General features: G+C 38.0%; 7 protein-coding genes across 12 annotated transcripts in view; 2 read left to right on the top strand and 5 right to left on the bottom strand.

Annotated features, from left to right (window-relative positions):
- Window positions 1–4099, bottom strand: part of LOC118801577 (interferon alpha/beta receptor 2-like) — a 12831-nt gene extending 8732 nt beyond the window's left edge. Inside the window, exon 1 of the mRNA XM_036561938.1 lies at window positions 3752–4099. Coding sequence (XP_036417831.1) covers window positions 3752–3795 — 44 coding nt within the window. The 5' untranslated portion in view covers window positions 3796–4099. The remainder of the gene's footprint in view (window positions 1–3751) is intronic.
- Window positions 4100–8905: 4806 nt separating this feature from the next.
- Window positions 8906–27760, bottom strand: crfb2 (cytokine receptor family member b2). Its single transcript, XM_036561912.1, has 8 exons — window positions 27448–27760; window positions 27236–27357; window positions 25809–25941; window positions 24542–24714; window positions 23474–23637; window positions 20584–20731; window positions 16428–16540; window positions 8906–11968 (listed from the first exon to the last, which is right to left on the bottom strand). Exons 2-8 carry the CDS (start codon window positions 27285–27287, stop codon window positions 11204–11206), a joined length of 1548 nt encoding a protein of 515 aa, XP_036417805.1. The 5' UTR covers window positions 27288–27357; window positions 27448–27760; the 3' UTR covers window positions 8906–11203.
- Window positions 27761–30856: 3096 nt separating this feature from the next.
- LOC118801556 (interferon lambda receptor 1-like) lies at window positions 30857–55546 on the bottom strand. Of its 2 annotated transcripts, none has more exons than XM_036561909.1 (10): window positions 55364–55546; window positions 53165–53417; window positions 48967–49055; window positions 48546–48666; window positions 47449–47612; window positions 47185–47339; window positions 45544–45739; window positions 37827–37957; window positions 34693–34842; window positions 30857–33507 (listed from the first exon to the last, which is right to left on the bottom strand). In XM_036561909.1, the coding sequence occupies exons 3-10, from the start codon at window positions 49016–49018 to the stop codon at window positions 32800–32802; spliced, it is 1677 nt and encodes a 558-aa protein (XP_036417802.1). In that variant the 5' UTR covers window positions 49019–49055; window positions 53165–53417; window positions 55364–55546; the 3' UTR covers window positions 30857–32799. The 2 variants fall into 2 exon arrangements, with proteins under 2 accessions (XP_036417802.1, XP_036417803.1); XM_036561910.1 differs by having other exon boundaries at window positions 30857–33504.
- A 6825-nt stretch (window positions 55547–62371) lies between these two features.
- LOC118801563 (uncharacterized protein C21orf62-like) lies at window positions 62372–65952 on the bottom strand. Of its 2 annotated transcripts, none has more exons than XM_036561921.1 (2): window positions 65817–65952; window positions 62372–63137 (listed from the first exon to the last, which is right to left on the bottom strand). In XM_036561921.1, exon 2 carries the CDS (start codon window positions 63096–63098, stop codon window positions 62400–62402), a length of 699 nt encoding a protein of 232 aa, XP_036417814.1. In that variant the 5' UTR covers window positions 63099–63137; window positions 65817–65952; the 3' UTR covers window positions 62372–62399. The 2 variants fall into 2 exon arrangements, with proteins under 2 accessions (XP_036417814.1, XP_036417813.1); XM_036561920.1 differs by having other exon boundaries at window positions 62372–63134.
- A 208-nt stretch (window positions 65953–66160) lies between these two features.
- On the bottom strand, window positions 66161–77456 carry tyw5 (tRNA-yW synthesizing protein 5). Its single transcript, XM_036561939.1, has 8 exons — window positions 77135–77456; window positions 75987–76141; window positions 74010–74079; window positions 72199–72243; window positions 71822–71959; window positions 69780–69867; window positions 68526–68642; window positions 66161–67164 (listed from the first exon to the last, which is right to left on the bottom strand). Exons 1-8 carry the CDS (start codon window positions 77213–77215, stop codon window positions 66890–66892), a joined length of 969 nt encoding a protein of 322 aa, XP_036417832.1. The 5' UTR covers window positions 77216–77456; the 3' UTR covers window positions 66161–66889.
- A 303-nt stretch (window positions 77457–77759) lies between these two features.
- maip1 (matrix AAA peptidase interacting protein 1) lies at window positions 77760–86013 on the top strand. Of its 2 annotated transcripts, none has more exons than XM_036561941.1 (5): window positions 77760–77974; window positions 81635–81706; window positions 81795–81921; window positions 84251–84404; window positions 85484–86013. In XM_036561941.1, the coding sequence occupies exons 1-5, from the start codon at window positions 77930–77932 to the stop codon at window positions 85560–85562; spliced, it is 477 nt and encodes a 158-aa protein (XP_036417834.1). In that variant the 5' UTR covers window positions 77760–77929; the 3' UTR covers window positions 85563–86013. The 2 variants fall into 2 exon arrangements, with proteins under 2 accessions (XP_036417834.1, XP_036417833.1); XM_036561940.1 differs by having other exon boundaries at window positions 77795–78226.
- A 1953-nt stretch (window positions 86014–87966) lies between these two features.
- Window positions 87967–125617, top strand: pgap1 (post-GPI attachment to proteins inositol deacylase 1). Of its 3 annotated transcripts, none has more exons than XM_036561918.1 (27): window positions 87967–88163; window positions 92368–92521; window positions 93745–93920; window positions 94571–94742; window positions 95411–95455; window positions 96897–97057; window positions 98704–98756; window positions 98939–99005; window positions 99090–99195; window positions 101856–101914; window positions 102020–102103; window positions 105257–105306; window positions 105472–105523; window positions 105796–105873; window positions 106154–106229; window positions 107197–107270; window positions 107486–107537; window positions 107797–107863; window positions 107948–108053; window positions 111221–111259; window positions 111387–111571; window positions 111985–112215; window positions 116983–117118; window positions 118032–118082; window positions 120925–121130; window positions 122173–122277; window positions 124024–125617. In XM_036561918.1, the coding sequence occupies exons 1-27, from the start codon at window positions 88032–88034 to the stop codon at window positions 124163–124165; spliced, it is 2859 nt and encodes a 952-aa protein (XP_036417811.1). In that variant the 5' UTR covers window positions 87967–88031; the 3' UTR covers window positions 124166–125617. The 3 variants fall into 3 exon arrangements, with proteins under 3 accessions (XP_036417811.1, XP_036417810.1, XP_036417812.1); XM_036561917.1 differs by having other exon boundaries at window positions 95411–95479; XM_036561919.1 differs by lacking the exon at window positions 95411–95455.
- The last annotated feature ends 18562 nt before the right edge of the window (window positions 125618–144179 follow it).

The raw sequence follows: 144179 nt of genomic DNA, 5'->3' as shown, positions 1-144179 counted from the left end.
AAACATTACCAAAGTTGGCATTCATGCTAACAATTGAATCTTTGAGCACATCTTCAATGACAACATCTGCCTCTATTTCAACAATGCTTTTAACATGCTTTTGTCAACTGGCCCTCAATTCTCCATTACACCACATCTCAATTTTGTTACTTTACTCTGCTAACTTGCTAGATAGCAAACTAAGGGCTATACAGCTAGCAACAACAATTGATGAGAGCAGGCATATGTCAGTTGCCTGTAGTCCGAACAACCACGCCCCCTTTTGGGTGAAAACAAACATGGTCAGAGTGCTGGTGCCAAACTAGAAATATTGGTGCCACCATGCCTAAAAGCTGCTGTGTCGCATATTGCACGACTAACATTAAAAAAAAGACAGTTTATGATTTTCTTTTCTTCCCAAATTTATTACTGTTTATGTTATAGCCTACCTTATAGTTGCAGGGTGCTAGTTAGCTTGCTGTTAATGATATGTTAACTTTACAGCAAAGTCACATTGGACAGACAAAATAAAGGGTCTTGCTGAGAAAAAGAGTGTTTGACAGAATACATTACCTGGAGATTCAATAAGGTAGTTGTATATGTCAGGACATGACACCTCTGGCCACCAGGGCTCACAATAGCTATAAATCAGCAGGGTATTCTTATTTATGTTATCAAATTGTCAAAGACCTTGGAATTTGTATTTACCACCAGTCAAATTAGAGGGGCTGCTTTTACCCAAAAAGGGGCAGGGTATTATGCAAGGGCCAAGTACACAGATATGCTGCTCTCATCTATAAAAGAAGGACAGTGCACCACACTTAAATCAGACAAAGCAAATTTTCAATTTTCAATTTTTTCTACACTCTGACTCAAAAAATTGTTTGAATTACAAAATTTGCTTTGCTTGCTAATTAGCTGACTGAGGCTAGCCTAGCTTCTTGTTGTTCCCTGTATGACCTTAGATGCCACCATGATGTTCACCATGACCTTGAGAAACCTTTCATAGGCTCCCTTAATGTATCATATTGATTTACAATTTTTAAAGAGCTTAACATAGGGAACATAGAGCCCCGGGAACATAGGTATGATCCCGTTCACAGCATAGGTGGCTGAACAATAAAGCAAGCGGAGTACCTGCACCCCCACTACTTTTGGGAATGGGTACATTTCTAAAGGTGAACATAAACATTTTCAATGAAAGTGAAATAAAATTTAAATCTTCTTAGTATTAGTCTAGTTAATGTCTAACCAGTTAGCTAAACAGTTAGTGTGAAGTAACTTTTAGCTAATGTTAGTTGGCTGGACAGCATTAACTGGTTTCTGCTAGTTTCCAGAATCATTTTCAATGCTACGCTGTGACTTATTTTTTATAACGACTAAACTACTAAAATTATACTCTGTCTAAAGTCTGTCATCATGGAACAGTAGGCTTTTCGATAAAACAGAAAGAAACTGTCCCCAACTGTGCTCGACTTGCTTCATAGAACTTGAAACTGTTAACGTAATGTTTGTTGTCCCAGATATGTTCAGTTTTATTTCATCGTGCTGCTGAAAAAAACAGTATTGAGCAGCACAAATTCCATACTGGTCCAATCTGGTTTATGCTGGTCTGGTGCTGGTTTTGCTGGTCATTCAGCTTGGTCATATTGGTTGACCAGCATACCAGCATCCAAAGCACAACATATGCTGGTTTTGCTAGGGAGCAGCCATGCTGATCTATGCTACAACTCGCCAGGTTCCACCAGTGTATCCCAGTGTGGCTCGCTAGGTTGCAAGCTATAGCTGGTTCAGTTTAAGGCTAAACCCAGACTAGCTTTTCTCCACTCAGTTCATGGGGCAGCTCAGGTCCAGTTGTGCTATGTAACATGAAATTCTTAACCTACTTCTTATGATAGCTCTGCACCCTGAAACGGGCGAAGGTGGGGGTTCCAGGGCCAGGGCTCCAAATTAGCTTGTGCTCCAAATTAAAGGAGACAATGGTGACGTTTTGTGGAGCTGGGAGCAGGCAGTACACTGGAGGAGGAAATAAAACAAACAAACAAACAAACAAAAAAACAAAAAACAGAACAGTAAAATAATACTGGTAGGTCAACTCAAATACTTCCCACGTGCAGCTTATATTTGTATTTTTACATTTAATGTTTTTTTCCCACTATATTAAATCCTGCAAATGAATATATACAGGCTAAAATATGTTGAGTGTGCACTGCTGTGAGTCGCTCCATAAAGCCTGAATTAATCATTTTAAAGTCAGAGGCATCAGGCTGGGAGTTTTTCACATCATGTTGCATTGTCTTTACATATTAACTTCACACGGATACTTCATGTGGTAACAAGTAAATTAAATAGCTTTATTCAAGCTAAATAAATACTTTTAATGAACAATTCTTTCATTCAAAGCAATTTTTTGAGTTGAATAAAACTAGTTCAGTTGCTTGTTACCACATGAAGTAATTTTTTTAGGTTAAACTGACAAACCATTTTTTACAGTGTATAGTAGGGATACATATCCTTCACCACGTTTTGACTGAGCTCTGTTTGAATTTTTTTCAATCATCAGATTGGTCCACTCGGGAAGGGGTCAGAAGTACAAACCACACTAATAAATGTTCTTCCACATGCTGCATGCAGTTACACATTTTCACCAGAGAGGTCTCCAAAAATCCCCAAAACTTACATAATGCAGTCTTAAATAATAAAATACACAAAAAACAAAGGACAAGGCCCCATTATTACACTGTAAAAAATGGCTCATCAGATCAACTTAATTACGTCATGTTATATTCAACTCTATTCAAAATTACATTGATTGAAAGAAGCGTTAATTCAAAGTATTTATTTATTTATGTTGAATAAAACTAGTTAATGTAATAATAAAGTAATTTTTTAGGTTGATCTAAGGTTGAGCCTTTTTTACACTGTAGTTTACAAAGTCAATAGACAGAAAAGATACAAAAGAAAGTAATGAATAAGCATGCATGCAATTCTCAGATGACTGCTTCTTCAGAAGATGATTCTGAGCATAGCTTTTGTATAAAGAAATATTAAGAACGATTTGCACCTCCTCAATGGAGTCCTTAGTGTTTGCATATCACATATGTAGAATGTGTATTGCACAATGGCTCACTGGAGAGATATATTAGAAGTAATAAGTAAAGAAGGTTTTACCACAATTATGTAAGTAAAAAATTATTGCTACGATTACTTTGTGAAGCTCATAAAATTCATGATCCACATCAAACAAAACTGAATAAATGTTTTCTTTAAAACTGTATTTGCACTGCAAGAAATGGTATCTTGTCAAATTAAATGATCTTAAATCTAGTCAATGTATCTAATTCATCTTTTTTTAAGATCATGTAACTTATTTCCATACATTTTTACTTGTTATAGGTTATTTCAGGTGAAATCTAATGATCTTACTTTATTGGCAGATCATTTTTGCTTTTTTAAAGATTTATGCCTGAAACAAGACAAGTTATCTTCTAATACAATGAGATCATTTTACATATTGAAATCACCTAAAACAATAAAACATGTCTAGAAATTTAACTAGTTAACTAGTCTTATAATAAGGTGACAGCAATCTGAAAATGAGAAAGATATATCTACTAGATTTAAGATCATTTCACTTTACAAGATATCATTTTTTGCAGTGTGAAACAACTTCCACTGCCAATGAAACAGTGACAGCTCTCGAATACCCCCACTCAACCCCCCAAAACAAAAAGAAACTTAGCTCAGAGATAAATGTGAAACATTTCCATACCTTGGTGCAACACAAAGAATAAAAGTATCCAGACTAGCATCCATTGGTGTTCTGAGGGAGCCATCGCGGCTGACCACATCTGGGGAGTTTGTAAACCTGTGGGCCTGTCTATAAGCTCTGGAGCAATCTCAGGTAAGGTTGTGCAAGAGTTAAAAGTGTGCATGACAACAGGTTGAGTTTTTTCAGGTTGAGCTGTTTCTGTAGCAAGATAAGTTTCCATTTCCCCACAAGTCCCTCCTAGCACCACATGAACCACCCAGAGCCTAAAACACACTAAACAAACTTCCCAACGTACTGCCTCTCTCTCAGAAACATCTCTTAAACACTAAGCCAAAGTTTTGTTGCTTTTATTTGATACAAAAATATAAGAATGATGTACACATTTTAATATTTACAAACTTTCCAGAATCAAGAGGTAAGAAAAATCCAAAGTTTGAATATTCAGTAACGTGATTTGAAGGCTACCTACATGTTTATAAAACAATGCTTGACCATTTATGATCAGCTTAAGCCAGAAAAAGTTTATAAGACGGAGGCCTTAAAAAGACCATGTATCAGTTTGATGCCCTCACTTTTCCCATAAATATGAATATGCATATAAATCTACAGTATAAGTTAGTCACATTCTGTGTTTTGTTGATTTTCTAAGTGAAAATAAGTGAACACATCCTCTACAGAGAACAGACTTAAATACAGCATTTTTCTGCAACTTTTACTTATTTGTTCAGTTTACCATATTGGAAAAAACATAAAATATAAAATGTGTTATAACTTTTGCACAGGCCACGGTTTCTGCTTGCTCCATATTCAGTAAATAAGCAGTAATTGTGTTATGTGTGATGTGTTAACTTGTATTCACTAAGAAAATCAACAGAAACAAGGAATTTGTCTGCTGTATTGTACTTGCTGTATTTGAGTATTGTATTGTACTTGTTGTATTTGAGTAAAAAAGTATTCAAATTTCAGTGTACTTAACTATCAAAAATATCAAACAAATTATTCTACACTCTTAAAAAAGAAAGGTTCTTCAAAGGTTCTTTGATAAAGAATAGTTTTATATTGGACCGTGAACACTCAAAGAACCATTGCATGCCTGAGTGGTTCTTTGCATAGTGAAATGGTTCTTCAGATTGATGGATAATGTGTTGTATGTGGTTCTACATAGCACTAAAAGGGTTCTACTGTTGTAATGCAGAACCCATTTTGGTGCTATATAGAAGCATTTTCAAAAAAGGTTCTATATAGAATCATATACAACACATCTCCATCAATCTGAAGAATGCTTTAAGCATGCAAATGGTTCTTCAAGTGTTCATGGTTCTACAACTCCATTTCCAAAAAAGTTGGGATGCCGTGCAAAATGTAAATAAAAACAAAATTCAATAACGTGCAAATCATTAAACCCTATATATCATTGAAAATAGTACAAACACAACTAATCAAATGTTGAAACTAAGAAATTTTATTGTTTTTTGAAAAATATATGCCCATTTTGAATTTGGTGCCAAAAACACGTTCTAAAAAAGTTGGGACAGGGGCATGTTTACCACTGTTTCATCACCTCTTCTTTTGACAACACTCTGTAAGCGTTTGGGAACTGAGGAGACCAATTGCTGGAGTTTTGAAAGTGAAATGTTTTCCCATTCTTGTGTGATACAGGATTTCAGCTGCTCAACAGTTCAGGGTCTCCTTTGTCGTATTTTTCATTTTATAATGTGCCAAATGTTATCAGTGGTGACAGGTCTGGACTGCAGGCAGGCCAGTTTAGCACCCGGACTCTTTAAATACAGAGCAACACTGCTGTAATACTTGCAGAATGTGGTTTGACATTGTCTTGCTGAAATAATCAAGACCTTCCCTAAAAAAAGAAGTCATCTGGATAGCAGCATATGTTGCCAAAACATGTATATATCGTTCGGCATTAATGGTGCCTTCACAGATGTGCACGTCACCCATGCCATGTGCACTAATGCACCTCTATACCATCATGAATACTGGCTCTTGAACTGTGTACTGATAACAAGCTGAGTGGTCTTTAGCCTGGAGGAAAAGTCCAAAAAGAAATTCAAATGATGATTTGTCAGACCACAGGACACTTCTCCACTTCCCCTCAGTCCATTTTAAATGAGCTCAGGCCCAGAGAAGGTGGTGGCATTCCTGGATCCTGTTTATATATGGTTTCTTCTTTGCATTTAAGAGTTTTAATTAGCATTTGTGGATGCAGAGACAAACTGTTTTCACAGACAGTGTTTTTCAAAAGTATTTCTGAGCCCATGCAGTGATTTTCACTAGAGAGTCATGTCCATTGTTAATGCAGTACCACCTGAAGGCCCAAAGATCATGGCCAGCAAATACTGCTTTCTGGCCTTGTCCCTTGCATACAGAGATTTCTCCAGATTGTCAGAATCTTTTAATGACATTATGTATCGTAACTGATGAAACACAAAAGTTCTTTGCTATTTTATGCTGAGAAATGTTCTTGAATTGTTGCACTATTTGATCATGCAGTCTTTCACAGAGTTGTGCAAACACATTCCTCAATGTGTTTGCATGTGTGAAGTAGTCACAACCTCCAGATAAAGTAAATATCTTAACTCCAAATGGAAAAGCAGCTTGAAAAGTACTGTGGAACTGTTTTGATTAAAAGCCCTTGTAATGTGCTCTATGTCTGCTGTCACCTTCCTTGACAAATGTTTTTGTCATACTATCACCACAATAAAGTATTTGCCACCCATCCGATTTTTGCTAATTTGTCACATTTAAATGTTTCAGATCATCCAACTAATTTTAATATAAGATAAAGACAACATAAGTTAATGTAGCTTTTACATGACCATTCCATTTATTGCAGATAAAGATTTATTCAAAACTTCTATCACTCGTGAAAAAGTAATTCGATGTTCTTTTGTGAGCTCCTGCGTGAGTCTTTGATGCACTCTTGTTGAAATTTTCTTAGGCTGTCCACTCCTGGAATGGTTAACCACTGTTCCAAGTTTTCTCCATTTGTCTTGCTCTCAGTGTGGCTCGCTAGAGCTGCAGAACCTTAGCAATGGCTTTCTAACCCTTTCGAGACTGGAAGATTTCAATGACTTTGTTTTGCATCTCTATTTGAATCTCTTTACAACATGGCATCATGCGCTGTCTTTTGAGACCTTCTAGCCTGCTTCACATTGCCAGACTGGTTCTATTCTATTTAAGATGTTTAGATTCAACAGGTCAGCAGTAATCGTGCCAGGGTGTGGCTAGTGAAATAGAACCAAATAGTCAATCGAATTTGGTTAACTGGTTGATTTCGTATTTAAGGGGACAATTACTTTTTTTTTTTTTACATAGGGCCAGGGTGGGCTAAACAGCTTAATTTTTCCTGATGAAATGAATTCAGCATTTAAAAACAGCATTTTCTGTTTACTTGGGTTATTTTTGTCTAACATTTAAGTAGTTTGATGATATGAAACATTCAAGTGTGACTAATATGCAAAAATACACAAAATTGGGAAGAAGGCAAATACTTTTTCACAGCACTGTAGCTAACAAATGAACATCTCAACACTGCCCTCTAACCATGTTAGAGCACCAAGTTAGAATCCTAAAATAAGTTTTCATATGCCCTGTGATCTCAATTAATGCATTTACTGCTTTCTTATATTTAGTTATTTGTCTCAATCCAACCCACCAATTCACATGAGAAATGTGAAATAATTATTGCAGTCAGCATAAATAATTGTGATTAGGTGATTATGTAATAATTATGACAGACCTTATGATTGACGATGAAACATGGTAGTTAAGTTTATTTGGCAGTTTTAGGCTATAGTTCGTTGTTATATAATACTGTTGAAGTCAGCAGACTTACTTCCACGTAACATGGATGAACACCAAAAATGTACGCAGGATCAGCATGGATTCATTTTTGTTTAGCACTGCAGTGATTTTCGAAAACGCCATTTATTTTCTAATAAAAATATGGGAACTCTACATAGGAAACATTTCAAAACATGTAATAGTTTAAATTACACCACTAACTATCAATTATTGTTATAATGAGTAATCTACTCATTATTTTGACCTTCAATTTGTTTCTGAATAACAAATGCATAGGCTCTCAAAGATTCCAAAATATTTTATTGTAAAAAAACAAACCACAAAGCCTTTCAAAAGACTTAAAAAAAAAACAAACAAAAAAAAAACATACATAATATGCGGTGTCCATTAGGCTCTTACTGTACGAGGGAGATGAGAATTTACAATGTTTTAAATATATAAACATTTGATATTTAAATATTGCATATTTAACCCCTTAAAATCCCACATGTATTACATCCAAAGGCTCATTATTCACTAACTACATGGATTACACGTCCTGGCCACTTAAGGGGTTAAGGGTTTAAAATCATTCAAATGAACCCATAGTCAATGGACTTCTCGCTCTCAGTGAACAAAAAATTTAATTCAATTAAGTGCTATTTGTACTTTCTACAATAAGCTCTGCTCCAAAGCTGCTTTCCAGAAATGCAGTTTCTTATTGAGCAAGACTATCTATGATGGGAACACAACTGGCATGAAAAAAAGCACTTTCTGCCTACATGAAAACATTTTAAAAGTTCTGAAAATGTAAATTCAGTGATGGGAGGAATACCCAAATAACAGATTTACTGTTTACAGAGCAAAAAAGCATAAAAATGGTGTAACTACTGAACTTCCTGAACCTGATAAGGAACAATAACTAATACAATATAAAAGAATACATGTACATGTGGCAATATATGTAGATCATTAGGAGTAACGTTGGCACTGATAAATGTTTATGACCCATGAACAAAAATAACTTTTGGTACACTCATGAAGCAACAAACCATTACATTTCCTGCTTTACAAACATATATATATATATATATATATAGGGGAGAAAATCGGGGTGAAATAAAAAAATATATATATAGATTAGATTATATATAGGACTCCCCCAATCACACGATGCTATCAACGCTAGGAGGGTGAAGGCTAACACAGGCTTCCTCCGAGACCTGTGAAGCCAGCCACCGCTTTCTTTTCGAACTGCCGCTCACGCAATGTCATTGGACAGCCGAACGCGCTCGGAGGAAAGCGCCAACCGCCAGATCTGTTACGTCAGCTAACAGACGCCTGCGCTGACTAGCATCGCGCTTAGTGAGTGATGGGGGGAGAAGGGCAGCCATCACACCCACCCAGAGAGAGCAAGGCCAATTGTGCTCTCTCGGACTCCCGGCTACGGATGGCTATAGCATCACCAGGGCTCGAACTCGCGATCTCCTGATGATAGGGCCAACGCTTAGACGGTTGCGCCACTCGGGAGCTTTACAAACACTATCCAGTAAACCATAATGATAAAACAAAGCTTCCAAAGAAACGTAATACCTCAACCTGAAATGAAACTGACAGCTACCCAATTTAACACTGGAAATGATACAGTATCATTATGATCTCCTGAACCATTATGGTCACCAAAGTTTGACTATTGAATTGGCGTTCATGGAGAGATATCCAACTAAACATGGATAACGAAAAAAAACTGAGCTGTGGCTTACTTTGTAAGCGTGTCTGTGTTTGTGTGTGTGTGTGTATATATTTAATTTAAAACAGGTACTGTTTGCATTGTTTTTAAACTTCACAATGAACAATTCAAACTCAAACACTACTGTAAAATAGGAAGTGGGCTCTATTTCTTTCTGTATGGCCAGTTAATGCCACATTGAAGAATCTGTAATACTGTTTTGAGCCAATCATTTCATTAGTTTTTGGATTTTGCCATTAAATGACAGCTGCACATATCATTATACAACAATGCATAGTGCACACACCTTTACTTTATTAGTAGCTTCAATGTATCCTTGCCATCCTTGCCTCACCACTGCGACAATGCTAAGTTATGTTTAATCTTCATGATAAGTGCCTCTATGGGATTTGTACTCTTCTTAGGTGTGCATTAACTTTCTTATTCTGAGTTTAATCACGGCACCTGAAGCTTAAACACAGACATTTGTGGGTTGTAACAGTAATGTCCCAGTAATATATTCTTTACTACATTTGCAGTTTTACATCAAACCCTTTTCGCAAACAAAACTTGATTTGCAAACAATGGCTTCCTCTTGTAAGAGCATCAGTGCCATCTACTTAAGGAGGGGAAATTATGCTCAGCCCGAGAATTGTCTTAGTGTATTTGTGAGAAAATCTTTGCAACTGGCGTAGAACTTTTTTGTACTTGTAACATGTTGTATTCTTCTGTTAAGTGTGATTAACATACAAATACAATTAGAAAACGGTGCTGTATCTGCCATGTTTTGTGCTAGGCTAATGCATTTTACATCTGTGTTCTGTTTTTTGCAAAGGACGCGTTGTAGTATGTGTAAACCATGCTGTGTGTTTGCAAATAGTACAGCATTTAAAAAAAATGCTCTGTTCATATTGTGTTTTTGCACTCAACCATCTCATTATACTTAAATGCTAATAGCACCGTCTTGTGGAGAACTTTCAGCCTGCTAAACATGGCTTTTTAATGACCTGCAGATATTCAATTTGCCAATTAATCACTGCCAATTCATCAAGAGAGTTTTTTTAATAAATCTAACTGAGTCATCAAGTTCAATTGGCTAATCGTAAAAGAAGTCCAAATTTCATATAGTGGTAGCAATCCGGTACCAATCCATTAATATCGCACTCGATCGGCTCCATTATCAAACACAGTGGTACATTTCTGGCTTTTCTTGATTTTAGTGATGTTCTGAACCAGTCTGTCTCCTCAATCTGGGATTTGGTATACAAATGGATTATTTGTGAAAGGGCTGCAACAAACAACTATTTTGACAGTCGAATAATCAATCGATTATTGAAACGAATAATCGTTTATTCGGATTATCAATCACTCAATTACCACCATAACTCCTATGTAGCTATCAGCTTTTAAATTTAGCTTGAGGTTGTTTAATGCATTTGCTAATTAACAAGAGAAACACGCGAGAAACACGCGTGACGACATCACTGACTAATCGACTACTAAATTAGTTGCCAACTAATTTGGTGATCGATTTTAGTTGACTAAGTCATTTGATCGTTGCACCCCTAATTTGTAAAAATATGACAGAATATGTGCAGAATTTAGGATGACCACCACAAAATGAAACCTCAAGTAAAAAGCTTTAGTTCCAAGCTTGTTTTGATTACATGAATACTAGAAACCTGGATATAGGCTAGACAGCAGAGGACGAAAAAGCAAAAATGAAAAGGCAAATTAAGAGTGAGCAGTAACAAAAACACTGCTCACTCCAAGTTTGGCGAAATGACTCAACGACAGCAAAGAATACTGTGGATTCAGTGACCTTTGAAACTCACTAATAGGCCATATGCCATGTAGGCCTTTGAGGTAATAAATGTCCAAAACAGGTGAAAATAATGCAACACAACCGCCAAAAGCCCATTCTATTTCCGCTTCATATAACCAGAGTACTCTTCCTCCTCCTCCTCCTCCTCCTCCTCTTCCTTCTCCTCGCAGACTGTAACGTGCCTGTCAGAGCCTAGAGAGTGTGTGAGCTTGATGTCTGTTGTATTTTCTAGTTCTCTGTGAGGAGATGAAGGTACCAGCAGTTCCTGGATCTCCAAGTTCCCCATCGTCTCTTCTTCCAACTGCTCCTCCTCTCTGTGTCCTCTGAGAGTCAATGAGAAGATATTCACATTGATGTTACCCTCTGCCTCAGCATCATGCCCCTCATTACTTTGGTGTTTATGTCCGAGGAAGTCCTTGCTTCTAAGCTCTTGCAACAAGAGTCCTGCTGGCGAGATCTGGCTTGGTGCTTGGAGTCCTTTCCAATGAAACCCAAACCCAGTCCTGCGGGGTGGTTTTAATGCATGCTCTGTAGCAGCTGTGGAACATAAGGCTTTTGGCACTCGCATAGGAGACGCAGGAACTTCACTGACAGGACCACCATCATGCGGACTTTCGTATTGGACATCTGGGGTAGGAGGAATGGAAGAGCAGCTTGTTTCTGAAGGTGCCGTCTGACCCCTTAGACTCTCATATGCCACCTCCTCGTCCTCCTCATTCTCGTTTTCTCCTTCCACCTCCCCATCACTCTCGTTGCCTCCCTTGGCATTATTAAGGAGGTTGAGTTCCAGTGAAACAGTGGTTTGGGATTCAGTAGTGGGAAAGGCCAGTAACAGCACTTTATATGGGCTTTGAAAGGAACTCTAGAAAGAGAGGTAGAGCAAGTTATATAATCTTAAATGGGCAAGAACTTAATTTTGATGCTCTCTACTCATTTAACAATCACTAATAATCAAACACTAACCAAAAACAATATTTTGCCAAACCCATAGTCTTGAAGGCTCGTGTGTTCTAACGTTATCTTGCGTTTTTACCAGTCTACAATAATCTGGTGGAAATCCAATTTCAGAAAAGTTAAACAAAAACTGACAGCAATGATTTGCAAATACTGTTTAACCTGTATTCAACTGAAAACAGTTCAAAGACAAGAGGAGGTGTTGCTGAGAAAGTCGTGAAGAAAATTCGTGTCGGACACCTTTGTTGACGGCACATCTGCTGTAATATCCAAGTCACCAGGCTAGCTGCTTTCCTCACAGAGTGCAGCAGCACTCACAGCACGCCTTTGCTCCGTTTACTAGGCTCGCTAGCCTCTCTTAGTAAGTAATAGCACAGTGCATGCACAGGTTAACTAGCTTTTCACGACAATTTAAAAGTATAAATATAGTAAAAGGATGTGCTGACAAAACTTTTTAAAGAGAAGAAATGTTTATGTTGGGCTGTTTTAGGTTCATTCATACAAAGACTCATGTTGAAGAGTCTGAATACGGGTGGTGGGTTTTCCTGAGTAGAGCAGAAGGCTGTGTTTTTTTTTAAGCTGTTGGCGCTAGAAAGGCGCTGTTTTTAGTGCCGTTTTCAGCAAGTTAAAAATAAAGCTGCGTTATAAAACACCCTGAATATCTGGCCCCCCCAAATGAAAAACCAAATACCAACCCAACAAACGAATATCCGAACAGTCAAATATTCAGGTCCAGCCCTAGGATACTGGGCTTCATATTTGCACCACATGCAAGCAAGTCTAGCATCCACACTCTCAGATAACACAGCCATGCTGTTTAACACATGCAGAGAATGTTGCTTGGCTATGTCTTGCCAAGGTAAAACATTAAGTATCTCTTCTCTCTTTTCAATTAAATATCTGTAAATCGCTGTTTATAAACCATTACTTTCTGTTTGAAATGCATTTTATCTACTTTGCTTTTTTGGAATTGGGTTTGTACAAGGGATGGGGGGAAAATCGATTCTTAGATGCATCACAATGCGGGCGTGGACGATTCTGAATTGATTCACAAATGTCAAAAATCGATTTTCTAAATTTTAATTTATAACGAATGTTCACGGAATGCAAAAGGCGGAACTTGAAAGTGCGGAAATGCAGCGCCCAGACACTCTGTGATGTGCACATAACAAAAACACAACTGGATGAGCAAGAAACACAACAGGCACACACTGCATTAAAAGCTAGGTTAGGTCAGGAGTCGACAGGAGCCATTTTGTCCTTTTAAAATTCAAACCACTCTGGGAGTGACAACATTTTATGTCCAACATGTCTCAGTATATAAACGAAAACGCAGACTTACTTTGCTCTGATTTAAGCTTTAGCTATAGCCACTTTCCTCCCATCTCCACCAGGAAACTTTTCCTCAGAAGTAGAAAAGTTTCTTGCAAAATGTCTCTCAGGGTTCGATTGTTTTATGAGGCTGAAGTCAGCTTCTTATTCACCAGCTTGTTCGAATTTTCCCGTTCCACCTTAAATTCTGCCTGAGACACCAGAATGTAAATGCGACACCATTTAAGGTGGAAGGGGAAAATTCGAAAGAGAAGCTGACTTCATCTTCGCAACTTTTTTAGTGTTTGACAGTCTCTTGTTGCAGATTTAACATACCAGGAAACCAACTGCAGTGCTTTTAAATGCAAATTTATCCATCCATTCGTCTCCAAATGTTCGTCTTAAATCTTTCTCTTTGCCTTTTCATTAGCTACTAGCTAGGCGAGACTGTCTGCATTGCTATGTGACCTGCAGTCTGCACGCCAGGGGAAAAGGGACCTGGATAAGAGCCATACTATATGCAAGTTGTGTCACACTAAACTATTTTTGAAACGACATACATGAGAAACCATATTACGTTTCCACCCGTTTTCCGTCCAGTCGTACTTGCTGCCAACCAGAGGACCATCGAGCAAGCTATGTCAAAGCTTCCACCCAACTCTGACGCGAATTACAAATTCTATCACAACTTTTATTGCCAAGGATTTGCGTCCGTTCTCAGTCTTTTCTCAAGGCTTTTGCGCTATGTTGCACAGTTATAAAATCGCTAAAAAAACAGGTATAACATGTGCTGCGTGGACATCCATTGCCACTGGATCTTATGTCACTGTAACAGTGCATTTTATCACAGATGAGTGGCAGCTAGCGTCTCACATGCTCCAAACAAGAGCAGTGAATGAGAGCCTTCCAGTTCACTTGCCACATCACTTCCATTTGTTTTATTAATAAAAGATATTGGAAGTAAATTCATTATGGATCATTACAAATACTTTGCTTTAAAAGTACCAAGTCCTTACAGTGAGAAAAAAAGAAATTCTGTATAGAAGATAATCGTTCACTGAATCGTAACTGAATCTAATCTATGTAGGCCTTGTTGCCTCTAAAATCATATAAGTTTTCCTATCAAAAAGACTCTCTCTCTTCTCCATAGCTGTACATAATGACGTAGCACTGAACTAGTGCTTCATCACTTTGGGCAAGGAAATGAATACGATTTCTAACAAACATAAGCATGTCTACTTCTTAAAGCTCACTCACAGAAAGTTATTACATGAAATGGTTATGAAAATGCTGCCGGATGTCTAACACATTGTTTTACAAATAGTTCGGAGAAGATTTTGATCCTAAAATCCATTCATGGTGGAGGGACACATGCATGGTGTGGTAAGACAAAACAGTACCCCCAAAAAATAAATAAATAAATAAATAAATAAATACATACATAATAAAATGGCTATATTTGTGTTGTAGCAATGGCAACCCCTGGTTCCTATCACCACCACTGATAAGAGGTCTCTACAATGGACCATTCTGAATGACTGTTTACATCTCAAAAACTGAATTATGCAGAAACTCATGGCTTTTACAGGTTAAATTACTACAATTTTGTGGTATTGGGGGTATTTATCTGCTCTGGGTCACTGGTAGGGGCTTCAGATTAAATCTTTTTCTTCTCATTATTCTGCTTTATCTAACTAACCATTTGTCTGCCTGCTGCTATTCCATTTTGCCTCATTCCTGCAAATATAGAACAAACTGCAAGGTCATCACTTCCAGAACAAAACATCATATCTCCAAAAAAGTAATTTTACAGGAAAAGAAAAAACCTTGGCCTCTCTTCCACTGTCGAACCAAATGGTACTCAGGGCCGTATTGTGCCGTTAAGCGCTGGTGTGGACTTGTCATTTCGGTTACGATTTATTTTTCCATTTGTTGTGCTGCTAAATCAGAACCAGAGAATATTGAAAAAATTACACACAGGAGTAGCTAACTGCTAACAGGCTAACAGCATATACACATACAGCACCCACCGCAATGCATGTTTGATTTAGTCGGCCATCCCAACACTAGTTAGTGTGTTCTGAGACTATTTATCCTCTAAATGGGTGTTACTTGAGCATCAGGTACTGAAACTGAGCCTGAGACAAGCAGGTCAACTAAACGGAAATGAAAAAAAGCTAGCATTTCCCAACCAATTCGCTTTATGCCGACTCTGCTTGACTGAATACAACAGTGTAAAATATGCTTCAGAATAACCATATGCTCAAACTACAGAAAAGGTTTGATTTCAGCTTTCTGTCACATCAACACCAATCAGTCGACTTTAATATCACCGTTATAAGTTTATATTTTCTACACTTGTGATAATATAGCACCAGCTTGTCGAATTAAACCTACCCTGGGGTGTTTGAATCTCATTTGCTAAGCTAGGCTAGCTGGAAGAGAAGAGCCAGCTAGCATTAGCTTTGCTAGGAGGCTACAGCTAAAAACACCACAGAACAGGTTCAATTTCAGCCTTCCATCCCTCCATCAGCCACTAGACTTCACTTCCTCAGATTTGAGTAACCAGCTACTCGCACCTGGATCAGTGCTGTTTAACATTTAGATATTAGTGTTAGATTGAAATTTTGACATTTATTGAATGATGGATTAAAAGCGTGTGCTGCTTTTATTTAAATGACGTCCGCACGAGGAAACTGAACTTTTCTGATTAATTTTGGTTTGAAATAAATCAGCAGGATGTAGTGGTGGAAAAAAAGACATAAACTTAGAACCAAACAGCGAACAGCTATGGCGTTACGTCATCCCACCAAACAGTTCTGTAGCCCTGAGTAAGGTTAGGTAACCATGTTGAAAAAACTGTGTTGAGCCCAGTTTTTAAGCATTTCATCATGAAATTTTGACAGAATGTAAACAACAGTTGGAATTATGTAAAACAGCTGGCAAATTATGTAAAAATACAAAATGGAGAAACAAGGTTTTGCTCTAACAGCGGCAATATGTCTCAAAATGCTGAGGGCAAACCAAACAAAGAGAGGGAAAATTCTGTGTCTCACCAGAACGCGGGGTAGGTGGGTTTTCAGGCAGACGAACCCAGAGATGAACAGCAGACCAAAGATTACGCAGAACAACAGCACCGCTAAACACGTAACCACAGAAATCACAGCATCTAAAACGGGAAGAAACAGGTTTAAATACCAAGTTTAAATGAATGGTTCTGCAAAACAAAACAAAAAAAAAAAAACTACTCTAAACACAGCCATGACATGTTTCGCACTGGGCTACAAAGCTAATGTAAAGCAAATGAGTAATGGAAGCTTATAGCCCACCAATTAGCTTCGTAAATCATTACACATTTGCTTCAAACCACTTTTTGTTAATTAATCTCAAATTGACTTGTTTTAAAGTATCACCACTAAGATAACACTAATTTCAAATAGCTTCTGCGAGACTTTATATGGCGTTATGTTAGCACCAAGCTAACAGTGGTGTACCTTCACCTCCTACATGTGCTTTAACAGTACTTAGGGCAGCTCTACATAAACATGGCTTCATAATGATGTGCTAATACCCTGTTTATTATTCAAACTGCTAACAAATCACTCAGCCAATTCTTCAAGTAGGTAATTTTATGTCGATTCATTTTTTCATCAAGTAATCAGTTTTAATCATTAGAGCCATAACTGTTTTTTTGGTTGTTTTTTTTTACTTACAGTCAGCACAGCCATGCTCTTCTGTAAGTACGGCAGATGTTGTGTGTGATATTGTATGAACTCCCGGAGCTAGGAGCCGCAGCAGATAGCTTTCAACTTTTGAATGGAGATTTTCTACATTTAAATGTGGATGAATATTCAAAATTTAACTTTGACCGCCTTACACTGTTAAACAAACAGTGCCATGAATGGTTTTATGAGTGATCCCTTAGAAGCATCCCTTTTGGTCCCATTAAGAACCATGTTTGAAATATAGATGTGATTAAAGTTTACATAATGTAATAGGTCAATTACACAATGTGGAACCTTTACACTATGTGGTGATTCTTTAAAGGCGTTTATACATTGGAGTTTTCCCGGACCCAGGATTGCTTGTTCTGTGAGTTCGGTATGTTTGGTCGAGTGTGAAAGCTGTTTTCAAACACAGTAGCCGTCCTGAGAACTGATCTCTGATCCTCCTTAAAGCGGTGGTCTGGGGTTTGCTTCCAGTGAACTCTGGTGTGGTCTGCTGTGCATGTGGAAGCTATCCGCTCCTGGTGCCACATGTGGGGATGTGTTCATGACTGCTTTGACTTATCAGCTAACTTCCCTTTTTAAGCTTCAGTCCCAGTGACATGCCATGTAATCAAAAAGAGCTGTTCTTCACCACTAGAGTGTTTACATTAGGGTTGGGCCGATAGATGATGCCATTGCTCAGACTGGAGGATGATTTTTATTATTGTAGCATTAGCCTGTAAACCAGCTAGCTGTTCAGCCTGCTAGGCAGAGGGCAGAATAAAACCAGTTATAAAGTGAATATATAACAAGTAAATATTAGTCCGTTAAGAGCAAATCAAACATGTGAGAGTCCTATGAACAGTTGATTCGTCTTACTGGTCTTGGAAAATACTAGCTGTCTAACTACAGGGAGATTCACTTGAAAGAGGCCCCGAATATTCTTTAATGACTCTTGCTAGGACAAAGCAATCTGAACGAAACAACGTGCAATGAGCTTCTCAGTATATGGAGCTTCGAACAGGCCAGGATGCCCGTGTCGAAGCAGTGAGGTAGGCACCGGACAGCCGTCCTGACGTTTAACCTCCGTTTGCAACTTCCGGGTGCATACTGCCATACCCCTTCATGTGTCTGGCAGAAAACGGAGATCACTTCCAGCATCGCATGGAATGCAATCGATTACACATACGTCAAGGTATGTAGCGGATTATTTTGGTTCAGTTTGCTTCATCCTAATGGGAGTTACAACAGAATATTTAGGGCCTCTTTCGAGTGAACTTCCCTGTAGCTAAAGATGTATTTTGATGGTTAACATTCTAATGGTTTTGTCACAAGCTTGTAATTCACCAGCAGGCTAGACAGCTGTCTGACAGTTGTAGCCAACAAGTTTCCTGTAATTAAAATGTTCCTTGTGTCCTTTTTGCCACTCACTATTCAAGTATTATGTAAATAACGGACAACTGCCAGTATTTTTTCAAAATCTATATTCCTACATCTCTAATCCTACATCTGAGAAACCTTTCAGCATCTATCAGTGTAGAAAGAGATCTTTAGCTAAATTTCTCATTTATCTACAGAACTTCTTACAATAATTCTGTTAAGCTCCTCTTTTCTCCTGATGAGTATTTAATTGAGAAGTAATTCAGAAATTGAGCATTTGAGATGCTTTATTCTTAACACTAAGAAAATGTGATAGAAAAGCATTTTTCCCTTTGGGAACTACTATCAACTATCAGCATGCAGCCCTATAGATGGACATTGTGTATTGTGGAAAGCTGTTTCTACTCATGAGTTCTTCCAATAATGTCAGTATGAGCATATTATTTATACTCACCTTAGATCAGGGGTGACAAACCTAACCACTAAAAAGGCCATATTAAATCTCAAAAAATGCATGGGCCAGAGAACACCTATGTTTTTATTTCCTTTTTAAATAACCTTTTGCTATGACCTGAAATGGCTATTGTTTACTCAAAATACAAAAAAACCCCCCCAAAAAAACAAACAAAAAAAAAAAACAAAACCACCAACAGCAAAATACAGACACTTGTTGTAGACCTTGAAATATTACATGAATACTTAAACTATTAAAAAAAAAATCAAAAATCATAAATCATTGTTGGGTGAGGGGGGTGGTGAGAGCGCATATTATGTTGCAATGCATGATTAACATTAGCTGTGATGTTTCACTAATGCAGTGATTTTTTACCATGAGGACGCTGAGAGGAAACTTTAAGGTGAGCAAGCAAAAGACTTACACTAGTTGATAAGCTGTCATAAATTTAGTCAATTTGTGACTCCTAAAGTTTATATCTGTCAGTAAAACTGCTTAATATAAAGTCTGTGTTGCCTGGTCACTAAGTGTTGTTGTTTTTGTTAGTTAAAAATATATTTACTTACATGTGTATATAAAATGCTGTATAGCGCCCTCTGCTGTCTGTGTGTGATCTCCTGCTCTAAGAATATACAGCACACAGCAAACACGCCGTGTTAATCTGCTGGAATTTGTAGTGTACATTGTCTGTACACTAAAATGGGCAACAAATTATGGGTATTTGATAGTGTATGGGTATACTAAATATCAAACGAAATTTATGATTGAGATTTAAAAAAAAACAAAAAACAAAATGGCTGACACACTAAATAGTACACTATTTCTGTAACAGGGAGCGATTCCGAGCACAGCACTTGTGTATGTGAATGCAAACAAGCAATAATGAGCCCCTTTCAGAAACTAACCCAGAACTGGTCCTGGGAGCGGACTCGAGTGTGAAAACTTTAAAAAGGTTCTTCACTCCTTTTACAAAAGTGGCTCTCAAATGAACAACGCATTACTTGATTTTTTAGGGAACCAAAAGTGGTTTTCCTGTGGCATTGCACATAGACATCTTTCTGGTCCTTTTATTTTAGATGGTACTGCATGACATACTGTGGCTACTGTACAAATGGACAAAAGTACAGGAAAGACAGCGTTCCAGATGGCCTATCTTTAAAAACAAACCAAAAAAAAAAACACACAACAACAACAACAACAACAACAACAACAACAACAACAACAACAACAACAACAACAACATGTTTTGGCCCAACTGTGTAAATTTAATTTTTCATCAAACTATGGCTTTGGGAATAACCTTAGGACAGGTTTATGTAGGGATGAGCGATATGGCAAAAACATTATATCACAATACTTCAAGACATTTTCAGCTGGAACAGACAAAATAGAACATGTAGTTCTACATATAAAAATACCATTGTAATAATAACAAAAATTAAATCTAAAACTACAATTATTTGTATCGAACTGTGCTGCACTAAATCTAAACTGGCCTAATTACGCTCACTTTGTAATGAAATATCTACTTAGTCAGCATTCTGTACTGACAATATCCATGATGTGCTAGGAAAAGTGTATTATGACAATTTATCACAATAATGATAAAATATCATCATATTGCCCACCCCCAGGTTTATGTTTTGGCTTAATCATCACAAAATGAGTTACCTGTGTTGGACGCCATGATTGTAGAAGTACATACAGCTGGGCTGTTAGCAGAGCTGCGATTGATGATGCTCACACTCACACAGTACTGCTGGCCTGGAACCAGATACTCTAGAACCACAGTTCCCAACCTCTGTGTTTCCTTCGAGAACTGTACAACCCAAAAACACACACGCAGGGACATCAGTTTGGAAGAAACATGCATCTACAGAGATGGACAGTGCCTAGTGCTTTACTGTTTGTATGGTTACATGTACATACAGATTTATACTTTAAAAAAATACATTTATATATACTCATATTTATCAGGAAATGAATCTACTTTTTCCAGTAGGACAGCAAGAGTCACAAAAATAGCTTTATCTTAGAGAATTACATTTCAGTCATATTTGTGTAGAAGACATTTTTCGAGTCTACAGCCTGCCTTCGTTTTGGACAAGTATTTACCTCTTTTCCTTTTCTTCCATCATAAAAACTCTTCAGTTTGCTGTTATAAAAAGGCTATTGTTATGAATTTTGGTTTTCGTTTTTTTTTTTAATATTTCAAAGTCGGTGTCCCCCCCGCAAACCCCCACCTCAGCACCAAAGTATTTCAAATCTGTAAGAGACAATGACCATTTTATTTTACACCAACAAGGATCCTAAAAAAAAAGAGAATATCGTCTAACAAACTTCAGTTCCCAAGCTGACTTTTAAGCGTTATTTAAATTTCAAAGTTCCTGTCAACATAGCTTCAAATGTTTAACATTTTTTTTCAATTGTAAAGAAATGCTACTAAAGTGTTCACCTGTGTCATATTCAAGAAACATTTGTAAAGCAATACAATTTAATAGTTGATAAATGTTCTAAGAATTCTGAGCTGCTGCGGCACACAAAATGATGACATCGTTGGAAACAAACAACCTTGCGCCAGTGGCAGCAGGAGAGTGACACCAGAAACAATGCTAATTGTTGGTTCAGCCCTACACGATTGATTATGAAGAATGAGAGCACCCCCAAAGAAAAACAGACCACTTCGCTCTTCTCGGCAGCTCCCTGAATAGGGGGCAAAAAGTGCAAATTGGAGAACAAGCTGTCTGATGGTTTGATTTTAGAGATCCAATTCAGGCTTTCATCTTATGACTAGTACTAACATTATATCTGTAACCTACAGCTAGCTACACACTGAGCTCCCGTTATGAGTTGCATGTGTCACACCTGTAAAGTACAATTGAGGGGAAACACTGAGTCTGATCTGATGTTGAGGAAGTAACACTAAGCCAACATAACATTTTATTCATATAGTTAAAGCTGCACTACGTAAGAATTGTTAAAATTGAAAGAAATCCCATTACTCAGTCAAGAAGAATAAGAAAAATCTGCTAAAATATGATGTGTCACCCATGGTCAATGCAAAGAAATGCAGAACTGAAGAAAGAGCTTAGTCTAAGACCAGAATCAACATTAGCTTGGCTTTTCAGAGGTGGAGACAGCTCCAGGACCTCTGTGATCAGGCGTGATGCTAAATTTTATTGCTGGACAGGCATGTTGGTTGTTTGTTAGCTAGGTAGCTACCGAAAATAGCCAGCCAGATTATTACTGTTGTACAATTTAATGTTACCCTTGGAACATAATGCAATGCAACCTTGTAATTGTGAAGTTGCTTTAGCTGTATAGCTAACAATGACTGGCTAATTCGCTAATATTTGCCTATTACTTTGCTAACTGTTTTTTTTGTGTGTTTTTGTCCTCTGTTGTTTGATAAACCAAACTCAACATTATTCTCAGATAGATCCCGCTCGGGGAACGGGACCACAGCACAACCCATGTCACAAAATGTTCTTATGCATGTTTTGTGCAGTTCCAAAACTCTACCAGAGAGGTTGCAAATTCCCCAAATTTGCCAAAACTTACAAAGTGCAGCTTTAAGGTGGACCGCTAGCAGTCACATTCTCGTAGATTAAGTTTCATCGCTCATAGTAGAATCCGACAACAAATAACCTACTTGCTGGGGCTCAGATCGGTGGGAGACCACAGGGTTGCCAGATCGCTTTTAAAAAGTTTCCAGTTTCCAAAAAAAAAACAAAAACAAAAAAAAATATATATATATATATATGAAACCCACCAAACATGACCAACAATAAACTACTGTTTGCGTTAACTGCTGACGTCTCACCTTTGAAAATGAAAAAACAGGTACTGAAGTTGTTTACCAAAAGGTTTTTACATAATTCTTAGAATCTCTGTATAACATCTAAAAAAAAAAACATGGACAACGACACTATAAATAATTTCCATAAAGTAATTATTTGATTTGTATGCATCTTTTCTTTTTTTCAAAACGTGTCCCATTAACACATACTTAGTGTTTTTTAGAGTTGTAACATTTTTGTAAATGCACTACAGGCCATTTACAGAAGATTACAGAGGAAAATGGCAGAAAAAATCATTTCAAAAATCTTTCAACAGAAAAGACCAACAGCATTCTTTGTCTCAAAGTTCTGCATAAAAACATAACAAAAAACTAGGGCTGGGTAATATGAAAATATATATTGTTATCAGGATAAATTATGCCACAATACTATACAATATGCTTTTCTGAACATATCAACTTGTAGAATACAGACTCATTATAAAGAGAGCAATACTAGTCCCATTTAACTGGATTTACTACGCCAAATATCAAATAAAAATCAGTATGCTCATGGTTTTTGAGGTTTTTTTTTTTGGTTTTTTTTTAATGTAGCACTACTGGTTTTTCCTCAGTTCCAACTGATCAGATGTCTAAAAAATTAATAAATGAAGTATCGTGATATTTTTGCCATATCGCCTACAAAACCACAGATAATAGAGAGCATCCTGCTGCCATAAATTTGAATAAATACACAAGAAATCATGAAGGCCATTTCTTTACCTTAAATTCTCCATATGAGTTGACATCAAGTCTGTACTTAAAGCATCTGCTTGTGTACGGAGAGCAGTTATAGGCATTACGCAGCCTCTCAGATGGAGCCTGAAGATGTACGCACACAGACTCATTACACGGAGAGACGGTCAGTGAAGGCAGTTCTGGGACAGCTGTGAGACACAAAAGGACATCTAGGTTTGTTTTTTTACAAATATATATTCTTCTGAACACCATTAAATATTCATCACACAACCATAACTTGTCTATTAGTATTGCCATTTGTGAATGCTTTAAAGGGGGGTCCAGTATTATCCCGAAAGGGCCGGTGTGGCTGCAGGTTTTTATTCCAAACCAAGCAGAAATGAAGACTCAGAACAGCTGATTAAGCATACGGATTCAGGTAAACTCCTGCTTGTTTAGAATGAAACCTGCAAGACCTATATACAATCTTAATACAGTTATATGCAAAAGTTTGAACACCCCAGAGTCTAATGACATGTTTTATTGATTTTCTAAATGAAAATAAGTTAACTTAACACAAAGATGACATTTCTCTGCATTTTTTTAGTGCACAATTTCTATTTATTTGCTGAGTTTAACCTTTTAAATGGCCAGGGCAGGACCCAATGGCAGTTTCACTTCACACTTCTACAACCTAAGAATAACTCACCCGGTTTGTATTGTGGTCCATGTAGTTACTAAGTGATAAGCCTTAGAATGTAATAAGCCTGTGATTTCAAGGGGTTAACATTTTGGAAAAAATATTTTTTTATTTTTTATTTTTATTTTGTTTTATTTTTTCTCAAATATTTTAAATTCAGCAAATAAACAACAATTGTACATTAAAATGTTCTCTGTAGAGGATGAGTTTAGGTAGTCTACCAGTTCTCGCAGGTGGCTATTAGAATCACTTATTAAATCACTTTTTGAAAGTTTCACAGAGGCCTGTGGCTGGACGGTTACTATATTTCATACCTGCATTTTTCATAATTCAACGTACTCTTGTTCTCAGTTTTGCAAAAACTGCTGTTACCACGGAGAATGTGTTTCCTTCTCAGTCAGCTGTTTACTCACTGTCTTTGAGAGGGATGAATTCTTCATAGTTGGTGGGTACAGACGTCAGATTCCCCAGGTGTGCAGACACTCTGATGTAGTAGGTCTCATATGGATCTGACAGAACCTCAGTCAGATTGCACCACAAAGGGGAACGTACCATCTCACAACTCTCCACAGTCATCCAGTTTTTACTGTTCATAAATACAGAGGGAGGCAAGAGAGTCCGAATAAATATATAAATCAACTATTTCGAGAAATAGTTTGGAGCAAAAACTCTATTGTTTTACCCACAAATGTAGTCAATCAGCCAAGAAATGTTTGGTGTCCAGAGTTTGCTACCTTAGTTCTGCACTGGAACTATGAGGCTAAAGTAGCTAAGTAGCAGAAGCATATAGCCCAACACTGAGTATCAAACGTCATACCTAAAACTTCATACAACAGACTTGCTGATGTGTTTCCAACACCATATGACACATCATCAGAAGTAGAAGTCTGAATTTTGTCTGTACTTTTGTAGAGTTTTATAGATCATAGATAAGGTTTCGGTCCACAATTGGGCCACAAAGAAACTTTGGGTGGTCCTCAGGCCAATAGAGAGGGACAAGTGGTCTCTAGTGCTGATGGCACTTCGTCATAAAAACAATGAAAAAGTAATTAACTTAATAAGAATGAAAGATAAACTGTAAACAAATTTAATATAAGCTCTGCAACAGTGGTGCACAAAGCAACGTCAACTGTTTTTTGCCCCCGCCTCTAGAAACAAAATACACTCAGTATAGTAAGTCATTACAGTAACATTTTTGTCACCATCATACATGCTAGAAACATTTTATCAATCACCTGGGATACCACAGCAACCACACAATAGTAACAACCTGGAAACCACTTTGGGCTTTACAGTAACTACTAGGCAACACCCTAGCATCCACCTAAAATACCATAGCAACCTCCTGGCAACACTTTGGCAACAATGTGAGAACACAGGCACCACTTTGCATACCATATCAACTACCTAGAAACAACCTAGCAACCAACTAAAATACTATTGCAACCACATAACACATTAGCAACAACCTGGGATAACCTGGGCTTTCTTTTTCTAGTTATTAAACACTGAACCATGCAAAAATGAGACTTAAAATTTTAAATTAAAATAATTTATATAGATCAAAAAATAAATATTACAATTAAATTCAGTGTATGTATTCTCTGCAAATTTAAAGTGGTTTAAAGAAACATACTGCATTGTTAAACATCTTAGTTCAAATCATGCAGCAAAACATACCTGCGCGTACGAAACACCACAGTGTAATGCACACCTTCAGGAGACCCTGGTCCAGCCTCCCAGGTCAAAAGGTGGACAAAGTGCTGAGAATTCATTAAAAGCTTCACAGGTGCGGGCAGGTGAACGCACAACACTGCAATAAACATGGAGAGAGGATGGACAAGAGATGATTAGAATCTGTTCTATGTTTCTATTCAATGTTATTGCTCTAAAATCACTCAATTAATTTTGAAACTGGCCCACTTGTATTACAAACTCAACTTAATAAATGAGGTTACATGCAACCTCTACCTAGGCCAGGGTAGGCTACCTAGTCCAATCCCACAGCCCACGGACAGATTTAAACAGGCCCCTGGATTCTGTTTGTTATAAGAGTGTGTTATAAGTGACCTGCCTGCCAGTACATCTCAGATTTTCCTTTCACTTGATGTGACAGCAGCACTGTAAAATCAGAGTGAAACACACTGTGGAAACAAAGTTAGCTAAAGTTTAAGAGACTTTCTTCTCTGATCAGACCTGTAGCTTAATTAGGTGAATGAGATTTAGTCAAAACTAACCGGTCCAATAAAAAAGGCTCATGCATCTTTTATACAGTTACACGAAATATGGTAGTACACAGAGAGCTCAGATTCTGTGCGCTGATATTTTCAAAAACTTAATACTTTGAATCATGTGTGAATAATATTTCGGCCCTCAGGTATTTTGACATGTGCGATCTGGCCATTGTACACCCCTGACCTAAGCCAATAAACCAGATCCATCAGCCTACACACTACACAAACTACACATTTTATACAGTCAACTCCAGAATTATTGGAACCCCCAAGAAACTGGCCAAAAACAAAAATCAATCATATAAAATACATGCACAATACATATAATGATTGAAGCACTCCTGGAAACAGTTTGGAAAAATTGCTTTTCCATTTACCTAACAGAAATCATTCCTATAAGAGTGTTGTTTTATTTTAAGAATAGCATATTCTTTTAAAACCTATGTAAATTACCGCTCCCTCCTAAAAATACTTTAAAAATAACCCCCAAAAAAAAATCTCAGATTCAACCTATAATTCAGTATTAAATATCTCTAACAACAAAAACACCAACAGTAATACTACGTGCATAATTCTTCTGTAATACGTACTACTTTCACTTCCGTATTTGCCAACTACTTGTTCGAATTTTCTCGTTCCACCTTAAACGGTGCAGCAGTTACATTTTGGTGCCTCTTATGGCACCATAAACTGCTGCACCATTTAAGGTGGAACTGGAAAACTCGAACAAGAAGCTGGCGAATAGGACGCCAAATTCAGCCTTGTAATAAACCTTATAATAACTATATTGTCACCATTTACTTGTTATTCTGAATATTAAACGGGCAATTTTAAAATGAAGGACATGGTTAGATTTAATATTGTTCTACAGACCTGAGACGGGCAGAACGACAGTGAGAAGTAGCGGAAATTGGATATTGTTCATTTCCACAAAGTTGAATTCCCCTCATCTTCTCCTTTACACACCATTCCTTCTTCTGGACATCTCAGCACCACTATAACACATCAAATAACTAAGGTGAATGATTTTTAGAATAATAAGCTGCAGCTCATGATCCCGCGGCTAACGGAGCTAACCCGCTCACCTCTTAATTACTTGCTATGTCCAAGCATGCTAAGTTTACTCGAGTTGCCTATAATCAGCTATGACCGGGGATTGAACGCTCCAAACAAACAAACAGGCAGGCTGTTCTGAGAAGACTCGGAGGAAGCCGCGGTGCAGGATCAGATATGTCATTACTGAGCAGTTGATCCTTATTTCTCGGAAATGTCTTGCTAGAGTGATTTGTAGTTCGCTGTAAGCTCTCTGCCTGCAACTCCCAGGTCAGTCGAATTATTTTTCACAATAAAAGTCTTCGGATACGTGTAGACGGGTTTCTTGCAACGTCATCACAGACATGCGCGCATCCAGGGGACAGAAAGCAACAGAAAGCATCACCAGGGAACTTAGAGGAGGCGGTATATGTGGAGCCTGGCCTCTTCATATTTTCCCCGTTATGTCAAAAACATGACTGCTAAACACCAGAGGGCGCCCGCGAACAACTGCTCAATGAAGAAGGGTGAAAAGAGCTAAATGGCTAACATAGTTTCCTAATCACTCACCCAGAACTTTCCTGTAATTTTAACATTATTCTCTGCTGAAATAACACCGTACTCATGATCATCGTGCTTACTGTGAAGTAACTTCACTATACGCCAAATATTCTCAGTAAAAAGCAAGAATTAAACTTCAGAACGGTTATTTGTCGTATTTTGCTGGGCTTGGAGGCTGTGGCCGTTGGACTTAATGCTCCACCGTCTCTGTAAGAATTTGCATGTTGTTCACGTGATAGTTATGTAATAATTAAGTTAAGTTAGCACTGTGAGTGACCTATATCAGCGACAGCTAAACTAAACAATATTGTTTTTGTTCAGTAGGTCATAGCCATAACTAGATAATTGACCAACTGTTGTCCTTAGCTTAGCGACACTAACTACGCTCTTGATATTGTAAAATAAGGAGAGGACAGACAGACTCAACTAACAGCAAAACCAGGTAACTTTAATTTAGGCGTAATTCTTACTAAATGTCCTAAGCTTATAAATGTTTGTGTGATTTGGAAAGGTCCTATTAGTTAAACATTTAGTGAATCGCAAACTCAGTGGGGCGTTCATAGAGACCTCATGACTAGCCGATGCTAATAGTCAACAGTTAGGTAGCAATTACATAATGTCATATTAATATCCAAATGAAAGACAAACAGATTCAACTCAGAACTGGTATTTTATTATTGAGTCACCAAGTATGTATAAACAATACAACAGTTGACTAATATTACAATCTTGTGACTGGCTAGTTTACCAAAGCAGTTTTGCCGCCTGGCTGTGCACACCCAGTAATGTTTGTAAACAGGAAAAACATCTATGGAAGGCCATTCCTGCCACTTAAATTAACAATAAATTTATAAATAAAATCCAGTACTTTTTATATTAGTCTTATTATTATTATTAACTGACTTGTTATGCCGTTATTTTTGTATACTAAGTCATTATCTTGAGATATTTCATTATTTTGAGATGCTAAGTCATTATTTTGAGATAATCAATATTTGTATCACTATTTTGAGGTACAGTCTCATTATTGCGAGATGCTAGATCTTTATTTTGAGAGAGAATAAAAAACAGTATTTTTATAAGTACACCCTCATTGTAAATTTGATGCCTGCAGCACTTCCCAAAAAAGTTGGGACAGGAGCATGTTTACCACTTTCCTGTTAACAAGACTTAATAATCGTTGGGGACTGAAGACACAAACTGATCCAGTTTTGAAAGCAGATTTTTTTTGACATTCTTGATTCTTCTGTTATACAAGTATTCGGATGTGCAACCGTATAAGACCTTTGTTGTCAGATTTTGAGTTTAATAAGACACATTTTAAATGGGAGACATTTCTGAACTTGAGGCAGGCCAGTCTAGCACCAGCACTCTCTGATTACAAAGCAGTCTGTTGTAAAACATGCAGAATGTTTTATTTGCAGTGTTGTCATTTGCATTCGTTGATGCTCCGTTTTTATACCCAAGTATGATTCCTTCAGCAGTTTAAGATGGTTTTTGAACATTTCACTGCATTCCTAGTCTTACAGGGCTCCTGTCAGTATCAAATAGAGCATATAATTACAAAAAACAGTCAAGATAAAACATTACATATCTTGTCTTTTTTTGTTCAAAAAAGGTTTTTTTTTTTATTTGGATTTAGCTTTCTGTCCCAACTTTTTTGGAATTGGGTTTGTATTACTGTATGGATATTATACACATACAAATGTCAGAGGGTCTGTGGAATGGCTGCACTCCTATCAGCACACTTGTTCCCGCATATCACTTAGCTAGTGCACACAATCCTGGATGACCATCACTGTCCAAACTTCTAATGCAGCTTACAGCTAAAACTAACACTAACTAGTTAATTAACAGCTAATTAACAAAGCTTAAGTGGCTGTTTTAGAGCAGTTAAAACACAAAACGTGCGGCACAGCAAGCAGAGATTACGAAATCCAGGACCAGAAACCGGATTCAAGGCTTAACTCTCCTGCTCTGAGAAATGTGGTGAATATAGGCCCAGATCTGACCTCTGTATTGGACAGTACAATTCAACAAACACAAGAATGCAGCTTAGAAACTGGAACACAGCCTCTATGTTGCTTAAATGCACTGGATACTTCTTATTTTACTTCTTGGATTCTATTTAGTAAACAGTACATAAAAACCATACATTATACATTCAAGTTGAACTTGCAGAATTTAAATTCTGTATTATGCTTAATAATATTACAACAAAGAAGAGACAGCACTCAGGAGTTCCTTTCTGAATTTTTCATGGCAGGACTAATTATTGTAAGCCCTATTAAACATTGTAAGTCCTATTAAATATCAATTAGGCTGGGATTATGGAGCCATAATGTCAATTATCAAAAATTATCAAAATTTTTGTTATCGACATGCACTTTTTCAATAAAACATTTTCATCAGTCAATTCCCCAATCCAGTATTAGCAGCAAAGACATGAACCCTGAACAACTGCTACTGCAGAACACTAAATGGTGCCATGTACCTTTAACCCTCTATTTGCACAAACTAGCAAGATAGTTAGCAGAGTTAGCTAGAAAGCTATTTTCATTGCTGCTGCAAAAGGCCACATGCTCTCCAACTTTATTTTCCCTTTCATTTGTATTCGTATTATGTATATTTTAAATGTGTGATGTTAAAAAGCTAAATTAGACAATGGACCTTCATTTTTCCCTAAATTTGTTCTTGAGAAAAGGCCCTAAAAAAAGTCTGTCAGATTCATGACATGCTCTTAAACCACAGAACTGTTCGTACCTTTTTGCTCTCAAGTGTGCACAGATTTTGTTCTTACCTAAGAACAAATCCCCAAAAAAAAAACGTCAGAATCTTTGTGAAAACTGTGTAAGTGGACTAATTTTCTCCTTAAAAACAATTAGTGAATGAGACCAATTGTCCTGAGAACATTTTTTAATTTATAATTACTGTTTTTGTCATATATTCATAGGCTTTTTGGTTTCTTAAGAGTTAAAAATACAGATTAAAACTGACCATAAAAAAAAGACAATTAGTTATTTTAAGTGATACGGGGAACACTTGTTGGCCACATTACCCAGGCCTTAGAGTTATGCATGTCTATCATCATCATCAACAATAGGCAAAAACAGCATAACTTACGGACCAATCCATGCTTCACTTGTTTCATAGAAGCATACAACTCAGTTTCTGTCAGAATACCAGATAATGTTTAATTTGCATGAATATGACGTTAGGTGTATTTATTAGGTTTTCTTTTGGTTGCATAATCAATACTAACCTTAGCATGGTTGCAAATTTTGTCTTCATCTTTTACAACCTAGTTTGGGAATGCAGCACTTCTAAACATTGTATCAGACTAATGTGAATTAGTATTTACATGAAACTGAGAAATTTATAAATAGACTCGATGCCATTTTTGTCAAAGTTCTGTAAAGCTTGTAAACCTGGCAACAGCTGCTAAGAAACAACATTTGTGGCAGAGCATCGATAAGTCACTTAATAGGCCGCAGTACCTATGTTATTACGTATCATTATACCACCAGACAATAAAATATTACTTGTAGCATTTTAAATACAGTCCATTGCTTGCAACAAGTGTCCCATTTAATAATTTAGATAAAGAAGCCGGCTCTAACCAGCAGAGGGCACAGGGAGGCTACAAGGCTAGTGCCTTTATTTGGCCAAAGATACATTCAGTGAGCACTGCCTCAGATATATAATACATCCACTCAAGAGCCACTTATTATAAAACCTTTTAGCTGGTAGCTCCACCTTGCTGGTGTACAGATAGAGACTGCACTAGTGGTGGGCAAAATGAGATAAATTGTTCTCGTGATAAGTCACAATACCCTTTTCTGAGCATATCGTAGGGGTCGTCAGTACTTAGAATGCTGACTAACTACATGTTTAATTTCAAAGTGAGCATATTTAGGCCTGTTCAATTGAATTTCGTGCAACACAGTTTGTAAAACATCGAAAAAAATCACTGTAGTTGTACACTGTAAAAGACGCAGTAAGAGTGTACTCACACTAGGTGATCCGTACCATACCCAAGCATGTTTTACCCCAAAAGTCTAGTTTGTTGACTAGCATCGCTCTGTACTGTACCGTTCAGTTGGATATGGGCACAGTATGCATCTAGCGTGATCGCTAACCATGCCCGAGCATGGAACTCAAACTTGATGTCAATGATGCGAAATATGGGTTAAAAATGGTTCTCACCTTATTGAAGAACATGAAGTATAGTTGGCGAGTAAAGCCGCAAATTCTTCCTTAATGTCAACTACCTCTGTAAAAATCTTTTTATATGTGCAACACAATTAACAGAATATTTCTGCATTGCATAATTGATAAATCTGTATAACGTGAGAGGGCCGTGGAACGTTAAGCGCAATGTGAGCACAGTCCAGCTGGGAAGTGGGGAGGGGACAATCGTGCTTGGGCACAGTACAAGGCAACTGGGCATAGTGTGAGTACTGGAGAAAGATCGTTGATATTGATCTTACAGCAAAACAAATACACCCCTCCCCTCAATACTCTTTCAGAAGCTAACGGCAGGCTTGTTGTTCATCAGACAATGTTGACGAGTGCACCAGGGCCCCTGCTATGAGCTCCGCCTTGAAGAGATGTTGGATTGGTTCAGAAATTTCATGCTTGGTTTGTTCCGACCCTAACAGGTCTACGTTCCCCCAGTATTTAGGCAAAAACACTCATGGTTGTGCCATTCTTGTCATGAGATCACATTACTACAGTTTGTGATTGTACACCTATATTGTGGACTGACAGGTTAGGTGGGGCTCAGAAGGTGGCCAATGAGTAGATGTACGAGTCCTATTACCAAGGACACAATTAAGTCGTCTTTATCGTCCCATATAACCTGAGAAATCCTCCTCCTCCTCTTCATCCAATAAGCAGTCATTTTCTGGGTCCATTCTGCCTGTGTGCATGGCCCTATATCCCGTTTGTGTCTCAGAGGAGTCTTTCAGCTGTGACAGTACGTCTGTCTGCGAGTTTCTCTGTGACTGATTGTGTGTCTGAAGTCCCACTAAAGGGGGCATTCCTGTTTGTGGCTTTGAAAAGTAGAGTGCATCTTCCTCCAGTTCTCTTAGCAACAGAGGTAAAAGAGGCCTGCTAATCTCTTTAGCATTACACGCTTCATCCACCACTTCCTCCTCTAGTTGCAGAGACTTCAGTGTCACTGAGAACAGGTTAATGTTCGTAGAAGTGCCTCCTGCCTTGTTCATTTGCCCTCCTGCCGTTTCTGCTTCTTTCGACTTGGAAGGGTTTGGTTTTTCTACTCTCAAATTACTCAAACCGACCTGCGTGATATTTGTGACCTCGCTGTGTTGAAGCTGAGAGAGTGTTACGCCACTGAAAGCAGTCTGTTCTGCTTCAATACTACACCCCCCAGAATTCTCTGACTCTGCGCAGAGAGTGATGGCTGTGCTAGCAGAACTTTGTCCACTGCTGGTGGCTGAGGAAACACTGTCATTGGTGGGTCGATACATGTAGACACAGTCATTCTCTTTCTCATCATCATCTTCGTCGTCATCATGATCATCATTCTGCTGAGAGAGGTAGAGCATGAATCTTAATTTCTTTCATTTTTAATAATCAACAGTTTTACTAAGTACTTTTAAAAATAATTTGAAAAACAAAGCTGTCAAATTACTATATAGACAAAACCTGCCACTAAGGATTATATGACGGTTTTGACTTTACAATATTGCTTTAACAAACAATAGAGGTATGTAAGTAAAGTTTTTAATGTACAAAATGCAACACTATTAGCAGTTAGTACTGCTACAGTGAGACCTTTACCAAGAGCCGTGAATCTGCTCCAAAATAAAATACACCATGGAACAAACTACTAGAACCTGTACTGTACCAACATTAAATAGCATAGCCATGTATCCTTTAATCATCATGAACATCCCGCACTTTTTCTAACAATGCTTAATGTCAAAACTTTCACTTTTTTAGCAGCCTCTGTTCATCAAAAACACTCATGATGGGAATGCTAATTTCTGCTAGAAGGGAAATGAGATTCCCCATTACATCTTAGCATCAAGCTAAGAACGGGAGGGTTCACTTTGCTCAGTCTACACACGGACTTCAGACAAACGAAGCTTGAAATTCAGGTAATGTTGTATACATACACAACTTGTAAAACCAGGTTCTTAAGTAAAGGTAAGTTTAAGATGTCTTCATGCCTTTTACTTCATTTACACAAAGCTTGTAAGTGTATGCATATCAGATGTATGTTTTTGTGAGCTTTATTTATTTATTTTTTTTTTACTTCTCCATGCCAGGTGGGACATGAGTTTTCACCTTTTTGAGGAAGAAAAAGTTCTGTGCTCCTTCATCTGCCCTGCTGCAGCTTTTGTGATTGTTTATAAGCTTCACTCAGAGTAGGGACTGTATCACGTGATCAGAGTGTGAGAGGAAAGTGGGAGCTTGTGAAAGCAGAGCTGACATGCACATCAAAAAATCTCTGGTGAAACTGCAATTAGTTTGAGTAAATTGCAGTGTCCACGATAACATAACTATGTGTGTCTTTTATTGTTGTTGAAATGTTTTGTTTTCTTATGTTGGTTAAATGTTTTTGAATTGACTTTTTTTTTTTACTTAATTGAAAAGTAAAAGTAAATAAATTCAAATTTAAAAAGAAGGCAACGTAGTGAATATTCTAGAGCTGAAATGAACATTCAGCTGTAATTCAGACATGAAGAAGATGCAACAAAAGGACCAACCCTGCAGTTCCTGTTTTCTTTAACCTCTTCCTCATGCCAGCGCTCCTCAAACTGATGAAGATGTTTAGGTTTGCTTGACTTTTCGTAGTACTTGGCTACCGAAATAATGATCTCCTCTGGTGAAAGGTAGCTGCTGGACACAAAATCCATCTGATAAAAAGAGAAGGTTAGATTAATGTAATATTTTGGTGAAAGGTTGCTCAATTTTTCCATTACCCCACTTGCAATACTTACAGTGCCCCCCCCAAAAAATATTAGGACATTTGCGCCATACTTAAAATGTATTACATTTGTTGTGTTACGAAACAAAATGTCAAACCAAACCAAGTGGCGGTTATTAGGCCATTACAGGACTGTAATTTTCTTTAAAGCAAAATATTCTTTCAGAAGTTTCAGTCTCTTGTCATTTAAGCAGTTTCTTTGCATCCAAAAAGACGTAAATTTTTCAGTTCACAATCCCATCAATGAACACAGGCTTACTGACACTACTGTAACAAAAACAGCTCCAGAACAGGGCTAGGCAATCTGAACATATTTAATGTTATGTTCTGAGCATATGTTTGGTATTGCCAGTCCCTTGCCAAAAGCATGTTTGGTTACAATGAGAGCATAATTAGTCCTGTTTTATTAGATCTGTGATAGCATATTATGTGACATATTGAATTAAATTACAGTATTTATTGTTTTGATATAATTTTACGTCTTTTCCAATTTATCCGATGTCAAAAAAATATGCACGACATATCATGATGTATTATGAAATTTTGATATTTCATTTTTTCCATAATGCCTACTTCTACTCTAAACTTGACCTTTCCACTGTGCTTTACAGAACCCTTAGTGCAGTATAGTCGAAGTTCTTCTCCACACAGAGTCTCCTATCAGTCTGTGTTTTTCTCTTAAACAAATCTCATATTGTTTGTTTTGTGAATTGAGCTAAATAACTTAATTTATTATTAATATTTAACAAAAAATGGCTGAAGTGTCTGAATAGATTTTTGTCCACTGGTTTCTGACACTGTATATAAATGTTAGAAATCATTCTAGTCATTTCTTGGAGTATGACAAGCTTTTGCCATATCACCAAGGCCGAAAGATTGATTGTTAATATAAATCGCAATTTAAACAAGTACAATTTTAAAATGGCAAGTGCACCCCTGATTTGATGCGAGTGATGATTTTGATATATTTCACACAGTGTTTTGGATGATCAAATATATTCTGTGTAAATGCAAAACTGTGTAAATTTGTAAAAAGCTCCCTCACAAAAAGTTATTACATGAAATGATTATGAACACACTGCCTGATGTCTGAGACGTTGTTTCACAATAGTTTTGAGAAGAGTTTGATCTAAAATGTATTTTTAATAAATTCATGTCGGAGAGGGATGCAAGAAAAAACACATTCCATATAAAAGCTAGTGATAGTGAATAAAATGAGTATCTAGTGATAGCTAGATAGTGAATAAAATGGCTATAATTGTGTTGTAGACATGTGACCCCTGGTTCCTCTCACCAGTAAGAAATCTTTACAATGAACCATTTCACACCAAACCAATTACTCTGAAAAGTCTGAAAAAATTCAGACTTAACCAGTGCAGATGCCTATAGTTTATCTGATATGATACTGGAGAAATTAACAGAATGTTTATACCATTAGTGAAAAAGACCAGAATGTTGTGCTAACTTTATCATCATATTAAGAAGTAATCTTATTGTGAACATTCCAGTTTGCCACTTACCAACTTTTCCTAAAAAAGTTTATATTTTTTTAGAGAATTTTAACTATATCCAATATATTTCCCATAATATTATCTACATATGTACTCATTTACAATACTCATTTCTAAATGCCACCTGATCCTGGCATATATCCCTATTAATGTGGAGATGCGGAGTCTGTTTATCAGAGATACAGTGATGAAAGCACATTAGCATGGTGCAGGTGTGGTGAGCCAAAGTACAGGTTTATTGCAGTTATATGGTACTCCATTAAAGTGCATGCACACACAGTGGGAATGGCAGTGGAAAATATTAATACAACTAACAGGTTACAGTCTCTCACTTTACTTTTAGTTTTGTTTCCTTATTTTCAATAAAAAAATCTAATTTCCATGCCCAGCCTAATAAATCTAAAACTACCTCCATGTCATTTATCAACAGTCCTCTGCATTCATTAAGCTAAAAGCTCCCTAAATTCCTGCATAATTAATGGGTTAAGATGTAAACAAAGCCATTCAGAGTGGTTTGGTGTGAAATGCTCAGTTCTAGAAAAACAGAGTCAGAACTGTCAACAGTGGTGGTGACAGGAACCAGACATCCATCTTAAAAATAAAAATAAAAAATAAAAATAAAAAGCTCCCTCAAAGTTATTACATGAAAAGGTTATAAAATGGTTATGGTACACTGCCTGATGTCTGAGACATTGTTTTACAATAGTTTTGAGAAGATTTTGGCCTTAAAATCCATTCATAGTGGAGGGAAACATGCAGGGCATTGCGAGGCAAAATAGTCCCCAAAGAAAACTTATTGCAGATTATCCACTATTTTATTATTAACAACATTCTATAAAAACTCAGAAGATATGTGTACGTTCACTGGTGGTTTGTATAGTAAATAAAATGGCTATATTTGTGTTGTAGACAAGATAACCTCTAGTTCCTATCACCACCACTGTAAAGAAATCCGAGTCTCTCTAACGAACCATTTCACCACCCCGAATAACTCTGTTTACATCTCAAACAATGATTTGCACAGAACATTTGCAAAAATGGTGGATTAAACTCTTCAGACGTCTGTTTATATCACCACCACGGAAAAATAAGACTACAAAGATTTTTTTAATGAGTAATCTCTATTAATGCCTTGGGTTTAAGTAGATCATAACAATCCTTGTTTATATCAAAGGTCTGGGTAACCTTTTACTTTGGAACTGCAGTTTGAACTAATTGGGTAGAATGGTCTGTATACAGAGTGTCAAAACAGAAGTTGAACCCAATCTGGGAGGTGTTCATTTGTTCTAGCTTGAAATGTGCCCTGATTAACATGCTGTAGTGAATTCTGCTCTTGAATGCACAGAGCTTTATAATGGTGCAGCTGAGTTTTTGAGGTGTTTAGTTGGGTTTCAGGGTTTACCAGAGTTTTGGGCAGACTTCTCTTCAGCTTGCAGAAGAACCCAGTATAGGCAAGGCTGGCTGTGATAATCAGCAAACCCAGTCCGACCAGCACAAACCCTGCAGTCCAACCAGCTACAGATGTCACAAAAGCTGGAAGAAAGAAGGACACTCATGAAAGCAAGCATGCATCATAAGCTATTTTTAAGGCAGCACAGAGCATTTCAGCAGATCAATGTCAAAGTTAAACTAAATATAGCTGTAGCATTTTATTTTAGACCAAGGGAATTCCAAAAGAAGAAGAAGAACAGAACTTAATCTTCAGTATCTATGCTGAGAATGCTGGATTTACTAAGAAGCTTTACTCCAGATCTGTTAGTTTCTTATCCAGATCTATTAGTTAGTTATTAGTAATTAAGTAGTTTTTGACCTGATACTTTTGTACTTCTACTCAAGTTGTTTTTGGGAGGGTACTTTCACTTGTGTCATTATTTTACCCAGGCATCTATAGTTTTACTTGAGTATTGATTTAGGCTGCTCTACCTATCTCTGCTTATTACTTTGTTTATTCACTTATTCACCATCACAAGTGTGCTATGTGTCAACCAAATGCTTGGTTGAATTTTCCACTCACTCTTGTGTCCTTTGAACATCTGTTGTGGGTTTTTTTTTGGTCCATATTTGCATGAGTTAAAAACATCCCTATTTCCAAAAAAGTTAGGGACGCTGTGCAAAATGTAAATAAAAACAAAATGCAAATGATATGCAAATCGTTTAAACCCTATATTTCATTGAAAATAGTACAAAGACAACATATTGACTGTTGAAACTGAAAAATCGTATTGTTTTTTGAAAAATATATGCCCATTTTGAATTTGATGGCAAAAACACGTTCCAAAAAAGTTGGGATGGGGGCACCAAAAGGATGGTAAAGTTGTGTAATGCTAAAAAGACACCTGGTGGTTGATTGAGTCTTTTAGAAGTAAATATGGGGAGGGGTTCACCACTCTGTGAAAGACTGCACGGGCAAATAGTGCAACAATTCAAGAATAACGTTTCTCAACATAAAATAGCTAAGTACTTGGGGATTTCATCGTCTACAGTACATAATGTCATTAAAAGATTCTGAGAATCTGGAGAAATCTCTGTATGCAAGGGACAAGGTTAAAAACCAGTATTTGCTGGTCGTCACCTTTGGGCCCTCAGGTGGCACTGCATTAAAACAAGACATGATTCTGTAGTAGAAATCACTGCACTGGTCCAGGAACACTTCATAGACAATGGTTTTCAGAAAACAGTTTGTCACTGCATCCACAAATGTAAGTCAAAACTCTAAAACACAAAGAAGAAAATCATATATAAACAGGATCCAGAAACCCCGCCGCCTTCTCTGGTCCTGAGCTCGATTGAGATGGACTGAGGCGAAGTGGAAAAGTGTTCTGTGATCCGACAAATCAATAATTGTTTTTGGAAATCATGGACACTGTGTCCTCTGGGCTAAAGATCACTCAGCTTGTTATCAGGGCACAGTTCAAAAGCCAGTATGATGGTATAGGGGTGCATTAGTGCACATGGCATGGGTGACGTGCACATCTATGAAGGCACCATTAATGCTGAATGATATACACATGTTTTGGCAATATATGCTGCCATCCAGATGATGTCTTTTTCAGGGAAGGCCTTGCTTATTTCAGCAAGACAATGCCAAACCACATTCTGCACGTATTACAGCAGCATTGCTCGGTATTAAAAGAGTCCGGGCACTAAACTGGCCTGCCTGCAGTCCAGACCTGTCATCCACTGATAACATTTTATGCATTATGAAATGAAAAATACTGCAAATGAGACCCCAAACTGTTGGGCAGCTGAAATCCTATATCAAACAAGAATGGGATATCATTTTTACTTTCAAAACTCCAGCAATTGGTCTCCTCAGTTCCCAAATGCTTATAGAGGGTTGTTAAAAGAAGAGATGATGAAAAACAATGATAAACATGCCCCCGTCACAACTTTTTTGGAACGTGTTGTTGGCATCAAATTCAAAATGGGCATATATTTTTCATAAAACATTAAAATTTCTCAGTTTCAACATCTGATATGTTGTCATTGTAGTATTTTATTTTTAAAAAATATGGTTTACTTGATTTGCACATCACAGCATTCTATTTTTATTGACATTCTGCACAGTGTCCCAACCGTTTAGCTAAAGGCCAGTACGACTAGCTACATTTTTCAATAGATCTTGATTGTCTGGCTTGATAAGGCTTGTCTTGTTCAAATATGTTTCAGAAATGGATTGGAAATGGATAGAAATGTGTCTACTGAGTGCTGACTAGCAGAAACCTTTTGCTCTACCCATAGATAAATCTGATATATGGCCATAAAGGCATATATATATCATGAACGGAGGAATATATTTTAAAATATGTACATATATGTTGTGTACATGTATTTAAGAGCCTGTTTACACCTCACAATAAATTGTGTTTAGGTCCAGATCATATCTGCACTGCAAAAATATAGTCAATGTATCTTTTATTTCTCATTTTGAGATTGCTGCAACCCTATCTTAAGATTATTTAACTTATTTTACACATTTTTGCTTGTTTTAAGTGATTTTATTAAGTCAGATTGTCTCACTATATTGGAAGATAATTTGGCTTAGTTCTTACAACAAGCAAAATTATCTAGTGAGATAATCTGACTTAGTAAAATCACCTAAAACAAAAAGAATGTCTAGAAATAATTTTACAATAAACATACAATAAATTTCAAAATGAGAAATATTAGATATATTGCCTAGATTAAAGATAATTTTACTTGACAAGATATATTTCTTTGCAATGTAGATAAACTATGGCTGGATTGTTTACACTTTTCACAAAAATGTGTCCCCAGCGTGACCAAATGAGATCTGATTGAATTTTTGATGCATAAAAAACACATCAACACATACTTTTACTTTAGTTTACTCTCTTCCCCATTACGATACAAGTGGACAACTCAGCTTGGGGTTAATTTCAGCCTGGCATATCCTCCATCTTTCCTTTCGTTGTTAATTCTCTCACCTGCTAGTCAGCGCTCAGCGGACACATTTCCAATCTCATAATTATATACAGATAACAAAAACACATTCCATTCATGCTTGTGCTAAATGTGGTTAGATCCGTTTCTGACCCGCGGTTTAAGTGATCGGATTGTAATCCGTTCACAGTGTGTCCTGGTGGCGTTTACACTTGGCTTTTCACAACATGAAACAGATGTTTGATTTTAAATATTCAATTATTTGAATGTGTCAGAGAATAATGTTTTCATTAATTTCATGTTTTATTGCACAGCTTACAGTGTTAAAAGTTAAGAATGTTTTTGTCTTCTCCTGTAAACTTATTAATATGTGGAGACACTTATTAATATAACAAACTAGCTGTAGCACTGCTACCGTAATTTTTACTCACCAATTAGTAACTACATAATGTAATTATAGTAATAACAGTTATACAGTGTGTTAGACCCCCGGTTAACCAAACCCACAGTGCTTCTGATGGTATTTTAAAACAAATCAGTTCTGAGTGACAGAAAAAAATAAGACAAAACAAGGCAGCTGTTTTGTATAAAATTAAGGCAGCTAGTTTGCAAGTAAAATGGTCTCCTTCACATAATACAGGCCTTCAGTCATGCACACTCCACCATATAGATGGAACAGCGACGAATAACAGATTTTACCTCCCAAAAATTGTCAGGTGGTGCAAAAAATATTACATTTTCAAGATATTTACGACTACTATAAATGTGTATAATCTAGTCTTTGTACTTGGACCCCCATATAAACCTTCGTCCTTGAACTCAGGGTTTTACTATTTACAAATAGATTAAGACCATTATAAAAATAACACATTTTCATTGTTTTTCAGTGTCGCATCACCTGACCTGGCAAATTTAGCCTAACCACGGCACAAAAATTACAAATTTGTCAATACTTTTGAAAGGGTTACTGACCTTGGGATTGCATCATAAAGGTTGCCTGGGATCTTCACAAGATTTAACAAGAACTAGTAAATAATTGACTGTTAGTTCTGAAGTGCAATCTATAAAAATTCTGCCTTAATCCCTGCACTGCTTTACATGGTAAACTAAAAGGCTAGATAACAGGGGTGCAACGATTATTCAACTTACTTGACTAAAATCGACTAAAATTAGATGGCAACTAATTAGCTGGTGACGTCATTGGTGACAAGTCTTTCTCGCGCTCACTAGAAATGTTTTGACGTTACCACTTAAGGAGTAACTACACCCTATTATGTTCAGCTAATTCCAACCCTGGCTCAACTTGAAAAATGCTAAAAAATGGGAGGGGCACGCTGGGAGGGGCACTGCAGTGATGTTTGGATTTGGAGGTGGGGCTGCAAGGGAAACCAAGTGGGTTGGGCCGGGCTGCTGTCTTTTTAGAGCTGGCGTATATTAGATACCAGAAGATATTGAGAGTGACCAAATCAAAGAGCACTTTTGCAACTTACGAGGTTGACGATTTTTCTCTACTACCATCCCCATCTTCAACGAGGGAAAATGTTTCTGATCAGGCACAGCGTCTACAGACTTAACAGTATGAGCCACTGACTCAAGCCGCCGAAGAGTTGACGTAGTGCCAGAAAATGATTAGCAGCAAGTGATAGAGGTGTCCGAACAGTAGAACATTCCCTAAAACTGTGACTACTAGCTTCTAATGATCTGTTCAGCAGGTCCACATTCAATATAACCCAACGCCTGATTTCTTAGATGTACCAAATTCCGAATGAATAAAGTGGATTTCTTAAAACATTGTTAAATTTCATTCAGTTTGACATGAGGGTCACAGACTGCATCACAGGTCATCCAAAGTTTGTTGCAGTGGCCCTAAATCCTTACATTCTGCAAGCTGTTCATGGCACTACCAGTGTTACATCTAAGTCAGTTCGCCTCAAATTCATGTTCCCCTTTATAAATTGAACCCTCGGACGCGCACACTCACTAAACAGAAATCAACGGCAAGCACCACTGGTACTACAGAAAGCGAGGAAAAAGTTTTAGAAAGGCTGTACAGACGAAAGATTGACACAGATGCAATACTGGCAGATATATGGATACAGCTGTACTATTTGTAAAGCCAACCTTAGCTGGTATGGGAGCACATCTTCCATGTTGGAGCATCTGAAAAGGAAACACGTCGGTTCACTGGATGAAGATAATTTCATCTCAGTAAGACAGTTGTGCTAGCGAGCTAGTTAGCTAATTTCAAAAGCTGTCCTACTTCATGTTATGAGCTGTAACATCTATTTCAAAATGCATGTTCTCTGGAATTGTTAATGGAGTTCACTTTCCAAATAACGCTTACACTTTTAAACATTGCATCGTTGTCTTAATGTCGAGGCCACCGGTGCATTCAAATTTGGCGAACATAGAGAACGCTTGCAAACAGTTGCAAACAGTTTCAAACAGTTTCTCTTTTCCACGAACGTTTGGCACCACTCGCAAACAGTTTCAGGAGATAGTTCTCTGTGAACATACAGGGAAGTTGGATGAAGGGTTACTGTTGAAATTAAATTTAACTGTTCATAGAGAACAAGTTTGCCACAAACATTTGCCAGTTTTCCATCTGCTCCATCAGAGCACATCTTCTCTGCAGCGTGGAATATCTGCTCTGAGAGGAGAGCGAGCCTCTCACAAGAGCACATAGAGATGCTGACATTTCTTTGTTACAATAAAGACTTGTGACTGTAGAATTTAGTTGAAGGAGAATGTAGACGGACAGCAGAATGCACAGAGCACTGACAGACTGCACTGTTTAAATTTAAAAATTTAGATTGATTTCTTTTATTTACTTGATTAAGAGAAAACTGATTTTGTTTTGTTTTATTGTATTGCTGCTACATGTACAACCTTGGTTTTAAATTTTGCGATTAAAAAAAAATATTGGTGTTTTATTTATCTTTTGTATTAGCAGGAAAGTTAATTAAAACAATGAATCTTTGAATAAGTTATTCATTTTAATTGTCTTTAATGTTACTTCGCCAGTGCATAAAAAAGCTGATAGCTACACAAGAGTTATTTGGTAATTTATAATCCAACTAATCAATTATTCGTTTCAATAATCGATTATTTGATTATTATTATTATTGATTATTTGACTATCAAATTAGTAGTTTGTTGCAGCCCTACTACAGAACAGCTGAAAATTGGTTAATAATGAATAAAGACACTTAGCTAGTAGTACACTGAGGCCTAGACAAGCACTACATAATGTATACTTGTATGATAAAGTTTGGGCACCTTTCAGTTGCAAAGTCTCTTAATTTTATTTTATTTTATTTATTTAACCAGGCAAATCATTAAGAACAGTTTCTTTTTTTTACAGTGACGGCCTGGGAGTCTTTTGAGGGAGAGGAGGTAATGGCTAAAAGAAAAATAATACTTGCAATGATCACAACAATCACAACATACAACAAACACTACATGACAGCCATGTAAACACACAAACATCAAACAAATAGCTAACGAGTGACAGCATCAAAAAATATCACCAGCGAAAACAAAAGTAACATGCAAAAACAAATTAAAACAAACCAACAAAACAAATACAGGAGCAGCAAAGAATCAAACATATAGGAGAACGTAAGAATGTAAATAGCTCATGAGGCTTTAAATGACTCATTAGGACTAAAAAGCTGATTATATTTCCAAAGTGTAATAAACTCCCTTTAAAACTTGTGGTAAACACTCAGCAGCTACCCCTAAGCAGCTGGCTGAGGATCTGAAAAGAAGCTAATTGATGCCTACAAAACACAAGGTCACAATTTCCACTGTCTGAAATGTCACTAAGAAAGGCAAATCAAAACCTCATTATGACAGCAAAGGACCTGCAGAAAGGTTTAGCTGATAGAGGAGTGGTGGTCTAAGTTATTCAAATATAAATTAACTGTGCATTCACATTAACAAATATTATTTTTGAATAGTTTGCTGTAGAGCTCATGTTTACTAAAATGAACAAAGAACATAATTCGGCCAGGGGTGCCCAAACGCCTACATACATACTGTCTTTAGTGAGTGACTGTGTACGATACAGGCTGCTTTTCCCCCAAAGTAGGAAAACAGTGTATCCAGTACTGTGCAAATGACTTAGCCATCTGTGAAAATAATAATAACGAAGATATTTATCTGGAAAGTAAGCGTTTATTGAAAAACTATAGATGAATAAATACAAATAAACAATATGTTGTAACTTGACATCTGTGTGTTAGTTTAACCATTTCCAAAGCTCTCCATTACTTAGTTACCATTCAATAATCAGTTTATCTGATCAACACTCACTGATCAAGTGAGCTGCTAATGTAATTGAACAAATTTGGAGGAAATCAGTTTTACTGTATTTATCTTTATGTATTTTTTTCAAATGTTAGTGCTTTTACAAGCAAAAACACGCTCACTGTTGAGATGAACAGTTTTTAAATATTTTATGACTGCCTAAGACTTCTGCAAAGTGCTGTAATCGCTAAATTATTCTTCTGGCCAGTGTGCTAAGAGTGTTTACGTGATGTTTTAGGTCAATGTACACTGCAATACTGATACTGATAGTTTTCGAGCGACACATTGGAAACAATGATAATGCAAGATCAATATTAGGATGACAGCAAAGAAAAGCGAAAATTTTGGCTTTTAGTAACTACATGTCAGTGCGAAATGCTGCAAAGGACCTTGAGACAGCTTACCTCCTCTCTCCTCTACTGCACTGGTGAAATCACAGACCCAGTCAGAAATCCGAGTGTTCTTGTTGACATTGTGATGTGGTTTTGCCCGCACACAGTACTTTCCTCCTCGTTCAAGATTTAGTAGCACATACGTGTATGTACTCAATGTCTTATTGTGCTGATGGGTGAGTGAATCCATGTTTCCTAACATGTAAACCTGTTAAAAATAAAAATAATTATAATCACTCAAAAGAACCAAATCAATCCCCACTGTGTAGTATGCTAGTATGCTATGGTTTTAGGAACTGAGAAAACAAGATCCCTACTTCTAGAAAGAATATTGTTCAATTGATCTATTCATGCTCCACCCACAAATGTAATTTTTCATAGTAACAGTTGCTAAATAGTACAAGCTTTACAGGACACTAACAAAAATCGCATTTAAAGGAATGAGAAATTGCGGCACACAACTTGTCGAAATCTGTACATTTAGAGTTACTCATTCTAAATTAGTTTAAACAGGTGAAGTACAACAATATGTCACGCCTCCCTCCGGCCTGGCTGGAACTACAGCCAACGGGGCCGCCCAGGACTCCAATTCCTGAACTCCTTGCTGCATCACATGACTCTGGACTCTCACCAATCCAACTAACAGCGCTCCTCATCTCCAGACTACTGAATTCACTCACACCTGTTCCTTATTACTTTTGTTGGTTAGTTTAGTATTTAATGCCTGGGCTGTTACACATTGACTATTTTACTCTTTGGATCTGCCTTATATTCCCACCCACCAATCACACAGCACATCCACACAATACCTGGGTGATCTCTAAAAATAATTAGCAGAATATTTTCTAGTTATTCACAATTATCAATTACACACCACTCCCCATATATGCAGTTCACTCCAGCTTCTGGCCAGTGTGGCCAGCTCAAAGATATGAGCATCAAGAAAGGTCTACAATGCTACTCTCCCCCGGCAGAGTATTATTTTAATCTACTTGGTAAATTATGATGACCTACCATTACACATCATGTCTAAGCCTGCTATCAAAGTATCCTACTCTCCAAATACTCATCCAGTACATATATCCAAAGTGAGAGTCAAACTCCTGTGTCTCTTTTGTTTGTTTAAACCTGTTTATCTTTGTATTGAGCTGTAGTGAGGCACACACGGCAGCATTTAAGACAGAACAGAAAGGCAGCCTTATCTAGTTAGCTTGGTTAACCTTCACAGGAGTTTAGTGCAGTTGACTAGTATTACATTCACCTTTTTGAAGGTGGGTCATCCAAAGTATTACTTTACCGGCTATGTAACTAATAAGGATTTATCTACTTGATTCATTTCATAAAGGTGGCCATTCAGACAGTTCAGCTCTTTGTATGTATTTCATTAACATGCCTGTCCAGAATGAACTTAATTCCACCTTTAAAAAGTGCTAAGCAAGTGCTACGTTTTTTGGCGGCACAGTGTGTTTCCCCCCCACAGTGGGTGGTGCTGGTGGTGCCACAGTAGGTTGCTAACCAGATTTAGCCATGTTTTCCTAGCCGTGCAGATGGAGAGGGGCGGAGTACTGATTCAATAAAAGTGATGTCACATTCCATCAAAAATGGTGCTTGTATAATTCAGAAACGTTTTTTTTTCAGAAACCCAATTTTTACCTTTTCATCTCCTGCCTTCTTCCAGTGTATGTCGAACCTGATACCTTTGTAGAAACGTAAACTTTCATTGGTGGACACTCTATTTGGCAGAGAGATGTTGATGTTGAGGCAATCGCCGCAGCCAGCCAGAGTCACAGAAGGAGGACCGAGGATGGCTGAATCAAACACAAATGCAAAAAGAAGCGTATTGGTTGCATCATCCAAGAGCTATACATGTCTGCATTTACTCATAAAAGGCCATTCCAGCTTTAAAGAATCACCTACTCATAGTATAAGGTGTGAAGTATTTTTCGATTACAGATGATAATCTGTTGCCATGTGATGCCCAAAGGCGGAGAACATATTGGCGCTCAATGTTCTTCATGTAGTTGGAGACATTGATGGTTGTACTCTTGCACTTTTCCTGTTTTTTTGTGGCTGATTCAGTACTGATGTGGAAAGAACACAAACATGAGAGACCAAAAATTGAAACAGAGAGGTAAATATGCAATAATCTGAACAAAAATAAGTTGAATAACAGTAGCATGGATAATAATACTGGAACCCTTTCAGATATTCCTTGAGGAGGTTTATGTCAGTTGGGCTTAGATGTAAAATATAAACAATAATAATAATAATAATAATAATAATATTGAACCATCTCTGCAAACCTTGATTTTCTGCAATACTTGTTTAGCTAAATTAGAATTAGAAGCCATATGGTGCTTAGAAGCCAACCTTTAGACTTGAAAGATTTAGACTTGAAAAATTAGATTTAATAAGCTGTTAATCTCATCAGAAAGCATCTATTTGCTGAGGAAAACACTAAAATCAGAAAAAATACAGATATCATTAGTACAAAAAAAATAGTAATTTTACATGTCAGTGTATTTGTTTAACCATTTCCTGCCCTCTCCTTAAACCCAATCTAAAACCCAGTATTCATTTTACTGATCATCTGATATCTGTTTTATCTAATCAATACTTCATTATTTAGTTAAATCAGGTGTGCTGATGGAATATAATAAATTGGTGTAATGGCAATCTGGAACCAAACTTTGTTCCTCAAATTTGCTCACAGGATATCAACTACTTTTTTTGGAAAAAAGGGAAATTCTTGTTATGTTTTACTGTTTGTTTATTTGCATATTTTCTAATAATATACAGTGATTTTATAATCAAAAACACAGCGATTGCCAAATAAGTGGTTTTAAATAATGCGGTAAGGTTCCCAAGACTTTTGCACAGTACTGTAATGTTAGATGTTATATTATAAAATGATAGAATTTATCTGTATTCTGTATATACAAATAAAGCTATAGTCTTATATGGAGAGTTTTACTGTTATCATGCACTTCTTGATCAACTTTGAATGCCCTCACCTCACATTCACACTGTAAATAGTTCCTGACGGTGTGCCTACTCCAGGACTCCAGTGCAAGACAGTGTCAAAGTTGTTAGACACCACTGTTACGTTTTGTGGTTGAGGGAATGGAACAATGACTAAGAACAACAGACATTAGTTACATCATTAATGATAATGAAACATACATTAATGATAGTCCCATCATTAAAAATAAAAATGCACATTCATAAATATTCAGAAATGTTTTATACCAGATATTACATGTATATATTACATTGTGATGACCACCTTCAAGTTGCATTTATGTTTAGTTAGAGATTTAGTTTTAGTTAAAAATGCAGCATCAAAATATTCACACTTTCTAAGACGTTTAGGGTGCTGGAGCCTATGAAATATTCAATTCATTTGAAGTAAAATGATTTGACCAGTAAACTTACCTTGAGTGTCAAGAACCATGAAATAAAAGTGCAGCAGAAATATCACCCTCATGTTAAACGAGAATCAGATTCGCATCAACATATTGTCCCTGTAAAAAGAAAAACAAAATCAAAATGGCCTGTTGGGAGAGGGCGCTTAGTTATTGGAACAAAAACTCCTATAGCTGAATTGCACAGGGCATCTGCGATTTTGATTTATAGCTATTTTTTAACATCACAAATATAAAGAAAAGTATGTTTTGTCCAATTGTCACCAAACTTAAAATGCTTGCTCATGGCATTGTGCTGAAACAGATCCACAAGGTATGTCAGATCAAAGAGTAACAACTACAAAATGAGGCAAATGTGCTTGGACCCCACAGATTGCCACTCATATTTCTTTTTGGAACGCACTTTAGTTTGGCTGAAGGTGAATGCAGGTAAACATTCATGTTACAGTGCCTTGAACTCAAGACTCATCTTCAGTGAGCGTAATGTATTGTACACAATGATCAGTAACGTAGTAGTAAGTCACGTTAGTCATGAGTCATTTGGTGTGTATCCTGGTTTCATTTTCATAATGAGGGTGGGAGTCTGAATAAGGCTTAAACATCATCCGCCATGAACTTACCCTGCAAATTGTAACATGATTTAGTAATATGTTCAGGAAAATACCTTTAACTTGAATATAGGACTGTTACTGGAATTAATTTTTTTTCCATACTGCTGAGTTCTTTAATATACAGTTAAATTTTATCTACGTAAAGCTTTTACAACAGATGTGCCAGAAAAGGCCAGCCAGAAAACTGGATCCAGATCACCAATGAGGGTTGCAGAGGCAGTAAGCATGAGAACAAAACTCTGAGAAACCAAGACTCAAACAAGGAACACATTCCACCTCTGGAACATGCCGGAAAGTGGCATTAAGACAATACGGTTAAAATAAATACAAAAAACTAAACAATAAAAAGGCTGCTTATAGATCAAGCTGATGTATTCAACATTTTCAGTATTCGATGTTTTTGGCAACAATAACAAGGATAGAATAGATAGGATAGAAGGATAAATAATATACTGTAGTTGTCTTTTTTAGGAATTTTTGTTACAATATCTGTCTCAAGATGTGACTGTCACTTTTGAAAGACAAGGCACTTGAATATTAATGTATTATAATTTCATGTAGTCATATCTGAATCATCTACAGCTCTTAATTGTTCTGAAAATAAAAAACCCCTCTGATTCCAAACTTTTAAACAAAAGTGATATTAGCAGAAGCTCTCAGATCGAACCGAAGAAAGAGATGCCAATAACTCATGTAAAAGACTTTCAGATGTCACAAAAGCGCATACAATTTTACTCTAATCTAAAAATCTAAAGAAATATCTGTAACCTGCTATGATTAGAATACAAAAGGCAATCAATCTAAGGCCCTACTCAAGCCTTGATAAATTTAAATATACAGTTAGGCCCAGAAATATTTGGCCAGTGACACAAGTTTTGGCATTTTAGCTGTTTACCAAAACATATTCAAGATACAGTTGTATAATCAACCTGGGCTTAAAGCGCAGACTCTCAGCTTTAATTTGAGGTATTCACATTCTAATTGGAGGAAGGGTTTAGGAATTACAGCTCTTTAATATGTAGCTGCCTCTTTTTCAAGGGACCAAAGGTAACTGGACAATAATCTCAAAAGCTATTTCATGGGCTGCTTGGGCTATTCCCTTGTTAATCCATCATCAACTAAGCAGGTAAAAGGTCTGGAGTTGATTCCAGGTGTGGCATTTGCATTTGGAAGCTGTTGCTGTGAACCCACAACCTGCGGTCCAAGGAGCTCTCAATGGAAGGGAAACAGACCATCATCAGATGGAAAAAAAGAAGAAATCCATCAGAGAGATAGCAGAAATGTTAGGAGTGGCCAAATCAACAGTTTGGTACATTCTGGGAAAAAAGAGCGCACTGGTGAGCTTGGGAACTCAAAAAGGCCTGGACGTCCACGGAAGAAAACAGTGGTGGATGATCACAGAATCCTTTCCATGGTGAAGAAAAACCCCTTCACAACATCCACCCAAGTGAAGAACACTCTCCAGGAAGTAGGTGTATCAGTATCTAAGTCTACCATAAAGAGAAGACTTCATGAGAGCAAATACAGAGGGTTCACCACAAGGTGCAAACCATCAATCAGCCTCAAAAATAGAAAGGCCAGATTAGACTTTGCCAAAAAACATCTAAAGAAGCCAGCCCAGTTCTGGAACAGCATTCTTTGGACAGATGAAACTAAGATCAACCTGTACCAGAATGATGGGAAGAAGAAAGTATGGAGAAAGCTTGGAACGGCTCATGATCCAAAGCACACTACATCCTCTGTAAAACATGGTGGAGGCAGTGTGATGGCATGGGCATGCATGGCTTCCAATGGCACTGGGTCACTAGTGTTTATTGATGATGTGACAGAAGACAGAAGCAGCCGGATGAATTCTGAAGTGTACAGGGATATACTTTCTGCTCAGATTCAACCAAATGCAGCAAGGTTGATTGGACGTCGCTTCACAGAACAGATGGACAATGACCCAAAACATACAGCGAAAGCAACTGGAGTTTTTTAAGGCAAAGAAGTGGAATATTCTGCAAGCTTTGAATATTCTGAGTCAATCACCAGATCTCAACCCGATCGAGCATGCATTTCACTCGCTTAAGACAAAACTTAAGGCAGAAAGACCCACAAACAAGCAACAACTGAAGACAGCTGCAGTAAAGACCTGGCAAAGCATCACATAGGAGGAAACCCAGCGTTTGGTGATGTCCATGGGTTCCAGACTTCAGGCAGCCATTGCCTGCAAAGGATTCTCAACAAAGTATTAAAAATGAACATTTTATTTATGGTAAAGTCCAATTTTGTCCAATTACTTTTGAGCCCCTGAGTGAGGAGGCTTTGTAGAAAAATGGTTGCAATTCCTAAACGTTTCATAGGATATTTTTGTTCAACCCCTTGAATTAAACCTGAAGGTCTACACTTCAATTGCATCTCAGTTGTTTCATTACAAATCCAATGTGGTGGCATGCAGAGCCCAATTCATGAAGATTGTGTCACTGTCCAAATATTTATGGGCCTAACTGTATAACAATAAACATACACATGTATAAAAAATATTGTGAGTCAGGTTTAGGCAGAGGTTTTACAAGTTATGCAAGATATAAATGGGAAAATTTGTTTTGGGAAACAATAAGATCTTTAAGACAAACCAACTAATAGGAAAAAGTATTAGTTCATGCTCAAAATGTGCACAATTAAGCAAAAACATCAAATTGACAGTAAATCCCTCTACATAACTAAACTTTCTGCAACACAAGACAATTTCCCTGACTTAGGTTAAACTTAAGCCTAGACGAACTATAATTTTTAATTACTGAAACATCATTGGCATCATTGTAATTGCAAAATTACAGGCCTGCCAACGCCCTGCATGTATCCCCCCACCATGAATGGATTTAAAAAATACATTTTAGACTAAAACGTCCTCAAAACATCTATCATTTCATGTAATAACTTTCTGTGAAGGAGCTTTCAGAGGTGGACATCTGGTTCTGATCACCACTGTGAACAATACTGACTGTAAGTTTCTCCTAGTTTATTACTCTGAATGACTTTATTTACCTGTTCACAACTTAAATAATCAGAAATGAATCAATGGCATTCCAGCATTTTCCAAATTTAAGCCAGAAGGTGGTGATAAGCGTGCCGATGTATTTCCACCAGTGTGCTAGGCAAGAGCCAGTCAAATTCCACATGTAAATGAGGCCCTACATATTAAATACCCATGCCAAGTAAATCTCTGTTTGGCTGCCAAAGACAATTAAAGAATGTCCTTCCCATTTTTTGAAATTACACATGATAAATTTGGGAGTCACAGAATCACAAAAAAAAGGGAAGTACATAACCTGCACTGGAATCATTTCCAACACTTCTTTAATTCTTGAATTGTGATTATTTGTGTACTTATGCCACAGCAGTTATTAATAGTCCTTTCTCTTTCCTCTTAGCTGTCACCACATTTATCATTATTGGAGTATTTTTCCAAAATAATATACTGATATAAATATTCTATGTACTCAACATGTATGATATTCCTGCTCATATTATGTTTTTGTGTTTTAATTTTAATGTTGAGATTTCAATATGATAAGTGTGACTGTATGCATGCTTCATTTATACAAATCTTACATTAAGCAGAGGTCCCCAGTCTTCATTCACAATGGGCCAGTGTGGCTGCAGGTTTTCACTCTTGTCCAGCAGAAGCACCTGATTCCACTTCTTTAACCAGTTCTTCAAGCAACAGAGTTATTATATGAGCTTTGCTCCAGGTAGCCAGCTCTCCATAGATGAGAATAGTGACCTGCTTTAATCCATGTTAGGGATGCACCGATATGGAAAAATGTGGCCTGATGCTGATATCCAACAATTTTCATGTATATATCTGCAGAGAATGAGACATAAACATTTATAAAATTAAGCAACTGGGACTAGATCTACTTGGATTAGCATAACAGAAAATACAACTTACTCTGTATGGTTAGAAATGCAGTAAAATGAATAAAACACATATTTTAGTGCAGTCAGCAAAGCGTCACCTGAACATACTGCTTTTCTGGAGCAAGTTTTTTTTATACAGCACATTTCATACACGAAAGCAATTCCATGTGCTTTACATAAAAAAAAGACAAAAAGAACATTAAAAGGAAAAATAAAGACAAAGTGCTCAAGTGTGAGTAACAAAAACAAAATAAAAAATGAAGTGCTAGAAAGACACAAAATGCAACAGCTTAAAAAAGTAAAACAAATAATTAAAAGGAAGAACAAAATAACAGGACAATAAATACCTAATCAAATACCGTTTTGAAATATCAGTCAAATCTGTCTGATCCTGATATTTTTTACCAAACATCTGCCGATACAGATATGATTCTGTATCATCTGTGTTCAATAAACAGACCAAAAGTCTTTATAAAAACCTGCAAAAAGATTCAACTTGTGCACAATAAACCAGCAACAGCTGGAAGTTCAAAAACATCAGAACACCTTTACATCAGAAAGCAATGGATTATCACTGTATCTATGCTATCAGTGTAGAAACAGCCGGGCAACTGTCGAAAAAAAAAACATTAGTCTCTAAACTGCAACACTGCCGGATACCAGACCACCAGGGCTGCCAGTGTCCCCAAACCTAATAATCCTCTGGAACATCATCTTGTTCACCATGTTGCAATGATGTGAAGGTATCTCCTACAGCTTTGCCTTTCACATTTGCTGCAGGTATATGTTCCATCAAATTCATCCATGCTCTCCCCAAGCTTTGAAACACCTTAATCAAAACAAGCTCTACGATGTTCCTAAAAATGTGTGTGTATATATATATATACACACACACACACACACACACACACACACACACACACACACACACACAATATATATATATATACACACACACACACACATACATACATATACACACTATATACACATACATATTTTAATATATAATATATATAATTTTATATGAATATTTTTAATTACCCAGAGTATTGTTTCTTTTGGACAGCAGTAGTAGTCTGTAGTGCAGCAGTAGTGGTGAACTCCACTTCTGGAGACCCATAAACAATACCTTATCTGGGATCCTAGAAACTCTGCTTTAAAGAGATGGTCAATCTTCCATTGCCTTAGAGGGTTCACAAACTTTTTGCATCACTGACCTTGACTGTTTAAATCATTTGCTCATTTTATTTATCATACTAACTTATAATTATGGGACTCTTGCTCATCATTATGACTTACAATATATTTTACTCAGTGGCGAAAACGTGCTTCCATTCGATACTCATCCATACCTTTATGCTGTCTCATAATTCACTGCCTTAGCAGGAAGCCTTTATGGAGAATTAAGGTGTGTCAGTCCTCTCATTTGTTACAGTCAGGTAAAAGAACAGCTTAAAAAGACAAACGCAGCAGTAGTTACACTGCTGTGTTACACTGCCATTCTCAGATACATAAGCACTTCCTGTACTAAATTCGCCATTATAACGTAGAATTACATTATACTACATTATAATGGTTAATTTAATACAAAAAGCATTTCGGTGTGTCTGTGTGTGACGCAGACTTCAAGCACTTCAAGCAAATGGCGAATGGGAAGCCAACTTCAACCTCAACTTCAGCTTCGTACACTGAGAGCTAACGTAGAGTTACATATCTATCATTAAACTAACTGAATGGACATTTTACAGTGGACAGGTGTCGACTACGACCTGTTCATCTACTTATCGTTTAAAAAACGACACAGAAAGCGAAAGCGCACCGCAGTGTTAGAAACACGAGTTAAAGCTACGAAATAACACAGGTTTAGTCACTAACATGAATACTCACCACATAAAATGCTGTTCGGAGGCGCAAAGGTCCTCTGAGGAGAACGTTGAAAATACCTGGAGTTAAAAGAGAGCCAGCAGAAACGAGTCACTTGCCCATTCTTCTGTCGGTTTTCATGTTTCGTCTGAGAGAATTCATTTTCTTAAAACTCGCTGTTGTATATTCCCACCCGCATTCCGACAAGACCCGCCTCCTGTGCTGCGATTGGCTGAAAACGGCGTGACTCATGTTCTAGGATTGGCTATTAGCTGGTCATTCTAGCCACTAGCGCTGTATGAGCGGCCACATGCAAGCCAATCCTGGCACTGGAGGCAGGGCTTATCTTAATACAGGTGGGGAAACGAAATTACGCCTCCAAAAGGCGTTCTCGACAATCACGTGACTCTCCTTTCACGTTCAACGTGTTCACACACGGATGTAAAATTAAAGGCGTAGCACAAGTGGATATTTAGATGAACGATTGTATTAATGTAGATTTTTTTGGAGGATAAGGGAGGTTATGCTCTATATTAACGTTACTTTAAAGAATAAAAGCCGAGTCAAGTCAATTTAAGGTTTATTTACATACCGCTTTTTACAACATCAGTTGTTGCAAAGCTGCTTTACAGAAAAAGCCGGGTCCAAGCCCCCGTGAGCAAGCCAATGGCGACAGGGGCAAAGAAAAACTCCCAAACTCTCTAAGAACAATAGGAAGAAACCTTGAGAGGAACCAAGATTCAAAAGGGGAACCGATCCTCCTTTGGTTACTGTATAGCAAATAATAACAAAAGAGCAATATTAACAGAAAATAAGGTTTTATCATTCGTATAAAATATTAAAACACAGAAAAGGGGAAAAGCAGGTGAAGCAAGGGCTATGATTAAACGTATTTGAGTTATTTGACTTATTTTTAATTAAGCACTGCCGCACAAGGCCACACAATGTGACACAATAAAAAGAAAGTTTCTCGTAATAATAACTTACCATCTCAATTTTGACAGTATCTTGTAATAATGACTTAATATTTCATAATAATGAGAAAATTGTCAATATGACAGTGTCTAATAATGATATGCTATCTCATAACAGTAAGAAAGCTGTTCATAATTATGACCTAATATCTCATAATTGTGACTTAGCACCTTATAATTATGACTTACTATCTCATAATTGATTTACTATCTCATAATAATCTCATTATAATTTATCTCCTACCTCATTATAATGAGAAAGTTTAATTAAGATATAGTAAGTCATAATTATGTGATACTAAGTTGTAATTATGAGACAGGATCTCATTATAATGAAATAATAAGTCATAATTTAGATCTCATTTAGCATCTCATTACTTTGGGATAGCAAAACATAATCATGAGAACATAAGTCATAATTATAAGACACTTTCTCATTATTATGAGATAGCAAGCCGTTATTATAAGATATTCAGTCATAATTATGAGATATTGTCATAATTATGTGATAGTAAGTCACATGGCTGCTCTTACTGAAAATAGTTAGCCAATTCTCTGAAGAACATCTTCCTTATAGTTATCATAACATTGTGAGGGGAAAATGTAGTTGAAATCCTATGAGTCATGAAACGGTTATGAACAATGTGGATGAAAAATTGGCCTTCCCTCTTCATCAGTTCATTGCAAACTTGATGACACATAGATGTGTGACAGTTAGCCCTGTTTGTGATAATGATCAATGCTTAACTTTTATAGCTTTTCTTTATAAATACATGATGTTCAACACTATATTGGAGTATTTTAATTTAGTTAGATATAAACATGAAACTATAAACCTGACTGAATGTCCAGTAATGCACTACAAATGTCACTTCAGCACAGTGGAGAGTGTTGCCCGCGTCTGCGTCGGTTTCCTCCCGGTGCTCAGGTTTCCTCCCACAGTCCAAAGATATGCAGTCAGGCCAATTAGACATGCTAAATTGCCCCTAGGTGTGATTGTGTGTATTCATGTATGTGTCTGTCTGTCTGCCCTGCAATGGACTGGTGACCTGTGCAGGGTGTTTCCTGTCTTCTGCGCAATTACTGCTGGGACAGGCTCCAGCACCCCCTGTGACCCAGAAGGGTAAGTGGCTTAGAAGATGTGTGTGTGTGCATGTGTACTATATTGTGACCTAATAAGTACAAAAAGTGACATAACCTAATATTTCCACTTGGTACTACTGGATGATGTCATATAATACATTTGATAGATTACTGTGGATTACAGCTAAATCATTTTTTGTAGCAGAAACATCTTCACTGTTTTTTCAGCAGGGCATAAAACTCATTTTATGTGAAAGCGTTGTTTCATTCAACATTAGCCGACTTTAAGTTTTAAAGGAATTATTTGCCGAATTTTGCGTATTGGGAGAAAAAATGAAACAAAATGTAACCCGTGCAAATATTTTGGTACTTTTTATCTTATGCTCTATTTTTTTTCTCAATACGTTGAACTAAAATTAGCAGAAAATGCCGTATTTAAGTGCATTCCCTGTAGAGGATGTGTTAACTTTTCATTTAGTAAATGTTGACAGTGAATATTCACTCCAGCCTACTTTATTAGAAATCCTGAGGTTTCTAGGTAGGTTGAGAGTAGTCCACCACCCAAAAATATCCAGACAAAAGCGGTTTTGTGGTCACAAACTGACCACTAATGAAGGGCTGGAGAATGCAAAGTCATTATAATGTTTCTGGAGAAGACAAACTGTACATCAACAGGGTTAGAGATGCTAATCAATGCGTAACAATCAGCACTCAGTAGCAGTAATACTAACCAATCAGCACTCAGTAGCTGTAACGCTAACCAATCAGCACTCAGTAGCAGTAATACTAACCAATCAGCACTCAGTAGCTGTAATGCTAACCAATCAGCACTTAGCAGCAATAATGTTAACCAATCAGACATGACCTCCCACTGCCCAAAACTGTTTTCCTTAGAAAACCAGAAGTATATGGATGAGTCTTCTTTGATTTTTGTAATGAAATACTCCCTTCTACTTTCTAAAATTAAAAGAAATTCCAGCACTAATGATTGGAAATAAGTTTCAGGTTTTAGCTCCATTCACCCTCATTCACTGAGGATTTGCTTGTGGGTGTCCTCTATAGTGCTTTACAGACATATGGCATAACAGGAGAAATAGGAAATAGTAACGCAACAAAGCCAGTGCACAAGTGAATTAAAATTGATGGCGGGTTTTACAGTTAACTGTAATGGCTTACATGTTAATGAAAAAATTATTTACTCTGCCTGAGGGTCCTTGGGAAGTGAAATAAGGATGGGGATGTAAGATTGGGCTTCACAGGTGACCCAGTTAGCAATAAAGTCATCCTCTCAAATACAATAGAAAACGCAGCATTACTGTTCTGTTAAAACATAAAGTTGCGGTTTCACTGAACTGTTGGTCTATATATCTTCTCAGTCTTCTTGTGGTGAACGAGTACATGAACAGTAAATTACCACTCTGTTATGTCTTCCAGGATTCTCAAACGCTAGAGGGTGCTCCCAAGCGAGTGCAAAATGAGTGGGTTAATATGGAGCATTTGAGTAAAGTCATAGTTTATAAATGCTTAAATATTTTTTAAGATAAAAGAATGCATTCATATCCTGAACCCAGAACAGCATAAAACATTTTAATACCAATGTTATAATTTTAAGGGCTTTTAAACTCATGTTATAGAAGTTTAAAAAGGCAACTTATATACGTCCATCACGTCAGTGAGCAGGAACAGCCAATGAGCTGCTCAGCTTGCCAACCAATCAGCATTCAGTAGCAATAATACTAGCATCCTACTGCCCAAAACCTGTTTGCTGTAGAAAAAAAGGAAACCTACAGGTGTGTTTTCTTTGCTTTTTTTTTTTTAGTAAAATACATCCCTCAACTTTCTAAAATAAAGGAACGTTCTGGGCAAATGATTAGAAACTATTTTACTACATTCACCCATATTTATTGAGAACTCACTCGCGAGCACCCTCTGGTGTTTCGAAGTCCTGTTTTTGATATAACAGGAGAAATAGGAAGTGGCCAGGCTCCTCATAAACCTGCTCTGATGTTATGTTCGTGAACGATCCAGTTTATTTTCAGCGTCTCTTTGGTAAAAATCAAGGGAGCCGAGTAGTACTTGAGAGCCGTTCTTTTTATTGTTGTGCCCAGATTTCACTGCTAGCCCTAAATTCACTCCATTCTCCAAATGAACAGTGAACAGTGAGAGCCAGCCAGTTACAAGAGATAGACGTTGTCGCATTAGGTTCCTTAAAGGCAGAATAAATAGGATTTGTCACTTGCTGTTCAAACACACTATTCAGAGATGGCTGAGAGATACAGAACAGCGTTAGTCGAGTGAGCTAGAGAGTAAACAAACAGAGCAGTAGTTGTGTCAATAAAAAGTTTTCTAATAATAAGTTTTGCATGAATTGCATTCAAGGCAAGGTAACTTTCATACAGAGGAAAAATTCAAAGTAGTAAATTCACTTTATGAAGCAAAAAGATATGGACAAAGTCCTTATACGAAGTCTAGTCTGTTTAGTCTCTTCACCCAGTGGCCATTTCTGCAATGACTCTGGGCAGTTATTTCCAGCCAAACAAGACCAGACTCCTCTCTTTGGGAAAGACCAAAATGCTGAAAACTAAAGGTCAAATTACTGTTTTAAAAACATTTTGAAATCAATGATAAAATGTGACAAAAGCCTCATAAATAGTTTGCAACATCTGGATAAAATAATACAAAAAAACTTGATTCTTCAGGTTGCTTTGGCTACTGTGCTTGCGCAGATCTCGACGAGGGAGACCGTCCCTGCTAGTACCGTAATCCTAGTCGGCCCTTCTCCACTCGTGAGGTAACCAGCAAGCCGATTTGCTCTTTTTACTGGCAGACAGGACTTTCTCCGTAAATGGACCAAAAAAAAAAAAAAACACAAAGTGTTTACTCTTTAAAAGTTATGGCAGATAATATATTTTATGTTTTATTTTTCTCCAATGTGTTAACATTAACAAACTAACTGAAACTGTACCACATTTAAGTGGCTTGTTGTATTTAGAAAATTAATAAAACATGGGTGTTTAAACTTTGGCATACACACTATGGACTACTAAAAGTCATGAGCTGAGCAGGTGGAAAATTTATGCAAGAAATGCAGATCTTTCTGGTGAATCAGTTCCTGAATCCACAGCCCCATGGAATGAGGAACTAATTTTCTTTTTTTACAGACTGCTGTATTTATGAGCAAATCACGAGACTGTCTTCATAGATAATTCACAAAGGGTTCGAAGAACCGTTCCTCTATGGTGTCAGCAACGCTTATGTCATCACTCACTTGCCTTAAACCATGTGTAGTTGTCAAATACTTTAAAATAGACTTGCTTATGTGGTTTCTGAAACAGCATGTCACCCTGTTACCTACTATCATGTGCAAAAGTTTGAACACACTGGTCAAATTCCATGTTTTGTTTCTTCTAAAGAAAATACACTTGGACATATTAGCAAATTTTAGCTAAATTTGCTGTATTAAACGTTTTGTTGAATTTGCTGAATTTAGCTAATTGAAAAAAAATTAAACATACTAAATAAAATGTGCCTTAACTTTGGCAGCACTTTTGCAAGATTACTCAAAATGCTCATAATTACATTAAATCTTGTTACATTAACATACACTAATGTTTTTGTGACTAATGATATGTAGCACAGTGTATCTATGTAGATTAAATGTCGATTATGCTAAGAAAAAGCTTTGCAAATTGCAATGCATATTTAGTTAAAGCTCCCAAATCAGGCAAACAAACAAACAAAAAAACCCAACTTTTGCACAGGCCATATTTTGTGTTTTTTCCCACCAATGTGTTAATGACCAGTAATTGTGTATTAAAATGTGCAGTGTGTTCTCTTTAGAGGATGTCAACTTATTTACACTTATCCACATCAAATAAAAATGACATGGAATTTGACCAGGGTTTTTTTTGCATACAACTAGACACAACTCTAATCAAATTTTTTTGCATTTTTTGCATACAACTAGACACAACTCTAATCAAAAAACACTTACAATGAAAAAAGCTACTTTTACAGTCTTCAGGGTGAATGTTAAGACATTTGCCCAATTGCTGAGATTATGTTGTTATGAGGATCCAAGAAGATGCACAAAAGCAGGTTCTGCTTGAAGCTTTTTAGCATAAAAACATCCATATTACATTTTACCATGGGATAGGTTGGCCTGCTCATGTCGAAAGCTTAACTTTTATCTGTACTTTTGCCCGTTTTATACAGATAAACACAAAAACAGAAAGTAGGTTAGACATATCAGTTTGCAGGATTCTAATTGGCAGGGCATAATCTTCTGTTACTTGTTAGCTACATTAGTCTGGTCACTGCAGTGCAAACCAAAAGAGGCAACCTTCAGATATCAAAGACAATCACTACATCTGGAATAACAGAAAATTGAGTAAAACAGGGGTTCTTAACCTGGGGGTCGGGATCCCCTTAAAGGTTGCGATGTGGTCCCAAGCGGGTTGCGAGAGCAGTGTTTTAAGATATAACATTATTAAACACAGAGGGAAAAAACTGACAAGTGCATACAAGCTCTGCTGAATGGCTTCACCCACAGGCCATGGAAAACAGGCTAATATCGATAATGAATTTCTACTGGGTGCACTCAGGAGGATCTTGATTGAGGGAGGTTCTTGATGGAGGGCTCTTAATTGAAGAGGGACTTGACTGATGTAGGGTCTTGACGGAGGGAGGAACTTGATTGAGGGTTTTGATAGAAGGTAAGGGAGGGTCCGGATGGAGGGTGGATCTTGATGGAGGGAAGGTCTTGATGGAGGGAGGATCTTGTTTGACTGCTGAACTTGAAGCCTTTTTTTGAGTGCTGGGCTAAAGGTTTGTGGCAAAGTACCCAGTAAATGAGTTGACTTACTATTTGATTATTCTTTTTTTTCAACACACAAAAAGGTTGTGCTGTGAAAAAGGTTAAGAACCCCTAGTGTAATGAATGATTTCCTCAGCTCATAGAGTTGCACTCCTGGAAAGGCCTGGCTGTAAAACTCTCCTCTGGTCTAGTAAATAAAAGTTAGGATTGATAGCATCCTTTCCAGGTCACTGCTCTGAACATCTTTTCCAGAGAGGTTGAGGTTGGGGAAATGCTGCTTGAGTGCCTGGAGCGGAGGTCCCACCACACTGTAGGCCTTCAAGTGAAAAACCCCAGACAGTGACCACACGTCCAAAAAGGCGATTCTGAGGCCGCTGTCTCGTGCATCCGGCCCTGTTTCGGAGATGATGTTCAGGGCTTGGTCCTGGTGCAGTGTGCTTTTGGCAGAAGTGTACACCTGAAGCCTCCTCAGACCCACGAGAGTGAGATACTGGGCCGGGCCAGGGATTGGGACTGGGGCACACAGAGACAGTCGGAGCTCTGAGACCTGGCTGCCGTTCAGGAGATCCCTCAGCACCCAGGGTTCGCGCACCCACACTGTTAGTGTCCCGCCCATCTGCCCGCCATCCCATCTCAGGCCACCAGGGATCAGTGATGAGCGAGAAATGGTGCTGCAGCTGCACAGCAGGTTAGCTAGCGCCTCGTCGCAATGGCGCACTGCTGCTGTGCAGGTGCAGTTGCGCAAGCTGTTGCTGTGCACAGCACTGTCAAACAGCAGGGTGACATTTGGGCGGAGGTAAGGGTGAGCCTCTGTGCCTGCAAAGTGCAAAGGGAGGAGAATGCACAGGAGAGGCTGCAAGCAAGAAGATGGCATTGTCATGTCCATGCTGGTCTACATCCTTGTCCAGAGATGATTCTGCATCTGCTAGGAAAGAGGATATATTGTAACCATCACATATGAAGTACCTTTGACTGGTATTAACCCTTTGAAGCAGGGTTGCCAGGTGTTGGGCTTTGGACTGGACAGTCCAGTTTGATGGGGACATTCTGTGGCTGCATCTCAAACCAAATATACTGTACTAAATATCACATCAAATTTGTTCAACATTAACGGTGCCGTTTAAAGACATCATGTAGTACAGTAGTATTCAGATTGAGACACAGCTTGTATATTGGCTCACAGGCATAGTGAGGCTGTGTCATGGCAGGTTTCAGGATAAACCCTGTTATTTCTCATTAAGAATAGTTTCAAAATGCAATTAAATATGCATCTTCATCCCATTCATTGGTTGACAGGGGATTTTTCTTGTGTTTTTGTGTTACATATATAGATAGAAGTGATGTAAACAAATATTGCACATTTTTAGGCTGGCAATACCATATACCACATTATTATTTAGAGACTATTTGAGGTTATGACAAAAATGGAAACTGCTCAACATTATTAGTGAGGTGTCCAGGGAAAACCAAAATATGCAAGACAACCCACTGGGATAACCTCTGAAATTTGTGGGAAAAAAAGCAAGATACCCTGAAACAAATCTCTGTCTTCTGTCCTAACATTTATACTAAGATCGTTGCCTGAAAAGACAATGTGCCATCGACTGTGTTTTGAATATTTTCCATGCTGGTTCCTAGAACCAATCACACTCTCAAACTCACTGCAACAATGGAAAAAATCAACCAGGGTATCCACGTACTTAAAGTAAAATATCTTTCTTTGCTCAGTTCTTGACTGGCTTTATTGGGCTTTTCAGGTCAATGAGGGAAGCCAAGGCATGACAAGTCCAGGATGTTATTTCTAGACCGTCCAACCACAGATGCTTCTGAATCATTCAGACCAACGCCACCATGGAGAAGTCGCTCAGATTTTCAGGGCCTGGATGGAACACAAGCCTCCTGTTAAGCTCTTCAGGCCAGCAGCAGTCACCCTTGTTAAACCAAGTAAAAAAAAAAAAATAAAAACACAGCGTATTTCTTCTGGCAATAAATAAAAGGGATGCTTATGAGTTTCTGACTTCCAAGAACAGTTTTCACACCTCTTTCCCCTCCCTTTTTCTTAAGCCTTTCAGAAGAAGAAGACAGACATTGCATTGTTCACATCGGCCCTACAGTAGGACAAAATGTACTCTGGGAGAAGGGAGACATGACACTGGTCCCAAAGAACCCTTTACAACCTTCTGCCTCAAGCTTATGCAACCTTATTAAGTGCTAATGTGTACTCCTGAGGAAGCCAGTTTGCCAGTTCCACACTTAGCAAATATGGCAGCAGGAAATTTGAGACACAACCGTGGAAAATAAGACTGTGCAAGGGGCCTTGCTGTTTATAACAGAACTATAGAGAAGCAGTATGCAAGATTGAGGGTCTAATAGGGAGACATATTAATGTTAAATAAAGCGTTAAATAAAATATTAGTCTAATTTGGGACCCTATCAAATGCCAACATTCTTAAGTGGCAAATTTACATGCTTATCATATGATAATATTATATGACAATATGACAAAACCCTGATAAGTTTCTTATTTTCAGTATGTATCTACCTGTACAACAAATAAAAGCAAATACAAATATGCTTTTCACAGAGAGACATTTCGTAGCTTAGGAGTGGTCCTAGGACGGAGCCTTGCGGACCCCAGTGCCTTATTTAAGAGTTCCTTTTGCAAACTGGTAGTGGTCAGCCATATAAAAACTGAACCAGGATATGTGCAACTACCTTGACCCTAACAAGTTTTTCTAGGCTTTCAAGTAGAACACAAGAGCACTTCTAAAGCAGCTATGACGTTTACCAGGGACAAAAATGGACTCAACCTAGACCACACTAAGCAGAATTTCACTTATGAAGACAAAACTAAAGTTAAAAAAATGTAGCATTACAGGCCTGGTAGAGCATGCTGATGAAGCAGAGGGCCTTAAGGCATTCATAGAATGCAAAGGACTTGCATTTATGTACTAAGCGTCATCATTTTATTTGACAATGGTAACTTGACGATTACTTATGGCCCCCTGAAGACTATGCCTGTACAGTTCAACCAATATGGATGTAAATACATTCAGGTTAAAGCTAACATTCTGTACTTTAACCTTCATTTCAATATGGTGAAGTACAAAGCCACAGCAAAAACTGTCTCACTTTAAATATTAAAAGAATAAAAGTTGTGGAATCGCAGCCCAAAGTGTAATAGTGTAATAGCTCAGGTGGCTGGATATATATTTTGACAGTGTAGAGAGGAGATGAGAAGGCGGACAGCATTCCACTGAAAACCCACCCTAAACACAATCTGTTACACTCCCACCCTCGCTATAGTCATATCTTTCTCTTGCATGCTCCAGCTGTCTTCTCTCCTTATATATCTCACCTGCTAAAGTTGACTTCCTTCCAAACTGCACTTCCTTCTGAATATTCAGTAGTGTTTTTGCCAGCCTTCTAGAGAAATGTTATTATAATCCTATTTAGAATTTGTTATTTTACAAAGACCTATTAGGGCTAATCCGAGACAAAGTTACTTCTTTTAAGAGTACAAAAGAGAAAAAAGAGAAAGGGAAAAGTGGAGTCCAGATAGAATAAAATGAGACGTCTGTGAGGCTCAAGGACTAAAACTCACCACATGAGAAATATTTTTGTCCATTAGCTGTTGAGTCCTAACATCTGAATCTCAGTCGCTTTAGTCCTCATCCCTGTCCGTTCTCTCCAAAGTTCTTCCTTCCTCTCTCCGTCCCTTCTTTTCCATCTCTCCTCCCTTTGACTCACAGGCTCCCCTTTCCAAGGCCTCTCACATGGTCTCATTGGCAACCAATGTTCACAGTGTGAGCTGAACAGTCTTTAGCCCTCTAATGGTATTAAAAGGCAACATATGTTGTCAGCACAAACTCAAACACTATGCTGCCATCTTGTGGAGGTAAACGTAATTTTAGGGGTGAGCGGATTGATACTGAGGTATTGATGGGCTAGACCAAGATTTTTTTTGTTTATTGCACTACCACACAAAAACTACAGAGAAATCATCAAATTTTTTTACATGCGGTTCTTTTATCTGTGAACTTAAAAATCAGAGTCAAAACCATATGCACATAATTCATATTTTCCATAATAAGTAAACACAGTGCCCATACCAGAGACAGCTGTAAAGTTCATGTTATACTGTAATCTGGCCTACAGAATAATAACAGAAATGAAATCTAACTTTATGAAATTTTCTACTGCTCTGATCTGCTAGTGCCCATATTTTCCTTTTGAAATGTCTGAGATAATGTCACAAATTCAGCTGTAAATCTGTTCAGTTCATTCTTTCAGAGGTATTGCCAGTTGTACAGAAGGACGTTATTAGTTACCAGGGTGGGAGTAGTTTTCACAGGTACCACCTGACCACCATGGATAACAGAAAAAAATTATAGGACAGTTAAAAGTTGGATAAAACCTCATAAGAACAGCTTTGGTCTTTCAGTCTGTCTCATCCTGAGATCTGTACTGTTAAAATGTAATGGCTGTAGATATGACTTTTTGTTGTATACACACTTTTCATGGAATTCAGCAACTGTTCTTTGGCTTCTTTTTGAGTTTCAAGTCAACTGTTTTAGTTTTGTTCTTGAAGCACAGTGATGTGCTTGGTGATCCATAGTACAGTACAGATGTGGTAAAGAAAGATTAGGTTGTTTTTGTCACTTCCGTCCAAATCAGTCATTTGCCTTGTACAGGTTCTGCAAGTTGTGAAGCGTATGCCCGGCTCTGGATTCGTAGCACCATGCGGCGGGCGTAGAAGTCCCGATAGTCGTCCGGCAGCTCGTCCAACATAGCCAGTGCCCGATCCACAGCTTGCAGGCCCCTCGAAGCTGCCATGGGGTCCTTGTTCCCGTACGGGTCCTTCTTATCATAGCTCTCCAGTGGTAGGTGGCGCCAGAAGACATTGACACCCACGCCAAATTGCAGAGCCAATGTGTTGTGGAACCACAGGGCTGCAGAACATCAGGGACGGATTAACATTGTGTTAAAGTTCTAAATACTGCTCAGAGTTCCCAAATCCCAGTCAATTATCTGTACATTTTTATGCTTTCACACTTTTTCATTAAAAGGACTGATGGTTTGTTAATGGTAATCGTTCTCTCAATATTGGCTTTTGCTGGACTGATATCACAGAGGGCTGAAATATGTTAATTAATGCTGTTAATGCATTCTGCTAGACTGATCCTCCTAACTATCTGTAGTAGTGCAAGCTGATGCCCAGCTGAAGTGCACTGTGTGTTTAATTTGCTTGTATGCTACATATTGTATTTTTCTTGAAATTCACAGTGATGCCAACTCACTGGTTTCTGATCCATTATTTTCAAAGCCTATCTATATAACAATATTACAGGTTTGCTATTTTGTTCTATATTGTTACCCATTTATTTAAAGGGCTTTTAAGAGAAACCTTCAGTGCAGAAGTAACACTTACATGGTAGCGGCACTTTAGTGGATGCTGTGTTGGTATACACACATCAGAGACTGCCACACAGCATACATTAGACCAGTTGCTCCAGGGCAAGAATAGCAGAGAACATCCAAATCAAGTGAAGGGGTATGCAGTAACTGCGGTTCATAATTGTAGGGACCCAACATGTGCCTTGCTTTTCAGCTTGCTTTTCTGACAAATATTGCGATTATTTTCTATAAATTAAAATTCAGGCCTGCTTATTGGACTAAGAAGGCCAGCACATCCACTTTTTGTGGATTTTTTTTTTTTGTGGATTTTGGCTTGAACGCTTGAACTTGCCAGTTAATTGGGGTAGTGTTATCGTGCATAGCAAATGGGTGTTTGGTGGCTTCTGATTGGTCAATCTCATCTAGAGGCTGTTCACCAGCCCCATGTTATTTGGTCCCCACCTTGTTATGGCAATGGTTATAATAACATAAGCTATAATTAAAATTTCAGCTCATACAATTTGACAATTTCACTCTTTCAAATTGCAATTGATTATAAAATTGATAATCATTCAGTCCTACTTTTTACTTACTGTTGGAGACTGTTCCCAATCTGATGATGCACAGTTTGTGTTAGCTATCCACTATCCCTTTTGTCAACGGACCACAAAGCCACTCTTGGCTGGTTATTTTTGGGTAGTGGAGCACTCAGCAGTGACACTGACGTGTGTAAAAAAACCCAGCAACACTATTACGTCATTGTCACTGCTGTGCTGAGAAGGGTCCACCACCCAAGAAATATATGGTCAATGGTAAAATAAAGAAAGCTATCAGCTAACATGTCTGAGCTGACTGGGTGAATTTTGCTAAACTATCACTTTAATTTGACAGGGGACATGGGACACTTCTCACTTACCTGGGATGAAGAGAAGGTCCCCCGGTTCTAGAACACATTCATAGCGACGTGCTTTTACAAAATCTGGGTATTGCTCCAAATCTGGAGAGTCGATATCCAACACCTCAGACTTATCACCTGGTTAAACAAAAGATAACAACATCACATTACAGTTTTCTGTTCAGTAGTTTCTTAGGTAGCTCCTCAGTAATTAATTAAGTAATTTTCTCAATCCTTATGCTTTTTTAATTGCAACAAAGCTGTTATTCATTTTCTGTACAAATAGGTGGCAGCCCTGTGTGGAGAAGAGAAGGAGAGGCAACGGAGCCAATTCAGATGATAAGGCAAGAAGGAAATTTCACCAGGCCAGGTTGCTCAAATGTGGCATGGTTTGAAGAGATGTAGTATTAAGGCGTCATAACTTTTTTTTCAAAAACTAATGTTTTAAAATTTGCTATTTTCCATTGAAGCACTTTGCTTAAGATGTGCATCTAAAGGAGACTGTTATGCTAAAATTATTCTGTTCTTGTTAACCCATGGGAAGAATTATACAGCTAACAACATCACATCACACCACGTGTAAGTGGATGCCATTTCAAGACTTGCTTGGATTGGATCAGATTCCTTCTTTTTTACGTTCAGCCCTAACAAAATGTAATAAAATATTTATTTAAACAGAAACAGTGGTGCGATGAACACTCTGTTGTGTTATGCAAGCGTTGCAATCATGGCAGCTTAAAAGGCCATTCTTGGCATTCTTTTCAAATAAGTTTTTGAAGCCTGATGAAATGGGTTTGAATAGGTGTTTAATGTTTCAAAATATGCTTAATGTTACAGTCGCTGCCCTTGCATTTCAGAATAGCAGAGAACATCCAAATCAAGTTAATCAAGTTGCAGCGGGCACATTTGTAGAGGACTTTATTAGAATCCACTGTGTGCGCTACTTATTTAATACGGTGGGGTTTATATACACATCACTGCTGATTGGGTAACACCTCTGACACACCCATCAAACGAGAGAAAACGTGCCATTTTGCAACATTTAGACAAAACGTCGGTCAACCAGGAAACTGTAGCAAAATGGTGCACAATGATTTGAGACTGAACGTGCCCTTGGTATTACATCAGTGCAATCTGTAGCATTCGGACCTATAGTCAAGCTACATGTTCGATTCAATGCAGCATAATTTGCTTTGCTGTAATGAAAAAGCACCTTTAAGTCAGTTTAGAGATCTGCACTGTTTTGATGAACTAGAAACAAGCCTTAACGCTGACCTGACAGGTATAGGTGAAGGGCATCTTGGGGGCTATAAAGAACGACACGCTTTCTCCCAGTCACCTGAGCCAGCAGGTTGTCCATTACCTGAGTGAGAGACAGAACGAAAATGAAAACAGTGAACTATGATAGTGCTCTTACAATATTTTTTTGAGAATTCAGAACCATTAGCCAACTGTGTTTGCACCCAGAGGAATTAGACCTCTGCATTTAACCCATCCGTGCAGTAAAACACCCACATACATGCACACTAGTGAACACACACACTAGGGGGCAGTGAGCACACTTGCCCGGAGCGGTGGGCAGCCCTATCCACGGCGCCCGGGGAGCAGTTGGGGGTTAGGTGCCTTGCTCAAGGGAACTTCAGTCACGTACTGTCGGCTGAGGAGATCGAACCAGTGACCTTCCGGTCACAAGGCTGTTCCCTAACCTACAGCCCACGACTGCCCGTTGACGCTGATGAGTTGCGCTGACGTGAGTGTATCAGGTACAGTTGCACTGCTGGGGCTTTTAAACACTGTACATTTTATTAGAAACCTCTTGTAGTTCCACTCCGCTGGTAGGGCTGAAGAGTTTGGGAAAGATATCTCATTTCGATTTTTCTGACCAATATTGCGACTATTTTCTATAAATTAAGATTCAGGCCTGTTTATTGCATCAAGAGGACCAACGCTTGAACGCTGGGACTTGGCAGTTAATTGAGGTCATGTTATCATGCATAGCAAATGAGTGTTTGGTGGCTTCTGATTGGTTGAACCCATCTAGAGGCTGTTCACCAGCCCCATGTTATTAGGTTCCCACCTTAAACTTATGGCAATGGCTATAATAACATAGGCTATAATTAAAATTGCAGCTCGTACAATTTGACAATTTCACTCTTTCAAATTGCAATTGATTATAAAATTGATTAATCATTCAGTCCTACTTTTTACTTACTGTTGGAGACTGTTCCCAATCTGATGATGTACAGTTTGTGTTAGCTATCCACTATCCCTTTCGTCAATGATCAGTTTCTGACCACAAAGCCGCTTTTGGCTGGATATTTTTGAGTAGTGGAACATTCTCAACCACTGGACCCTTCTTAGCACAGCAGTGACACTGACGTGGTAGCACTGCTGGGGTTTTCTACATGTCAGTGTCACTGCTGTGCTGGGAAGGGTCCACCACCCAAGAAGTGGTCAGTGGTGGGCCCTTTCTATTAATAGCTGGTGTAGAGCAGTGTTTCTGAGCCCTGATCCTGGAGGCTCTCTGCCCTTCACATTTTTGTGTTTTTCCTGCTTTATCATACCCACTCTAACACAATAACATGCTGTTAATGAGCTGATTAGTTCGATCAGGTATGCAGGGTGCTGAGAATAAAAAAGTGCAGGGCAGTGGGCCTCCAGGACCAGCGTTGAAAAATACTGGTGTGCAGGGCGGCTGATCAACGAGCAGTAACTGTAGTCCAACAACGTGCCCCTACAAATTGGCCAATAAACATAGGTTCAAACAGTGCAGTTATGTAACACTAACATCAGGGGAATTCAGCTGATTTTTCCAAATTTCTGTATAATTAGAATTTCTGTGACAGGCACCAGATGGCCACCACTAAAAGCTCCCTCACAAAAAGGATATTAGATGACATGATTAGGCATATGCTGTCTGATGTCTGAGATGTTGTTTATGAGAGTTTTGAGAATGTCTTGGCCTAAAATGTATTTTTAATTTCACTCATGGCGGAGAGATACATGCAGGGCATTGTGAGGCAAAATAGTCCCCAAAGGAAAATTATTTCCGATTTTCCATTATTTTACTATCATCAACATTCCATATTAAAAGTTCACTGGTGCTTTTGGAGAGTCAATAAAATGGTTATATTTGTTTTGTAGAAATGGTGAACGCCTATCACTACCACTGTAAACAAACCTGAGTCTGCACAATGAACCATTTCACACCAAACCACTCTGAATGACTCTGTTTACACCTAAAACACTGAATTGTGGAGAAATTATTAAAAAAAAAGTTGTGATGAATGAGAGTCTGCTGAGAAGGTTCTACTCACATCGTAATGGGTCCATAGCTGCAGCCCAGGCGAACTTATGCGGAACACGCTGGAGAAAAACTGTTTAGGCTCAAAGAACAGAGGTATGTGGAAATCATTAGCCAGCTCAGGGAACTGCTTCTTCAGGTCAGCAGGCTCCTGGGCTCCAAACAAGGGAAAGGATGTGTTTTTAAAATTGTGGAATTTATTAAAAGACATGTTCATGTACATGTTCATAATAGCTATATAGCATGTAGGGACTTCAAGACACAGGGACTGAAAATCATGAAATTTGCCCAGATAATATTTCACCACAACTCATTCTTGCTCTTCAAACGCTGTAGGCAATTTTACAATATATTGACAGATTTTGTCAATGGTACATAACTCAACATTACCTTACGAGCATCTTCTCCAAGTGATCTCAAGTAGTAACTCTCATCCTGTTGAGATAGAATGTGACTGCTGAGAACAAAGGCATCAAGAACCATTCCAAACATTTCTCATTAAATCCCGTGTTTGTCTTGTGTCACAGAGCAGGTACTATTTGGGTGGTGGATCATTCTCAGCACTGCAGTAACACTGACGTGGTGGTGGTGTGTTAGTGTGTGCTGTGCTGGTATGAGTGGATCAGACACAGCAGTGCTGCTAGAGTTTTTAAACACTGTGTCCACTCACTGTCCACTCTATTAGATGCACCTGCATTGTTGGTCCACCCTGTAGATGTAAAGCCAGAGACAATAGCTCATCTCTTGCTGTACAGTATGAACTAATCATCCTCTAGTCCTTCACTGGTGGCCAAAGGACGCTGCCCACATGATGCTGTTGACTGGATATTTTTGGTTAATGGACTATTCTCAGTCCAGCATTGACACTGAGGCGTTTAAAAACTCTAGCAGCACTGCTGTGTCTGACCCACTTGTACCAGCACAACACACACTTAACACACCACCACTGCGTCAGTGTTACTGCAGTGCTGAGAATGATCCACCACCCAAATAGTACCTGCTCTGTGAGGGTCCATGGGGGACCTGACCACTGAAGAACAGGGTAGAAGGGGGCTAACAAAGTATGCAGAGAAACAGATGGACTACAGTCTGTAATTGTAGAACTACAAAGTACACCTATATAGTAAGTGGAGCTGATAAAATGGACAATGAGCATAGAAACAAGGAGGTGGTCATAATGTTATGCCTGATCGGTGTATGTAGTGTTACTCTTTTTTCTTGTTATCTGGCTAATGTAAAAGGAAGCCCAGTAACTAATGTTGCAATAATAATCTAATCTAATAATAATGATCTATGTATCTGCAGTATCACCTTTGCTTTACAGACAGGTAATAAAGCCTAACAGGAATAGAAGAAACTATGAGTATTCAGTTAAAATCATATCAGACAGATCAAGTTGAAAACATAAATCTCAAAAAAGAATTTTACAGAAAATAGAATTTTAATTAAATGTCAAGTTAAAGAAACATGTCAGATGTTTGTTAAATATGTGCACTAAGCTTGACTGTCCAATAAAAGGTGAATTGAGTCCCACAGAATAACCGGAAGAGGCTTCTCTGCATTTTCTGTATTTTACAGAAGCTGTTACAGAAGATCAGTGGATTTAAGATCACATGATGTAACATAAACAGACAGACATTCTGTGAGGTATGCAGGTGCTTTAAGGTCAATCAGAGCCTTAAAATACTACTAGCAGAAATTTAACATCTATCATAAAGGATACACGTAGCCAGTGCAATTCTTTCAACACGGGTGATATGAGCTCTCTGTTGTTTTTGTTAGGATTGGTGATGCATTTTAACATTACTATTGGAAGCTGAATATCATATCTCTGTTTACTAGCCTCTACATCACTGGCTTTGCTACCAGTCAAGATTTCTTTATCTCTGTTGGAGGGGGATTCCTAAAGGTTGTATGATGTTTTGGTGTAATGCATGCTGGGTATTGTAGTGAGAGATCACTGATGGACGGAAACACAAAAAGGATACAAAACCGTGAATTCTGAAAACTGATGTGACTGAGGGTTACAGTGCTCCGCTACAGAATACTGTAATAACATACATAACAAATAACACATTAAATGCTAGTTTTAGGTCGGAATGCCCCGATGAAGCTCCCTGTGTGCAGCAAAACACCTTCAAGATGCCACAAGTTCAGTCACCTTAACTTACAATTACGAGACAAAACCAAAAGTGACCGACCTTGCTGATGAAAAACTCCTGGTGCTCTGCAGCTGCAGCTCTATGGACAAACTCACCAAAGGGCAAAGTCCTGAAACATATAAGGCCAGTTTCCAGACCCACATTAAGCCAGAGACTAAAAGGATTTTCAATAATTAATCACTATTTGCTCTGCAAGTTAGTGAAAGACTGGACTGGGGAATTCCACCGATTTTTCAACATTTCAATATCATTATATGTTTTGGTGTGAAATGATCCTTTCTAGAGAAACTTATCAAGTCAGAATTGTTCACAGTGGTGGTGATGAGAACCAGACATCCAGCTCTAAAAGCTCCCTCACAGAAAGTTACTACATGGTAATGTAAAATGGTTATAAATACAATGTCTATGATTGTTTTATGATAGTTTTGAGATATAGGTACATGTAGGGTGTTGCAAGGCAAAATAGTCCCAAAAAGAAGACCTATTTTAATTTTTAAATATTATAAGCATGCATATTATTCGTATATTTATTGTTACTATTTTACCATAAATATTAGGTGTGGGAATCTCTAGGCACCTCACAATTCGATTCGATTACAATTCAGAGGGCTGCGATGCGATTATAAAATGATTATCGATGCATCTCAATGCATCTTTTTTTTTTTCTATACACCATTTCTATTTTCTCACTGTGTGAGGACTTGGTAGTTTTAAAGCAAAGTATTTGTAATGATCCATAATGAATTCACTTCCGATATCTCTTCAAAGGGAAGTTATGTGGCAAGTGAACTAGAAGGCTCTCATTCACTGCCTTTGGAGCACATGAGACGCTGCTGCCACTCATCTGCGATGAAATGCGCAGTTACGGTGAAATAACATACAGTGGCAATAGATGTCCATGCAGCACGTTACAGCCGTCCTACCTGTTTTTAGTGACTTTATAACTTTGGTTTTGATCTTGTTGTAGAGAAAGGTGGGGGAGATCGCTGTGTCAGTAAAATATCTTAGAGACGTGATGTGTGCAGCATAGCGCGAAAACCCTGTTTTGCAATGACTGAGAATTGGTGTGCAGACTGCAGGTTACCTAGCAACGATGCATTATTCGCATTTATAAGCAGCGCAGTTGTTTTCCTGGCAGGTTAAATCTGCAATGAGAGACTGTCAAACAGTGAAAAGTCACAAAGATGAAGTCGCTTCTCTTCCGAATTTTCTCATTCCAACTCAAATGGTGCCGCATTTACATTCGGCACCTCAGTCAGAATTTAAAGTGGAATGGGAAAATTCGAACAAGAAGCTGGAGAATGAGAAGCGACTTCAGCTTAGTAAGACAGCCAAATGTTGAGAGACATGTTACAAGAAACTGCTCTAAGCTAGTTTTGAGGAAAAGTTTTCTGGCGGAAATGGGAGGAAAGCGGCTATAGCTAAAGCTTAAAGCAGAGCAAAGTAAATCTGTGCTCTTGTTTAACTTGTTTAGCCTATACTAGCACATACTGGACATTAAATGTTTGATTTGGCTATTCTTATCATTTGGGTTGTGACTCCTGACCTGACCTGGCTTTTAATGCAGAGGCAGCCGGTCGGATTTCTCACTCATCCAGTTGTGTTTTTGTTATGTTCCGCCACAGACTGTCCAGGCGCTGCACTTACCCACTTCCAAGCTCCGCCTTTTGCATTCTGTCAACATTACGTTATAAATTAAATGTGTAGAAAATCGATTTTTGACATTTGTGAATCGATTCAGAATCGTTCACGTCCGCATCGCAATGCATCTAAGAATCAATTTTTTCCCGCACCCCTAGTAAATATAAAAAAGAAGACGTGTAGGTTCACTAGTGGTTTTGAGTAGTAAATAAAATGGCTATATTTGTGTTGTAGACATGGTGACCCCTGGTTCCTGGAGTCTCTACAATGAACCAAACCACTTTGAATCACTCTGTTTACATCTCAACCAATGAACTATGCAGAAATTTTGTAAACACAGGTGGATTTCCCCTTTAATGTACATAGTCAATATACCTGTATACAAAATTCTTATGCAAGAAGTCCATCCGGGGCACAGAAGACACATGGATTTTGACCTCCCTTTCACCTCCCTTCACTGCCAGGTAATCCACGGTCCATTTCTTCAGGCATGGTCCTAAAGGCACTCCTTTAAGAACTGCTGGCTTTCTCTGTGAATCACATCAGAAACATATTTATCAGTGGATCATTACTCCAGCACACAAAGGCACTTCACTGCAGAAAATGGCATCATGTCAAATGAAATGATCTTGAATCTAGTAGATTTGTCTAATGTTTCTCATGTTAAGGTTTTTGTAACCTTATGCTCATATATATATATATATATATATATATATATATATATATATATATATATATATATATATGTACACATATATATATATACATATATGTTATTATTTAAATTATTTGTATACATGTTTTACTTGGTTTGGTGATTTTAATAATTGTCTCACTATATTGGCAGATAATTGTGTGTTATAAGACATACGCTTGAAATAAACCAACCCTGCAAAAAAAATCATCAAAACAATTTAAAGTTTTGGCTGTTTCCTGGTGGTGTCCAATAATCACTAATGATATTCTGTGTTTTCCTGATGGTTTGATATCACAGTGTAAAGGACTCTTATGGTTTAACTCGTGTTCTAATTCTAGATGCATTTGATGGTTTCCTAACGGGATCTAAAGGCGTCCTACAAGAAACTAGTGGTTTCAAATGATAACCATTAAGCCAATTCCCATCAGAAAAGCAAACCCACCAGTCCTTATCTTTCCAATTGTCATTTTTCAGCAGGGAGATTATCTGCCAATATAGTAGGATCATTTTACTTACTGAAATCACCTAAAACAAGCAAAAAAAAAGTCTTCGAGTAAGTTAAATAATCTTGTTGTAAGCTAACAACACTCTCAAACTGAGAAATATTAAATATATAGACTAGATTTAAGACCAGTTTAATTGACTAGATGCCATTTCTTAGTGTTTACATTTACAACCACGTTAATAACTGCGACGCTGAAGTCAGCTTTTTTATTCTTATAATTTAATTTTCCCACCATTTAAGGTGGAACGGGAAAATTCGAACAAGAAGCTAGCGAATAGGACACCAACTTCAGCTTCGTCTAAAGACAAACGAGTATTTTACCAATGGATAGATCTCCTTTGTGAAAAGCTCCTGATCCACAGCAGAGAAGACAGGAACATCCACTTTCTCCTGACTTTCCATTCAGAAATCTGTTTACTAAACTCTTACTGAGTTCACATGTGCCTCTTCTGAATCATGCCTTCACTATGTTCTGTATATCTCATCCCTGAAATGTTTCTATTCACTTAACTTTTTCAAATTCGTTAAATGTTCATTCTTTGTGCAAAGCCCGTTTCTATCTGACACACACACTAAATCGGCGTTTATTAATTTAGCAAAAGCACTTGCAGGCTAAAAAAAGAAAACCTAGGAATGGTTATAGTCGGAGTGTATTATTAGACGGACAGCGAGTAGGTGCGCTCTAATCGGCCGCGCCTAGAGCACTAAAAAGGAAGCAAATTCTCGATTTGTCTTTAGTATTGATTTTACAAAGGTTATTATTGGACTCTTCATACTGAAAGATGTTTTATACGAAACTCCTAAGGTATCATGGTTTAAAAGAGTATTAAAAATGTATTACCTCGCAAGTGCAATGGATTTCGCAACGGTAATGCAAAACTTTTGCATGGGAACGCAAAGTCGTTGCAAATATTTTTCCTTTCGCAATGGCACTTTAGGGGCTCCGTACTCTTAGGTCTTATATTACTATGAATGGAAATACAGCAATCCCTTAAATTGTAGTTATGAGCAACATCAAGCTAACTTTCTGCAAGGCCAGATCTCTTAGAGAGAAGGGAGTAGGGCACAGGCGTGATTAGTTCGAATTGGAACGCCGAAGAAAGTTGGAGAGGAGAAATGGCGCTCCCCTTGCTCAGATGGAGCTGCAGGAGGACTCCAGCGGTGATAAGCCCTTATTTTAGATTTGATAGACTTGTACAGAACCAACCTGTAACAAAAAGTACAAAACTGAAACTCGCTCCTATAGTGGCTGGTAGATATTACAGCTCAGAGCGCAGGCAGTATGAGAAGGTGGTCGTGGTGGGCATCCCAAACCCCGTAGTGTGGTTCCGCACCCGAGTGTACTACTTTCTCATCCGCACTTATTTCGACAAAGAATTCAACATTGAAGAGTTCACTGAGGGGGCGAGGCAGGTTAGAATGAACCCATTTTCTCTTTCTGCTGAACCATTAGTTCAGTTTTGTTTGTATAGTGCTTTGCAGCATTGTACCAAAGCAGCTTTAAATGGAAACGCTACCCATTTTCAAAAAATTGTGTAATTCAATCATTGAGATGTAAACAGAGTGATTCAGAGTGGTTTGTTTGTAATGGGTGTAGAGACTTAAATGTTTACAAAGTAGATGAGAGGAAGAACCAGGAGTCGCCATGTCTGCAACACAAATATAGCCATTTTATTTACTATCCACAACAACCAGTGATCCTACCCGTGTCTTCTGACATTTAATACAGAATGTTGATTTCTTTGGTGACTATATTGCCTCATAACGGCCTTCATTTATCCCTCCACAATGAAATCTTCTCAAAACTATTGTAAAACAGTGTCTTAGACATCAGGCAGTGTATTCATAACCATTTCATGTAATAACTTCCTGTGAGGGAGCTTTTAGAGGTGGACATCTGGTTCCTGTCACCACCACTGTGAACAATTCTGACTCAGTAAGTTTCTCTAGAACAGAGCACTTCACACCAAACCACTCTGAACAGCTTTGTTCATATGCCAACCATGCAGTTATATAGGAATTTAGAAGATTTAGTGGATTTCCCCTTTAAACAAGGGCACAGAGATCATAATAAAGAAAGATCTAGCGTTAAATGTCTGTCTGATTGTGTCTCATATACACTCTCTGTCCGACAGTGTCTCATATACACTCTCTGTCCGACATTATCCAGGCACCCTTCTAATGAGTAACTGCACCTACATGCTTATAAAATAAGGTTCCTTAGGAGTTCTTTAGTAAAGTCCGTGGTTCTTTATAGAATCATGGACATGCAAAAGACCATTTGCATGGTGAAATGGTTCTTCAGATCGGAGTCCATTTAGAACCTTTTTGAAAATGGTTCTATATAGCACTAAGGTTCTGCTGTTTTTTTTGTCAAGCTTGTAACAATACCAGAACCCTTTTTGGTGCTATAAAGAACCATAAATTACACTTTCACTATCAATCCAAGGTACCATGCAGAGAACGATTTATTTGCATCGAAGCATGAAAGCATTCTTTGAATGTTCATGGTTCTGTATAGAACCATTGGGCCTCATTCACCAATATCTTCCTAACTTTTTTCTTAAATTTGTTCTTGAGAAAAAAATCTATGTCAAAATCATAACATGTTCTTAAACCACAGAATTGTTCGCACCTCCGTGCTCTCTAGTGTGTGTGTTGATTCTGTTCTCACCTACGAATAAATCCCAAATAAGAATTGGTGAATGTCAGAATCAAAGTGAAAAGTGAGTTTTAAGAAGAAATTTTTTCTTAAGAATGGTTGGTGAATGAGGCCCATTGTATTTACTAAAGAACCCTTTTCTAAGAGTGTACTTTTAGATGCTGACACAGACATTTAATTGCGCACACACAGCTTGTATGATCTTCCTAGAAAAGCACTGACCAATAGAATGGGAAGCTCAGGAGCAGCCACACATGAATCTAAAGTCACCATGCCTAATGCCAAGTGTGAAGGCGTATAAAGATGCCCAGCATTGGGCTGCGGAGCAGTGGTAACTGCGTTCTCTGGCGTGGTGAAGCTCCATCTAATGCCTTTGGGATGAGTTGGAGTTATCTAGAACTAATCATCTTACATCAGTGCTTGACCTCACTAATGTAATCAAATGCTCACAGCAAGGTTTCAATATCTAGTGTATATGATGATTATAGTGTGAGTAGACACAGCTACAGTTTTCACCTGTGTCCTACATTATCTAGTTAACTTGAGCTAAGCTGGAACAGATAGAAAAGTGTTAGTAGTGTCACATTTTAAAAAATACTATGAAAAACTACAAATACAATGATTTTAATATAACATTTCACATACCATGCTGCACTAAATCTAATTAACCAGGCTTATCTATGCTCTTTGAAATTAAACATGCAGTCGGTCAGTGTTCTTTGGCCCAATCCCATTTCGCCCCTTGCCCCTACCACTTAGTCCTTAACCCACGTCTAGGGATAGGGTGTCCCGTTTTTGTTGAGATAGAGGGGTAGGGCATGGTGTTAGGGCTACATGTCCCTCCAAACAGAGGTTTTTCAGATGCACACTCCAAACAGAGTGTTATGAGAAAAAAAAGCCAGCAAGATGGCTGCCCAAGTGACCAAAGAAAGCCACAAATGTAAGTGTTTTCTCTGTTAAAAGATAAGATAACCATTGTATTGTTAAAGTTTAATGTTGTTTCAAAGTATTTTGGTCCTTTTCTTCATAACAAGCATAAAAAATCGCTAATAGCATGCTGATGTCTCGGTAGCTAGCTAGCTAAATTACCCGTTCCACACCGTAAATAGTCCAGCAGTGCTGGCGTCTGAAGCTCCAGGCTATAACTGCAGCTCCATTTAAAGTGGAATTTGAAAATTCAAACAAGACGCAGGTGATAGCTGACTTCAGCTTCATATCACCAAAGAATTAGGGTTGGGCGATAATAAATTATTGTCACATTGCCCTCTTTGAAGGCATATGATGCCCTAAATTTAGCTAAAGACCAGCTGCGAGGTTGCTGAAATTTACCCTCTTCTGCTATCACTGCAGACTGGCAGGGTCGCCTACACAGCACTGCTAGTAGCCTGTTAATTAAGTAAAGTTCGTTTTTTATTTGAAGGTTGTCCCATTTCATGGGGGATGATTTTTAACTCAAGGGGCAAGGTGACTCCCAAAAACAAGGTGTAGGGTCAAGAATAAGAAATGGGATTGGACCTTTATGTACTGATGATATGCCCAGAAAAGCAGATTGTGATGTAGAGCTGTAGAGTACATTGTATGTTTAGTGTTATTTTGATATGAGATTCTGTAGTAACATTAAGTTGCGTTGACAGATCAAATTACCTCTTACACCCAGCGCCAGAGAGACGTCATGACATTACAGACACAAACCATTAGAAGCCTAATGAATGCTTCTTTGTGCTGGGACGGAATGCTGCTCACTCACACAGAGGAGAGTAACTTAGCCATTCAGCTAAACAGCATATTGCAAAACACCCACGTGTGAAGCTCAGACACTCCACCATCCTGAACTACACCTGTAAAGCACTTTAAACTTTAGGATTGTTCTCACACCCAGTGTTGTGTAAGTGTACAAGGTAGTAGTGGTTACTGTCACAGCAAACATATTGATCTGATATATCTGTACTTGCATCACATCCAGTCAGAGGTGCACTATTTTAGTAATAATTTATCGCTTTTCATATTGTAGTTGTGATATCTGACAGCTTTATTGAACATTGCGTTTATGTCAATATTGTACAGCCCTATTGTGATGTAATGTGACAGCTTATCACAGTAACGTTTAATATCACCATATTTCCCCATCTCTAATATCTGCGTATGTATTGTCATTACAGGCTTTCTCACATGTGTCCCGCCTGTTGTCTCAGTGTCAGTTTGATGCACTTGAAGGCCTAGTCGCTAAAGATGTAAGTATGTTTTGCATTTACAGTAAACTCTAGGTGTAGTGTTTGTGCATTAGGTGGAGTGTATTAAGTGTTTTTCTCTATGTCATAGCTAATAGGAAAACTAAAGGAGAAATGCACTGATCTTCCATTGAGCCACAAGAGGGCGCTCTCAGCTGATCCAGAGGAGATCATGTACACAACTCCAGGGGATGTGGGCATCTACTATGACGACAACGGTGAGAGAATTTACCATTGATAAAGAATTCTGTATCTCAGTATTAGCCAGCATTGTCCTTCAATAGCATACTGCACATACTTGCAATTCGTTCTATTATAGCAGAAATCTGGCAATAAAAGAGATTTATATATAGAGGGTGCCAGGGAGTTGATGAAAACTTTTCAGTATCTTTTCTCTGCAGCAAATAGGCTTTGGACACTAGGCATTCACCTGCACTTTCCTATTCAATTTGAACTCTCTAAGGCTGACTTAACATGCTTAAACGTTCATGCAACTTTAGCTACATGAAACTAAGTTGCACATAATGCAAAGCCTCCTGCAACTCATTTGAAACTCAGCTGCAACAATTGCAAGCGCCCCAACTTTGTGGAACAAGCCAATCTAAATGCAACATTTGATCACGTCAGCTGACATACTTTCAAACCATTGACTTCACCAATTCAGTGGACAAGATAAAACAGAAGATGGTTTATTGGGCAGTTGACAGTTTGGCTAACTGGAGTAAGTGATGCATGCAACTTTGGTTGTTTTTGAATAGCTTAATGTAACTGTCACATTACACATAAATTATTTACAGGCAACTCATAACAAAAAAGTTAGACCATGTAAAGCCAGCCTTACGTGCAATAGACACAATGACCTTTTTTTTTTTTGAACCGAAAGAAGTAGCATTGCTGAGTCAGTAATTACACATTTTCAGCAGAAAACTCAAATCCCCACATTTTCAGTTGAGCTTTAAACTCTATTATTTATAAATTGTTCACTAAAATTTGCAGAAAAATGTCATGTTTCAATTTATTCCCTGTAAAAGATTATTGTCCTTACACCATGTTGAGTTTTTAAATAATCTCAAAAAGACTTGCTTCTGTGGTTTGCACTCTCTATGGAATCTGTAACAATGTACAGAAGTACAACCCCACTTCCAAAAAAGTTGGGATGCTGTGCAAAATGTAAATAAAAATAGAATGCAATGATGTGCAAATCATGTAAATCCTGTATTTAAATACAGATAGTACAAATACAACATATCAAATGTTGAAACATGATGTTTGGGCCCTCAGGCGGCACTGCATTAAAACCAGACATGATTCTATAGTGGAAATCACTGCATGGGCTTAGATAAACTTCTGAAAACCACTGTCTGTGAAAACAGTTTGGCACTGCATCCACAAATGCTAATTAAAACTCTTAAATGCAAAGAAGAAACCAAATATAAACAGGATCCAGGAATGCTGCCACCTTCTCTGGGCCCAAGCTTATTTAAAATGGACTGAGGGGAAGTGGAGAAGTGTCCTGTGGTCCGACAAATCAAAATTTGAAATTTTTTTTGGAAATCATGGACACTGTGTCCTCTGGGCTAAAGGCCACTCAGCTTGTTATCGGTGCACAGTTCAAAAGCCAGTATTCATGATGTTATGGGGGGTGCATTAGTGCAAATAGCATGGGTGACGTGCACATCTGTGAAAGCACCATTAATGCTGAACGATGTATACATGTTTTGGCAACATATGCTGGCATCCAGACGACTTCTTTTTCAGAGAAGGTCTTGCTTATTTCAGCAAGACAATGTCAAACCACATTCTGCATGTATTACAACAGCATTGTTCTGTATTAAAAGAGTCCAGGTGCTAAACTGGCCTGCCTGCAGTCCAGACCTGTCACCACTGAAAACATTTGGCACATTCTAAAATGAAAAATACGACAAGGAGACCCTGAACTGTTGAGCGGCTGAAATCCTATATCAAACAAGAATGGGAAAACATTTCACTTTCAAAAGTACAGCAGTCGGACTCCTGAGTTCCCAAACGCTAACAACACAGTGTGTTAAAAGAAGAGGTGATGAAACACAGTGGTAAACATGCCCCGGTCCCAACTTTTTTGGAACATGTTGTTGGCATCAAATTGGGCATATATTTTTTTAAAAAAACAATAACATTTCTCAGTTTCAACATTTGATTTGTTGTCATTGTACTATTTTGAATTAAATATAGGGTTTAAATGATTTGCACATCATTGAATTTTGTTTTTATTTACATTTTGCACAGCGTCCCAACTTATTTGGAAATGTGGTTGTACATTGAACAGCTAAAAACAGCACTAGCAGCCATTGTGTTGCTTAAAATTTGTACGTAGTTTTGTCGTACTTGGAAAGGGTATTGAGTTTATTTAATGGCTCAACAAACTGGTCTGGGTTGCACTAGTTCATCCTGGTCTAGATTCAGTTTGTAAAGTCTTGAATAAGAGAGCTGGAAGGCCCACTTTTATATAACTATCTAAATAAATTATTGAAATCATGAAAACTAAATTTCTGTCTGCTCTGACCTCAGGGAGGAAGTTCGTCAGTATTCTGATGCGCTTCTGGTACTTAACCAGTGCCCATTTGCCAGAGGACTCCATGGAAGGAGCGCGCATCTTCAAGATGGCCATTGGTGGAGACGGAGAGGAGGCAGAGAGCAAGAGACTGCTCACAGCCAATTATGAGTGAGTATGCACATACTAGTAATGAGAGGTGTGGTGCAAAGATGCATCAGTGCAATGTGAAGCATTGATATGAAGGTAGTCATTCAGTGGCATCAATTGTGTGATGTATATGCACTCATTTTCTGGCCAATGTAACATTCGTGAGCCATTTTTAAATGTAAGAATAAGAAAAGCTCAGTGTGTTGTTTTTACACTGTGTGAATAATTCCTACAGTGTCTTTTGTTTGTTCAGGGCATTTTCAGCTCTAAATTAATTTGTGGTGAAATTTGGAATTTCATGAGATATCTGATCATCTCATGAAGAACTGTGATTGAATTAATCCTTTCAATTTGTTCTCTATACATTCTTAAAAAAGATGGTTCTTCAAGGATTCTTTAGTGAAGATAATGGTTCCATATAGAAGTTCTATATAGAACCGTTAACACTCAAGGAACCATTTGCATGCTTAAAGGGATCTTTGCACTGTGAAGAGGTTCTTCTGATTGATGGAGAATGTTTTGCATACGGTTCTTTAAACAAAAAATGGTTCTATATAGCTCAAAAAAAGAGTTCTTCTATCATGAATATGTCAAGCTTGTAATAATAGAAGAACCCTTTTTGGTTCCATGTAGAACCCTTTTGAGGAAGGTGGGAGACACTCTTACTTTGTTGGTCCACCTTGTAGATGTAAAGTCAGGGATGATAGCTCATATATTGCTGCACAGTTTGTGCTGGTCATCCTCTAGTCCTTCATCAGTGGTCGCAGGATGCTGTTCACAAGACACTGTTGACTGGATATTTTTGGTTGGTGGACTATTCTGAGGCCAGCAGTGACACTGAGGTGAGTCTGGTCCACTCATACCAGTGTCACAGCAGTGCTGAGAATGATCCACCACCCAAATAATACCTGCTCTGTGGTGGTCCTGTGGGGGGCCTGGCCAATGAAAAACAGGGTGAAATGAGCTAACAAAGTATGCAGACTTTGATGTGGAGCTGATAAAGTGGACAACGAGTGTAGAAACAAGGAAACAACACTCTTATATGTTACAGTCATGGGCGAATGTCTAAAATAAATGTTTATTTTATTTTGCCCCTGCAGATTCCAAAGGGAGTTTACCCAAGGAGTGACCCCAGACTGGACCATCACGAGAATAGAGCACTCTAAACTGCTGGACTGAAATGATGTGAAGTCTGTTTATGTGTGATTTTTTTTTTTTCTTTTTTTTGTCCTCCATGAATCAGTCGTCAGTTATCATCATGAGAAAAGTAAAGCACCTTGTCCAAATAACACTGTGTGTGTAATTTGGTAAAGCTGATCCGGTTCAAATCTGTATTACAGTTATTTATCTTCCTTTCGGTTATACTGGGAGGGGTTTCAGTTGTTGAATGTGTCTTGAAGAGACGGATGCATTTATGCTGCTGTAACGTGTCTCAAATGCATCTCAGACCACCTTCTGAAATGGTTTGAGCGATCAGATTTTTATCTGTTTTAAATGTCTTGAGTGCATTAACACTTGCATTTCTATGAGGCTTTGCCTTATTCAAATATAATCCTGATACTCAAGACGCATGAAGTGAGCAGGTGTTAACGGGGTCTAACTGACACTAATACGATTAAAGATTTTTTTTTTTAACAAAGCTGCAGTTTCATTGCATTCATTGCAATTCTTTATTCAGACTGAGGGGTATTCCACCAATTTTTCAAGATTTCTCCATAATTTAGTGTTTGAGATGTAAACAGAGTCATTGGTTAGACACTCAGATTTCTTTACAATGGTGGTTTAGGAACCAGGGGTCACCATGTCTACAACACAAATATAGCAATTTTATTTACTATCTTATACCACCAGTGAACCTAGATGTCTCTTCTGAGGTTTTATACAGAATGTTGATGATGGTAAAATGGTGGAAAATCTGAAATACTACATTTTCTTTGGATATCTGGTTCACCACCACTGTGAACAATTCAGATTCGGTATGTTTCTCTAGAACAGAGCATTTCACACCAAACCACTCTGAATGACTTTGTGTACATCTAAATCAAATCAAATCTAACTGTATTGGTCACACACACAGCCATACACAGTAGAACATGCAGTGAAATTTCTGAAATAAACGTTTGTGTGTAATATTACATTTCCTATGTGGTGATGAATAGATATGCAGTATAATGAAAAGGTGCCATGTGAATTCAACAAAGCATCCCAGGATTCTTTAAAGTCAACCTGAAATCAAAATGGACCTTTTTTACAGTGTTATTTCATGTCTCTGGTCATGTTCAGCTCAATTCATCATATCATTTAATCATAGAACGTACTGCCTGTCTCTAAAGCACCTTCTGATTCTTGATGATCTCACTGTGCACAGAAAAGTATTAACTTTTTCACTTCCCCTACCCGAAACAGTTTTTTATTTGCGAATGTGTCATAGTATGGATGAAAAATGCATTTTGATTCCAATCATAAGTGTAATTTGTTCATTTTGTATGTGTATACATACAGTCGTAAGCAAAAGTGTGAACACCCCCGCTCAAGTTACATGTTTTGTTGATGAACACATCCTCTACAAAGACCACACTTCAATAAATTTGCCATTTTTACACAAATTTAGTTGTGTAAAAATGGCAAATTATGTGTAGACTTCCACAAATTGGGAAACATAAACATAAAATATAATATTTTAATGTTACCAAAAATGTTATAATGTTTTTAAAAGGGTTATTCTATTGTTACAAGCTTGGCATCATAACAACAGAAGAACCCTTTTCAAAAAGGTTCTAAACAGAACCATTTGCAACATATTCTCCATTGATTTGAAGTACCATTTCATTATACAAAGAACCCTTAAACATGCAAATGTTTTGAGTGTTCATGGTTCTAGAAGCATGGGCCCATATTTACCAAGCATCTCAGAGTAAAAATACTGATCTAAAGTCAGGTCTCATCAGTCTGTGTAGTCTGATAGCGCACTATATAGTGCATTGTAAAAGGCATAAACTGATCCCAGATCAGTATTCATATTTTGAGAACTTTGAAGAACCATCGTTTTTAATGATGTAGAACCATTTTCAAAAATGGTTCTACCATTCTAAAATGGCTCTCTGCATGGTGAAATGGTTCTTCAGAATGAAGGAGAATGTGTTGTATATGGTTCTATATAGAACCTTTTTGAATTTTTGGTGCTATATAGAACCATATACAACACATTCTCCTTCTATATTTAACCATTGTCTGTATTAAAGGACTCTTGAAGAGTGTAATTTGGTAGAATGGCTAGAGTGTAGATTCATTATAGCTACATAAATAAATGAACAGAGGTGCAGAAGCATATCTAAAATACAACAATTGTTTCTGTTCTGTTCATTTTTAGCAGCAGCGCTCCCCGTCACATCACATTCCATCGTTTGAAAACACTAAAGAACGCAGGTGTGCCTGCACCTTTAAAAATAATCCTCGGCCTGATTGGCTGACGCGCTCCCCAGCGTCTGCTCCTATTAGTTGAGGGTAAACTTTCCACTGCCTCTCATTGGCTGTCGGAGCTGTCCGTCATTCCTCATGGTGCGAACCGGTAGTGTGAGTTTTTTTTTATGGGGTTAAAAATGGAGGTGAGATGTACGCGAGGGAAGTAAACACGGACCTGTTGGAGAAATGAGACCTGCCGTATACGTGCTGTACACCTGCGCGCTCGCGCTCCTCCTTACCGGGCTGCGCGAGCTGCTCTTCGGCTTCGAGGAGAACCGTTGCAGCATGACCTACATGTTCGAGCAACCTGAGTACCGGGTGGGTAAGGTGGACAGAAGGGTTCTCAGCTCACCTGGAGAACGCGAAATAGTGATGGTGCACTCACCTGGGCATCCACCTGGGCATCCACCTCTGCCCGCTAAGCTCACAGTATTAGAGACTAACAGTAGAGACTGAACTGGAGGACATAAAGCACAAATGTGAACTGTTTGTGCTGAAGACTTAACGTGTGTATTTCGTGCAGATTGTTTAGATTATTAGTTAAATAAGTACATACTGCTGTACATACTGTCAACAGTAAGAGGTACGAGGAACGAGGCTTAAGTCGACTTCCTACTCGAACTTACTAGTCCGCCTTAACTGCTGCACCATTTAAGGTGGAACGCTTGAATGGGAAGTCAACTTCAGCCTCGTAGAAGAGACTCACTGTCAAACAGACTTATCATATTTAATAATAAACAATGCATGGAATCTGCCAGAGGTGGCAGAAACCCATGTTCAAGTAAACATCTGTGAAATGATGATTCGAGTTAAAGTATATTTAAAAAAATGAAACTACAAAAATACCTAAAAACGACTTACTGAGCAGAGCTATAGTGGTGCATCCAGCATCAGCAGGGGAACTGTTCATGCATATTTTCCCTCTTTTCATGCAGTCTGGATCTAAAATTGAGAAGGTATGACCAATCTCAAGTCAAAGTTTACTTATACAGCGTTTTAACAACAGGCATTGTCACAAAGCAGCTTTACAGAAAAAATCGTGTCCAAGCCCCCATGAGCAAGCCAGAGGTGACAGTGGCAAGGGAAAACTCCCTAAGAGCAATAGGAAGAAAACTTGACAGGAACCAGGACTCAAAAGGGGAACCCATCCTCCTCTGGTCGACACCGGATAGCAAAACAATAACACGAGCAGTATGAACAGAGAATAAGGTTGTACCCTTAGTATAATATATTAAAAATACAGGAAAGGGGGAAAGCAGGTAAGCAATGGCTATGTTTTAAATAGTTCGAGTCTGTGCAGGCAGCAGTATCATCAGGAGGGTTAGTGACATGCAGGTGAGGTTTGCACAGCATTACAGCAGCAAGCTCCATCGTGGTCAAACTGGTCCAGAAAGTGTCAAGCAGTGGGCACACACTCAAGGCACAAAGCAGTAATGCTACAAACAGAACATAATGAAACCATAAGGGTGCATTTCCTGACGAAAATGCAGAGCCTAATCAATTCCAAGATGATTCCTAGGGTATTTTCAGGCAATTACTATGATATTGTAGGTGTTTGCTAGGGTGTTGCTTGGTGGTCACTAATGTACCCCACATGGTTAATAGGGTGTTTCTACTGTACTTGTATCTTTGTCATATAAGCTGGTTGCACAAACATTTGCAGCCAATTTATTCCTACGGGAAAAAAATGTCATGTAATGGTAATTGTACCAAAACCATACGCCCGATCAAAAAGCTGTATACAAGCCCACCATTCCCGGTGAGTCCGATGAATAAATAAAAGCACAAATATACCAACATAGAAGTAAGTGTAGAAGAGAACACACTTTGTTTACTGTCAAAATATTTTCCAAAATGCTGCAAAACCCTTCCTTTAATTATTCCCTTTAAAGGTATTTGAGCAATCCTAATGTTTTTTGTGTACAAACAACATGCACATGCTTGGTACAAATGAAAATGTAAACTTTCCTACAGTCATTTCTGAAAAAAAAATGTAACTGGTTGGAAGAGCCTTTCAATTTGCATGTGACTGAGTTTTCTAAATCACAAATAGCCGTAATTCATTCTTACATGGCCATTTCTATCTTCTCTTCATACCTTAGGACTGAATTTTTGTTTCTGTGGCTTTAAGACTGATATATGAAAATGAGCTCTGTTCTTGATTGGCTGTGCCTTCATACAGTCCAGAGTAGAGGTGGGTGATATGGCAAAATGATTTGACAATATTCATTTTTTTCTGACATCTGATAAATTGGAATGGACTAAGAAGGACCAGTGGTGCCACATAAAATTAATTGTTTTTGATAGTATTTTTAAAATGAAATTTGATAGTATTTTTATGATTTTTTTTCAGTGTTTCACACTATGCACTACGTTAAATCCAATCAAACAGGACTAGTGATGTTCTTATTAATATGAAATGTAGTTAATCAGTGTTCTTCAAGTACTAACGAGATCCACAATATGGTCCGAAAAGCGTGTTGTGGCATAATTTATTATGAGAAATATGGGCTGAAACATTCCATATAACTTTAGTGTGAGTGAGTGGAGCTAAACTACTGTAGGCTGGTAGGTGGATGAATGTAAATGTTGTTGGTTTTTACAACATCACAGAAACAGGCTGTTTTAGCAGCTTATATTCTGTACGATCATATTCCATAATGCTGTGAAAAAATGTTTGCCCCCACTTGATTCCTTCAGCTTTTGCTAATTTGTCATGTTTCAGATCATCCAACTAATTTTAATATAAGATAAAGACAGCGTGAGTAAACACAAAATGCAGCTTTTAAATGATCATTCCATTTATTGATGATAAAGATTTATTCAAAAGCTATATCAGCCATGTGACAAAGTAATTGCCTCAGAACTGATTATGCCACCCTTGGCAGTAACAACTATAATCAGACGTTTGCAGTAATTTGTCTTTTACGTTACTGTGGAGAAATTTTGGCTCACTCTTCTTTACATAATTGTTTTAATTCAGCTACATTGGAGGGTTTTCAAGCGTGAACTGCCTGTTTAAGGTCTTGCCACAGCATCTCAATGGGATTCAGGTCAGGACTTTGACCTGGCCTCCCCAGAACCTTAGTTTTGTTTCTTTTGCAATTCAGACGTTGACTTGCTTGTGTGCTTCGGATCATTGTCCTGCTGTAAAAATCCTGCGCTTGAGCTTTAGGTCACAAACTGACAAGCAGATATTCTCCTTCAGGATTTTCTTATAGTGAGCGGAATGCATGGTTTCATCAGTTGTGACAAGTAGTCCAGGTCCTGCGGAAGCAATGCAGCCCCAGACCATCACACTACCACCACCATGTTTGACTGTTGAAATGATGTTTTTATGGTGGAATGCAGTGTTAGCTTCATGCCAGATGTAACGGGCCCCATATTTCCCAAAAAGTTCCACTCATAGTCCACAGAATATTATCCCAGAAGTCTTGGGTGTCATCTAGGTGTTTTTTGGCAAATGCGAGACGAGCCTCGTTCGTTTTGGTCAGCAGTGGTTTGCACCTTGCAGCTCTCCCATGGATACGATTTTTTTGCTTAGTGTCTTTCTTATTGTGGAATCGTGTACATTGACCTTACGTGAGGCAGGTGAAGCCTGTATTTCTTTAGATGTTCGTTTGGGTTCTTTTGTGACCTCCTGGATGAGTCGTCAATGTGCTCTTGGTGAAATTTTGTTAGGCTCACCACTGTTCCAAGTTTTCTCCATGGCTCTCACTGTGGAGCCATTATCACTGTTCCAAGTTTTCTCCATGGCTCTCACTGTGGAGCCATTATCCATGTTAATATATATATATATATATATATATATATGTATATGTGTGTGTATGTATATGTGTGTGTGTGTGTGTGTGTGTATATCAGGGTGCATTTTGTTAGTTTGATAATCTGAAACATTCAACTGTGACAAATATGTGGAAAAAAAGAAGAAATACATTTTCACAACATTGTATATGGACTGCATGGACGGGGGGTGGGGGTGAACAGTACATTTTTGAAACTTTAACAATGTTTACATACCACAAACTCCTGTTTAAAAAAAAAAGTGAGAAGCATTCTATTAATTTATGTAAACATAATTTCAGTACAGTCCTGTGCTGTTCAAACTAGATAAGTTTTCCTACTTAAACACAGATATCTGAAATAGTGAGAAAAGGCTGTGAAATGTGGCAGTTTTTCTGACCACAAAATAGAAGAACTAATGTCAGAATAACACAATTTAAGTATATTTTATTTTCAACTAATGTACTTTTTCATGAATCTATGCATTAAGCCTTCCAAAAAGAAGAGCTTTTTTGAATTTAAATGAGGGAATTTGGATAATGTCTGTGTAATATATATTTAAAACTGTATTTTTTTGGAAGGCTCAGCTAAACTTAGTTAAACAGGTTAGTTTTAACAAGGCTTCCTGAGTGGAAAGAAAAAGATCAAAACGTGGACTCTAACAGTAATGTGACCTCTGCTTCTGAACATCACCAGGTAAAGATTTAGCACTGACTGATTTGTGTTTGTTTACGTGCAGCGTATCCAGCTTCCCCGGCGCGTGGCACGTCAGTACCCAGCTTACGGATTGTACCTGTATGGTGAAGGCTTGTATGCTCAGGAGACGCGGGGGCTTAAGCTTACCGGAGCCCCTGTGCTCTTCTTACCTGGGAATGCAGGCAGCTATAAGCAAGGTAAGAGTAAAGCTGCTTAACTAGCAGGTTAACAGTTCCAAACACAACAGAACAGTTTTGATTGCAACTACTCAAATACCGGTCACTTGACTATGACCAACTATACAGACGAACCTTGAGATTTCATTAAGATCAATTGTAATATTGTGTAATATGTATTTTTCTGGCCATGTTCCATCAGTTTGCTCATGTCAGGAGTAGCTGACAGTAGATCTGGGCGATAGGGTGGTGTAAACAGATATCGCTAATGATTGAGCTGTGCTGGGAAACTGACAATGAATTGGAGAGGACTGTTTATTTTTAAACGAAAATTATGGATCACATTTCTTTAAGAAATGTGTAGCATGCCCCCCAGATAGAGGCATGAGAAAGTGCAGTTTGTTAAGAAGCTGTCTGTTAGTTCTCTCTCCTACACACTGTACTGCTAGCTTTACCACATGGCTCCCCCCCTTCTAGTTATTTAACGTTTTACGTTAAGTTTAGCTTGAGTATATGGAACTGAAAATAAATGCAGACATGCTTTAGAACATCAGCTTGCTAAAGAGTTACTCACTGCAGTAAAACAACCATGCTAAAGTGACTGGATATTACCGTAGAGCAGGTAGGACTAACCTGGAGAAAAAGTTCCCCTGATGAAAAAAAGTAGCAAACAATATGTACACTTGATGTTTTATTTACTTTTACTATTAAAACTTTGACTAAATATGAGGCCATTAAAAGCTGTTAGGCCTGATTCTGCTATAACAACTGAAAACGGCTTGTTTTTTAAATATGTAAAGTCATTAATTGCGTTTTTTTTTTTTTTTAACTATTTAGCAGAAAATACTGTGGTAATTATTTTTAGACATTGCTAACAGGTCTTATGTCTCATTCCGCTGCTGACTATGTAGGTTAAATGGTTCCTTTCAATGGAATCAAGTGCTAAAGCCCCAATCAGAGCACAGCAGGGTAAGTGAACTTAGACACGTCACCAGGTTAGCTAGGAGCAAATCAAGTAAAGCGATCTGTCTGAAAGTAGCGAGTTACATAACGTCAACTTGTACGGTTTACACATGTAAAACGCGGTTTTGTCGTAAGTTTGGATGGTGGAGGCCATACAGGGCTGGAAAATGGGAAATCTGGTCTAGAGTAGGTTTCTCATAAAGCTCAATAATTCTATCATGCTCAGATTGTTTTAATTTTCTGAACTGACAGCTTTCTCTGTTGTTTCTCCTGCCCTCCAGCTCGTTCTCTGGGTTCCGTGGCATTGAGGAAGGCTGAGAATTTGGATGGTGGGGTCCATATGAACGTCTTTACCATTGACTTCAACGAGGAGCTGGTGGCTCTGTACGGTGGAAGCCTGCTCCGGCAGACCCGCTTCCTTCACGAGAGCATCAGGGTCATCCTGCGTCTTTACAAGGTCAGTAGACAAGCATACACACATGGACAATCAAGGTTTAGAGTTTCTTTGTTGCTTTTGCCAGTGATGTCCTGAACGAATGCAAGTCTGTCCTTGATAGTGATATCACAACCATGAAGTGTGCAGAGTTTAAACACTCTCCATTGCTTCTATCTCCATCGCATCAATCAAAAACCTTTGAAGTTAGCATTTTAAAAACAAGCATTATCATAGAAATTGGTTAAACGCGGGCTGTGATGATTTTATAGAAGAATCCTTCTCAAAGATACGTCAGAAAAGGCACCAGTACCGTTCTGATGACCATCTCGTGAGTTGCGACCCCAAAGCTCAGTGCCTGCTGATGGATTTAGGAGACCTAACATTGGCTTACAAGTGTTAATGTTTATTGCAGCTATGAGTTGTATTACATATGATATTTTTTTTTTTAAATAATGTAGTTATGATTTGGATATATTCAAATATTTGTTAAACAAGAAAATTTGAAATTTGAATTAGATTTTTGAGCCCATCTGGCTACCCTAGTAAGTAAAGGTGATTAAAAAGATTGAGGGCTTTGGCAAAAAATATTTTGGGCAACTTGCTTAGCTTTTGCATCATTGATCTTCACTAGTGTCAGTTGAAGCCTCTTCCTCACTTTTGCACTTTGACAGAACTGTTTGGACCCTCCCAGTAGTGTGGTGCTGGTTGGCCACTCTATGGGTGGCGTAGTGGCTCGAGCGCTGTTTACACTGCCCCGTTTCAACCCTCGCCTGGTCAGCCTTATCCTCACCCAGGCCTCTCCTCACCATGCCCCCGTGATCTCTCTGGATCCATATATACTGGGTAAGAACCCCCCCTTTTCCACATGAGTTGTATATTCACAATTCAAGAATTAAACTATTAAGCCTGCTTTTGTACCAGTTCGTTTAAGTCCAGAGTTTGGGTTTTTGTGATATTGTATCATTTTCATTTGTTTTAGTTCGTTTCACACTGCGACGGCGAAAGTGTGCCAAATTACACTTCGGGTGTTTGTTTAGTGACCAAAAGGTATACAAGCACCCTACCATTTGAGCCAAAAAAAACTCCAACTTCGCATGTAAATAGAAACGCTTAACGTCTAAGTGTAAATAGTCAAAGCAGTTTTGATAAACCTTATTTGATATCTGGTTTTTTATGATTAGTTTGTGAGTTTGAATGTAACCAATCAGGATGTTCTATAGTCCATGTTCCAGAATAGAGGGCATTGTTCTGGTATTATTGAATTCATTTTATTGCTTGTTTACTGTTATTATCAGCAGCTCATGCTACCAGAATGATACGAGTGTCTGATATGAGAGTGCTGATGAGCTGCTAGAAGAAACAGAAAAGCATGCTTTGATGATGAATTCCCTCATTTTGGTGTGGGCCATTAGAAAAATGCATTCCCACCAGCAGCAAACAGAAGGAGGGTTTGTTTGGAAGTATGATTTTTGCCGGAACATGGATCTCTTATTTGTTTGGTGCGCACCTAGGTGGCGTGTTCACACCTGACAAAATGGACCAAACTGAAGAAAAAGGTAAATTGGTCCGCATCAAGCATGGTAGGTGTGAAAGCACCCTAAACTCAAATAAGATACCGCTTACTCACGGCATGTATAGATGATCAGTTGTTTGAAGACTAGCTGATTTAATGAATAGAATCAAGAGCTGCTTGATTAAACTAAAAAAACCTGCAGCTGTGCCTGCCCTCTGTGGGTGACTACAGTCTCCAAGGTCCAAGGTGAAGTAAACAGAAGGGTTCAACACTAAAACAGATTGCCACATCAAGCTGGAAATATTACAGTGGTTGTAAACGCATACAAATAGGTGATAATTACATTTTTAAACAAAGACTGTTTTTAAAGCTGTAGTTTTGTTTCTTTATGTGATGTTTCTTAGAGTTTGGAAATTACTTTGCTGCTGAAATGTGTGTGAGGGGGGACATTGTAAAGGCCACTGCACCTTGGATGCTCTTCGTAGCATCAAGGAGCAGAGTGTGGCTATTGAATACCAGCAGGATATGCCAATAAATGGCATGTTCAAATTAATTCTTACACCCTACTTATATAAATTGAATGAAATAAAGTGTTTAGCACCAATTATCACGCATGACAATGGTTTATCTCTTCACAATTGAAAGATACAAGCTGAAAAAGGCTAGGCTAGTAATGATGGCTGAGATGACTTACCATTGGCATTTGTCTGTTTACCTAAAAGACTGGCTGCCAGAGTGGTGAGCACTGCTGCACGTCAACTTGGAGTGCCGGCACTGGTGTGCGTATCATTTAAAAACAATTGTGTGTATTGAGCCATAGGTGGTGTACCAGCAGTTTGGCGATATACTGTGTACCTTTGCATTTCTACTGCATACATTTTAACTCTTGATTTTTGACTGCTAAACTTGCTTAAATTTTTATCAACATGCCCCCAACATGGCCAGCAGTTGGTGGAAGCAGTAAACAATGAAGCAGTTTGCTTTGGTGAATGAAAAGGCTGTGAGTCTTTGATTGGACGGAGTTAGTTTTGTATATCGGTAACTTTTACATAGCTTTTAGTTTGTGAGCCAGAGAGAGTGAATCCTCATGCCGCTCAGTTACATCTCAAAAGCCCTATTCAGATGGGATTAGTTTCTATGAGGGCAATGCTTCTTCAAGCCTTCATACAAAAGAAACTGCTTTTCTACAGAATATAATTGTTATATGTGTTATTACCGACATGTCAATTTGTGCAAGCTTAATATAGTGGCTCTGTGGATTGTTTTATAGAAGGTAAAAGGCACTGGAATCTCCAACATGGGAGCGGGCAGGCAGGAAAAAGATTTGGATGAAACTGAAATCGCTGAGAAACGCTGATAAAGATTACATTATTTACCTCCTTGTGTAAAACTAATCCCATTTGAATAGGGCCAAAGACCCTCAGTGATTGTACGTAGGTAGAATTTCCTGAAACGCCTTTCTTTCACTTGTGTCCCTGCTGTAGAATTTTACTCCTCTGTGAGGCAGCACTGGGCAGCAGGAGCGGAAGACCTGCGAAACGTGACGGTCCTGTCTGTGGGGGGTGGTTACCGTGACTACCAGGTGCGCTCGGGCCTCACTGCCTTGTCCTGCTCTTCGGACGACCGTAACAAGCTTTCTGTTGTGGTGAGAGGGAAACTGCTATTGTCGTATAATTTACACATATTTAATTACCTTAGGATTTACACGTTAGAGATGCCTCCTATACTAACTCAAAAATGATTAGGTATTTAACAGCACATTTTTTATTATTAATTGCTTAATCCATTTTGCTGTTAAAAATGCCTGGAATTAATCACTGGTATCCAGTGATTATGAAAACAAGATAATAGAGATAAAAAGATTATTGTCCCGCATTCTGTTTTGCAGTGATAGATTTTGTCTTGTTATAAATCCATCACACCCCTTTCCTTTACAGTGGTGCACTCTCCTAAAAGCATATATATATGTATATACATACACACATATACACACATACACACACACACACACACACACACACATATATATATATATATATATATATATATATATATATATATATATGTGTGTGTGTGTGTGTGTGTGTGTGTGTGTGTGTGTGTGTGTGTGTTACCTTAAAGCAGTCCTACCTCACCAATTAACAGTAAACGAGCAAGCTAACATTGAGCAATGTGCCAAGCAATGCCCCTTAAGTCTGGTAAAATCACTGTAACAGATAGCCTCTCGTGGCTTATTGCTTTAATAAGAGCCTAACTGATATCAGTTGGTTGACATTGTCATCCAATATTGACAACCTGCAGACAGTCGTTACCAGCTGAAATATTGCTGATTTTTTCACATATTTAAACTCATGTTCTCCCAATCATGTGGCAAAACCCTGGACAGTTGCATCACTTAGGAGTCCAATATTGGTTATAACTTTTAAATCTTCAAGTAAATAGCTAAATATATAAAAATAACTGTCTCAGCTTGAAGAAATGATGTTTAATGTTTAAGCTGACCAACTTTATTGCATTTTGTAAATATAAACAAATTTGAATTTGATGCCTGTAACACATTGAAAAGAAGTTGGGACAGGGGCAAAATAAAAGTGAACAGTTTATAGAATATTCAAATTACACCATTTTGAAACATTCCACAATAAGCATCCACCAAAATCTCAGTCTTTGCAAGCAAACATTGGTTGTGGCTCACCACTTTATGCCAAATTTTGTGAGAGAATTGTCAAATTGTCAAACAAGTTCACTTGGCCTAAACTCATCTCAAGTGTACAGAAAGACAGTGGAAATGTGTGCTGTGGTCAGATGAGTCCATGTTTCAGCTTGTTTCTGGGAAAAACGGACTTTGAATTCTCTGTGCCAAAGACGAAAGGGATGATCCGGACTTTTATCAGCAAAAGGTGCAAAAGCCAACATCTGTCATGGTATGGGAGTGCATCAATGCCCACAGCATGGGTGACTTGCATATGTATGAAGGTACCATTGAGGTGGAGGCAAATAGGCAAACAGATGTTTGTGTTCGTAACACTACAATGTGAAATCCCAAAGTTGCAAGTTTGTTATTAAACTGCATTATGTCATGTTCGGTGAGGACTACACATAACAAATGTTGAAGAAATAAATATTGGTTGATATATCAGATATTTTGGATTTTTAAATATTTAGATATCAAATTTGGTATCAGTCTTAAAAATGCTGTATTGGTTGGGCTCTAATTTTAAGCAGATCAGAATGAGCCTTCTATATTTTGAACTATACCAGAGTGTACATTTCACTCTTGTGCTTTTGTAGGTCACGGCAGTTCCCAGAACATGGGTGTCTACGGATCATCTGTCCATTGTGTGGTATGTAGTAAACTTACATTAGCATGTGTGTATACATACATATAAATATATATATGTGTGTGTGTGTGTTACATCTTAAAATCTTTCAAGGTTTGAATTCTATGCCTAAGCTTTATTTTGTGCAATGTTTTGTGATTATTATTAGTATTTTTCTTTTTTTCTTTTTCTCCCCCCTCCTGAAGGTGTAAGGAGTTAGTGCTGGCCACGGTCCGGGCTTTTTTTGACCTCATTGAACCTGAAACTCAGCAGGTGGGCACAATATTATTGCGTGTGTTTTTCTGTTGTATAGGTGTACAATTGTGTGTATTTGTCATGATCTATACTATTCTTCAGTTCACAGAGGATGTTGAGAAGAGAATATCTGTGTTGAGCTACCATTTCATCCATCACCCGGTGCAGCTCCCTGGCGACCAACCCAAAACTCTGGTCAGCTTCACAGGTGTGTGTAAGAGTGATACTTGTTGTCTTGTATTCTAAATCCAGTGCACCACTTTCTATTCCAGTGGTGCACTTTCACCCCTCCCTAAAAGCTCAAGCTCATCTCATTTATCCCATTTATTTTTATTTTTTTTTATATATGTTCAGTAGTTTTCAGTAGGTTGTGGAAGTGCACCACAACATAATTGATCCCCAATTCCAAAAAAGTTGGGAGGCTGTGTAAAATGTAAATAAAAAACAGAATGCAATGATTTGCAAAACTCAGACCCATATTTTATTTACAATAGAACGTAGAATATATATCAGATGTTGAAAGTGGGACATTTTACCATTTCATGAAAAACATTAACTCATTTAGAACTTGACATTGGGACAGAAGTTGGGACAGGGGCAACAAAAGGCTGGAAAAGTAAGTGGTACTAATAAAAAACAGCTGGAGGAGCAATTTGCAACTTACTAACATAACTGGTTATCACAAGAGCATTTTAGAAAAGCAGAGTCTCTCAGAAGCAAAGATGGGCAGAGGTTCACCAATCTGCGAAAAATGTGTCTAAAAATTGTAAAACAATTTCAGAAAAATGTTCGTCAACATAAAATTGAAGACTTTGGATATTCCACCTTCTACAGTACATAATATCATCAAAAGATTCAGAGAATCTGGAGAAACCGTGTAAGCAAGGGACAAGGCCGAAGGTTGGATGCTCATGGTCTTCGGGCTCTCAGACGGCACTACATTGTCACTCAATCACTGCATGGACTCAGAAACGCTTCCAGAAACCATTGTCTGTGAACACAGTTTGCCGTGTAATCCACAAATGCAAGTTAAAGCTGTATTATGCAAAGAAAAAGCCATATGTCAACACGATCCAGAAACGCTGCCATCTTCTCTTGGCCAAAGCCCATTTAAAATTGACTGAGGCAAAATGGAGAACTGTTCTGTGGTCAGATAAATCTAAATTTGGCATTCTTTTTGGAAACCACCATGTCTGGCACACTCAAGAGTAGAGGGACCATCCAGCTAGTTATCAGTGCACAGTTCATAAGCCTGCATCTCTGATGGTATGGGGCTGCATTAGTGTCTATGGCGTGGGCAGCTTACACATCTGGAAAGGCACTATCAACTATGTTCTATTGTGAATAAAATATGGGTATATGGGATTTGCAAATCATTGCATTGTTTTTATTTACATTTCCTTATATTTTACACAGTGACTCAACTTTTTGGAATCAGGGTTGTGTTGTATGTATGTAAGTGTGTGTGTGTGTGTGTGTGTGTGTGTGTGTGTGTTTATGTATGTGTAAAAGGAGGCTAACAAAGTATGCAGAGAAACAGATGGACTACAGTCTGTAATTGTAGAACTACAAAGTGCACCTGTATATTAAGTGGAGCTGATAAAATGGACAATGAGCATCAAAGAAAAATAAGTTAGTTTCCAAAACTAGAGTTCAAAAAATGATTAAAAGCTACAGAGAAAATGGGACTTCTAACAATCATCTGCGACTCCTGGTAGACCACCAAAACTTTCCCCATCAGATAAACAGCACAGAGGAGAAAATCAAGCTCCACTCTTACATCAGAAAAATCCACAGGTGTTCCTGTCCATCCTTCCACTGTGAGAAGACATCTCAGCACTATGGGTCTGAAAGGATGTGTAGCTCTCATGAAGCCCTTATTGAGAAAAGAAAATAGACACTAAACCTCAAACCTCTACATCACTGTATGTGTTTGGAATTACTTGGATGGTGAGAAGCAGAAAATACAAAAAGAACTTCCAATGCTACATTCACACTCCAAAATTTTAGCCCAGATTTTCTTCTCACCAGTGGTTTTTGATGATTGCAGAGAAAAGTTGTAGATCAGAGGCAAATCTGCATTTACTCAGGACTCGCAAATTGGCTGTCGATCGCTTTGCGCGAGTTGTTACGAGATGCCATCGCCAGTGCCTCATCGATGCCTCACAGACAAAGACATCAAGCAAGCTATATATCTGGACCTGCCGGGGAGTCCTAATCCTGCAGTGTGAAGAGTGTTGTGACCCTGTTGTGACCAGCAGTGAGTGTGGGGACGAACTACAGCCAGTGGGAGTGAGGGGAAGCTTGTGTCATTTCTTGCTTGTTTTCATGACAGAACATAGTTTGGAAAGCAGACAGTCGTATATTCTTCCTGGTGAAAGGTCTCGTGATGTGTTACCTCTGTTGCTGATCAGTCATGTAGTGTGCAAACCATAATGACTTCTAGATTCCTGATTACAAGACAGCAAGTTATGAGGTGTTAACGGTACAGCCATATGCTGACTTATGTAGCATCCCCGTTGGCTTAAGACTGAACTTTGGAGGTGTGGCTGCAGATTTCTTTGAGAAATTAAAAGTGAGTCTCCTGAAAAGAATGGAAGCTGTAATAAAGATAAAGAGTGGATACACTAAATACTGAAACATCTGATATTTGGTTTTTGAGGCTCCTGTGCAATTTTCTGTTAAATATGACACTGAAAAATGAATAACTTATACTTCATGGACACTCTTACTGGAAATTGCATAAATGAAGGGTGGTCTCTGACTTGTATGCGTTTGTAGATGACATAATTGCAATATGGCATCTTATCCATATTGTGCAGCAGTATGCCTTACTCTGTTTCAGATGTTAATTAAAATTCTCTGTAGGTACTGCTGAGGTGTGGAGTGAGGTGAACACTCTGCGTGTGTTCTACAGTGCCCCCAAGGTAAGCTGCAGTCACATGAGCAATCTGCTACACACTGTGTAGCATGTGAGCATCACTCTGTTGTTGTACACTCTCATGTGTCTTGTCCCAACCATTACTTTGCAGGAAGCTACAGTTAAATACTTTCTGTTTGCGCTGTCCAGTCGGAGAAAGGCCTACACACATTTCTACTGCCGCAGCAGCAACATGGTGAGGGTGTAATGTCTGAATTGCCTTCTTAGCCATAAATCTTTCATTACAAAATAATTTTGAAGTCACTAAATCTTAAGTTCTCAAGGAACAAACATTTGCAGTGACAGCCTTTGTACATTGTGGTATGTCAGCTTATACTATACTAGCTCATTTATGGCAAAAATCATAATCACAATTATTTTGATCAGTATTAACATTGTTACTCATTGACTTTGGAAACATGCATTTGTTGAACTTATCTTATTAACAGTGGATTTCCTTGAACTTTTAAATATAATTAAAGAAAATAAAATAAGTAATATATATTGTATGCATGTATGTATGCAAGTATGTATGTATTCAGGGAGATTCACTCGAAAGAGGCCACGAATAGTCTGTTGTAACTCCCGTTAGGATGAAGCAATCTGCACAAAAAAATGCTACATACCTTGACATATGTGTAATCGATTGCATTACATGCGATGCTGGAAGTGATCTCCGTTTTCTGCCAGACACATGAAGCGGTATGGGGGTGTGCTCCGACGCAGGGGCATTCCGGCTTGTTCGAGGAGCACATTGCACGTTGTTTTGTTCAGATTGCTTTGTCCTAGTGAGAGTTATTACAGAATATTCTGGGCCTCTTTCGAGTGAATCTCTCTGTATTTAAATAAGTACTTGAAAAATAATAATAAAAAAGATCAAAATATAAAAGATCAAAATCAAAATTTAAAATAAGGTTTTATGAGTCGCCCAGCCTTAATAGCCAGGCTATGTTTTGTATTTTAGGGAGGGAGTTATTCAAAGTATCTGTATTACAAAGCAAAACTTTGTTTTTTTTTTAAAAAAAAAAAAGTATATTGTTTATATCAGCAAGAAAATAAAATGTAAGTACATAATTATTATTACATGGGTTGCTGGGTGAACAGGTTAGCATTTTCATTAGCAGTCAAGCATATTTTTTTCAGGTTGTTAAGTATTATGCTGAAATTTACATGCACTCCTGTCAGATGTGAGTTTGATTGTGCAGATGCATCAAAGATAAAATTTCTAAATAACAAAACTGTGAACAAAATTTGAAAAGTTATTGTTTAGTTTCTCCTTTCATTTTTTTTAACATCAAAAGACAAAAAATATGATGAAGTTAAAATAGAACTCATTACATAGCTATGCATTCACATAATAAAGAATGTTATGTAAAATTTAATTAAAATAACAGCGACTTTCAAGGGTTTATTAATTTTTATTTTTTATACATTGTATTGCTGTTGGATTTTACTGAAGTTTGACACATTATTGTTAAAGGATGTCCCAACTTCTACTGCTCAAATTTGGGGTGCATTATAAATCGGTGACCAGTATATTATACACCAATTAATGGAAAAGTGTAATTATTAATTAGATGTATGTGTGTGCATATATATATATACATATATATAATGTATGTGTGTGTGTGTGTGTGTGTGTGTGTATACACAAGAAAAAGTATGTGAACCTTTTGGAATTTTATGGTTTTCTGCATTAGCTTGTCATAAAATGTGATCTGATCCTCATCCAAGTCAAGTGTATTGACAAATATAATGTGCCTAAAATAACAACACAAAAAAATATATGATCTTGCAGGTCTTTATTGCACACACCCATTCAACATTCAAAGTAGTAGTGGAAAAAGTAAGTGAACCCTTGGAATTAATAGCTGGTTGACCCCCCCCTTTGCAGCAATAACCTCAACCAGGTGCTTCCTGTAGCTGTGGATCAGACCTGCACATCGTTCAGGAGGAATTTTAGCCCATTCTTCCTGGCAGAACTGCTTTAGCTCTGTTATGTTCCTTGGACGCCTCATGTGTACGGCTCTCTTCAAGTCAATCCATAGCATTTCTATAGGGTTGAGATCTGGGCTCTGACTTGGCCACTCCAAAAGGCGGATTTTGTTTTTCATAAGCCATTCTGTTGTGGACTTGCTCCAGTGTTTTGGGTCATTGTCCTGTTGCATCACCTAACTTCTACAGAGTTTCAGCTGACATACAGACATGTTATCTTGTAGAATTTTTTGATACACTTGGGAATTCATCTTCCCCTCAATGATTGTAAGCTGGCCAGGCCCTGATGCAGCGAAGCAGGCCCAAATCATGATGTTCCCTCCACCATACTTTACGATTGGGATGATATTTTCATGGTGATGTGCAGTGCCTTTTTTAAGCCAGATGTAGCGCTGCGTGTTCTTTCCAAATAGTTCAATCTTAGTTTCATCTGTCCACAAAACATTGTCAGTGCGCTCTTTCGCAAACTTCAGGCGTGCAGCAATGTTCTTTTTAGTAAGCAGTGGCTTCCTTTGTGGTGTCCTGCCATAGACACCCTGCTTGTTCAATGTTTTACAGACTGTAGACTCATGAACACAGATGTTAGCCCGTACCAATGGTGCCTTCAAATCTTTGGCTCTCACTCAGGGTTGTTTCTTTGCCTCATTGATGAGTCTCCGTTGTGCTCTTGGGGTCATTTTGACTGGGCGTCCACTTCTTGGCAGAGTAGCCACAGTCCCAGATTGTCTCCATCTGTAGATTGTTTGCCTTACTGTAGACTGGTGAATTTCTAAAGTCTTTGAAATCACTGTGTAACCCTTTCCAGCTTTATGTAAATCAACAATTTTTGATCGTAGATCCTCTGAAAGCTCTTTTTGGCGAGGCATGGCTCACATACGCGTATCCTTCTTGTGCAGAGCAAACTCAAAAAGTTTGAGTGGTTTTTATCAGTCAAAGTAGCTCTAGTCCACACCTCCAAACACCTCCAAACTCAACACCTGACTCCAATTAGCTGTTTTGGGATCAACTCAACTCAATTAACTCAAGGGTTCACATACTTTATCCACTAGCACTATGAGGTTTTTATGGTTGTTCTCATGAAGACATGAATGATCATAATTTTTTTGTGTTATTATTTGAGGCACATTATATTTGTCAAAACGCTTGACTTGGATGAAGATCAGATCACATTTTATGACAAATTAATGCAGAAAACCATAAAATTTCAAAAGGTTCACATACTTTTTCTTGCCGCTATAGGTAGGTAGGTAGGTAGGTAGGTAGGTACCACCGAAACTGTAACATTTGAGTGGTTTTGTTCTAATAGGTGGCAAAAATTATTTTAATGTTGCATGTTTTTTGCTCTATCCTACAGGAAATGTCCAGCTGGCTCTTTGGTTGCACCCAGATGAATGGGCTCATATGGTGAGTATTCTGCCTGAAAGTCAACTACTTTTCACTGAGTTTATATTTACATTTTTGATTTAACATTGCATACTTTTTTAATTAAATTGAACTAGGTATTGAGATCTTTTATTTCCTCATTTACTCACCTTTTCTCCCTGTTTCGCCTTTTTTTTCCTCTCTCAGTGTGCAAGCAGTAGATTTGTCAGGGAGAACAGAACTTCTTCCAGCATACAAGGTAAATGTCACACATGGATGTCATGTCTTAAATGTATATATATATTTTTTTTGTTTTTCTTATGAAGTGATGTATAACATGAACAAAATTGGTTGCATTACAGCTCTAGCAGAGCATCAACAGTTAATGAGTTAGTTAATGTTATGTAGCTAACTCAAACTGTATTTGGTGGTTAGTCAATCACTTGCTTGATTTTGTAATAAATTAATATATGCAGTGTTTGGTGTGTTTTGTTTGTTCCCATCTGTAATCAAATTTTATTTCTTCTGCAGGTTCTGACTGTGAAGTTAGATGACCTGTCCACTATTTCTCATCTGGTCATTGACGCTTCAAACCCGAGCGCAAGACAGGTACCTCCACCCTCTCTGTCCTCATTAATGTCAGGCTAAAACTGCAATAAACAGATAGAAGGGGGAAGTGTCATGGTGTGCTAGCGCCTGCTGACAACTGATGGCAAATAAACTAGCATGAACTTGTGTTCTTATGCTCCTTTTTTCCAGCAGATTGATCCCTCCATCATCAAGTGTTCAACTTTTGTGTTTAATATTCAAACACAAATTATAATATTCAAACATATATGCAAAGTTATTTATATCAGCATGATACCATTCTTGATGTTTTTTTCCACAGTTTATAGTGGAATGTGAGTGGCAGAGAGAAAAAAGCCTGACCGTACCAGTGCCTGTACCCCATGTTCTCTCTTTTGGTGAGGACGTTTTCCAGACAATTCACCTTTTTCAAATCCAGTTTGGTTTACTTGTGATTTCAGTTTTATTGTATGTTGAAGTACATTGTTAAATCACAGGCTCAATGTTGATTATAATTGTCAAATACTTCTGCATGTTGCTAATTATTTACATGTCTACCAAACCAAATATAATATTACCATAATATTACCAAATAATATAATATAATATTACCAAATATGCTGTTGGTTCTCCACAAGCTGCCAAAACAGCTCTGATGCTCCAAGACATGGTCTCTACAAGACCTCTGAAGGTGTCCTATGGTGGTTAGCACCAAGACGTTAGCAGAAGATCCTTTAATTCCTGTGAAAGGCGAGGTGGAGCAGCTGCAAATCTCTACTAGCTTGTCTCCTTCCCACAATACATCCTGGTCCTTCACTTGCCCAAGTAAATGGCACACACATATCTGGCCATCCACATGATGTAAAAGAAACCGGGACTCCTTGGACCAGGTGACCTCCTTCCATCGCTCCGAGGTCCAGTTCTGAAGCTCGCATAGGCATTGTAGGCTCTTTTGACACTTTTGACTGCTGACTGGGAGCACACCACTAGCCTTGCCATATCAGAGATACTCCAACCCAGTCGTCTGAACGTAATGATTTGGCCATTGTCAAAGTGCCTGTACATGTCTCCTGCACCCAACACTTCGACCTTCAACACTATGAGAGCCGATCATTCGCTTACTGTCTAATATATCCCAGACCTTGACGTGCGCCTTTGAGATAAGCAGCATGATCTGCTTCATCTGTGAGTGCTCATAATGCTTTGCCTCAGTAGTGTACATGGCACTGTATTTGTAAAATGGCTCTTATTCACAGCACAGACTACCTGAAAGGTCATAATTTTAAAAGTAAAATATAAAACAAAAAATGGAATGTGTTTGCATTGTAGGTGAATAATCATTGATTCTAATGTTACTTTTGACAGGCTTGACATCAAGTGATGTCATGATCAAAACATCTGGGCTACTCCATACATTACAGCTACAACATTTTCACCAGGTAAAGCTGTCTGCTTTTTAATCCTTTATTTTTTATATTTTATCTTTTCAAATATCTTCTTCTGTTACAACTATGGAGTCACATACCATTTTACATTAGCTTTTTCATCACCTGCTGAATGAATCATCATCAGTGCTTTGTGGGTATTAAAACAATGTTCTCATAAGGTGCTGGGTCCCCTCAGTTGCTAATCTGCAAGCCCCTTCATCCCACAGGTTTATCAAGCTTTTAGAATCACAGTGATAAGCCACTGCAAGGCCACCAAAGGTAAGCTTGTAGTACTGAGAGTACATTTACATTTGTGGCAACAATTTGATCATTTTACACAGGTAGGAGAAGGTAGATTTAGGAGTCTTGCTGAAGGATTCTTCAGCATAAAGGACACAGGTGTTACCCACTACACTATACCAACAACATTTGATAAATGTCTTAATGTCAGATTAAAGTCAGTTGTAATGCATTACAGTCTAGACCTGTTGATTTGCACTGAAAGAAGTATGAATAACATCTTTGCTTTGGCCTGTAGACAGATTGCCCAACATCTACAGAACGAAGGTGCCATGGTTTCGTGAAGACTCCTTTGTCACCGCAGGGTACTGTAAAAAAGATGCTACATATTGTTGACTTGTCTCTTTTTATGTTAGTAAGTTTCTAATTAACATTTGTATCATTCTCAGCATTCCCTCAGTAACTGAGATATCTGGCATGCTTCATATGCCTCGCCATGATAACACCTCAAGTGCCCTCTTACAGCTCCACACTGCCCCCAACTGCCAATACAAGGTAACATCCCAAAGCAAATTGGGCCTCATTTATCAAAGTTGCATGCAATCAAATCTAATGATAAAATAAACAAACGCAGATGTCTCCGACAGTTTAGTTGTCAGTTCAGTGCAGTTCGACTTGAAACCTGTAGACTCTTTATTTGTTCACTGAGTACTGTTACAATTGCATAAGTATAAAAAGACATAAAAGTTCCTTGGTTGAGGAACAGGCATGTATGTTCAGGAATGCGTTCCTTTATTGCCTCACACCTGCATTAATTAGGCTGTGCTTTAAGGTAAATAGCCTACTATATACTGCCTGCATACTGATTGTGCCCAAAAGTAGTAAGTAGTGTGCAGTATGTGACCAACATTAATTTTTCGAATATGGCAAAGATACCCAGATTATGTACTGCTCCTGCAAATTATTCCAGTACACAAACAGAGCTATCTTGTCATATACTGCATCCCAAAATGCAAAGTGGCTGTTTCAGTAAGATGTAACCTTTGACGTAACCATCTGGATATTTTTAATAGCTCTGGATTCAGATTTTTTTTCATAAATTAATAACTATCTATTTCATAAAGGTTACTTATTGCATAGATAATGTGTTAAAAATGGAAAAAAAAGTACAACAGTTGTTTTCAGCTGAACACTCTGTTCAGAATCAGCTATTCAGGCTACCGTGTGGAGTCATACTGCTTATTATTCAGTCAAACTAGCTCATATTACCAACTACGAATGTAATGAAAATTAAATGACTTGCAAACAGACGAAAACAGGTATGTCTGAAAAAACACACAGGTTTACCGCATGGACCGATCCAAAGCTGATATTTTTGAAGTTTGTTTATGGCTTTGGAGATGGACAGAAAACAACGCTCTTCCCCCTGTCAGGGTACAGGGTGTTTTGTAAAAGTCACACAGGCACATCTCTTAAACAAAATAAACATACAGGCTAAAAGAGGCTAGCAACGATGGCTAAGCACTGATTGGATAGCTGAGGAAAATAGGACAGGTCTTGTCTAGGCCAGTCACGCTCCTTCCCTGTAGTACATTATGTACTGGATACTGTGCAGTATACTACTGATGAAGAGTAGCATGCAGTATTCAGTATATACTGATGCAGTATGCGATACACAGTATGCTATTTTGAGTACTGGACCTGACTTCTGCGAATGATATACAGATATACGGAGTAGTCCATGCAGTTGATTGTGCGCACATTTCTAGAGTAAAAAAGGGCCATTTTGCAGTACTCCAAAATTCCTAGGACAATGCAATTGTTATTTTTGCTACATAGCACATTGTGTTACATAACAAAATTAAATACAAAAAATTAAATCTTTGAAGAAAGTATGCAATTTTTATTTTAGATATTTTGGGCATGTGTTTCTGATCATTATTAGCTGGCATATTTGGATATAGGTCTGTACCAATATATATATTTACATTTAACCTTTTGTTAGGTGTAAACAAATTTGTTCAGAGTTGTTTTTACATTAGTTTGAAGAAGACTTTGAAGAAGATGTGTTTTTTAAAATACAGTACATGCACAGTAGGGGTGCGGGAAAAACTCGATTCTTAGATGCATCGCGATGCGGACGTGAACGATTCTGAATCGATTCATAAATGTCAAAAATCGATTTTCTAAATATTTAATTTATAACGTAATGTTGATGGAATGCAAAAGGCGGAACTGAAAGTGGGTAAGTGCAGCGCCCGGACAGTCTCTGGCGGCACATAACAAAAACAACGGGATGAGTGAGAAATCCGACCGGCGCCCTCTGCATTAAAGCCAGGTTAGATCAGGAGTCACAACCCAAAGGATAAGAAGAGCCATTTTGCCTTTCAGCAAAGTCAAATCACCTTGGGAGCCACAACATTTAATGTCTAGTATGTCTCAGTATGTGTTAATGTCCTAGTATGGGCTAAAAATATAAACAAAAGCGCAGATTTACTTTGCTCTGCTTTAAGCTTCGCCTATAGCCGCTTTCCTCCCATCTCTGCCAGAAAACTTTTCTTCAAAACTAGAAGAGTTTTTTGTAAAATGTCTCAGCGTCCGGCTGTTTTACGAGGCTGAAGTCGCTTCTCATTCGCTTCTCGTTCTAATTTTCCCGTTCCACCTTAAATTCTGCCTTAGGCGCCGAATATAACTGCTGCACTTTAAGGTGGAACGGGAAATTTCGAAAGAGAAGCGAGTTCATTTTCGCAACTTTTTAGGGAAAGACAGTCTCTCGTTGCAGATTTAACCAACCGCGCTGCTTATAAATGCGAATAAGTCCTCCAAATGTTCGTCTTAATCTCTGTTTTTTCATTCGATACTGGCGAGGCCAGACTTCGGTGCTATGTGACCTGCTGTCTGTTCTCAGGCGTTGAGACCCAGGGCTTTCGCGCTATGCTGCACACTTTGGAGCCGAGATTGGAAGAGTGTGGAAGGTTACTCAGTTGGTTGCCTCACCACTAGATGCCACTAAAACTTGCACGCTACACCTTTAATAAAACCTCAGACAATGTATTTGCAAAGTATTTGTAATGATCCATAATGCATTTACATTATGGACCATTACAAATACTTTGCTTTAAAACTACCAAGCGCTCAGACAGTAGGAAGATAGAAATCCTGTATAGAGAAAAAGACGCCCTCTGAATCTTAATCAAATCGAATTGTGAGGTGCCTAAAGATTCCCACCCCTAATGCACAGTATATGGCTTTTTTTTTTTTTACAAAATAAAACTAATTATTTCAGATTTTTCACTATTTTACCATCATCAACATTCCTTATAAAAACTCAGAAGATATGTGTAAGTTCACGTTTGGTTTTAGATAGTAGAAAAATGGCTATACCACCACTGTATAGCAATGAGTACATCTACAATAAACCATTTCATACAAAACCACCCTGAATGACTTTGTTCAGATCTTAACTGAATTATAGAGTTCTTTTTTTAGCTTGCATCAATTTCAGTGTTATGTCACAATGGTAAAACCTAATGCCCTGATACATCAAAAAAATATTTCTCTAGATTGTCCTAAAATTTTATTTGAATCTTCAAAGCAAAGCTACATAACAATTTTGGCCTCAGCATCCCAAAACATACGGAAGGGTTTCCTACTTACATCTTTCATAGCCTTCTAGATAAACAGGTTTATTTGCAGTAACTCAACATCTCTTTCTGAATCAGGTATCTCTGCGAACCTCCTTTCCCAAAGTGCTTGGACAGGTAAGTTGATCAAGTCATTCCCCAGAGAACATCTCACTGTTGGACACAGTCATTTAGAAGAGCATAACTTCCAGTTTGTACAGACTTATACGACACATCACAACCCACAATTGTCCTGTTTCCTCAGATCCTGCGTTTCTGTGGACCAGTGCTGCCTGTTTACGTGGCTGTGGTGCTGCTCCTAGCCTTAAGGAGGCAGCTGTGTTCTGTTCTCCTAACAGGACATACTGTGGGTATGAGAGAGGCTGTAGCTAAAGCTCTGCAGCCCCATAAACTGGAGCTGCCCGTTCTGCTGCTACATCTGTTACTCAGGTGGGTGCCTGATGTGTGCAAATGACCTCTGTTCTGATTGGCTGCAGTGTATTGTGCCTTATTTAAAAAGCATTCTGGGCTGAAACACTGCGTGTAAATCGTCAGAGCTGAACTGCTGTAAGCTGGAGAGGTGTAGACATGTAAATGAGTTGGTTCTTGTGAAATCACAAAAACAATGTATTAAAATCCAAATATAGACTTGAGAGTAAACAGTACGTTCTGAAACTTTTAACAGTGTTAACATACTTAAAGAAACTCTTATTTTTCAAAAAAGATGGGGAAAATCTATTTATCTCAACCATTGCATAATGCAGAAGCTTTGAAACATCAGTGGAATTACCCTTATATGTGAGATACAAACTCAAACTGTACCCAGGCTGTTTATCCCTCATTCCTTTCTTTTTCGACCACAGGCAGAGCTGGTTTCAGGAGGGCTGGTCTACTCTGGGTCTTCCTACAGTAGACGCTCTGCCTCTAACCCCCATAGAGGACTTATCCCAGCATGCAGCAGTGCCAGGTCAGGACTGGTCGCACCTGGTTTCTCTGCTACTTTGCGTGCTGGGGGCAGCAGTTGCATTCTGGGGTACCACAGTCCTCAGCGTCTCTCTACGCATGATGTCCTTCATCCTGGCTCCACTGCACAGGTAATGATCATAGACAAAGTCAGCTGTACTGTCATTTCTTCTTATCACAGATGTGTTGAGAGAGGAACAGAATGTAATTTCTCCAGGACACGGTGCTGCATTTAACATAGAACACCAGCAGACAGACAATAAATATAACAGACAAACTATACAAAGACTATGCATGTCTCTTCCAACATGTTGTGCCAGCGTATTTCTACAGAAGGGACAAACCAAACACTGAGAGCCCCTTTCACGTTTTGATGTTGAAATTGCAGCTTGAATTTGGTGGCACTTGTTAGAAGACATCAAAAGAAAAAGAATCAGTGGTTGGTGCTAGTGCTGGCTAACAATTTTGTGCTGTAAGAAGTTTAAAAACCCAAATTTTGGCAAATGAATGATCATACTTATTTTGTACAAGAAAAAAGCAAGGAAGGGTGAATCCACGTCTTCAAAGAAGCGAAAACATGAAAAAAACAAAACAAAATCAGGACAGGTGATGGCGGAAGTTTCTACTACATACTTGGAAAGGGAGGAGTGTGGAAGGTTACTCAGTTGGTTGCAGTGTGCAACCTCACCACTAGATGCCACTAAAACTTACACACTACACCTTTAATAAAACCGCAGACAATGTACAGATTAAAGTGACTGTGCATATAAAAGGAGTGAGATGACAGTGGAAGGTAAAGTGTGACGGATGAAAGTGAGTGGTAGGGCTGAGGTAGCAGTTCAGTGGGAATAAAAAGAGTGTTCTTCACAACGCGGTGTATGGCTGCGCGATGAATTGCTTTTTTATAAGATAAGATTGTGCAGCCTATAGTTATCTCGATACTGGTCTGTGTGCTGGGCTTGAGTGCTAACTTTAGCATTCACAGCTAATTGCAAGAGCCACACGTGCTCAAAAACTACTCAATCCTGAGCTACTAGACTGTTATGTGATGATGGTTCTCACTCTCAGTGCTGTATGTAAAATAGTGCTGTATGTAAAATATACGAAACCTGCATCAAAATAAGGAACGTTTTGAGGCTGCCTTTCCTAACTTTGGCAAATTTGGGGAATTGGACCTCTCTGGTGAAAATATGTAACTGCATTAAATATGCAGAAGAGTGTTTAATATTGTGGGTCATGCTGCGGTCTCCTTTCCCAAGTGGATCAACCAGATTATTGCACATGTAGGTTTCTAGAGGTGGACGTGAAGTACTTTTGGAAAGTATGGAAATGTTACCTGCTTCACCAAAGATAATTGCTAGCGAACTAGCATTACTATTCATACGACTGCTTGGTAGCGCATATGTCCATTAGTAATGTAAGCCACTACTCAGTCACATAGCGTTATCTATTTAGGCAGTGTTAGCCAAGTATGACTTAAATTGATTGCGTTTACAAAAGGAGACAGACCGTAGCACTGGAAATTAACAGAGGATAATGGCTAGTCTGGTTCATCAAACAGCAGAGGACAAACAATTAGCAAATTAGCAAATCAACCAGCTGACGTTAGATATACAGCTAAAACAACTTCACAATTACATTACGATACAAGGGTAACATTCGATACAAGGGTAAATTCCAAAGTAATAATCTGACTGGCTATTTTTGTTAGCTAGCAAGCAAACAACAACTGCGTTTGACTTAATGCTGCCTTGCACAGCGCTGACTTACCATGATGCACACAACGCAGCTTGTTGTTTAATTTTTCCTATGTCACCTTATACGGTGCAGCAATTACATTCTGACGCCTCAGGCGAGGAGGGTCTAATTGCAGCACCACATGAGGGCGTTTCTGTGATGCATGAAGGAATGCCCCCATGTGACTTCAGGGGAAGGTGGGCTTTGAAGTAAAAGTCACAGTAACGTTGCTGAGTAAACAGAACTATGACGGCGTTTTAGGGCCGCTGTTAATAAAATAAAAATAGTAGACTTTGAGAATAAAGTTGTAATATTTCGAGATTAAAGACGTAAAATTACGAGAATAAACTCGCGATATTTCAAGGATAAAGTGGGCTAACTGTAGGGGGGCTGACATAACGTGTTGGGGTCTCGGTTGTTATACTGGCGAACGCGAAGACGCAGAGCGAGGCGGGGTTCCACTCACTCATTGTCTCCTTGTGGATCGATTATTTTGCTCATCATTCTCACTGTCTGTGAAACTTCATGCCCTCTTTGAATGCCACAGAGATGTAGCCACTGATACCCGTGTAGACGACCCTGCCTGCGATTCTCCTTCAACAAAACAGACTGACAGTTTCCGTCTGGCTCTTTGTTCTAAATAAACACATTTTCTTGCACAGCCATTTCAGCCGTTTCTTATACTAATAACAGGCTGGTGCTGATATGTCAGGAGAGACAGGGAGACACTCCTCAACGTGTCTCATTTTAACAGGAGGTTTGTTACCTTCCTTTTGCAAACCCTTTGGCCATAATATTGCGACCTTTCCTGGTAATATCCCACTTTAATGGGATATTCTAATTCCTAATTCTACAATATTATCATCGAAATATTATGATTTTTCTCAAAATATTACGATTTTATTCTAAAAAAAGTTTTTTTCTTGATATATTTTGACTTTATTCTCAAAGTCTACTATTTTTATTTTTATTAACAGTGGCCCTAAAACGCTGTTGTACATGACAGTGCGAAAAAAATGGGAAAGATTAATAAGGTCGAGAACGAGTGCTTTCATTACAGATTATGATGTCGGTAAGTTTACTGTTACATTAACATTTTAGCACGACCTTAAAACTTATGGAAAATAAGCACATGGTTGCTTGATTGGCAAGGTTGACTATTGTTGGCTAAGTTATATTGTGCAAGCTGGCAGCACCACGGTAGCCCTTGCTAAATAAAGACCATTAGGATGGTTTATGGTTTCTAATGGTTTTTGCCTCCTAATGGTTACCATTAGGGACCACTAATTTCCACGTAGAATTAGAAATGTATCTGGAATCAGTCAGGTCACCTGGTAAACCATTAAGATCCTTTACATTATCAACCCATCAAGAAAAAACAAAACGCATCACAAACCCCCAAGAACCAACATAAACTCTTAATGGTTTCTATGTCTTTTCTCATCAGGGACGTTAACCTTATAATCCATTATTACACATTAATTTAAATAATGGCTGGTATGGAGCAGATTGTGAAGTACTTCTGAAAACACTGCTGATTGCTGCCGTTACGATAGACATTCAGAGCGCAAGTTCAAGTCGGTGATCACAAAACTGCGAGACAGAACTCTATACGAATCACCAGAAGCTATAGATTCACAAATATTTGCTTTTAAATGCCAAATGCTCATTAGGTAAATATGTAGAAACAATATTAATTTAGTATTAGTAACGTCTTTACAAATAGTGATGTATTTTCCCCATTGAGTCGTATCCACCAGTGAGAGAAGACATTTTGCAGACATATTGGCCGATGAATGATAAGAAAACGTTCCTAATGTGGGTGTTCTTGTTTTACGGAAATGCCTTTTATTGCAGTTCTACTATATTGCCTCAGGCTACTGAAGCGTTTAGGCACCATTTAAGGTGGAATAGGAGAATTCAGAGAATAAGCTGGCGAATGTCTTTATCAGAAAATGTCACCAGCATTAAAAAATTAATTCAGATATTTTGATAGCCTGAAGTAGCTTATCAAGTGTTAAATAGCAATGTTAAACTGAGTTTGTACTGAATTAACACACTGAGATGTTTAAAACACTGAGTTACTACACTATTGGAATGATATGGGCATGCTTGGTAGAACAGATTGTTAGAACACCTGCTCTTTTCAGTTCTATGCCACGGAGGATGACTGGGTTTGACGTTCCGGTGTCTTTATATTTAGCGATATCTCTCTCCTTTTCACTAACTTTCAGCACTGGACAGATCTGTACTGTGAGCAGCGCCTCCACCAACGTTACTCTGGTAACCAGGCAATAGAGACAGAGGGCATTGCGTCATCGGAGGGAAAACCACATTTTAGTTTAAAACCAATAAGGAGAAGTGGGCAGTGTAAATCAATGGACAGTGCAGAGTTGTTTTCGCCCACGGTGTGGGCAAGGCCTAAATACGCGCTGTCTCTATATCGAGGCAGTGTGAGACCTCACATCCTCATCCTGATTTCACTTCCAAAGGACCCTCAGCCAGAGTTAGCAAGTTAACACATTTTCATTATCATGCAGGTCAGCACAGTTAAATGTAAACCGTATCACTGTTTAATTCAGTTGTGTGCCAGCTTTGCTTGTGGTTTACAGAAAGTCAGGCACATACATATCTACCTATGCCTTTTGAGGTTCTGCCCATAGTTGTTGACTGACGGCTGTGATGTGTATAATTCATCCAATAACAATCCAATAATAAGCCTTGTTTCTGAGTCTGTGCATGTGACATTGATATGTAAAGATGTCTGACATGGTCTGAAACACTCCTGCCAAATCTGAGCCAACAGCAGGAATAAATATTTTAGGTTTTACAGGGAGGCTCGCAACAGCGCAAGAACACCATATTTTAGCAGAATTTTTTCCCCGTTTACTTGACATTGTGACAATAGCAGAACCCTTTTTGGTGCTATATAGAACCTATACAACACGTTCTGCATCATATAGAAGTCGTGGTTCTAAACAGAACCATTCCCTTTACTAAAGAATCTTTTTTAAGTGTGTGAAGACCCTGAGAACAAGTTTGAGAACCGCTGAATTAAATAATAAGATGCAGGAAGGCCCAAATGTCAATACTATTTTTAAACCCAAAATATTGTGATGAAAGGCTCTGAAGGCTGTTGTTTTTCTCCATGCGTGTCCCAGGCCTTCAATCTCTCGACATTGCGGTACTCTACAGCTCTCCCTTCAGATCCTGCTCATTCTTAGCCTGATCGTGCTGGGTGGAGTCACCTGTGGAGCCCTGTCTGTAACAGCCAGCTTTCTACTCCACCTTTACAGGGTAAGTCCGGGTCCCAGAGCTGAAAAGTGTTGAAAATTCCTACTTGACATAACTGTGAATCAAATATCATAATGCTTTTTTTTCCATAACATGACATTTTTCATTGAAGCATAGTATTGACTTGGGGTGGCGGGAAGGGGTACGCATGATATTATTGGTTAAATTTAATTTTTACCCGCACACTACTGAGATCAGCCAGTGTACTGTTTCTCTACATGCTCACTGCAGTTGGAAGGTTTTCGCTCTTCTTAAAATCTCACTCAGCCGATTCATCACTAGACCACTGTGGAGTTTTCTGCAGTTATCTGATTATTCAAATGGGCATGTAAACAGCATATTCAGATTTCTTAGGTCGGAGTAAAGTCTAAAAATAAAATTAAGAAATGCGATAAAGAGAGCTGGATTTTAGATCAACAAACACGGAAACACACCGTGTTACTGAAAATAAGCAAGCAGCGTTGCCACCAGATGGCAGCAAAACACTTTTGGAGCGATTTTGAAATCAGCTACATGGTTGACGAAATGAAGGATTTAAATATTCTTCGTCTTGTAGATGATAAATGTTTATATTTTTTTTCAGGCAAAGTGGCACAGTGTTTAGCTGCAGCATGATGTTTGAGTTTTACATTACGTTTACGTCACGTTGTCTTCTGTGAGTCTATTTGTTGGTTGCAAAGCAGAAATCTGATTACTGCCTGACTCATGTAGAGATTCCCCATTAACTGATTGCTCAAGTGCATGTAAACGTGTTGATTAGATTACTGACAACGTGATTTTCTTCAGTTATCGGATTATTAAGTGCACGTAAATGCCTTCAGTGTCACTCTTCCGGGTCTTGCTGTTCTCATGATATTGGTGCTCACGAAGACCTTTTTTTGCCAATTAATTTACCTGATTGTTCTTTATTGTCTAGGTGCTGAGATTACACATGACTGAGAGGTCTCTTAGTCACATGCTGAACCTGGTGAGTGCTCCAGACATCCAACACAGTTACCACACAGGGAGTAGTTACTTTTACACAGGCCCAACATTCCTCTATGCAGCCTCTAAGTTGTGAGGGACCTAGCTGTTAACTGAATTATTGTAAATACTCCAAAATACTATGGTTGCTAGCAAAGACTGAATTAGGGTGGGCCAAGTAGCATAATGCAAAGGAGACTAATCACATCTAACAATTGTTTTTATTCATAGCTTATTTTATTTTGAAAGTATTCTTTAAAGAGAGAAATCCACCTAATTTCAACATAATTTACTGATTGAAAAGTGGATCATGAAAATATTTGAGTTTCTATTTGTAATGGTAAACCTAAAATGTAGCACATCCATAAAAGTCAGTTTTCTTTGGGTATTATTTTTCACCACAACATCCTACATTTACTTACTTACACGTCATCTTCTTAATCTGTTTATGTTCACGATACCGTTCAGCAAAGTTCGTCCTTACTATCAATAGTGACAAGTGCAACAAAATCTGACCTATCCTAGCCGGAAGAAATCCATGCAGGGCATTGAAAGAAACAATAGTACCTGAAGAAAACTGATTAGGGGTGGGAATCTCTAGGCACCTCACGATTCGATTCAATTATGATTCAGAGGGCTGCGATTATAAAATGATTATCGATGCATCTTGATGCATCTTTTATTTTCTATACAGGATTTCTTTTTTTCTCACTGTGTGAGGACTTGGTACTTTTAAAGCAAAGTATTTGTAATGATATTGAATAATGAATTTACTTCCAATATCTTTTATTAATAAAACAAATGGAAGTGATGTGGTAAGTGAACTGGAGGGCTCTCATTCACTGCTCTTGCTTGGAGCACATGAAACACTGGCTGATACTCATCTGTGATAATCTGCGCTTTTACGGTAACATAAGATCCAGTGGAAATAGATGTCCACGCAGCATGTTATAGCCGTCCTAACCATTTTCTTTTATATTTTTTTGCTTTTGTAACTTTGCTTTTGGTCTCATTGTAGAGAGTGGGGATTGCTGTGTCAGTAAAATAGCTTTGAGACCGGACGCTGTATCTCGGCTCCAAAGTGTGCAACATAGCGCAAAAGCCCTGGTTCTCAACGACTTAGAACTGGTGTGCAGACTGCAGGTCACATAGCAGCGCAGTCTCACCTAGCTAGTAGCTAACGAAAAGGCAAAGAGAGAGATTTAAGACAAACATTTGGAGATTAATGGACTTCGCATTTATAAGCAGTGCAGTTGGTTTCCTGGAATATTAAACCTGCAATGAGAGACTGTCAAACACTTAAAAAGTTGCGAAGATGAAGTCAGCTTCTCTTTCAAATTTCCACGTTCCACCTTAAATGGTGCCGCATTTACTACAAAGTGCACCTATATAGTAAGTGGAGCTGATAAAATGGACAATGAGTGCAGAAACAAGGAGGTGGTCATAATGTTATGCCTGATCGGTGTATAGGTGCACTTTGTAGTTCTACAATTACAGACTGTAGTCCATCTGTTTCTCTGCATACTTAGCCCCCTTTTACCCTGTTCTTCAGTGGTCAGGACCCCCATGGACCCTCACAGAGCAGGTACTATTTGGGTGGTGGATCATTCTCAGCACTGCAGTAACACTGACATGGTGGTGGTGTGTTAGTGTGCTAGTACGAGTGGATCAGACACAGCAGTGCTGCTGAAGTTTTTAAACACCTCAGTGTCACTGCTGGACTGAGAATAGTCCACCAACTAAAAATATCCACCCAACAGTGTCCTGTGGGCAGCGTCCTGTGACCACTGATGAAGGAATAGAGGATGACCAACACAAACTGTGCAGCAGCAGATGAGCTATTGTCTCTGACTTTACATCTACAAGGTGGACTGACAAGGTAGGAGTGTCTAATAGGGTGGACAGTGAGTGGACAGTTTTTAAAAACTCCAGTAGCACTGCTGTGTCTGATCCACTCAGATCAGTGCAACACACACTAACACACCACAACCACCAAATCAGTGTTACTGCAGTGCTGAGAATGATCCATCACCCAAATAGTACCTGCTCTGTGAGGGTCCATGGGGGTCCTGACCACTGAAGAACAGGGTAAAAGGGGCTAACAAAGTATGCAGAGAAACAGATGGACTACAGTCTGTAACTGTAGAACTACAAAGTACACCTGTATAGTAAGTGGAGCTGATCAAATGGACAATGAGCATAGAAACAAGGAGGTGGTCATAATGTTATGCCTGATCAGTGTATGTATATGTAAGATAAAATAATTAGTCCCACAGTGGGGAAATTCACAGTGCTACAGCAGCATAGGGTTAGCAGGCACTCAAAAAAAGAACTAACAAGAAGGTTTACAGTTTGTTACTTGTTACTATATAGACAATATCCTTCACAAAAATGAACAATATAAACAATTCTAAATTAAAAAAGCAAAAAATATTTACACTGTAGGGATGTTTTACCCGATTTGCACATGGAGTATTGCACCTGAGGTACTGATTCATATTATGCATTGGAATGTATGTATGTATGTATGTATGTATGCATGTAAACATCCTGTGCATCATTTAAAAAGCAGTCATGGCTCCAACACTCCTTGTAACACCAACGTAAATGGGCAGGGCTAACCTGCTGTATAGGCAGGTGTATAAAACAGTGAATTCAAAATGGGCTGTATATTGTCCATATATGGACTAAGGAGTGAATGTTTTAAAGTCTGGTTTATGTACTATGTTACAGAAAAGTGAAGAAAACTTGTTTGTCTTTTATAACTTCTCTATGAACATTCATATTGAAATTTTTAAAATGTAGTGGACCATCTTATTAAATAACCTCCTTTCTTTGCTGACCAGGCACCACAGAAAACGTCTGAGAATGGCTTCAGCAGCAGTGACGGCCAGAGCAAGCTCAAAGAATGTAATGGCTCCTCCCTCCTGTCGGAGTCGCTACTGCAGGATGTCAGAGATGACTTGCAGCTGCACCTGAGTCTGTCCACACTTCTCACACTACCCATGATGCTCAGCGCGCCCTCCCTTATTTACTGGAGCCGAAACCTTAGGTACCTTACATGTACAGTGATGTCAATAATAGAGAACAAATTTTCTAAATTACTATTTCTTTAACCGGAAAATGACAGACTTCAATTTTTTTTCTTCATTGTTTATCCTCAGTTTTATTTTGCACTTTGTCTTGTCTTAAAGTAATATTTCAGTTTGCTGTTCCACATTTGGTTAGGTTAGGTTAGTGTTTGCTTGATACCTACATGAAACTATTTTGCATGTGAGTTGTATAATGCAAAATGTCCTGCAGCCTACTTGAAACTCTGCAACAGCTACATGAAACAGCCAGTCAATGGCAGTAATGCTACAGATGATCATCTTGAACGACATACTTTTTTCCAGTGTTTCAGTGGAGCAATAGACAAGAAAATAAAACAGAAGATGGTTTATTGGGTGGTTAAAAAAACAGTCTTTGCTCCATTCTTACTCTCATTTGCTCTATTCTTATTTGTTGGCCTGCTGTTTTGGTGTTCTATGTAGCTAGATTCATTTTCTCCTCTCTTGACACCACCTAATTTTACACAAAGCTCAGATTAATTTGGGATCCAAAGGATGAAGAGGAGACGGAGATGCAGCCCTCAATAAATTCTGTTGTTCTAGAAAAGGATAAGTGAGAGATCAAGTAGGCCGTCATGGCTACTTAAACGTTAATTTTCAAAGGCACAACATACAACAGATAAAAAGCTTGAATATATAGTATAAGAACATTAGACAGATAGATAAAAGACAGATATATAGATATGGAAAAAAGAATGGCAGTGAGAGATGGAAAAATGTACAATAAGATAATGCTGCAAATGTGTAAATTACACCTCACAGATGACTTTATAGCGAGAAAGATATGGTGTATCAAAAAAATGTGAGCTGCTAATTTGACTAGTGGAGCAACTGAATGTGTTGCATGCATTTTTAATCATTTTTGAATTGCTTTGTGTAACTGTCAAGTTGCATGGAAATTGTTTCATGCAACTCACAACATGCAACTAGTTGCTTGAAAGTTTCACCATGTCAAGCCTGCCATAAGATAAATCTGTGTTCCAGATATTCAGTTCATTTGCATCCAGACCCCTGGTGGCCACACATGGTGCCTCTGCTTATCGCCTCTGTGCTTCTCATCAACTGCAACACCCTCACGCTGAGCCTCAGGTGAGTGTGTGTTTGTGTGCATGCCCCTGAGTGTGTGTGTTCCTCCATGTATCCTCTGTGGGATAATTTGGCAAAAAATCTATTTTACACTAAGTTAACCCTTACCCCCAAATGTGGTTGATGAGTCAAGGCAGTTTGGTGTCTAATGTTTGCTTCTTTAGTTTTGGAGCGAAGATGTAGCTAATGTAGCTAACAAGTAATATCCAGCAGCTGCTAAGTAATATCAAACAGATTTTGTGTAATTACTGACACTGCATGACACACTGTTATCTGTAAACACAGAGAAAAGATCATCATCTTATTCTCGAGTTATGCCATGGCTTGAGAAGTCACACGGCCCAGTTCTGCATGGCATATTGCAATAAATATGAGTGTGTACGAGAGTTTTTAGACCACAAAAAGTCATACAGTTTATCAAACAGTTGTCATCTTATTGTATAAATTAATAATAAGAAAAGCCCATTGGATGAATATATAATAACAAATACACAATAAAAAATAATGGTGATGGTTGTTTTTAGTTTTATCTAAGTGAGTATCAGAGCTGTTGGTTACTTTTAAGTGTGATGTTCTCATTTCATAAGTGTAATACTTACTGTAAGAAGAGAAGAGCAGCCACTTCACACAAGTATAAAAGTTCTCTTGTGATTGAAATGACTAATGGTGTGAAAATAAGGCATTATATTGATGCCTCTGGACTGGTGTTGGTGAAGACTTTTAAGAGAATCTTGGACAGCAAAGAAAAGTAACAATTAGATCCTTAACCGAATCAAGCATCGCTTCTTACTCGAAGCCCAGGTAACGAAACTGAAGCTCTTATTATGGACTTATTCTGAGAAGAAACAGTTCATTGGAAAAAAAAAACATTATACTTGGAAGATAAAACAGAAAGAGAATGAACAGCTACAAGATGGAAACAATCAGAGGAATCATGAACCAGCTATTCAGAAGCCTGAAAGCCTGAACAGATGTCAGGATATTTTGGAAAAGCAGTTTCCATATGGTCGAAATTGCCTTGAGAGCACATGATGATGATGATGATGATGATGATAATAATAGTAGTAATAATAATAATAATAATAATAATAAGCCTGTAAAATAAAAAACTCTGAGACCTTTAAGTTTGTAGCAACTAGCAGTGGACGAAAAATTTATATCCTAGTATAATTAAGATCACTCACTGTTTTGGTATATATCACAGTTTTCTCAAATAACACCATTTTAGATGCTTAAATGTGGCATATTGTTCTAGATGTCCCTTCACTTTTAAATCTAAAATAATTCAATTGGGCAAATTACTAATAACAGAAATGAACAATATATAGACAGATGTTAACTCTGATTGCATCTCACTACATTACATGCATTTATTTGGTATAACTATATCCACCACCACCCCCCCCATCACTCAGTGCAGTTCTAGCCAAAGTGTGTGTCTGTCAGCTGGCATAACAGAATTGGCATTTAGCATTCTCTGTTGGGCTGTCCAATGATGTGTTAGCGGCAGTTCCAAATGATGTGGTGGCGCTTCACATGTGGCTCAGAAGAAGCACATGCTATCTCAAGCTCTCAGCTTAGTAGCACTGTGTAATAGACGGAGACGTAGCTAGCAAATTAGTGGACGAGAATTAGATTTTTCGATTAAATAATCTTGTAACTTGAAAGAACGAATACATGGGAATGTGTTTGATATTACTGTTTGTTCTATTCTTCATTGTTTATTCTAAGTGTGTTTGTCTCTTTCAGTAAACTGATGCTGGCCCTGACCTCCCGCCTGCTGCTCCCTCTGTGTGTCGCAATGGTGACCTTTTCTCCTCTCCACCTGTACCGGATCTTTCACTTCCTCACTGCTGCTTTGACCCTGCTGGCCACTTCTTGTTACCTTTGACCCTCTACTGCGGGTAGTCATCGCGCCTCTATATGTAGTCTCGGCTGAATTTATGTTCTCAGCTCAGACCAGACCGAAGCAGCCTTAGCCTGAGCTACCTTCTGCTCTCAGTGGGGTTCACAATGATTTCGTGGTCTTCAGTCATGCCGTTTGCCATGTGACCTCGTGGGTAGCTGCTGAACAGGGTATTTGAGTTCCATTTTGGCATCTTTTTAAAAATATTTTGGTAGGGGTGTAAATCTCCAACCTTACAGTGATTGGATTCAATTATGATTCTGTAGGAATGCATCATCTTAAATTTCACCCTGATCAGACTGAATCCTTGAATAATTAAAATTATTTAACAACCAAAATACACTGAATAAACAGTGAAACATAGACAGTAATAATGATACACCAAAGCAGGATTTTACATTTCAAAGTTAAAAAAGAAATGAGCACATAGAGTTTGCAGCAACAAAACACAAAATTACTGATTTTGTTGATTTTCTGAATAAAAAAAGGTTAACACACCCTAAGTGGAACATATTTTAGTGCACAAATTCTTTTCATTTGCTGAGTTTAACATATTGGGCACAAAAAAACATACAATATAAAATGTGCCATAACGTTTGCACAGGTCAAAGTTTATATTTTATTTTTCCCAATATGTAAAATTTAGCAAATAAACAGTAATTGTGTAAAAAAACATGCATGCAAGTAAGTTCTCTGAAGAGGCTGTGCTAACTTATTTTCACTTAGTAAATCAGCAACATGGAAATCGCATACTTTTGCTTACAACTATAATATGATAATTATAATTGATTCTAACATTTCCAAGGTTAATGCAGTTGCCACTTTAAGATGCATTTTACACCCCTAATTACCGCATTCTCTTTTTACAGTTTGTGTGACTTCATTTTTTGGTTGTGTCTCTTTTGTTTTATGCCTATAAAGACACAGTGACAGCAGTTAGCTCTTAGTCTGACCTGCTTTGTATTCATTTGGGCATGTGTAGTTGTGTGTGATGGTACAGGCAGGTGTATTTTCAGTGTCAGTGTTGGCTGTTTGTGCATCTGTGCCTGTGAATTTCCCTTTTTGCAACCTGTCGACCCCATATTACCTTTAAATTCATTAATTTCTAGTGTGCATGTGTTTTGTATTTTGTTTAGGTGCCTGGTCGCATCCTGTCTCAGTGAAGCACATTCAACCCTTTGGCAGCAAAACATTATCTTTCTGTTTGGATGGTCCATTGTAGATGCTTTGCAGATGCTTAAACTGGCATTGAATAATCTGTTAACAATACCTTGACCTTTCCTGTACACTGTGCACGTCCTTCGTTCATTTATTTAATCTCCAGTCAGAGTGGCCAGTAAGTGCAGATCATTCAGTGTGTGTTTACACAGAAGCCTTAACAACTAAATGTATAAGATGTTTCAGTATTTAGTGGGTCCAGTCTTTAGCTTTATTACAGCTTCCATTCTTTTCAGGAGACTCACTTTCAGTTTCTTGAAGAAGTCTTAGAAGTTGGTTTTGCATTTTCTGCTTCTCACAATTCGAGTAATCCCAAACATCCAGTGTTGTTGAGGTCTGAACTCTGGGGTGGTCAGTCAGTTGTTCTGAGAACACTAGAAATTTTTGTTTGATGTATCAGTTTCCTTTTCACAGTGAGGGCTAGTGGACAGCTACAGCTACACCTTCTTTCAGACCCATAGTGTTGAGTTGTCTTCTCACAGTGGAAGGATGGACAGAAACACCTGTGGTTTTTTTTTTAGATCTGAAGAGTGTAGAACTTGATTTTCTACTCTCCCTCAAAGAAGAAAGCTTTAAATGCTGTTAATCTGAGGGGGAACTTTTGTTGTTCAACCAGGACTTGAATGATTGGTTACTCTCCAGTTTTGGAACCTCCATTTTTTTCTGTGCAGTGAATAACCCTGAACGGTAACTTTACAGGGGACTTCACTGTTTCTGTTTTCAAGGAGAAACAGAAGGAAAAACTTTTAATGTTAGTGTAATGTTTTATTCCACATTTTTCTGTTTCATTTTTCATTTTTCATGAAATGTGCTCAAATGATGTAGAAAGAAAAAAGAATTGGGGAAACCTGTTTTTTTTCTTTTTTTTTTTTTAAAACAGTGATATGTCATGTGACACATGCACATACTTACGGACCACTGGACTAACCCGAAACACTCACCTCACCTCAAACTGTAACCCTAATTATTTGATAATCAAATTAAGGTAGTTTGTAAATCTGTAAAATATCTATTGAGGACCATCCAAATAAAGCGGGACCTTTTATGACACAGTACAACAACTGAGATGAATATACAACCTTTGTATGCACTTGGTCAGTGAGAATCAGACAGACTTTAAGAATTCATTGTAAGGTCAAATTTGGGTATTTAAATTGGTTTCTCATGGCACTACACTCATTTGCTTTCATAAGACCAGCCTAAATCATTATGCCTATGCAAAAGTTTGCATGCCTATGGTCAGTTGACATGTTTTGTTGATTTTCAACAGTGAAAATAAAAACAAACTTCTGCACATTTTATGCACCATTACTGTTTATTTGGTGAATTTAACATATTAGCCTGTGCAAAAGTTATGGCATATTTAATTTTTTCCAATATGCTAAACTCAGCAAATAAATAAAAAAAATGTGCACTAAAGTCTGCAGGGAAATGTCACAGTTAAGTTTATTCCCTGTAGAGGGCGATAACTTTTCACTTAGAAAAGCCACAAAATGTAACTTGACTAGGGGTGTTCAAACTTCTGCATAGGACTGTTTTATTTTTTAATGTTTTTAGTATTTTATTATAAAATATGTGCTTTATTGTTTTTCTCTGAAGTGTGCACTTCAAAGACATGTATTTACCTGTACGGAAGAGTATATGTGTCAGACACATACGGCCGTATTTTTGGTTTAGTCTGTGTACAAAGGGATTTATTTTTGGTAAATTTGTCTTTCTGTTCAACATTAGTCATCCACAACCACGACAGCATGAGCATAGCATGTGTGAGCCAATCGGATTAAAGGAGTATGTTTTTCAGTGGAATCTCTATATGCGGCATCTCTTTAGTAGTTTATGGCTTCTGCTATTAGTTAATTTATAAGTAAAGAGGGTTTTCTGTGTATAACACATAAACTGTCTGTGTTGATCACCTGTACAAGTGTGGCAGATAGAGGTTAAGTTGATAAAAGAATACTCCATTTTATATATATATATATATATGTGTGTGTGTGTGTGTGTGTGTGTGTGTGTGTGTGTGTATATGTATGTATGTATGTATGTGTATATATATATATATATATATGTGTGTGTGTGTATATATATATATATATATATATATATATATATATATATATATATATATATATATATAATATTTATATATATATATATATATAATATAATATAAAAGATCCAGTGCCTTTCTTCCTGCTCTGTTCACCAGTAAAGACAGACTCCAGTTGGGGTTTCTGCTTGTCAGTCAGACCAGCACTCATGGATGTCCCTTTTGCCTCAATGTTCTAAATGCCTCCTCCTTTCTTTCTGAAAAAGACAAATTTAAAGGTGAATTCCAATTTAAAATGTACTGTCATTCAGAGTGTTTTGGTGTGAAATGGTTCATTGTACAGACTCAGATGTCTTTACAGTGGTGGTGATAGAAACCAGGGGTCACCAGGTCTACAACACAAATATAGCCAATTTATTTACTATCCAAAACCACTAGTGAACATACATGTGTTTTCTGACTTTTTATATAGAATGTTGATGATAGTAAACTAGTGGAAATTCTGAAAACTTTTCTTTGGGGACTGTTTTGCCTCACAGCGCCCTGCATGTATTTGTCCACCATGAATTTAAAAAATCTCAAAATCTTAATCTTATGAGGGAGCTTTTAGAAGTGGGCATCTGGTTCCTATCACCACCACTGTGAACAATTCCGCCTCTACAGTGCACCATTTCACATCAAATTACTCTGAACGAATTTATCTTAATCATTATGTGAATTTTGAAAATATTGGTGGAATTCTGTTATTAGGACCAAGCTCCCAAAAACACACTCTTATGATGATATGACACACTGTTGTGTCACTTACACTGTGAATGTACCTACTGCACGTTTGTGTGTGTAGCTTATATGACTGTTCGCTGATGAAATGTTAGTTATGCTGTCATTTTTGTGTAGTACAGTCTTGCTCCGTCTCATTCGGAGCTCCAAGCAGATTTCTTTTTTCCTTCCTTTGGTGAAATTTGTAATTCTCTAAGGTTAGTTTTTTATGGATCCGTTTGATTTTTTATTGGTATAAACTGTGATGTGCTGTAATTATTTTTAGGCCAGAGACTGTATTTACAAAGTGTCTCAAAGCTGATCTTGGGTCATGCTTGATTGAGGTCCTGTCCACATATATGCAAATATTTTTGAAAAGACGACTTCTCTGTGTTTTGGCCTCCTGTTTACACAAAAATGGCATTTTCATTCACAGAAAACAGAGATTTTTGTATTTGTAATACTGCCATCTCTGCTTTACCTTCATGGCAATCACACTGTTCTTCTTGCAGTATAAGACATCAAATTTTATGAGGTGTTGTCACTCCCTACTGGGCTGGCATGGTTAAGCATTTTCAAGTTTTGCATTCTCGTGCGGACGTAAAAGATTTTTGAAAACACTTCTGGTATGGATGAAAATGGACATAAACCTTTTTTTTAAAATATTTGATAACGTGTGGACGGGCCCTTACTCACCGCTAACATTAGCTGCTGTACACTAACTGGCAGAATGAAGGCAAGAGTAGTTTGACCACTCCAAGCTGCTGTGGAAATGGCTACTGATTCACAGCAACAGTGTTTGAATAAGAAGCTGCATTTTAAAACCAGGGCTGACTGATATGAAACATTTGTCACAATACTGATTTTAAGAAGCAAAATATTCAGATAATCAACCATATTGTATGAAACACTGTACAGCGCAAATGTTGGGCATCTGAGAAAATGAGATGTAAAGCTATTTATCTGGTCAGTAAGCATTTATTTGTTAACCATTTCCAAAGGTGGCCTCAAGGCAGTCCAGTATTTACAGTTATCATCCATCATCTGCTTTATCAGTCCCTCATTAAATTAAATCAGGGCTGCTGATGGAATTAATGGAATTTAACAAATCCATGCAATGGCCGGAGTTCACCAGGAGCAGAAGAACTGAACACGTGTTCTAATTTTTTTTTCTAAATAAGACATAGAGTATGTTTTATTGCAATTTTCCCTTTTTTACACAATGCCAAGATAAAGTTTTAAACAATTTATTGGCTGTTTAATTAATTAATTAATAAATGAAAGGTGGTCTCTGACTTTTGCACTCTACTGTACATTAAAAAAAGCTACTTCAAAGCAGTATTGACAGTATTTTCATCAAATACTGATAAATGTGTTGAACCAAACTGGATATATCAATCGGCCCCTACTTAAAACCAGTTACAGAAATAGAAAGGACTGTTGGTACATCCCAAAAGTTGTGCTACCACAGTTTGACAACTTGGCCTTTAACATGAAATGGAAAGGTTCACAGGTTTTTTGAAATTTCACAGAATGTGGGACCATTTGTTTTTGTTTATTTGTTGACATTGTAATCTTTATAGTGGCAGTTGCGAGAGTATTACATTCAACAACTCTGCACAATGAACTGGACCAGGGTTCAGGCTGGCCCGATACTGTTTTGGTCGTAGTCCCAAAGAGAAAATTAGTGAACCTGACCTACTCCACACCAGTGTAGCTTTAACTCCTCACAGTACTAACAAGTAATGCAATATGTCAAGTGTAAAGATTTAGCATAATAATATATATTGTGCAGTTAAAACTACAAGGTGTATCAGCAAATCCGTTCTGCCTTTTTTCTTTGGACCAGAATGTAAAAAAGATTAAATCTACAGCATAATTTCATATCAGGTGAACTAATCATAGTCTGTATAGAGGAAAAAGTAGTTTTTTGTTATTGACTTTACTGTATAATGCAGCTCACTGCCTTGTAAGCCAAAATGCTGTTGATTGGTAATACAGTAACTGTACAAGTAGACAACTATAACTAATATACAGTGTAATATATTGACTGTATGTGGTGTTTGTATATTGAAGAAAATTATATTGTTAAGTTCAGTGGCAAATTCTGTGTCAGAATAGTTCAACATATGTTTAATTTAGTAATCGTAAGTCTCTTTGTAAATCTACAGTTGTTTCGATCAGCTTAGTAAGGTGTGACAGATGTACATTATAAATGCATAAGCTCTGCCCTTACAGTATAGTAATAATTATAGGTTAATAATAATAATAATAATTTTTATTATTATTCCATCAAATTATTATTATTCCATCCAGCAACTACACTATATGACCAGAAGTATGTGGACACCTGACCATCACACCCTTAATGAGATTGTTGGACATCCCATTCCAAAACTATGGACGTTAATATGGAGTTGCCCATGACCCATTCTACTACTGTGGAGATTACAAGACTATGTGCTTGATTTTATATACCTGTTAGCAGTGAGTGTGGCTGAAACACCTGGACTCATAATTAGAAGGGGTGTTGACATACTTTTGGCTATATAGTGTAGCTAAGAATAGTAAAAGGCTCTACATGTGAACATGACCTTGTATTGAAGGAGTATCTGTATATAAGCACATATATTTAACATGACTAAAAGCAACTGGCACAAGACAATTGTGCTTCAAACACAGCTTTTTATTAAACGTTTGGAACAGAACAATGGCTTGCAGCAGATCGATCAAGCTGTAGCAACTGTGGCTATTGTTGTCTAAATACTGCTAGGCCTTTACTTAATCCTGCTAGAATACTAAATGAACAGTTGCTAGTTGGTTCAGTACATGATTTTGTAAACATTGACAATTATATCGAAGTTTATGCTTCTTCAAAAATTGCTTGTTGAAGTGTGCGGTTTAAGGGAGCACTTAAGATTTTAGCAGGATTTTGCAGTGTCTGCTAATGTTAAGATAAACTTTTTTAATAGTGACTGTCTATGTCTGTGCAAAGCTTTCCTTGTTTGATCAGTGCATATGCCAAATTACCATAAATAAATGTTCAAAGTAATTTTAATATTTTTAATATATATATTTTTTTTAAACCTATGATGGCGCTTGTACTTTGTGTAATCAGCTAATTTGAATGCTAGGCTACAGCTGACAGTCACTGAGCTCAGCAGATGGTCAGGTGACCAAGGGAACATTTGTTAATTCTCAGGTTTAAAAGCATTGTCTTGTGATGTTGTGAGGTGGCCTTTGATGTTTGTTTGTTTGTTTTTTTAATAAACTATTCACAGTTTAATTACAGTTATTTTACAAGAAGTTTGTGCAATTTGTGAGAGCCATTGTTGTACAAATAAAATGGTGAGTGATTACAGTATTTTGATTAGTTTTATTCAGCCCTTATACTATTTTGTCCCCCTTACTATAATTACTTACAAACTCTTTACTTTTATACTTGTACCTTGTACGGCTCAGAAAGGTCCAGCTCGATGTTTAGTCCTCAAATGCAAAATCAGCAACACACTGATGAAGATATGATGACAATAGTAGATAATTCACTGACATCTTTAGAAGGCATGTACTTCACCAAGTTCTCTCCAAATCCCCAAATTGTATATAGTGCAGCTTTAAGTTCTTATTACAGCTTCTGTGCAAAAAGTGAATTTTTTTTTGGTCATTTCCACTGCCAAGTGAACCTCACGTGAAACTTCACATTTAATGGAAAGGCATTAAAAGTATTTTTAAAAAAGTATATTCCTAAAGTAAGGCATATTTTGTTAAGGAAATACACTTGAATGAATGCATTTCATAACATAATTAAACACACTTAAGCAAAAGTATATTTAATTGTTATCACTTAAGTGTGTTATCTAGGTAGTGTATTTAGTGACTTGTAAAGTGCTTTAGTAAGTTTTGGTTTAATTTTAAAATCTATTTGAGCAAAAAAGATCAACTTACAAATATACATTTCCAGTAATGTTTTACATTAATGGAAAAAATATTATTACATAATCAAGATATTAAATTATTCTTTTTGGACAAGATATTGCATTATCAGTTACATGTATATTTTTGATCATTGAGGTACAAACAATATAAACGTACCCTCAAAGGTACAACAGTGGTTTTAAGGTTCAATTGTGTACCTTAATAAGTTTTCCTGGGCAAAAAGTACGTATTTGTACATTTTCATAATCTAATGTTTTAAAGCAGAACAATAAAATAAAAAGCTTGGAGATGAGACGGGGAGAGTGGAGTACTCAGAACATGTAATTTCAATGGATTATGGTACAGTTATGTTCCCTGACTAAAGGTAATGAGATGTACCATTGAGGGTACCACCCCAGTGACAGTTTCGCACCTTTATTTCCGAGAGTGTGGGGTCACTTTGACCCTATTCAGTGTCTAACATCTCTAAATAAATGATTGACATTTTGCTTCGGTTTTAGTGACTTTTCTTAATGTATTGGGAAGAACTGGGTAAGCATTAAAGTAACATATGTTTTTAGTGTCCTGTGCACATTTTGTATGCATCGATGTTCTTTGGTGTCAGGTTGTCCCCAGGAGGAAATATCAACATTTTACACATTTTTTTTAGTCGTTTTGAATTATATTGAGTTAATTATAGGATGCAATTTTATAATCTTCAAAAAACTTCCCGTTGCTTCAGGGCCCTAACTTAACAAAACCATGTAGTAGTTGGAGAACCTCTGATAGGTAACACCACATAGGAGAGGTTAGAACATAATTACCACCAGACTTTTGACCTTTGCCAGCACCCTACCGCGACCCAGAAGGATAAGCGGTTTAGATGGTGTGTGTGTGTGTGTGTGTGTGTGTGTGTGTGTGTGTGTGACCCCAAGGATAACAGATGTTAGTAAATTTGAAGATTCAGGAGGCTTAAGACATTGCATTACTCTCATTGGCCAAGTTATTGCATTATCAGTTAAGACAGTGCATTACTATTTTTGGGGCATGTGATTTATTACATTTTTGACCAAATTAAGAGCAAATTTATTACATTATTGGGAAATTACAATATTGAGTTCTAGAGGGATGCACACACACACACACGTCTTTTCCTCCCCTGCAGGATGGCTCACACACACATACACACACACCTCGCAGGATGGCTCTCTCCCCCTTTAAGTCGCCTCCCTCGCTCATGTACCGCTCCCACCAGCAGCAGCAGTAGCAGACCTGCTGAAGCTCCTTATCCATCGCCACAGCTGCTCTGCATGCGATCCTCACCGCGCACCCATTGTTGCCTGCCCACTGCAGGCTCGCGCACCTTCCCCGCATTAATATTCAGCAGAGGGGCTCGTCTGGCAGAGCAGAGCCTCTCACACACGGACCGCAGAGGAACCCAGGAACCCACACCTGTCCGGCCCGGCCCGGAGAAATCCGGATCTGCCGTGTGGAACAGGCCTGAACAGCGTTTCATTCAAAACAGCGCTGGATTTGCACTGAGGAGCTTCCTTTATTCATTAATCACGAAGACGCGTCACAAGGTAAGACGTTACACAACACTCTGTCTAACAGCGTGTCTTTAATAGTAATAATAATAATAATAATAATAAAAATAATAATAATAATAATAATAAATGGGCGGAATTAACGCGTTGCTGTGACTAAGCATATATTAGGCGGCCTCTGTGGGAGCTTTATCAGCGTGCAGGTTTGAGGAGAGAGTGCAGAGCTCTAATTACATAAGCGCATGAGTTTGAATGCAGCGCAGGGGTGCAACAGAAGGGAATTCCCTGCTGCAACTCAATAGCGACGAGCTGCATGCGTGACTGACATGAGGAAACACGCTCTGCGCATGCGTCACCGTTCCGAAAGCAGTCGCTTTTAGTTGATTCTAAAACTGCCTCTGCGCATGTGCATGCCAGCGACCGTAGTTTAGTCTGAATAAAGTATAGAGAGGAAAACTGCCACTCAGTAAGGTCTTCAGACTCCAGGGGGCGCTCCCGAACGAGTCCAAAATAAATGGGTTAATAAGGCGCATTTGAGTAAAATCGTGTGATCGTGTTTGTAAATTTTTAAACATTTCTATACAGAAGAATGCATTCATTTGAACAGCTCAAAACATTTTAGCGCTGTGGTTATATTTAACTAATTTTATATTTTATATTTTTACTATTTTATTAACGCTTTTTCGACAGCCAATAAGGTGAGCACTCAGTGGCATTAATGCAAACCAATTAGCTCTCAGCAGCAGTAATTCTAACCAATCAGTACTCATTGGCAATAATGATAACCAATCAGCTCTCAGCAGCAGTAATGCCAACCAATCAGCTCTCAGGAGCATTAACGCTAAAGAATCAGTACTTAGTAGCAGTAATGCTAACAAATCAGCATGCACTTGAAGTAATGCCAACCAATCAGTATTCAGTAGCAGTAATGTCAACCAATTAGCACTCAGTAGCTGTAATGCCAACCGATTAGCACCCAGCAGCAGTAATACCAACCAATCAGCTCTGAATAGCAATAATGCCAACAAATCAGTGCTCTAAAGTAGTAATGCCAACCAATCTACTCAGCATCCTGCTGCCCAAAGACTGCTTGCTGTAGAAAAACTGAAATATACAGTTCTTTGTTTTTTAGTGAAATACATCTTTGTACTTGCTACTTTCTACTCTAAAACTAAAGGAAGATAATTGGCAAATGTCTAGAAACGTTTACTTTTTCATTTTTAGCTGTTTAGCTCCACTCATCCTCATTCATTGAGGACTAGCTCATGTTTTTTATTTAACATTATCACATTCGGTGTCATGCCTATATTAGGCAGGTCTAAGCTGGTTTTCTCTGTGGGGGAAAATATTAGTGGTGTTTTTGAAAAAACGGGGCTCCAAATCTGATATTTTTGCCATACGTACATTTTCCCCCAAACGTTACTGGATACCTTGAATTACAAGGTCAATAAAGACCATGGAAAAAAAATTTCCTCACTTTTTTGATGAAAGAGTTTAGTTTGTAAAGATCCATGCTGAAAAAACATGTTAACATGTTAAGAGGTTTATGCCAGTCTAGTGTTAGTTTGGTTCTGGTTTAATTGGTCACCCCAGCCTGGTCATGCTGGTTGACCAGAATACCAGCATCAAAACACAACATATGCTGGTTTTGGCAGTGATCAGAATATTAACTTTTATTTCTACTGACCAGCATCCCAGCGTGCAAAACACAACGTATACTTCATATGCTGGTGACAAGCAATGCTGCTCTATGCTGATTTTTCTAGCAGGGATACCTAAAGTTTCAAAACATACCATTTTGAATTTGATGCCAACAACACATTCCAAAAAGGTTGGTACGGGGGCATGTTTACCACTGTGTTTCATCACCTCTTGTGTTTTTGTCACGCTCTGTAAGCGTTTGGGGACTTAGGAGGACCAACTGCAGTAGTTCTGAAAGTGAAATTTTTTCCCATTCTTGTTCGATATAGGATTTCAGCTGCTCAACAGTTCAGGGTCTCTTTTGTCGTATTTTTCATTTCATAATGCGCCAAATGTTTTCAGTGCTGACAGGTCTGGACTGCAGGGAGGTCAATTTAGCACCCGAAATCTTTTGATACAGAGCAATGCTGCTGTAATACATGCACAATGTGGTTTGACATTGTCTTGCTGAAATAAGCAGGGCTTTCCATGGAAAAAGATGTCATCTGGATGGCAGCATATATTGCCAAAACATGTATAAATCGTTCAGCATTAATGGTGCCTTCATGCCATGTACACTAATGCACCCCATACCATCATTAACACTCGCCTTTGAACTGTGCACTGATAACAAGCAGAGTAGTCTTTAGCCCAGAGGACACAGTGTCCATGATTTCCAAAAAGAAATTCAAATTTTGATTTGTTGGACCACAGGACACTTTTGCACTTCCCCTCAGTCCATTTTAAATGAGCTCAGGCCCAGAGAAGGTGGCAGCATTTCTGGCCTCTGTTTATGTATGGTTTCTTCTTTGCGTTTTAGAGTTTTAACTTGCATTTGTGGATGCAGCGACGAACTGTTTTCATAGACAGTGGTTTTCATAAGTGTACCTGAGCCCATGAAGTGATTTCCTCTACAGAATCATGTTTTTAATGCAGTGCCACCTGAGGACCCAAAGATCATGGCCAGCAAATATTGGTTTTTGGCCTTGTCCCTTGCCTACAGAGATTTATTCGGAATCTCTGAATCTTTTAATGTTATTATGTACCGTAGATGATGAAATCCTCAAGTTCTTTGCTGTTTTACATTGAGAAGTGTTGTTCTTGAATTGTTGCACTATTTGCTCACACAGTCTTGTGGTGACAGAGTGGTGAACCCCTCCTCATCTCTACTTCTGTAAGGCTCAGCCTCTCTGGGATGCTTTATTTGTACCCAATCATGTTATTGACCTGTTGCCAATTAACCACCAGGTGTTTTTTTAGCATTACACAATTTTACCAGCCTTTTGTTGCCCCCTCCCAGCTTTTTTGAAACATGTTGTTGGCATTACATTCAAAATGGGCATATATATTTTTTGATATGTTGTCTTTGTACTATTTTCAATTAAATATAGGGTTTAAATGATTTGCACATCATTGCATTTTGTTTTTATTTACATTTTGCACAGCATCCCAACTTTCTTGGAAATGGAGTTATAGAATAAAAAACAAATAATAATAAAGACCTTATGTGAATATGTACATATAATATTATACAACTCGTATATATGGTATATTATACAGAATGACATCTAGGGGAAAAATGTTCATAAGACAAAACATATCAGGTTTGGAACAATTCCACATGACCTGACAGCGGCGATTTTCAAAAATGACATTCAGCTTAGACCTGGAATTCCTAATATGGGCATGATGGCATCTTCAGAGCTATTTCACCACAACCACTACACAGTGTTTTCTGTGTAGTCACACCGTGTGATTATTTGTATAGTGATTGCAAGCCAGTCATACAGAAATGTGTTATGCACATTCATGGTTTTCATACAGTATTTAGAAACACGCTATGTGGAAACATGCTATGTTTGTGTGTTGTCCTAACAACAACTGTGGGCAATGGCGTAATTAGGATCTTATGGAAGCTAACTGGTGATGTATGTTAAGAAATTGGATGTGTCTGTAAATCTTGGATGTACAGCTGTGTCAGTATCAATTTGCTGTCCTAATAAAGATATTAGGGGGCATGTTGTGCTCCCCACCCAAGAGTTTTCACCACTGAAACTGGGCCAGTAATGCATTCATGTGTTGCACAGGCATGATTGCTATAACAACAGTCGTTAGCCAGTTGTATGAAAACATGATAGTAGTTCTAGCAGCAACCAGTCAGTTGTGTGAAACATGTTGCCGATGCACAGTTGCCATTAGAGATATCATGAGTTACTTATGCAAAAATATGCACAGTGCATGCACAACTGCCATGTGAAATGTGAAAACAGGTATTGTAGATGGGTGGTGCTCAGCAGTTGTGTGTACACACACCATGTGTATAAATCATTATTGTAACAGCAAATGTTGGCCAGTTGTGCAGAAACACTTTTCACACACGTTTGTCATAAGTGTAACCGTGAGCCAGTCATGTAAAGCACGCTATGGTTATCAGGTGTTGTGAGGCAATCATGGCAAGATATATTTTGTGCATGCAGGATTATCGCAAAGCGAATGCAAACCAGAAGTGCGAAGACATCAAATGCATTCATAGTTGTCACAATCAACAATTGCTGGCCAGTTATGCAAGGTTATCATAACAGCCATCATGGATCATTCATGCAAACCAGAATGCTATACTTATTAGATATGCGCCAGTATTCAATGTATTCAATATATCAAAATATTAAACATGTATGGTTACATTATCATGGACACTTTAAAATAATGTCACTGCTCTGAGCAGCTCTGCTTTCACAAACTCCTACTGTGCTCTCATGCTCTGATCACACAACACAACCTTTCATTTGAACATTGACAATGCACTGAGCTGCAGCACAGCAGAAGTAGAGTAGAGGACTTTTTATTCCTCAGAAAGGTATAAACTCGCATCTCATCTAGCATGGTGAAGGAAAAATGCTCAGTCTCATGAATACACATATGTTTGCAGTCACAAATGCTGTGTATATGAAGAAAAAGGCATGACAGCATACCAAACTTTACTGCATTTGAGAACACGGTTTTGCTTAACCAGCAGCTGGGCAGACTCCGAACACTCATACTTACCTTTTCCACAAACTACCATGACCTCCACTTCATACATGACCAAATAGCTATAATTATCAATAATAATGTCAAATAGTAACTAAAAATATAAATGTATTGGTTATATAGTTATATTTACTGTTAATCAAAGCTTGGTTCTAGTACATTTACATGGTCTATGAGCTAATAATAACAATAATAAGAAAAATAATAAGGATAATAATAAGAATAATAATGGCAATCAATATTGTTTTCATTAAAATATTTTTTCCCTAAAACCTTCATTTCATTTTCAAGGTAATCTGAAACTAAAATGAACAACAACCAACACTAAATTTAATGACTATTATAACTTATTTAAAAAAATAAATAAATAAAAAAAGTAAAAGTAAATTAATTGCAAGAACTGACACTTGGACATTATTTCAAAAATGTACTAAAATAAATAAAAGATTCAGTGCATTGGAAAAACCTTCATATGCCCATTAACAAATCACCAATAATCTTATAAATATAAATGACCAGAATGTAATGGTACAATTTCACTTGAGACATTTGCTAAAATATCATCCTTTAAATCTCTCTCTAAAAAAAATCCACCTTAACCAGTTATTCATAAAGTGCCTTTTTAATCGTCCTTGCTGTTCTGGTCGCTGAACTCTATAAGGTGCAAAAGTTCAAAAGTCTTTACCCATCTGCTGCTGATGCTCCCTGCTTCACTAAAGAAAGAAAAAGAGAGGTTTCACTACCTACACTGGAACCCCCATCTACATCATCTTCACAACATACACTAGAACCCCCATTTACATCATCTTCATCACTCGTTAGGTCAGGCGCGATTGTTTTCCACCTGCATTCTTTAAGGGTCTTGGACCACAGCCTGGGCATCAAACAAAGAAGAAACAAGAAATGTTTTAATCAATGATCAAGTAAACTGTGTAAACAAACATGTCACTTCTTACAGCATTTAAACCTCTTTCACAAGGTCAATTTTAACAGTTTATATAGAGTTGCCAGTTCCTTGAAACTATACTCGCTGGCCATTTCATCAGCTACACCTGGCATATAGGTGCTGGCATGGTAGTGTGGTTGGTGCTGCAATGAGTGTATCAGGAGTAGCAGCATTGCAGAGATGTTGAATTGTCAGTTTTTAGGAAAAAATCTTCCAGAATGTTCAGATACCCTTTTTTATGCATAATCAGCCATATACTGTAGCCAGAAATCTCAAACACAATGCATTTTTCGGAGTGTTCGGCATTGCACACACTAGATTGAGAAACTCCCATACATGTCCCCGACACACTTAAAATGCAGTGGTCATATTCATATAATCCAGAAATATTTATTAAATAATTCACTGAAAAATTGGAACATACAAGGTTTGTTACAAGCTTTGTTTGTAAATGTCCAAAAATTGTTTGAAAAAAAAAATACACCTCTGTTAGCTTGATGCTAACATAATGGAAAATCTCATATTCCTGCTAGCAGCAAATAGCATAATCGTTGTAGATGTTTTTGATAAACAGAAGTTTTTGATAAAGTTTAGATTGAATTTGGATCATTGCTAATAAAGTAAAGATATAAATTTCCATACTCAGCACTGATATAATGACTGACATAGCATGGTCATGTTGATTATATGATAGCACTATGTGTACTACTAGGGCAGAAAGATCAAGAATCATTTTTATATCAAAATCGCAACTTGGTAGAGTGCAATTTTCAAATCACAAGAGCTGCAATTTGTATACTAGAATACTTTATCAACACTGTTGTTTAAAGTTTTAAATGGAGAAAATTTAACCTAACAACTGCCTGTAGATGAGTTAGACCAATTAGAAGCAACAGAACACCCATGTTCTGTATATGTGACATAACAACCATCACAAATAACTGGTAGTCTGACACCCTTAATGTGCAAGCTTCATGCCAGAAACGTGGATATTCTGGTCTTCTTGGCCAAAAACAGCCCTAGAAATTAATTTATAGAAAATAATTGCATTTAAATCTCAATCACAACACTGGTCATAAAAATTGCAGTTAGATATTTTCCCTACATCGTTCGGCCCTAGGTACTAGTAATTTGTTTCATGCTGTATTTAATCAGTAGGACACGAGAGGGAGTGTGTTATCGCGAAATAACATCACGGCTGTGATTTGTGATTTGTTCTTGATAACACACGACCTCGAGTGTTCTATTGCTTTTACACAAGTTAAATAAATAAAGTAAGAAATAAATAAATTGGGCCATGAACGTGGCATTTAATATGTTTTAATGTTAGCAGTTCCTTCCGCAAATGTATAGTTCCTTAACAAGCAGCTTGTTGGTACGTCAGAATAACAAACGCTGCTCACTCACTGCACAGTAGGCAGTAAGCCTCACCTTTTGAAGTACGGGCTGAGCCATAAAACTGCTGCAGTAACAAGTTTAGCTCAGTGTTGTCAGTTTTTGCTAGATCCATATTAATGTTGTTTTGTACCAGTCAGTTAGAACGCTTCTTAACCAATCAGCTTGCGTGGCCGGAATTAACTGTTGTATATTTTTTTTAACATTCATTCATCAGTTCCATTACACAAATTGCTTGCCAGTTTTGCAAAAACCTACGTGCATGTATGATAACATAGGCCAGTTCTGCGACAGCATATGTTCATGAAAGATTCCTCTGTCAGTTCCTGGGACTGACCGTCCCAGGCTCCAGTTGTGTAATGTGGGATATTACATAATAATGAAAATGGTTTTGCTTTATTGATAGTTTGTTTTTTTTACCTCCACTTATAGGCTTATGCATTTTTTGACGCTCCTGCTGGTCCTCACAGATTTTTTCACATTGATTACTTAACATTGCGACCCACATCACATACTGCCATTAGCACTTATTCACAAACACTGAGAGGTGGGAAGCATGTGGAGGAGTGATTCAGAAGATTTTAAGTGGCTTTGCCAGGGAGTGCTTGTTTACTCAAGTTAGTTGCAGTAAACTGCGACAAGAAAATGCAACAGCATAGTGTGTTGATTTAAGATTACACCTGTAGAGTTATGCAATGTGATTTAAGAATTGCATTTACTTAAAATTGCCTCTCCCTTTCTCTCTTAAAGGGAAAACTACCGATCCTAGTTTAGTAAGTAAGTTTAGTAATTGGGGTCAGGGCCTGCGCAATTGGGGTCAGGGTTTGTGGTGGCCCAAATACTTGATACAGTCCACAGTCTACAGATATAAACATTAGATAAACCAACAGCCTTAGAATGTTTACTGTTGACTAAATAAATCAAATAAATGAAGAAACTTTATCTCTTCTCAAGCCCCTCAAGTTTGATGCCATTATCCACTCATGGGATTTTGTGGTTGCATTCACATGGAATGTTTCAGGTGGTGTGGTTTACCTTAACACTTGGTGGGAAAAAAATTCCAATCTTACACAATATGATCAAATCTTATACAAAAATACAAACTTCTATGACACAATAGGATATCACACATTCATCAAGATAATTTTCAGAACAACAAACACATTTCCAGCTTTGCTTAAAGTGCTTATTATAAAGTATTGTTACTGAATTGAACTGTATTGAATTTCCAGGGGCTTTGCAAGACCATGATCCAACCCTTCCAGTCAGGCAACAATGCTAAAACACATTTGAACAGTGCCTGTGGAACAGCAGGTAGTGGGATTGTTTGCCACCCAGTTGCAGAGTTTGTGAACAACAGAATCACACCATTGCCATACCATAGCATTGGGACAAAACATATCAGCTAGATGGCTGTTTAAGTTGATCTAGTATTAGATTTGTCACTTAGTTTGATTTTAACCCCAAAACTGTTTCAATATACCCTTATTAAGTTCCCTTTGCCATTGAGGGAATTCCCAAATTATCTAAAGAGATGTTTGTTTAATGTATGCTTGTCAGAAGCTGACGATTTATTGCACATGAACAGTTGCAACTAACAATTTGTCTTTTGTTGTTCGTCCTATGGAACTATTAACGTACATGCCTAAAGTGGCCAGATGAGCTGATTAGCAGGTCCTTTGCTGTCAAAAGCGGTTTTGCTTTGCCTTTCTTCTAGATCTTTCCTTGATTTCCACAGATCCCCTTAACTGCCATTTCTTACTGACATTTCAGACAGTGAAAACTGGAAGCTTTTTAGAGCCTTCTCCTGGTTTGAAGTCATCAGTTAACTTCATTTTCAGATCCTTAGCCATCAACTCATGGTTGGTAAGAGTTAGCACAGGGTTTCAAGAGCCAGAGAATGTATCCTACTTTGGAATTATCATCAGCTAACAGTTCTTGACCTGCCAAAACACTCCTAACGAGTTGATTCAGGTATAATGAGTTAATAAAAGTTCAGAAACTTTACAATTGGAAGGGTTACCAAACATTTTCATGTCACAATTAATATTTTTTTTCTATGTTTAAGTTAATCCAATATAAAGTATATGTGCAGTAACAACTGCAGAAAAGTGTCATTCTTTGAAATAGTTTGCTTAGTTGTGTTTAACAATAGACAAAATATGCAATTTGGCCAGGGGTGCTCAAATCTTTGCATACAAAAGTATAATATATGTATTGGACATATGTACATACAGACAGAGATACTCAAGAATCAGGAACCACTCCAATATCTGTGAAACATTAGAATATTATTATAGATTAGCATACATCATAAAACATTAAACGTCTTACAGATTTCGGCGATTCCTGACCTCTGACTCACTCTGTATGCAGGTGCACATACATAATAATAATATGCCCCCCCCCCATATATATATATATATATATATATATGTATTGGAAGAAGATGATGCAGGAAACAAGGAAACATAGCACTTTAAGTGAATGCTCTTTTATTGAACACAACAGCAGACAGTAGTGGAGATCCACTATCTGAACAGCTGGGATAGCAGGCAGGTCACCTCGAACCATACAATTGTACTTGACAGTAGGCACTAACATTGCACCAACTACCCCACAGCCCCATCACAGAATAACCCAATGTGGCAATATGAGTACTTACATATAATAATCTGGATTTCCACACATACTGACATTATATAAAAACAAATGTGCATGTGTGTGCATAGTGTCTGTGTGTGTGAGAGAGATTTAGAGAGACAGAGAGAGGGAGAGAGACAGAAACAAAAAGAAAATCCCTAGTGCCGTTTTCTGGTTTCTGTGCCAGCTCCCCAAGGTGCCCGTTCTGTTGAGCAGCAGAGTACTGCAGTAACCTCCGCTGCCGCACAGTCGGGACTTCCCTGCTGACAGCAACAACAGTACACTCACACACTGTGTTTATGCATAGACCACCGGACTCTATTCACTGCTTAATTGACTGTATAAGGTCAAGTAACACACATGCAGACAGGTCCTAGCATTAAGACCTATTCATATACAGGTGTTAAACAGGATAACTTTGTACTGTTCTAATCATCTGCTACAAGTAGTGTCCAAATGTTCTGTGCCTCTAGAAGCTCTGTACTTCTAGGAATGCTATGCGTCTAGAAACTCTATACTTTTAAATGCTATGCGTCCAGAAACTCTATACTTTTAGAAGTACATAGCATCTAAAAGTATAGAGTTTCTAGGAATGCTATGCATCTAGAAACTCTATACTTTTAGATGCTATGTACTTCTAAAAGCTCTGTACTTCTGAAGATCTGTGCATTTAGAAGCTCTGTACCTTAAGAAGCTCTGTACCTCGAGAGCTAATGCTTTGAATTCAGTTCGTGAAGGCCTTGCTAATTAGCCAATGAGCTGGATCAGGTGTGTTAAATAAGTGTGCTGAAGTCTGCGGTGTTTTGGCCTGTGAGGACT

This window comes from Colossoma macropomum, unplaced genomic scaffold, assembly GCF_904425465.1.
Source record: "Colossoma macropomum unplaced genomic scaffold, Colossoma_macropomum, whole genome shotgun sequence".
NCBI classification, from domain to species: domain Eukaryota; kingdom Metazoa; phylum Chordata; class Actinopteri; order Characiformes; family Serrasalmidae; genus Colossoma; species Colossoma macropomum.
The sequence above is the reverse complement of the archived record's forward strand: the minus strand, read 5'-3'. Positions and strand labels throughout refer to the sequence as shown.

What these genes read in the sequence shown, in the direction of transcription:
- crfb2 (XM_036561912.1), bottom strand. Translation starts at nt 27,287, where the DNA reads ATGAACAATATCCAATTTCCGCTACTTCTCACTGTCGTTCTGCCCGTC. An exon ending in TGTCGTTCTGCCCGTCTCAG is followed by an intron (nt 25,942 to 27,235) that starts GTCTGTAGAACA and finishes TGTTTATTGCAG; the next exon opens with TGTTGTGCGTTCACCTGCCC. An exon ending in AATCATGGCGTCCAACACAG is followed by an intron (nt 16,541 to 20,583) that starts GTAACTCATTTT and finishes TTCCCGTTTTAG; the next exon opens with ATGCTGTGATTTCTGTGGTT.
- LOC118801556 (XM_036561909.1), bottom strand. Translation starts at nt 49,018, where the DNA reads ATGAGGGTGATATTTCTGCTGCACTTTTATTTCATGGTTCTTGACACT. An exon ending in ATTTACAGTGTGAATGTGAG is followed by an intron (nt 47,613 to 48,545) that starts GTGAGGGCATTC and finishes TTTCCACATCAG; the next exon opens with TACTGAATCAGCCACAAAAA. An exon ending in AAGAAAACAGGAACTGCAGG is followed by an intron (nt 33,508 to 34,692) that starts GTTGGTCCTTTT and finishes TACCTCTCTCAG; the next exon opens with CAGAATGATGATCATGATGA.
- LOC118801563 (XM_036561921.1), bottom strand. Translation starts at nt 63,098, where the DNA reads ATGGACATGACAATGCCATCTTCTTGCTTGCAGCCTCTCCTGTGCATT.
- tyw5 (XM_036561939.1), bottom strand. Translation starts at nt 77,215, where the DNA reads ATGGAAAGTCAGGAGAAAGTGGATGTTCCTGTCTTCTCTGCTGTGGAT. An exon ending in TTGGAGAAGATGCTCGTAAG is followed by an intron (nt 71,960 to 72,198) that starts GTAATGTTGAGT and finishes TTTGGAGCCCAG; the next exon opens with GAGCCTGCTGACCTGAAGAA. An exon ending in GGACCTTCTCTTCATCCCAG is followed by an intron (nt 67,165 to 68,525) that starts GTAAGTGAGAAG and finishes GATGTTCTGCAG; the next exon opens with CCCTGTGGTTCCACAACACA.
- maip1 (XM_036561940.1), top strand. Translation starts at nt 77,930, where the DNA reads ATGGCGCTCCCCTTGCTCAGATGGAGCTGCAGGAGGACTCCAGCGGTG. An exon ending in TCACTGAGGGGGCGAGGCAG is followed by an intron (nt 78,227 to 81,634) that starts GTTAGAATGAAC and finishes TTGTCATTACAG; the next exon opens with GCTTTCTCACATGTGTCCCG. An exon ending in AAGGCCTAGTCGCTAAAGAT is followed by an intron (nt 81,707 to 81,794) that starts GTAAGTATGTTT and finishes TCTATGTCATAG; the next exon opens with CTAATAGGAAAACTAAAGGA.
- pgap1 (XM_036561917.1), top strand. Translation starts at nt 88,032, where the DNA reads ATGAGACCTGCCGTATACGTGCTGTACACCTGCGCGCTCGCGCTCCTC. An exon ending in AACTCTGGTCAGCTTCACAG is followed by an intron (nt 99,196 to 101,855) that starts GTGTGTGTAAGA and finishes AATTCTCTGTAG; the next exon opens with GTACTGCTGAGGTGTGGAGT. An exon ending in CAGATGAATGGGCTCATATG is followed by an intron (nt 105,307 to 105,471) that starts GTGAGTATTCTG and finishes TTCCTCTCTCAG; the next exon opens with TGTGCAAGCAGTAGATTTGT.